This window comes from Vipera berus (genome assembly GCF_964194415.1).
Source record: "Vipera berus genome assembly, chromosome: 3".
Lineage (NCBI taxonomy): Eukaryota > Metazoa > Chordata > Lepidosauria > Squamata > Viperidae > Vipera > Vipera berus.
In genome coordinates this window covers 110,410,429-110,534,137 of record NC_138204.1, presented here as the reverse complement: position 1 = coordinate 110,534,137, position 123,709 = coordinate 110,410,429, and the positions used below count along the sequence as shown (strand labels likewise).

The following is a 123,709-nucleotide window of genomic DNA, read 5'->3' as shown; positions in this document are numbered from 1 at the left end:
ACACACAGTATTCCTAGCTGAGTTTGTGTTAGCTATTTGGTGTAAAATGGCACAAGAACTGTTGTCAGGCATCTCCTGGATAACCTGGTTGGATGGGACAAACTATGTTTCCTGGTCCACGAAATGCTGCTTGATTTTGCGCAAGGAAGGACTATGGACTGTTGTAAATAACCCACCAGATACTACTGCTTGGGATGCAAATGATGAAGAGGATGCAAAGAAGATAGACGACTTTAAACGAAGCAATGAGAAAGCTCTTTGCATTATTGGACTAACACTGAATGACCAGCAGCTTGTCCATATTCGTGGTGAGGAGTCTGCTGCTAGGTGTTGGGGCGTTTTGCGAAGGCTTTATGTTCGAGACAGTGTGGGTGCACATATACACCTTACACGTAAGCTGTTTAGGGCTCGTTTGCAGAAGAATGGAGATATGCTGACCCATTTAAACTACATGAAGGCAACTTTTCAAGAGCTTCATGAAAAGGAGCTGATTTTTTCAGAGTTGCATCAGGTCTACATTATTCTGTCATCTTTGGATGAGAGTTATGATGAGTATGTTTCTTCTTTGGAAGTCCTGACCAGAGAGGAACTGACATTGACTAACATTACTGGGAGACTGCTGGAAGAGTCCAGAAGAAGGCGTGACAGAGACCAGCTGAGAGAGACACAGCCACGAGAGGAGCAGCAATTTACCACTGCTTACAACGTCAAGAAATGTTTTTCTTGTGGGGCCAGAGGGCATATAGCCAAATTCTGTAGAAAGGGTAGAAAACAGAATGTGAATAGCAGTGGGAAGGCTAAAAAGGGCATTGGTTTGGCTGTTTCTGGTAAACCAACATCCAAAAATAATGAATTGTGGGTTGTTGATAGTGGGGCTTCACAATGCATTACTAAAGTGAAAGAGAGGTTTGTTAATATGAAAAACAGCAACCAATATGTTTCACTGGCAAACGGTTGGAGGATGAAGGCCTCTGGTGAAGGTAATTCCTATTGTCCATGCATTGATGAAAAGTTACCTATGCTATATATACCTAAACTAAGATTCAACCTGTTATCTGTAAGGGAATTGGTTAAAGTTGGGTTTGTGGTAACATTCAGAGGGGAGCAATGCACTATTGAGAGGAATGGAACCTGTGTAACTGCTAATTTGAAAAATGGTTTATTCGTTCTCACAAGTAACCAGGTTAGTACAGTAAAAGCTAACTCAATATGTGAGAACAAGAAGCCACATGATGAGTGTATACATTTATTGCATAGGCGGTTAGGGCATGTAAACTTTAACTCACTGCGTAAAACAGTTGAGTTAGTAGAAGGACTTAAACTGAAGCCATGTAGTAAGTATTTGAATTGCAATGCCTGTAATCAGGAAAAGAGTAAGGCAACTCCTGCAAACAGGTTAAACGGTTTCAAAACAACTGTTCCTTTGGAAGTTGTGTTTGCTGATTTAAGCTTAGCTACTGCTGATTTAAGCTTAGCTACTGCTAAGCTTGTAAGCCGCCCTGAGTCTTCGGAGAAGGGCGGGATATAAATGGAATTAAATAAAAAAATTGGACCCATGAAACCAAGTTTAGGAGGGTCATGTTATATTTTAAGTATATTGGACCACTACTCTCGATATGGATTTTGTTATCTGCTTAAGTCAAAGGCAGACACTTTCCAACAATTTGCAAACTGGCTGAAGTTCGTGGAGAGAAAAACAAAGAGAAAGGTTCAGTGCATAATTACTGATAATGGCACTGAATTTACAAACAAGCGTTTTGTTGATATGTTAGAATCTGCTGGCATTGAGCATAAACGTTCAGCCCCTTATAGGCCTCAACATAATGCATTTGTTGAGAGACGTGGGCAAACGTTACAAGCCATGATGAGAACCATGTTTCAAGATTCTGGCTTAACAGATAGACTGTGGGGGGAGGCAGCAAAATGTGCAAACCATGTTCTGAATATAGTTGTTAATACTTCTACTGGTAAAATACCATATACTATATGGCATGGTAGAAGACCAAACCTTGATTACCTGCACACGTTTGGCACCCCAGCTTGGGTCCACATTCCTGCACAACTCAGGAGTAAATGCCAACATAAGGCTAGGCAATTATACTTCGTAGGTTACGAAGCTAACCACAGATCATATCATTTCTGGGAATGAGGCACAACTAATGTATATAATAGTACTAGTGCAAAATTCCTTGAGCACGTTGGTTGGGATAGGTTAGAGCAAGTAACTGTTAATACTGATCCTCTAGTGTTTGAGGACTCCCATGATAATGTAACTAGTAATGATAATACATCTCCTGTAAATATAAAAGATGAAGAGGAGATAGGGGAGATAAAAGATGAATCAGAGGAAGGAAAGGAGACAGAAATTCAAAGCCCTGTAATTCCTTGGCGTTCAACGCGTATCAGACGTCCACCTGATCGCTATGAAGCAAGTGTAATATGTCAAGTTAGTGTAGAGCCATCTAACTATGATGAGATCAGGATGTATCCTGAAAAGGAACAGGCATCATGGAAAGCTGCAATGAACAGGGAGTTGAAGTCTTTGCAGGATCTTAAGGTCTATGAGAAAGCAAAACTGCCACCTGGTGAGCAAGCTATAGGTTGTAAATGGATATATAAGATAAAGAAGGGTGTAGATGGGACCGTAACCCATAAGGCACGTTTGGTTGCACAAGGTTTTGCCCAAACTACTGAGGATTATGACGAGGTGTTTGCACCCAGTCTGAGGGCAACTACTTTAAGAGCAGCCTTAGTATGGGCGGCTAAAATCCAATATATGGTTACCCATGTAGATGTTGAAACTGCATATCTACATGCTCCATTGCAACATACTATTTATTTAAGAATACCACCAGGATTGACTAATGATAGAGACCATGATTGTTGGGAATTAAAGAAAAGCCTCTATGGATTGAAACAATCAGGCTATGAGTGGAATACATGTTTAGTTAATGAGTTGATTGCAATAGGTTTTGTAGCCAGTAATGCTGATCCTTGTTTGTTTAGAAGAGAACACAACGGAGCATTATCTTTTCTTTTATTATTCACAGATGATATTGCAATAATAACAAAAACTGAGTTAGAAGCACAAACTATCATTTCAAGATTGCAAAATAAATTCACAATTAGAAATCTTGGGAAAATAAGCCACTATTTGGGGTTAGATATTGTGAAAACGAATAGGGGTTTTAAGGTGTCGCAAGCCAGTAAAATATCTCAGTTATTAAAGAGATACAATATGGAAATGTGTAAACCAATTGGTTAGGTACAACAATAATCCAGCTGTTAGACACTGGCAATCAGCTAAACGAGTATTAAGGTATTTGAAGCAGACTATTTACTACTCGTTATATTTAGAGCCAAATCGTGAGTTAATCCTCACTGCATATGCAGATGCGAGTTTTGCCTCTGATACAAGCACTCGTAAATCTACCTCAGGGTTGGCTATAATGTTGGGTGATTCTTTGATTGGATGGAAGTCTATCAGGCAAAAGCACATAAGCTTGTCTACAATGGAGGCTGAATTTTCATGTCTATCAGTGTTATGTACAGAACTGCTAGTGTACAAACAATTATTGTTAGATATGGGTTTAAATGTAAATGATCCATTCATTGTGTATGAGGACAATCAAGCTGCGATACAGATGGCTAATAATGCTGCAGTAAGAACAAGATCTAAACATACTGATCTTCGTTATTTAAATGTCAGACAATTTATCAAAGATAAATTAATACAGCTAGAGTATTGCCCATCTGATGTAAATATTGCAGACCATTTTACGAAGGTACAAAGTGCTGTGAGACACAATGCTAATTGTGAAAGAATGTGCATAAGATTGTAAGAGTTATATATTATTCTACCCAAAGGGGAGAATGTTAGGCATATGGTGTTAGCCTACAATGTTGGGTTGAAAATATATTAACCATAATGCTATGTCTTTAAGAAGTTAATTGGCCAATGGGTGTGTAAGTGTTCTCATGGCTATAAGAGGAAGCTAGGAATGTAGCTTCTCTCTCTCTCTGAATTCACTGATCTCTACTACTACTGTTTTTGCTCTGCTGTTGGTTTACTACTGTTGTAAACCTGAACTGTGTATTGACCTCTGGACCGGTAAGAAGACTTTGTATTTGGATTGCTACTTGGACTGTTTATCTTTGACTGTGCATTTTTGTTTTTACACCACCTCAAAGTAAAATACTTTTTGCTTTTACAACTCAGTGTACTCCTGTGTGTGACTCTTGCTGCTCTCAGTACCCTTCCTTGTCTGTGCAACTCTTTGGTAGCACAAGGAGATCTCTGCACAACAAATTCCTTAACATCTCTTTTATCTGGTTACCTTTATATTCAAAGATTCACAGTTGCTGTAGGGTATAAGAGGGTGCACCCCTAGCATCCATCCACAGCTAGGGGAAAGATTATGACAGAACACAAAATGTCATGAAACATTTTCTGTGCTGATGATAGACTGTGCTATAAAGTATATATATCCCTCAACAGGAGTATCTCTGAGTGTGTGTCCAGTTGTTCAAGTGAAGGAATCACATTAGGAGCTCACTCCTTGTTGAAGGTGCTGAGGATCTTGGTAAGGAAAGAATGACCCAGCAGATCACAGGTCATCCACTAGATATTTCAAATTAAGATGAACAACAGCAGAGATCCAAGTCCATCTTTACTTGCTCAGAATGTCTTGTCCTACATCATTGGCCCTTTGCCTTTTTTGGTGGGACGAGGAAAGGCAGCAGGAAATCTCACTTCTAGAGAAAATACTGAGAAGTCATCACCTACCTCATATTTTCTAAAAAGTACTCCTGTATGCCATAGAAGCATTCATGGAAATAAAGGTGAGAGAGATTGGCACTCTGCTTTGCAGCTCACCAAGTCTTTATTACATTTTTGCTTTCAGTATTTAGTTTTTAGTTGCAAATCGGGACTTGATGGATGTCTGTAAAACTCTGGTTGCCAATCTCCATCTTAAACACAGATAAATTGTAGGATGAATGTAGAAGACTAAGAAAACCACAGCTGTTCATTAATCTCTGTTCTGATAAAACTTTGGGGAAAATAGCTGGGAAAAGCAATAGGTTTGTTTGGATTTTAACTGACTAATCACATTTTTTATTATTGGGACTATTTATTTGCTTATTTATTTGCTTATTTTTAATGTTACTTTAAATTATAATTTGTCCTGACTGTTTCTTGATTAACTGAACTCTTTCTTCCTCTTGTTGCTTTAGCACTTCGGGGATCATATGAGGCCAAGAATCAGGATCCAAGCCCTTTTCTGAGTCTTCCAACCCACTTTGACTTCCTATCAGGCAGAGACCAACCAAGTAGCAGCCTCGGCATCCACAGGAGTAGCTCCACCTTTAGTCTCTCCCATCTCTGATTGCCCAGAAGGAGTTCAAGCAGCAAGTGAAGCTCGGAAAAATCACATCAGATACCTTGTACAGTTAGCACAGCTCCCCCCCCCCCACGAGCTGCGTGCTCTCTCCACTTCTCTTCTCTCTATATACCAATGACATTTCGAAACATCCCTTTGTTAAAGTACTGAAGTTTGCAGATGATACAACAGTGATTGGTCTCATTCGAGACAACGATGAATCGGCATACAGACGGGAGGTTGAACAACTAGCCTTGTGCGGCCGGAACAATCTTGAACTGAACACACTCAAAACTGTAGAAATGATCGTAGACTTTAAGAGAAACCCTACTACTCTACAACCTCTTACAATACTAGACAACACAGTATCAACAATAGAGACCTTCAAGTTTCTATGTTCTATAATATCTCAAGATTTAAAATGGATACCTAACATCAAAAATGTCATCAAAAAAGCACAACAAAGAATGTTCTCCCTGCGCCAACTCAGAAAGCTCAGAATGCCAAAGGAGCTGCTGATGCAGTTCTACAAAGGAATCATTGAGTCTGTCATTTGCACCTCTAGAACTGTCTGGTTTGGAACTGCAATCAACCAAGATAGACAAAAACTTCAAAAAATAGAACTGTAGAAAAAAAAACAATTGCTACCAGCCTGCATGCTGCATGAGCCAGAAAGAGGGCTGTGAAAATATCTACAGGCCCCTCACATCCTGGACATAAACTATTTCAACTTCTACCCTCAAAACGATGCTACAGGGAACTCCACACCAGAACGACTAGACATAAGGACAGTTTTTCCCCCCGTGCCGTCACTCTGCTTAACAATTAATTCCTACAATACTGTCAAACTACTTAGGAAAGCTGCATTACTGATATTCATCTTTCCTATTACCTATCAGCTTATGTCTATAACTTTGTTGCTTGTATCTTACAATTTATATAGTTTTTAGTATCCTAGTATGATATACGTTGTTTGGTTAGCTAGTATTCTATGACTATCACTAAGTGTTGCATCTTATGATTTATGATGAATGTATTTTCATGTTGTTTATGATCATGATTATCGCTATTATTGTATGTACACTGAGAGTTTAGCACCAGAGTCAAATTCCTTGTGTGTCCAAAAACACTTGGCCAATAAACAAATCTATTATTCTATTCTATTCTATTCTATTCTATTCTATTCTATTCTATTCTATTCTATTCTATTCTATTCTATTCCATTCCATTCCATTCCATTCCATTCCATTCCATTCCATTCCATTTCTGAGACTGGTGCCTGGAAGGGATGAGATCTCCCTGGACCACGGGTCGGCAACCCGTGGCTCCGGAACCGCATGCAGCTCTTTGAACCGTCTCCTGCGGCTCCCAGCCGCCCAGTGCGCGCGCACCTCTTCGAACGGGCAGTGGTGCGCACGGACCTCTCCAAATGGAGAGTGGCACCGCCCGTTTGGAGAGGTGCGTGCGCACCTCTCCGAACGGGCGGAGGTGCATGCGCACCTCCCCAAACCTTTGGAGACGTGCGCGCGCACCTCCACGCGAACGGGCAGCGGCGCCGCTCTTTGAGAAAGCTGCCGCGGCACGTTTGCAGGCTGCCGCTTTCGGCCGCTTTGCAGACGGGCCGTGGAAGCTTTCTCAAAGAGCGGCACCGCTGCCCGTTCGCGCGGAGGCACGCGCGCACCTCTCCAAAGGTTTGGGGAAGTGCGCGCGCACCTACGGTCGTTCGGAGAGGTGCGCGCGCACCTCTCGGAATGGGCAGCGGTGCCGCTCTTTGAGAAAGCTGCCGCGGCACGTTTGCAGGCTGCCGAAAGCGGCAGCTTTGCAGATGGGCCGTCGCCGTCGCGCAACCGCGAACTGGTTCCATCACACATTAAAAAAATGGCAACCGCGCGCGTCCGCGCATGCGCAAGAAAAAACTGTTTTGCGCATGTGCAAACGGTTTTTGCGCATGCGCGTGCATGGACGCACGCATGCGCGTGCATGGACGCACGCATGCGCGTGCATGGACGCACGCACGCGGCTCCCACTTTTTTTTATGTGTGATGGAACCGGTTCCCAGTGGCTCTTTTCCTTTTTCAGGTTGCCGACCCCTGCCCTGGACCAAATTCTCTCCCTCTAACAGCCAATTCTCTTTTCCTTTTCACTGAGAGCACTTAGATCCATGGTGGTGAACCTATGGCACACGTGCCACAGGCAACACGAGGAGCCATCCCTGCGGGCACGTGGGCCATTGCCCCAGAGGGAGGCGGGGCCAGGCTGCTCCCCTCCACCTCTCCACGTGCACCTGCGCTCTCGCTCTCTTTCTTTCTGCACTGGGAGTCAGGGAGCAGTTGCAAGAGCTGGGTGGATCTGGGCTGGATGGTAGATGCAGCTGCCAGCGCAGGTCCTGGGCTGCACAGTGATTTCATGCCCCCCCAACAGAGACAATACAGGCGGCAGAGGCCTTTTCCAGGCTTCCGGAGCCTGGATCAGGCTGCTGGCGTGCTGCAAAATCACCCCACGGCCACGGATGCAAGCTCCGGAGGTGACGGCAGGGCGATCTGTGCAGGGGGTGGGGGGGAAGTGACGGCAGCAGGGCAATCCATGCGGCAGGTAGGGGGAAAAGGCAGCGGTGGCAGGGCGATCCGTACGGCGGGTGGGGGGAAAACCTGCCCTACTTGTTTCACGGCCACTTTTGGCTGAGCTGCATTGCAGCAGCATTGGGTGCAATACGCGAGGTGGAAAACCAGCCGTTTGCCACCTCCTGCCCAATGCGGCTGCCATGAGGCCACAGAACAAGCCAGACAGCACTAAGAAACCAGTATACTGGTTCCTTACCTCTGCCCGGCTTGTTCTGCAGCCTCATGGCAGCCACATTGGGTGTGATGCACGAGGCGGCAAACAGCCACGTTGCGCTGAAACCAAGAGGCTGGCAGGCTGTGACTGCTGATGGACACAGTTGGCCCCCATGCGCTCGCTGTGTGTGGCTGATGGTGTCAGGCAGCAGTCGCCCTGGCCCCTGCCTCACCTCGCCTTGCCCTGCGGCAACGGCACCCCTGCACTGCCCCCCTGCCTTGCATCGCCTCACCCCACAGGACGAGCCTCCTGCCCACCATCCCACCCGCCAGAGCCCCCCTGGATCTCCCCCAACCCTGCCTGGCCCCACAGACATCCCTTTCCACAAGCAACATCGAGGTGGCCATGCCCACCCAGTATGCCGTGACCACCACGACCATGCCCACCCAATGGGCCACGCCCACTCGGCACTCAACAATACATAAGTAGGTTTTGGGTTGCAGTTTGGGCACTCGGTCTCTAAAAGGTTCGGCATCACTGACTTAGATGTCTCCTGGAGTCTCTGGCAATCCCATCTCTGCCTATTTTTTCTTTTTTGAACCATCAAAGACCAGATTGACCCACGCTGCATTCTTTGCAAGGCACCAGAAACTTGAACTTGATTTCAATTTTTTGTTTCTCCCTTCAATGGCTGAGGCCAGATCTTCATTTCACAAAAGAAAAGCTTACATTTAAAAAAGTAGGAATGGTAAATTATAAAGCTTGTCAATTAATGGAGAAAGTAATATTAACACTGTGAGGAGTAAAAATTCAACTGCAAGGGTGTTGGAAAACAAAACAAGTTTTATTAAAGTTTTTGCAAAAGCTGATGGAAGTCTTGGTAATGACAAATCCCAGAATCCACACTTGAATCAATTTTTGCATAGGTTTTTATACCCTGTCCCATGCATCACTCCACATCCTTTAAAAGTGAGCCCAGTTGATAGGCCCACCCAGTCACATGCTTTCTGACCGCCTAACAACCATTACAATTACTAAACCCTCCAATTATTAGATCAAAAGCCACTTTTGTTCCTGTCTTATCTTCACTCCCTTTTCTGTGGCATGATTTGTAACATCCTGCTAACTAAGGGTATAGCCTTATCTACAAGGTGAACTGTTACCCAAGCTGGATAACTGCAGTTATAAAAAATTTATGTCTTCCCTTGTTTATCTATAAGAATGCCTGCTTTGCATCTAGAAGCTATGTGTGTAACAAAGTTCATGCTTTGGTTAAACATGGCTGCACTTTGGTTCATAGTTATACTTTAAAATACTAACTCTAGGCAGTTTTTATAAAGAATAAACCTTATATAAATGAATAAAATGTTATTTATAAGCTATATGCTATTCTACAAAAGTGTGCACTATTGTAAAAGTATACTTTAAGTCAGTGTATATAGTTCCTCTCTATTCCTTCAGCTTATTATATCTCCTTTCCTAAAAGTACCTTAGCTAAGTGCTTCTATATGCCTATTCCTTTAACAGAAATGGAAAATTACAACATGTACATTTATTGTGTACCTCACAATACTAAAACTATTTTAGTTATACTCTATAGCTCTTTCATGGGCCTGACATCGGCTTGATGGGCAGATGGGCAATATCCAGCGCCACCACTAGGAGGAGCACTTATATTCTATATAAGCTCTTTGTCTACACACTAATTTCTTGAACCTCCAATTTAATTGCATTTTCTTCTTTCTATTCTGTATATCCAATAGATTAGCTTTAGGCTGACTTTGGATTTGTTTGTTTATTTATTTATATTTCATATTTCTTTTTTAATCACTATTACGTGTCAATGTTCATTCTCTATAGAGCTAAACTCCTTTTTCTACAGAGTTTGATCTTTGATCTTTTTCTAGTTTCTGTTTTATTTCTGTCAAAGTCTTTAATTTTTCCTTCGTTTTTAATATAGCTTTTAAACATTCCTTCCTTTTCTCCAACTCTTGTCTCATTTTCATTCAGGGCTGCATCTGAGCAGGATTTCCTAAAAGAAAGCAGGTTTCACATTCAAATCCTCCAATTCTAAGGGAAGACAAAAATCCTTTCCCCCCCCCCCCGCTCCCTCCTCCCGTGACTTTCTATTCTGGCCCACCCCCATCATCATGACAACTCAGCAACCAATCAAATGGGGAAGAGCTAGTTGCCTGGGAGCTTCCCTGCCAATAGCCTCACAGAGAAGAAGCTGAACAAACAAACGTTCAAATAAAAAGCAACATTAAAAGCTATTTGTGTGATGAGAAAGAGGCAAAAATTTCCAGAACTGCAGAATGATGGGAGATCCTCAGTCCTGGAAGGGCTCCCCCTTCCCCAGGAAAGGCTGCAGTGAAGAGGGTTTCCTCAGCTGGGGGCTCTGAAGGGCCGTGGGGGATCCTTATCTTCCTCAGAATTGTGGAAGGTCACGTCCAGGTTGATGCCGGTCTCCTTTTCCTCCAGGCCTATGCCAGATCCCCCTTTGAAGACAAAGCCCTGCATTGCTTCTCCTCGACAGCAGCCTTTCCTGGAAAGACACAAAGGCCGAAGTTTGAGAAGCTCCAGTGGCTGTGTCCCCTTAAAATGTGATCCTAGAACCGATAAACCAGGTTATTGTCTTGCCAGGAATCGGGGGTGGGAGGCCTCCTCCAGATCTCCTCCTGCTTTCTGGCCATCCTTGGCCTTTTCTACGGGCAAGGCAGGGAGTCTGGCCTTCGCCCTCCCTGTGCAGCCTGGAAAGGGGCAGCAGTAGAACAGAGGAGCCAACTCTCCCCTTCCCAGGACTCAGAAGATGGAACTTGGATGAGCATTTGCACCTTTGCTTTCTATCTCCAGCACGAGGCTCCTGAGCTCCCCTTCCCTCTCTCCCTTCCTCACATGGGCCGACAGGACTCCTTTCTCCCACCATCTCGTTTCACTTGGCTTTCTCCAACTTCTCTCTCTTTGTGTGCGTGCCTGTGATTTTAGCAATGTGCAGTTTTGATAACTAGTTTTTCACTAAATTGATTTTGTTCAGAGAGACTGGCCACACTATTGTGTCATTGCCCTTGAGCACTAGCTTTCAAAATAAACTCAAGATATTTCAGATCCATGACACGCTTGGGCATTAACTTGGGGTTTTCTCTTTAACCACTATGGCATCAAATACCAGATTTCTTTTTCTCCAGTCACAGGTGCCATGTGTTCCCTCTGGGGCCAATTTCAAGGATGGAGCTCTGAAACCTTTCAGTTTTTGACGACCGATTTAATTCGATCTCTGCCCCTGATCCTTATGAACCTTACAGGGATTATTTCCCTTTCACTTCTCTCTAGAAAATGCCCGATAATCTTTGAGTCCAAGAACTAGTTGAATTAGTCAGGGATCTCAGCTGGCAGGGAGAATTATCATGAAAGTTTCAGCTTGGCTACTTGGTAGAATCCTCCAGGGATTCTCCTTTGGGAGACACATGGAGTCAGGCGCAGCTAACTTCTCCCACTGACCCAGAAGGCCCAAAATGGAAATGTTTTCTGGTTGAGATCTTGGCTTTAGGCAAAAAGTGTCACTGGATAATTTGCGATTTTGGATTTCTCTCCCCAATAAAGACCAGGGCTGTCTGAATTCCTTCACATCAAAGTCTGCTACCCTGGGGACAATAAGGGCTGAGTGCAAATGGAGCCGTTTCTGCCTGCCAGGATTGCCCCTCCAAGGAACCCCCTTTTCCATCTATTGCTCCAAATGCGATCTCTTTCTTACTAGTGATTCAAGGTGAGCAAAGATCTCTATTCCTTTGTACTCCAACCCCCACCGCCCCACCCACCCCACACAAAGCTTTATCATATGTAAAGGTTGGGGATCCTGGGCCTTTCAGATGTGGTTGAGTACAGGTAGTCCTCGATTTACCACAATTGAGCCCAAAATCTATGTTGCTAAGAGAGAAATTTGTCAAGTGAGCTTTGCCCCATTTTATGACTTTTCTTGCTATATTTAGTTAGTGACATGGTTGTGAAGTAAATCTGGCTTCCCCATTAACTTGGCTTGTCAGAAGGTGGCAAATGAGGACCCAGATTCTTGGGGGCAATAAGCTGACTTTGTAATAATGCCGCTTGGGGGGGGGGGGCAAAAGCCCTAATAAGCAGGCATAGACATAGAATGAAGGCTATTGCTAAGCACATTTGATTTGTGCTTCTTAGATTGTAAGCCGCCCTGAGTCTTCGGAGAAGGGCGGGATATAAATGGGATTTTTTTTTAAAAAGTGATCAGATGACCTCAGGACACTGCGAGTGTCATAAATATGAACCAATTGTCAAGCATCCGAATGTAAATGACATGATCATGGGGATGCTCCTGCATTGCCAAAGGGAAACCAGAGACCCTTTGATTCCGCCTCCGCCTCCAGGACCGCCCGAAAGGCACAGCAGTGCCCGTGCGCAAAGTCCAGGCAGGGCTCAAAATGGGTCCGAGGAATTCAAAGCAGGGAAAGGATGGGGCCAAGTCCTCTTGCCACACTTCCCTTCAAGGGGTTGAAGGCCAGGTCAATTTGCATCGCACAACCCTCGCATAGAGCCCCCCCCACCTCAGCCCAGGGGAAGTGTCCAACTATCGCGGGCAGAATACCCAGGAGAAGCCGATCATCTCGGCAGCTACAGAAGGAAAAAGGAGCATGCGCAACAGAACGTTTCCCGTAGGTCAGGGGTCTTCAAACATGGCCCTTTTATGACTTATGGGCTGTGCGTGCCTGGCTGCGGAATTCTGGGAGTTGAAGTCCACAAGTCATAAAAGGGCCAAGTTTGAAGAGCCCTGCCGTAGGTAGTTCTTATGGGGCAGGGGCAGCAAAGGCTTCCGCGTCTCTCCTCCGGCTTGCAGGATGGACTGCCATGGCAGGCGAGGACCACCAGCCACCACCCCCCACTTGCAGGCTGCGGAGTCCTGGCAGCCTTCGAGTTTCAGAAGAGAACTGAGCATGCGCCTCTGTCTTTTGCCCGCCTCCGCTTTTCTAGCTCACCAGCCTGATGAAAAAGCACGGGGGGGAGGGGAGGCGAAGGCTTCCCCTCTTTGGTTCCCCCCTGCCCTTGGCCCCCTTCCCAGACTCTTCACCCTCGGGACCAAGGGGCCGCAGGAGGTCCTTGCAGGAAGGGAAGGGCTGGAAGGAGCAGCTGCTTCCCTGAAATAATAATAATAATAATAATAATAATAATAATAATAATAATAATAATAATAATAATAATAATAATAATAATAATAATAATTTTATTTATATACCGCCCTTCTCCCGGAGGACTCAGGGCGGTGAACAGGGCAAATATATAAAAATACAAAAATACAAAAGTTAAAAAGGATTAAACATGTGCCCACTAAAAACAATAAATACAAATATTAAAAAACAGTAAAAAACCCCACCCATCCCCCATCAGGCCAGGCCGGCTTGTTCAAACAAGAATGTCTTTAGATCGCGACGGAAGGAACGAAGGTCGGGCGCCATCCGGAGCTCAACCGGTAACCGATTCCATAGCTCTGGGGCGCCCACAGAGAAGGACCTCCCCCTGGGGGCCACCAATCGACATTCTCTGATCGGTGGCACCCTGAGGAGGCCCTCTCTGTGGGAACGCACAGGGCGGAGGGAAGTTGATGCCGGCAGCAGGTGTTCCCTAAGGTACTCCGGACCCATGCCATGTAGGGCCTTAAACACCATTACCAGTACCTTGAATCTCACCCAGAAGAAAACTGGCAACCAATGCAGCTCACGGAGCAGAGGTGTAACATGGGAGTATCGGGAAACTCCCAACACAACTCTCGCAGCTGCATTCTGTACCAGTTGGAGCCTCCGAGTGTTCCTCAAGGGCAGCCCCATGTAGAGAGCGTTGCAGTAGTCCAGACGAGAGGTCACGAGCACATGAGTGACCGTACATAAGGCATCCCGGTCTAGATAGGGCCGCAACTGGCGCACCAGGCGAACCTGGGCGAAGGCCCCCCTAGTCACAGCTACTATGTGCTCTTCCAGAGTGAGCAGTGAATCTAGGAGGACTCCCAAGTTGTGAGCCCTATCTATGGGGGGTAATAGTTCACCCCCCATAGAAAGAGATGGAATGTCCTGAATAACCCGGTATGCCGGTATGCAAAGCCACTCAGTCTTGTCGGGGTTGAGTTGAAGTCTGTCCCTCCCCATCCAGACCCGAACCGCCTCCAGGCAACGGGACATCACGTCGAGTGCATCACTGGCGTGGTTTGGGGTCAAAATAAAAAGCTGGGTATCATCAGCTTTTTATACCCAACTTTTTATACCTTTTGATACCCAGCTCCAAAACCTCCAAGGCCCACTGCAGATCACCCAGGCGGCCCAGCAGCATCATGGCGGCTACACCCTCCACCTGCGCCCTGCAGCATCAACTGCACATGACGGGGCACAAGGGTGAAGTCTTGCCCCGCTGCCATGTCCTTGGCTGCACTGCTCCGCATGGGCCGTGCCTGGGGATGACTCTCCTCCGGGGGGGGGGCTGCTGGTGAGGAGGGGGCCACAAGGGGAGGCGGGGCTGGGGTGACGGCACACGTGCCCACAGAGGGCTCTGAGTGTCACCTCTGGCATGTGTTCCATAGGTTCGCCACCACTGGTCTAGTCAATGGGACCTGAAGCAGGTTAAAGCTGTCGGAGCAAACAGAGTGGATGGACACTACAGGAAACGGGCTGTCCCTCTATTAGGATCTCTATGCCATTAAATGGCTTATAGGTGAAAACTACCCAGAATTACATCCAGACACCAAGTAAGGGCTAACTGTAAATTATATTCTTTAATGCTCTGTTCTTTCCCATATGCACTTCACCTTATCACTCGTTTGCTCCTCTCTGGCAGTTAATCTAGTTATTAGATTGTATCCCTAGTCTTCAAAATAGAGAAAGGAAGTTAAATCTTTCTGCATAACCAAGTACATCTGCATTTGTCTGTATTACAGAGAGGTCCAGGTTCCTCAGATATTTCAGGCAGAAGTGCATATATAGCAGACTGTACTGGCTACCACCATACTTAGTTCTAAAGGATTAAAAATCTTACTTTTTAAAGCAGTCTGTAGATCCTTCTTCTGTAGAACACTGAACTTCTCACCCTTTGTGATTTTGTGATCTGCTAATATTGTGGCAGCCTTTGCTAATAGTTTGACATTTGGGTAGAAGAAGAGATAAATACATTACTTTCAGTAATTATTTTTTAATTTATATATCAAAGCAATGTTATAACTTTGCAAATTTATACTGTAAAACATTTTAATTGGAAATAAGCAATAGTACAATCAAATTTAAAATAATTTTAATTTAAAGGGGCTTAATTTGAGTTTATTTTTTACATAATTTGTAATATCTGTGTTTTAATTCTTAGATAGATCTTCCGCTTTTGGTTGCACACATCTTGTGTTAATATTTGCTCTTTATAGCAGCAATTGTAGAAAATCCAAATTTTGTCTAGCAGGAAAAAAAAAAGATCCAGTTCTGACTGTATACGCCACGAGGATTGCTGGACTGCTGTAAGACTGGGCTAGATCCCTGTCAAACCTTACTCCATGTTTTCCTCTCTGCTTTGGATAAATAATCCAACAGTCAGCATAATCAGGTTGTGACAGGGTTCCAGCTTGTGAGACAAAGAAGGATCATTGAAAGAACTTGCTGCTACTCTGACAAGGTGGTCATCAACTTGTCCAAGCAAAGTGGGGAGGAAAATGATAGATAAAAAATAAGAGTTTGGGCTTTGTTTGTCCAGGCAGAGAGGAAAGGAGTAGTGCAAGTGACCCTGCTTTGCATGAGGCTTGTAAAAGCTGGAGCCTTTTAAGACTGTCTTCTGAACTTTCCAGTTTGCTTAGAGAAGTCAACAGCCATTTATTCAAGCATATTAGGAATTAATCCTGTAGCTTTATGTGCACAAGTATCTCTCACCTTCTCAATCGTGGTCCCTCTCAAATATTTTTGTATGTTAAGGAGTTGAAATAGGGGCTTAATTCTGTAGCACATGGAAAAAATTTTTAAAATGTATCCTAATCCAACTATTCTAAATTAAGATCCACTAGTTTAATTAAAAAGAGGCTTGTGTGAAATGTTGTATATCTTACACCTAGTAGAGTAATTTAACAAAGATATCTGCCATGCAAATCTGGTTCTCCTTTATCATAGATCATACCAATTCCTTCTGCTTTATTCCCTGCTTCTTTATACTTCAGACGTCTGGCCAATTGGCAAGAGGTTTTGTAAGATGGTGACCACCGAGAATCTCTAACAGAAGCACATTAAACATTAAAATGAAAACAAGAACTCTAACAAACCTATGTTTGTCATAAAACAAAAACAACTTTGAACTACAAGAAGGAGAAAACGATTGCAAGCAACCCCAAAGAAGCCCCCGATTTTTCCTAAAAACCACCACGCAGCTAAGCACACAAAGCCTCCGGGATGTGACGGGCCGCAGCCCCCCCCCCCCCGCGACCGTGATCTTTCCCGCGTTTAACACGGGACCTGCACTTACAGGCACCCCCCATCTACATAACTGGCCCGATCCGCTTGCATGACGGCGCAATCAAAACTTGCAAAAAGCGCATGTAAGACCGTATGTATTCTGTCGTTTCATACCATTTTTTTAAAAAAAGTATGTGCCTAAATAGGTATGTGCTGAGTGCTTTCCTTCTACCTGCCTTTCTTTCCATGATTACGTCCTTCACTCTTTGTTTAATCTTTTGCTTCTGATGTTTGGTTTTTGTAACTCTAAGCTGCTTTACCTGAGTTGTAACTATTCACTGCCCTAACCAGCAGATGTTAGGGAACTGTAGGTTAAATAAATTGCGGAAACTAGTACAACCGAAACGAGCTAAAACCGATTCAAGACTTGGTCAGGGAAGCAGAGAAGAGCACGGCAGCTATTTCGGTTAATCCGAATCCTTTTGAAACTCGGAAAGCTATTCCTAAAAGACAGAGGCAGATCCCAGCTGTGGTGCACCCGGGAGCAGCCTTTGTTTCGAATCTAATCTGTTGAAATTCGCCTTCCTATCAAATTGGAAGAAAGAGAAGGAGGAGATATTTAAGCTGAAATCCGGGTTCCACACCGAAGTCTATTTGGAGGAATAGAAGGGTTGAAGAAGAGACTGAATCTATCTAGAAATTGTAAAACTGTTAGTCCACTTATGCCTCTACCCACCAAGGTGGAGAAGAAATGAGCTTTTCATCGGAGAGAACAATTGAACTATGTACATGTGTCCTTCCCGGAAAGTGTGTAATTAGAATTGAAGCCTGTGGACACATTTACATATCTCGCCCAATCAGACTTCACTCAAACTGAGTTTTTGGGATAGATCATGATGTTCGGATTTTCATATCTGAGCCTACAGCAAGCAAATGACATCGTAGTTTAGCGCCTTAGGTGAATGAATCTATTCGATCCCACGACCGCAAAAGGTGGCTTTTCTCAGACCTTCCTCCCTCCCTCCCCTCCCCCAAGCAATTTATCTACAGCAAAACAGGGGATCACCAAGGGAGTCATCCCACCTGCTTGCCCTGTTTTTCCACAGAGGGCAAACTTGGCATTTTGCTCGAATTAAGGCACATTTGCATCAAATCGGTTGGAGAAAAATGTGACTGGAAAAATCAAGCAAATTACGCATCGCCAGCTTCTTATTAAGCACGGCTTCTTCCAGCTCTTAGCCCCCTCCTCGTTTTCGCTAATAGAAAATAAACGGAGCGCAGCCGATTGTTGCGCTTAGTTGGAGGATGGCAAACGGAGCCCTCTTGTCTTTGCTCCGTTTCTAAACCATGTGCAAGTTCGGTTTTCTGGAGAGAAAACCCCGGGGAAGCAGCGGGGGAGGGAAAGCAGGACAATCGATTTTATACCCCACCTCGGGGAGAGGGATACCTTATTGCCTCACACACATTTAAGCAACATTCGCTGATTTCCCACAAATTTTCCGGGTCTCAGTTAGGCTTCCAGCAATTACTGCGGATTAGAGCAGAGGTCAGTTGTGCCAAGGGAAGAATTGCCTCGGAAGGGAACCTCTCCATTGTGGCGCCTTTTGCCCCCCCCCGGGGGGGGCTCCGAACTGGGGAAAAAGGCTGGACTTCCGCATGAAGGCCTTTTCGTTCCTCTAGTTCAAATCAGCCTTTTTACCTTGGAGATACGTCGTAGGGAAAAGGAAAGAAAGAGATAAATGACGAAGAAAATCAGGAAGAGGGAGGCTCGATTTGGGGCCACCAATCCTGGGCTCTGAACCAGGATTACTTCCTGTAATTAGAAAAGGTGAAAGGAAACTGACTCCAATGCTCAACTCCCTCTCTGCGAAGTAAGGAGATGCTTTGGGGATCTTATTCCAGCGACACTTGGCAGCTTAAAACAGCTCCATGGACATCCCACACCAAGCCCCGCCTCTCCCATGTGCTCCCCAAATGTTTTAGACGGCCAACCCAACCTTTCCTAAACTGGGAGCACCATTTGGGAAAAGTCGGCCTGGCACACCCAAGCTGGGCTTTTCTCTCTACCTTTTCCGCGGAGAGAGGAAGAGATAATTAGGAAAATATCTGACTGTGCCTCCAAGTGAGGAGCCACCAACGAAAGGGCCCCGTCAGAGGGCCCCACATCTCCTGCATGGGAAAGGATTGGGAAAGGCCAGAACCGATGGGAACCAAGATGGCTATACCGGGCAGGGCAGCTTTGAAAGCTAAAGGAGAGAAATAGTATGTGAAAAGGTATGAAGGTGCAGAGAAAGGCAGAAAAACTGCTACTAAAATATCACATCAAACCAACAAAACAGAGGCAAAACGTCAGTCTTTCCAGGACTCCTGCTGTCAGTCTGCACATTTATAGTCAAAAAGAAAAGGAGAAGCTGCGAAGGTGTGAAAGGTATGCAAAGTATACCAGTTACCAACAGCTCTTGTGCTGATATCAGTATGCTTAGGCACATTGAACTTGACACTGGGTTGTGTGTGCAAAAGTACAAAAAGAGTGTGCGTGTATATGAGCAGAGAGAGAGAGAGAGAGAGAGAGAGAGAGGGAGAGAGAGAGAGAGAGAGAGAGAGAGAGAGAGAGAGAGAGAGAGAGATGTGAATCCCAGTGTTAACTGAGGAGAGAAAAAGTAAATGGCTCCTGGTGTGGAAAGCGAGCCAGGTGAAAAAGTGAGAATGCAGACACTTCAGCGATTAGTTAATTGGACTTTCTGAGTTATATATATTCTAGGCCTAATTGAATGGAACCAATTGACTCTCCATTAGACAAACTCGAGCAGTGACCCAGGCTATAAATTTGGGGCACATAGTTTGCAGAGAGTTCCCCGAGTTGCCTTTCTGCCCTCAATCGGTTCCTCCTACCTAATTTAATGGAAACTGGTTTCCAAGAAAATAAAAGGATTTGTCCTGGAGTGGCATTTTTAAGAAGAAGGTAAGGACGGGTTTCCACCAAGAGGCAAATCAAGAAAGGATTCTTTATTGGAATAAATGCCGGGTGTGGAGAAAGAAATTAAAGCAGGAGGAGGTAAAGATAGGAAGAAACAAAGCTGGTTCGGTGTTAACAACAAACAGAGTCTTCCTGCCAATCTCTGGTCTACACGCCAAATCATGCCAGACCGGGGTTTCCCAATTCACGCGTTTCACAACTTCCCGTTTATCTAAGAGGTTGGCCGCATCAAGACAGTGCGGTGACACCAACCCTCGGAAGTCTCTTTCCAGTAAAATCTAGACTTGTGGGGGTTGGGATAAGACCCTTGCATTTTGGAGGCAAAAGTCAGGGCATAAATCGTCCTAAAACTCAAGGTATTTCAAGTCTGGTTGCTTAACCAGCCATTAACAAGGCGCAACGCCTTCGTTCAAAATGGCTGACTTCACTCAAGGTGTGAAACCAAGGCAACACAAGTCAGGTTCTAGCTTAGGTGAGGTGCAAAGGTGTTGATGCGCAATGAAAGGCTGTTCCCAGGCCAACTCACCTGCCCGCCAGGCCCTTTTCGGGCAATGGTTGGGGCTGAGGCCGGTGACTGGGCTGACTGAGAACCCGGCCAGGTTCCTTCCCGGGCAGCCTGGTCCGCTAGAAAGTCGCCCTTCCTGCCGTTTCCACAACGGAACTTCTGAAATCAGCAGCAAGTGCCCTAAGACTAGTCAAGCCTGCCTGGGAGGAAATGGAGGGGGTGGTGGGAAAAAAAGGCGCTGGGGGGGGCAGGGTGGACGGGGTTGCCTTGCTTACGATGGGAGGGCCTGGGATTCCCACTCAAAATCAGCCTCCCTCTTCCTGGGGCCAGAGAACCTGCCTCCTTCTCGTGGTAGCTCCTCATATCACCTCTGGCGCTCGGTGCGACGGAGGCGACCCTCGACTCCTAAGGACTGGGAGCGAAAGGGAGCCAGCTCTTGCAGGGTGCTCTCCTCTGGAAGAAGGACGCCTACGGGAAGCACCCGGCTTTCCCCGGCCAAGGAGCCTGCACCGCCCGGTGAAAGCGCCCGATCCAGTGCAGCGAAGGCCGTCCGAATCGGGGGGGGGGGGGACGAGAGAAGGACCCGAAAAGCCAGGGAAGCCAGCCGAGGATGGAGATTCGGACAAAGGGACTGACTCTGCGGCAGGCCAGCTAGACAGGCAATGGGAGCCGGCCTGGAAGTGTTCGCACCACTTGCTGGGCAGGATCTGGCCAACTTCGTGAGTCCATCCTGAGCGCTCAGAGTCCCAAGCAGCACAAGGCGGGGGGGGGAGGGGAGTTGACCTATCCTGGCCAAGCCCCAGCGCCACTGTGGTTACCCAGGAGACCCTCGGCCCTTTTGACCTTCAGTTGAGGGCAGGGCTGGCTCACTCGAAGCCCTTCAGAAAAGAAGGGGGGAGGGGGTGCGACGCTAAGGTACCTGTCGAGGGTAATTTTACCTATGCTCCGCCTAACCTTCCCCGCCTAGCCTTCCCTTGACCTGAAGTGAACCTAAAGGCCCTCCGCTTTGGCTCCCTCGGGGCCTGTCTGGGAAGACTCAAGGTTCCCTAAGGCGCTCCCTCCTTCCGGCCAAAGCGCATCCGCGAGGCCCTCCGTAGGCCACGGCGTTGAGACAAACTAGCGAGGCTGGCAGCCCGCGGTGGAAGTCCTCCCCTCTCCAGGGCGACAGTCTGTAAGAAGCTCCGCACCCTCTTCCAATCTGGGACCAAGTCCTTCGGGTCTCAAGCGGCTCCTTCTGCCTAGAAAACGGAAAGGTCCCATCCGCACCGTGTACCGGTATGTATTCCTGGCTTGCTTAAGCGGTCCTCGCAAAGCAACTAATTTTTACAGAGGCCAAACCCTGGCTCTTTCTCCAGGAAGAAGTTTCCCGAATTCCCTTTCCCCCCCCCCCGCCCCCGAAGCAAACTCTTGGAAGCAAGGTTGACGCACCTCTAGGAAGGCACTTCTAGGAAGGCGCCTCCGGGAAGGCGAGCAGTGCCTGGGAGGGCTCTTTCTAAAGGTCCGCCCCCGTTTGAATCAGAAAAGACTTGAGAATCGATGAGCAGATCCGCCGGGACACAAGGAAAGGGAACCGAGGCCAACCGAAACTTGTTGCTCACCAAGGCCCAATTCATAGCAGAGCTCAGGTTGCAAAAGTACACCCGTCGGAGGAGAGAGGTGGGCACAGGAAATATTCTCGAGAGACCCCCTACCCTTTCCCCTTATTCGTTGCATGGCATGCGTGTGCCTTGAAGGCCACCGGTTTTCAATCCACTTCCCGCTTCCTTGACGCACCTCGTGGGATCCGCGGAACCTCCAAGGGGAGATTTCAGCAATTAACTCTTCCCCTCTTTGCAGGGTGAAAGAGACGCCTTCTCACGACGCAGCATAGATGCTCCTCATTTTCTCCAGGCTGCAGCAAATGCAGGCCCGGCTGCTTCTCATTCTCCCCTCCGCTGAAAGGAAGCTTTCCCCCCTCCCCACCAGCCCAAGCCGGAGGTGCCCCAAACGCAAGCAACATCCGGCCCAGTAAAGGGACTCAAAAGAAGACTGCAATTGACCTGAAGGGCAATGGAAAAGGGTCGGCCCGCCTGCTTCTCACAAGCGAGAGGACAGAGGCAAAGTTCTGGCCAGCCGCTGCTCAACCCGCCCTACTCCACGACAAGGCCATTCTCGTGTCTGCCCAACATCCTGATCATTAACCTCCTGCCCACCCCACCCGCTTATCTGGGAGAGAGAGAGACCCATGAAACTCGGCGGGACTCACTCCTGGGTGAGTATAGTAAGCGGGGAGCTGCTGTCACTGGCCATCTGGCATGTTGGTGTTTCCAGCGCTGGGATTTATTGATCCATAAGGCAAAAAGACAACCCTGCAAAACAACCTGTCCTCCTCCTGGTCACAACCTTGGATGATCGCTTGCACAAAACAACACACCCCCCCCCCCAGAAGAGACACACGCTAATGTACACAATAACGCCAGGCAGAATCTTCTACCCTCGTTCCTAACGTGGACAACGCAGCTCTTTTAATAGCTCTCCTCCCTGCACCACTCAAGCTCCCCAAATTGCACATTTCTTTATTATTAAATTAACGTGGACGAGAGAACGAGGGAGTAGGGAGAAAAAAGATTTCTTACGTTGCATTGGCACACCAAGAATTTCTGGAAGCGCCTTGACAGAGCCTTCCGTGGCGAGTGCTGAGCTTTGCATCATGTTAATTCAATGGACAGAAAAGGCGAAAACGCTGGGTGAAGGGGGGAAAAACACCCAAGGGGATTGTTACTAAAATAAATTAAAAAAAACTCAGAATAAAAAAAACGAAGTCTATTCGGGACCGATCCTTCTCGATTTGCAGAAGATTGGCCCCAGTTGGTTTCAAATCCCCTTGGAGTCTCCTGCTATTCCAGCTTGGCCGTATCCTGGTTGGAAAGTGATGCTGCAGCAGTCGCCTGCTTAGCCGAGTGCTGGTCCAGAGAACGCAGCTTTGATTCATTCACACTGCAGGGAGAGGGCGTGACGTCACTTTCCGCAGGGAAGCCCCGCCCCACAGCCAATCCCGGTGCGCCTCCTTTCAAAAAATTCTGGGCGGGGAAAATGGAGCCCAAAGGATCTTCGAGAGTCCCTTGGATGCCGCTGAGCCGAGAAGATCCCCGCAAGCCGCGTCTTTTTTTTTTTTTTTTTGGCCTTTGGACTGCCAGCAAGAGCGTCCCGTCCCGCCCCGTCGGATCCCTCTTCTTTTCGTCTTTCGCATCACAAGCGAGGCGTCCGGAGAGACTCTGGAACCCTTTCCGGGGGGAAGGGGGGTGTTGCACCGTCGCCTTTCGATCCCAAATCTTTTCCCTGGATTTCCTCTCTTCCCGAGCTGCCCAGCCAGAGAAACCCAAGCCCTTTCCGCTCCACGCAGAAGGAGGCCTCTTAAGCACCCCTTTCTTCACGAGCCCAGCTCTTCCAGCCCCCGCATCCGTAGTGTTTTTTAAGGATTTCTTCAAAGATGAAGAAATCTAAACGCTCATCGTAGCCCAGGACATCAGTGTAAACGCCGCACTTTGACGCTTGGTTGAAATGCAACGAGACTAAACTCGCCTTCCTTGCCCATCCCGCAAGGAGGACCGCCGGCGAGAAGCGCTTAGCGCAGCCGGTCTCTGCCAGGCTCCGCGAAGGGCGTTTCTCCTTCCCTCTCGGCGAGCACGAAGTCTGAGCGTTTCGGCCTCTCCTAGGCCCTGAGCGCGGAGAAGCAGGTTCGCGCTGGGGAGCCTGGACTGTTCTCCGCCTCCTACCGACCTTCGCTTCGACCCCCCCTTTCCCTTTCTCAAACCAGGCGGGGATTTGGACTGGACTAAGAAGCCTGACCAAAACTCTTGTTTAAGACTTTGTCCCAGCCTCCCTCTCTCTCTCTCTCTCTCTCTCTCTCTCTCTCTCTCTCTCTCTCTCTCTCTCTCTCTCTCTCTCTCTCTCTCTCTCTCTCTCTCTCTCTCTCTCTCTCTCTCTCTCTCTCTCTCTCTCTCTCTCTCTCTCTCTCTCTCTCTCTCTCTCTCTCTCTCTCTCTCTCTCTCTCTCTCTCTCCCTCCCTCCCTCCCTCTCCCTCTCTCCCTCTCCCTCTCTCCCTCTCTCCCTCTCTCCCTCTCTCTCTCTCTCTCTCTCTCTCTCCCCACACACACACACACATTCTTCGGTAAACAGATTCACTCGATCCATGGTTTCAAGGTTGGGGTTGGGGTGGAGAAAATAGGTTGAGCCTATCCCGGTTTGTTTCAAGAAACCGGGGTGGTTTATGAGCCTATAGACTTTAGACTTTGCATCTTGTTTTGCTTCCTCGGTTCCCACGAAGCCCGAAACTCTTTTTTTCCCCCCTCTGGTTTCTGCCCAACTGTCAACTCGTGGTAAAACAAACAAACAAACAGAAAGCCCTTGCCTCTGGTTCCTGAGGAAAGAAAAAGTTGAGGCGAGAAGTGGAGAACATTCCCTTCTTTGTTGAAAGCTGAAAGCAAACGCGCTGCAAAATTCGTTCATCCTCATCCTCATCCTCATCCTCTTCCTCATTCTCTCTCTCTCTCTCTCTCTCTCTCTCTCTCTCTCTCTCTCTCTCTCTCTCTCGCAAACGAATTGAACAGGCACCCAAAGCTACTGTATCAGGTGACGGCGTTCACGCTTGGGTGTTTGCGCGGATCAGACACGGAAGGAGAAATTCATTTCTGCTTGCAATTCACTATCTCGGGCATCCCTGAGAGAAGAGAGCTTTTAAAGAAGCAGCCACTTCCCATCTTTTTCATTCTTAGTTCAACTGCAGGGACCGCCGCCTTTCGTTCGGATCCCCAGGCTCTTTTGCTGGCCGGGCTTCCTTTTTTTAGGGTTCCTGGGATTGCGCGGTAAATGCGCCTTTCCGAAGGGGAGTAAGTTTGGCTTACGCGCTTCTTTTCACCATGTGGGATCGCCTGTCGTTTCAAGGGTTCTAACACAGCCTTTCTTTGCCGTTACCTTTATTTGTAACCCAGTTCTTCGTGTGTAACTGCTCTCCTCCTGTCTGGCTTTACTCAGCAGGGAAACGGAGGCGAGTACCAGGTAGGATGGCTGGATATGATCAACCACAAATAACGCTGCAATTAAATCTGCAGAAACTCTCCACCGGTGATGAGTGAACGAGGCTGGAAAGAACAGCAAGAACCAAGAAAAGACAACAGAAGCTCGTGAAACACAGCTTTTCTTTTTCGCAATCGAAAATCAGAACTCAGATGGAGGATTGGAAAATGAATTTTTTCTCTGGGCAACATTCTGGCTCCTTTTAACAATGCTGAGCCTCCGCTTCTGTTTTGTTTGGCTAGAACTGAGCTGATGGGTTTAGGAAAATTGACAAGGGAGTAAAACCTTCCCTTTTCAATCAAAGGAAAGGGACATCGGTCGCTGGTCATTTACTTCCGTGGTGTTAAAATGTTAAGGTCAATGGTTATAAATTGCTCGATTCTTCTCAGGCATTAGATAAGTGAACCAGGGGAGGCAGAAGTAGGATCTCCCAGAATAATTAAGAATTAAATTTTCAGAATATTTGAGTACCATAAGGAGACAGCAGGGAGAGGAACCTATGTGAAATAAATTTGTCAAATAAAGTGTCAACACATTTGGTTAAAAAAAACAGTGACTGCTGTTTATTTCTACATCTGGTTTTTTAATAAATAAATAAATAAATAAAAATGTAACATTTCATTCCTTTTTCCTATCTCTACCAGAGTGCCCACTAAAGTATATGCCAAGACGAAGACAAATAAAATCTTGCACTAAGAAGAATTTTCTAATCTCTTTCTGAATTTGTATTGAAAACAGATACTTGAAATTCTGTGCTGACATCGGTAAATTTGATAGTGCAGATGAAACAGATTTCAATATTTAAGCTTGTTCCTCTCTGCATAAGACCTGAAAGAGGGTTGTTGTTACCACCCCCCCAAACAAAGTTATTGCCACAACAGAAACATACTAGAAAGTGATGAGTGGGCAACCAGCAGAGACACAGTTCAGATATCCCTGGGGATGGGGGAGGGGATGGGGGTGGGGAAGTCCAGCAGAGTCAAGGACACTGTCTGGGCATCAAGCGAGATCCATGGGGGGGGGATGTGCTTCCAATTCTCCTGATTTAACCAGGGCAGCTACAAGAGTAATTTGTAAATTGTGTGCAAATGCTTGCATCACAATAAATAAATTTAATTATTGACCACTCTTATGAACCCAAAATATGCAATCTCAGAAGAGGCTGTTCATCACACTTCGGCATGATTAATTACTCTGGCCTTGTCTCCTTTCAATTAGCACCCATAATGAGTAGACACGTTATCTATTACACATATTACAGATACACTACATGATAATCAGGCAAGGATAAAATAGCTAGCACAAGGTAAAATGAAGTTGAAGACAATTCCATTCTTCAGCAGGATTTATCTTTCCTCAGAGGACAAGACCTAAAAGCCTGTGCCCTAGGTTCCTTTACTTTGAGACACATCACGACTCATGCAGAAACAGAGGAATGGGATTGACCAACAATTTAAAATTAAGTTTTAAAACACTAATTTTTGGTTGGACTGTGCCCAGGGATTTTAGATCTTTAGTAAATAATTTCCACATAATTCCAAGTGAAGAGGCATGTAGCTGTCAAGACCACAAAGACAGATTTCACTGATAGACCAATATATTAACGTGCAGATAAAAACTTTGTAACCATCCTGTATCACAGGTTGTCAGCACCATCAAATCCAGCAACAGCATCAGGCAAAATACTTATTCTTCACCTTCCTGGAATGTAAGTCAACACATGGTCGCGTTCGTTATGGATTTCTTCATCTCACCTCCCCTTAAAACTATATAAAAATAAAACTTCTCTTTATTTAAAAAAAGATGTGGGGAGATAAGGGAATAGGGAGGGCTTTTAAAAATAGTGCTCCTTAGATCACTATTCTTGGAGAAATAGAGAAATTAGTTATAGATGAAACTCATATTTCCTCCAAGATAATGAAAGCCTAGTATGTAGTTCTTTTCTTCCTCCAATTTGTTCTCACACACTTATGAGGTGCATTAACTGAAAGATTATGATTGTCCCACTTGAATCCTCAAGTGAACTTCAAAAGTAAATGAATCAGAATTTAAACCTGGTTTTCTCTACCCCCTAGTCAGAGGTTCAAGTCATTACACCATGCTAATTCAATTTTAGGATAATAGGAGACATAGTCCCACACTCTAGAAGGGACCAGTTGAAGATGGCTCGTATTAACAATAAAGAAAAATGAAATAGTTACTAGGCTAGAAGGCTTGAAAAGAAACAGGAACGTGCAAAAAAAATGGAACTGCTATAGCTAATGTACTGTATAATTTTGGTTAGAAACAAATTAACTCTTTATCTTAATTTTCTAAATTGATGCTTTCCACACAAATTGGAAGTAGACATCACATTTTTTCCCCAGTTTGGAATTAGTTGCAACCCCACTGCATCTGAGATCAAGTTGACAGAGTGTGTATTGCTATGTAAAATGATCAAGACTTCATTCAAGCTAGCCGTGGAAGAGCTTAACTTGTGCACACCATGAGGAAAAGTAAGATCTGCATTTATACACAGTATTTGTGAGCATATGATGTTCTTTTGTCCTAGGCATTTGGAGAAAGTCTTGGTTTTTGAATGTACCATTCCACACCCAGTATGGCTCTAAAACACAGAAAGCAGGTCTTATCTAAATACCCCAGAGCCTTTTAATTATCCTATTGCTTGTTATACCAACTATAGCTTATAACCTATGGTTTGATTCTTATTTACGGAATACTGCAGCACATCTATTATCATGACCATCATCAACAATTTATTAGTAATATTGGGGTATTAAGATGGGGAAGCAGAGGTTATTATTTCCCAGAAGATATTTTCCCAAGCAAATACGGATTTATATTTGTTTTCTTGATACTGTAACTGATGATAGATCATGGGAATGCAGTCAATGAGCAAGCAGAAGTTGTGACATACAGAAGCTCATATTTCTGACCCTGGAAAACCACTTGGCAAAGCTGCTATTGTAGGTTCAGTATAGTTAATTGAAACATCTGTCAACTAAGGTCTTGGTAGCAATTAATGGATCGATATTGGGCTGTGCATCTAAGACATGCATTCCCCACGATCTAGTTATTTGAAAATCCTTAATTGTTTAAATGTACAGATCTCCCCATATGACTTTATGGTTGACTGCCTTCCTTTTAACAGAAGCTGTTTGTCCTGTTGTCCTCTGAATAATTCAGTCTATTTTGTTTTTGTATTATCAGCATAAGCAATTGTTTCATCTGTATCATTGAAGATTACACTAAACTCAGAAATGCGGAAACATGGGATTATGCTGTAGTTAGTACACCTGTCAGAGTTAGGAGAAGAGGCAACTTCATTTCATAGCTGGTTGCAGGTACTCATGGTATGCTCTGGTTAATCTCTGATCCATTCATTTTGGTTAAAAATCAAAGGCAATAATCCCAGACGGATGTTACTCAAAGCGGTTCAAGCTCAAGCTGTAATGGACAGTGAATTGCTATGAGAGACTCCTACAATTTGATAGTGAAATTTATGTATCTATTTATTTTACAGATGTCTTATCCTGCCGCAATAAATAAAAAAGCAAATTATATAGAATATAAAAAACAGTTAAAGTATCCACAATAAACTTTTGACAAAACTATAGAAATAGCCAATGGTTTATTGAGTACAAACTTTGCTTTAAAAAAGCACCAACCAAACATAAGAATGAAAACAAGAAAAAAATAGTTGGAAATAGCATGATAAAATCAGGAAACAACCGTTTGAAACAACGGTCTTTAGTAGCTTTGAAAACATTATCAAACAGGGGGCCAGCCTGGTCACTGCATAATATTGGCATTGCCATAGAATAGTAGTGCCTTCTCATCTCAACCTATGGGTCCTCTCCAAAAATGCAGGATCAATAACAATTTCTCCCTGATTGATCTAATAAGTTAGCCCAGAACTGTTTGCAATAAACCGTTCTGCAGATATTGGGGCTTCAAGCCATAGAGGGCTTTAGATGTTTTGAAAAACAGCATCTTAAATGGTAGCCTAACACCAAGCAAAAAGCTATACAGGATTCACAAAACTAGCATTATGTGCCAGTGCCAGAGAGCTGGTAGGCTGCTGCATTTTGATCCAACTCTAATTTCTGAGTGGTTTTTGAGGAAAGGCTCAGGTAGAATGCATTACATAGTCCAACTGGTGACCACTTGAATCAGGGAAACTGTCAGTTCCTCATTGCTGGGGTGGAGTTCCAAAACCTTGAAAGAGGCTGTATTATTGTATCTGGATCCACTTGCTTCAGGGAAGGTTGTAATTGACACACCAGCTGGAACTAGGCATAGGTCCCTCTGGCACACCTTCTATTTGCTGTTTCAGTAGGAGTCATGGATCCAAAAAGATCCTCTAAGTGAGCTTGCTTCCTAATATCTATACTCTAACATAATCTTCATCTCAAACTTGGATCAAGGGATGGCTCTTTCAGGAGTGGGGGGGCAGACCACAGTCTCTTTCAAAGTTCTGGAACTCCACCCCAAAAATAAGGACCTGATAGTTTTCCATACCCAAGTGACCACCGCTTTATCCACTTCCTGAGCAAACCAGGAAAGGCAGGAGTCCAAATGGCATCTGCCAAAGGGCATGCAAGAAAGCACCCTATCCATTTCCTTAGAGGTCACAGACTAAAAGAAACCCCAGACAACAGGATGAGCTAACATCCCAGGCACCACAAGTGATTGACTTTGTTGACAAAATGCTATACAAGTTGTTCACTCTGGCCCAGGGAATTATCACAGCTATCACCTCTCCAGAGGGGAGTGTTGAAAATAAGGAGTCCAAAAATGACATTTCTTTTGGAGCCAGAATAATTTGGGGGAAATACCAAACTGGGAGAGAGAGAGAGAGAGGTGATCTGTGGAGAAAAAAAAGCAAGAAAGGGAAGCTCCCTAATAGTGTAGAGTATTAACTGAAAAACTCAGCCCCACTGATTCCCATTGCTATGGAAACTTCCATTTAATCACTAAATGTGATGATAGAGATAGATAGATAGATAGATAGATAGATAGATAGATAGATAGATAGATAGATAGACAGACAGACAGATAGATAGATAGATAATGGATGGATAGACAGAATTATATGCTGTATTATTTATTTATTTATTTATTTTATTATTTAAACTTGTATACCGCCCTATTCCCGTAGGACTCAGGGCGGTTTACAGGGAAAGATTAAAAATACAGTCCTAAGCTCCGTGGGAAGTTGGTTCCAAAGGGCCGGCGCACCCACAGAGAACGCCCTTCCCCTGGGGATAACCCGCCGGCATTCCTTGACCGGCGGTACCCTAAGAAGGCCCTCCCTGTGGGAGTGCATGGGACAATGGGAAGTTGATGCCGGCAGCAGGTGTTCCCTTAGATCAGGGGTCAGCAACCTGAAACAGTGAAAGAGCCACTCGGAACCGGTTCCCTCACAAAAGGAAAAACTGGGAGCCGCAAAAAATGTGTGCACATGCGTGTACATGCGCGCATGCGCAGAACAGGGTTTGACTGAAGAGTGGAGCCAAGGCGAGAGATGCACCTACCCTGCATATTTGAATTGATTGGTTGAACTTTTTAGTCCCACTTTTTTGTTTTTTGGACTGCACATGGCAGAGGACTGGGAGCCGCAGGAGACGGCTGAAAGAGCCGCATGCGGCTCCGGAGCCGCGGGTTGCAGACCTGTGCCTTAGATAATCCGGACCCAAGCCATTTAGAGCTTTATAGGTCATTACCAGCACCTTGAATCTCACCCGGAGGGCAACCGGAAGCCAATGCAGCTCACGGAGATGAGGTGTTACACGGGAGTATCGGGAAACTCCCATAACAACTCGCGCAGCTGCATTCTGCACCAGTTGAAGCCTCCGAATGGTCCTCAAGGGCAGCCCCATGTAGAGAGTGTTGCAGTAGTCTAGCCGGGAGGTCACGAGCGCATGGGTGACTGTGCGTAGGGCATCTCGGTCCAGATAGTGCCGCAACTGGCGCACCAGACGAAGCTGGGCAAAAGCCCCCCTGGTCACAGCTCCTATATGGTCTTCAAAATTGAGCCATGAATCCAAGAGGATGCCCAAGTTGCGAGCCCTATCGACAGGGGGTAAGACCTCACCCCCCATCATTAGTGGTGGAACAACCTGGTTTATCCGAGATGCCAGTATGTACAGCCACTCAGTCTTGGCAGGATTGAGACGAAGCCTGTTTCTCCCCATCCAAACCCGGACCGCTTCCAGGCAACGGGACATCACGTAGAGTGCATCACTGGGTTGGTTCGGGGTGGAGAGAAAAAGTTGGGTATCATCAGCGTACTGATGATACCCCACCCCGAAACCACGAATGAGCTCACCCAGCGGTTTCATGTAGATGTTGAACAGGAGGGGAGAGAGAACCGACCCCTGGGGGACTCCACAAATGAGAGAACTCAGGGCGGACCTCTGCCCTCCCGTCAACACCGACTGCGAGCGGCCCAGGAGGTAGGAGGAGAACCACCGTAAAACAGTGCCTCCCACTCCTAACCCCCTGAGACGCCGCAGTAGGATACCATGGTCGATGGTATCGAAAGCCGCTGAGAGATCTAAAAGGACTAGGACAGAGGAACATCCCCTGTCCCGAGCCCGCCAGAGATTATTCACCAGTGCGACCAATGCTGTCTCCGTGCTGTACCCGTGCCTAATGTATTATAACGGTTTACACACAATACACCAGGTCCCCAAGGCTCCAAAACAAAGGCAAAAATAGTGATTCCAAGGGACTTTCAGGGAGAAGATCTGAGTTTAAAGTGCAAGTAGATTGTCCTACAGAATGCAAGCAAGATAATCTGGAAGTCTAAGATAACAACTGTATTTGGAGAATAGCACAGCATATTTCTCTCTGGCCTAGGCAACCCAGGGAACAGAGAGAGATTAAAGAGTTTTCCATCTGATCTGGTCCGGAGATAAATGCCCTCTGTTGCAGTTCCAAAAGTCTGTTTCAGCATGATAGCAAAAAAGATCCGGAATAAAGTTGGTGCGAGGATGCAGCCATGCTTCACCCCACTTCGAATGTCAAAGGAATCTGATGTTAAGCCATCAAAAACTACAGTGCCCTTCATTTCCTCATGAAAGGACCTGATGATATTGAGGAGCTGAGGTGGACATCCAATCTTGGGGAGAATTTTATAAAGGCCGTCCCTACTAACCAAGTCAAAAGCCTTCATAAGCTCTGTGAAGGCTATGAAAAGTGGCTGTCTATGTTCCTTATTGAAGTTCTGAGGTAAGAGGAATAATAATAATTAATTTATTCAACTTGTGATCACCCAACTCTCAATGACTCTGGGTGGCTAACAACAATCAAAGAAAGCAAAGTAAAATCAATGAAAGATAAAAGTTGGCAAGCGTGACCGACCAGATGGAATGAAGCAAGGGGTTTCATTCACTCTTGCCAAAGGGCTGGGTGAATAGCCAGGTCTTCATGACTTTTCTAAGAAATATAGAATGGGGATCATCCTTTTCTTGGGGGAAACCTCATTCCAGAAGGTGTACTTCCAGGATTACGATAAATGACATTATTTAATGAAAGAAAACCAGAATCTGCAGAACTGAATTGGTGGTCAGATGCTAACGGGGGCAAGCAGTCCCTCAACTAAGCCATGTAGGGCTTTATAGATAACAACCAGCACCTTGAATCACATCCAGAAGCAAACTGAAAATCAGTGCAGCCTGAAAAGGTGATATGTTTCATGGGCATATCAAGGCATGTCCATCACTGCTTGTGCTGCCACCTTCTGAATTAACTAAAGCTTCTGGGAGGCTTTCAGGGACAACCCCATATAGAGCATGTTGCAGTAGTCCAGCCATGAGGTAATTAGGGCATTACTATCTAAAGCCCCCCAAATCTAGGAAATGGGCACACCAGATGGAGTTGTGCAATGGCCTTTCTAATATATGCAACTATGGTGCTCTAATGAGAGGGGGGAAAAAGAAGGTCAGAGTGATCAACCGTCTTTTTCTTTTAGACATGCACAACCAGGACTACCATAACTTGGCTGAAAAAAAATCATGCAACCACTAGATGGCAGCAAAGAGAAATGGGCCATTTGAACTCCCTGCTGCCTTCTAGAGTACGTCCTGATTTTGCAGCACACATACAGCAATTCAAATGAACATATTTAAATGATGATATCAATATTGCAATTTACAAGAAGAGATTCATTTTCTAAGAGAAGACATTTCTGCAATGAGATGGAGTTAAAAAAAAGTCAGCAAACCAGGCTGAGTGGCTATACTGCCATTTTTTCTCCAGTATGCTCATTTTCAAATATTCACTGTTGCTAGGGTCAGGTTTTTGGTTTTGTCCGCCCAGATTTAAAAATCCGTAGTGATGACCACTACAGAAAACTTTATGAAACTCATGGTTTTTATTTTTACTTCCAACCAATATCTAATGTGTGTGTGTGTGTTTGTGTGAGTGTGATCAGAAAACACACACAGAGACATATATTTAAAATAGCCATAAATCAGATCCAAGAAATATTATGAAGGGTTACATTTAGAGAAGGTGGAAGAAAAATCAGAAGAGTAAAAACCATACCTCATTCCTCTGCAGTGAAGGTTCTTGCCCTTTTCTTGCGTATGGGGGGGAAAAATATCTCCCTTCAAAGCTAGCTCCTCTGCAGTATTGCACTCCTGGTTGCGGTGAGTAATATGGACCAGGGCAGAGGGTCTATATCAATCTAGCAAAGCAGAAAAATGAATGAAAATTGAATTCCCCTGGGAGAAAGAGGAGGAGGAGGAGAGAGCTGTGCTTCAGACAGAAAGATAAATCAAAGGATGCTGGGAGGAGAAGAATGATGAACCAGCTCCTAGGCAGAATGGAATAATTAGGGGAAACTGGTTGGAAAGGCAAAGAGGAGGGAGAGATGGGAAAGGCAGTGATTGCCCATTGTCACAGGAGAGGGACACCTTTGCCCAGAAGATCCTTTCAGTTTTGATTTGGACTATATTAAGACCACAGAAAGATCATCTCTGAACTAACAGAGAAGGTACAGCATGGTATCTATACTGTTCTCTGTACCTAGCCGCCAGAGAAGTATCTGAAAGTAGAACACTCTCCCTCCAGATTGATTATTTTGCCTGTGCTGGTGCCAGAGAAATAGGATGTGTGTATGTGTGTGTGTGTGTGTAGGTACAAATACAAAAGATACACTTTTATAGTCATTCCTAAGATTCTCCCTTGAGGCTGCATACCTGTTCTAGAATTTAATTTGCTGGAGAGCTGGGAATATTTTAACTATACTGGGGGAAGAATTGTTCTCCACAGCTGCTAATTCATCTGTCTTTCAATATTGCTTTTCAGAATCAGAACAGATCCTAACCTTTTCACCTTTTCTTCTTCCCAGGCAGACCTCAGGTTTAACAAGTCACTAGATTAAATGAGTTTCCAGGGGATAAATCTATCAATGAATATTAGGTAAACACTGACCCCCCATGTTCAGAAACAATGCCCTTCTGGATCCTAAGTACTTTGAAAAGTGAACTGTGTCCACAAGAACTGCTAATTTTGATGTTATCTGCATTCTGAAGTAGAACAAACCTTGATCAATTTGAGCAACACAATTCTTACATTAAGAATTACATTAAACCCATGCCTCCCAAGGCAGTTTTCGGGAAGGACCGGATGACACTGTAAGCTGAGATTTCCTGATTTTTCTGTTTGCTTGTTTTCTTATCAAAGGAAAACTGTTCAGCAAAGAGAAGGCAAAACAGAAGTAGAATCCTTCTGCGGGAGTACTATATATAGGACAGTGAACAACTGAACCACAGAGGAAAAAGCAATTTCATGGAAGGTGCCTACCCTGGTTGGGATAATTGTTTTCTGTTATTTATCCTGCACTTTCTACTTCAAAGTCACTTTACTTCTAGTTTGTATCCTAATCCTGGCCAGCACAATTTGCAAGCAAGGTTGGTGTCTACACAACCCCAAAGGCAAAATATAAAGCCATTTTTTTATAAAACTCCTGATCAAGAAAAAAATATTTTAAAGACTTATTTATTTATTTATTTATTTATTTATTTGTTTTTATAAACCGCCCTTCTCCCGAGGGACTCGGGGCGGTGTACAGAATAAGGTAGGCATACAGAATGAACAATAGTGAAAAAAACAATAGTAAAATACAAACTGGGACCCCAATTAGAGCTATCAGGCCAGGCCGGACTGCTGGAACAGGTAAGTTTTTAATTCGCGCCGGAAGGTGCGGAGGTCGGGGGCCATCCGGATTTCGGTTGGTAAGCTGTTCCAGAGGGCTGGCGCACCCACTGAGAATGCCCTCCCCCTGGGGGCCACCAGCCGACATTCCTTGAGTGGTGGCACCCTGAGGAGGCCCTCTCTGTGGGAGCGCACAGGACGGTGGGGTGCTGACATTGGCAGAAGGTGCTCCCGTAGGTAGTCCAGACCCATGCCATGTAGGGCTTTGTATGTCATTGTTAGCACCTTGAACTTCACACGGAAGGCAACTGGAAGCCAGTGCAGCGCACGGAGGAGAGGTGTGATATGGGAGTATCGGGAGGCTCCCAAGAGTGTCCGTGCCGCTGCACTTTGCACCAGTTGAAGCTTCCGAGTGGATCTCAAGGGCAGCCCCATGTAGAGAGCGTTACAATAGTCTAGGCGAGAGGTCACAAGAGCATGGGTGACTGTACGTAAGGCATCCAGGTCCAGATAAGGCCGTAATTGGCGAACTAGTCGAACCCGGGAGAAGGCCCCCTTGGTCACAGCTCCTATGTGATCTTCCAGGGAGAGCTGCGAGTCAAGGAGGACACCCAGGTTGCGGGCCCTATCAACAGGGGGTAGTAACTTGTCTCCGATGTTAAGGGATGGGATGTTCTGAGTATCCTGGCTTGCCGGTACGTACAGCCATTCAGTCTTGTCCGGGTTCAGTTGAAGCCTGTTCCTCCCCATCCATTCCCGGACCGCTTTCAGGCAGCGGGACATCACGTCGAGGGCATCACTGATGTTGTTTGGAGTTGAGATGAAAAGCTGGGTGTCATCAGCATACTGATGGTACCCTACTCCAAAGCTGCGAATGATCTCGCCCAGCGGTTTCATGTAGATGTTGAACAGGAGAGGCGAGAGGACCGACCCCTGAGGGACTCCGCAAGCGAGAGGCCTCGGGGTCGACCTCTGTCCCCCTGCCAACACCGACTGCGAGCGACCCTGGAGAAAGGAGGAGAACCAACGCAGAACCGTGCCTCCCACTCCCAGTCCCCTGAGGCGTCGCAGTAAGATACCATGGTCGATGGTATCGAAAGCCACCGAGAGGTCTAATAAGACTAGGACAGAGGAATGGCCCCTGTCCCGGGCTCTCCAGAGATCATTTATCAGAGCGACCAATGCCGTCTCCGTGCTGTAGCCCGGCCTGAAGCCCGATTGGTACGGGTCTAGATAAACCGCTTCATCCAGGATCTGAGGGAGTTGGTGCGCCACCACGCTCTCAACAACCTTCGCAAGGAAGCGAAGATTGGAGACTGGACGAAAGTTATTCAATGAGGATGGGTCCAAGGTGGGCTTCTTGAGGAGAGGTCTCACCACCGCCTCCTTCAAGGCGGTGGGGAAGTGACCCTCACTCAGAGAAGCGGAGATGACCGCCAGGAACTAGCCTCGTGTCCCCTCTCGAGCTGCATATGCCAGCCAGGAAGGGCACGGGTCCAGTAAGCATGTGGAGGAGCTCAACCTCCTCATAATCCTGTCCACTTCCTTAGGAGTCACAGGATCAAATTCCTCCCAGATGACGTCGACAAGACTGTCCATGCCTTGTTCTTCCAGCTCAGCCCAGTTGGAGTCCAGGCCGGTTCGGATCCGAGCAATTTTATCCAGCAGATATTGACCGAATTCCTCGGCTCGACCCTGCAAGGGTTCCTCCCTCACCTCTTGGTTCAGTAGGGAATTATGCATGAACCACATCATTTTGTGTCCCTTATGCTCCATTCAAAAATGTATTATCATGATATGCATGTAAGAAAAGAATTAACCTTCACATAAACTATGAATTCTTGTATGGTTAAAACCAGTTTATTTTATAAATTAAAGATATCAAAATCATTTTCTTTTCTTTGAAAGCAAATACAGTAAAATATTGAGAAAATATTTTATGAATTTAAGTACACCAACATCATTACTTTAGGTTTCTCTCTGAATGTTTGACGCACATTGGCTATTTTTTCCAAGAGACAACATTTCCTCATTTGTACATTAGTTCATTATTTGAAAAAGCTATTTTTCCTTTCCATTACAAACTCTCAGAAACCGAGTACAGTATAAACCATATATAATCATGTTTAAAAAAGTAAAGCTAGATAACTGGGAAACCACATACTGTAAAAGTGTTTTCAAAATTTAAGATTTTGGATTCTATGTTGCCCCTTCTGCAATTCCTCCTTCTCATACTGTAATTAATCTACCTACCTATGAAAAACCTTAATTTAAGATCTGCAACATAGAAAATAAACTCATTTTCTTTTATTATTAATTATTATTATTAATTTTATTTGTATACCGCCCTTCTCCCGAAGGACTCAGGGCGGTGAACAGGGCAGTACTTGTTAAAAGACAAAATACAAAATACAAAAATTAAAAGAGAATTAAACAGAATGCCCACAATTCTTACAATTAGTTAAAACACATTAAAATAGGTTAAAACACATTAATAAAACCCAACCCCATCCCATCAGGCCAGGCCAGCTTGTTTGAAGAGGTGAGTCTTTAGATAGCGCCGGAAGGAGCGGAGGTCAGGCGCCATCCGGAGCTCAACCGGAAGATGGTTCCATAAATCCGGCGTGCCCACAGAGAACGCCCTCCCCCTGGGGGCCACCAGTCGACATTCTTTGACCGGTGGCACCCTGAGGAGGCCCTCTCTGTGGGAGCGTACTGGGCGGAGGGAAGTTGATGCCGGCCGCAGGTGCTCCCTAAGGTATTCCGGACCATGCCATGTAGAGCTTTGTAGGTCATTACCAGCACCTTGAATCTCACCCAGAAGACAACTGGAAGCCAATGCAGCTCGCGGAGCAGAGGTGTAACATGGGAGTATCGGGAAACTCCCAACACAACTCTCGCGGCTGCATTCTGTACCAGTTGGAGCCTCCGAGTGGTCTTCAAGGGCAGCCCCATGTAGTAGTTGCAGTAGTCCAAACGAGAGGTCACGAGCGCATGAGTGACCGTACGTAAGGCATCCCGGTCTAAATAGGGCCGCAACTGGCGCACCAGGCAGACCTGGGCGAAGGCCCCCCTAGTCACAGCTACTATATGGTCTTCTAAAGAAAGCTGTGAATCTAGGAGGACTCCCAAGTTGAGAGCCCTATCTACGGGGGGTAATAACTCACCCCCCATAGAAAGAGATGGATATCTTGAATATCCCGAGATGCCGGTACGCACAGCCACTCAGTCTTGTCAGGGTTGAGTCGAAGCCTGTTCCTCCCCATCCAGACCCGAACCGCCTCCAGGCAACGGGTCATCACGTCGAGGGCATCACTGGGGTGGTTTGGGGTCGAAATGAAAAGCTGGGTATCATCAGCATACTGATGATACCCAACTCCAAAACCACGAATGATATCATCCAGCGGTTTCATGTAGATGTTGAACAGGAGAGGCGAGAGGACCGACCCCTGAGGGACTCCACAAGCGAGAGGCCTCGAGGTCGACCTCTGCCCCCTGCCAACACCGACTGTGAACATCCCAGGAGATAGGAGGAGAACCACTGAAGAACCGTGCCTCCCACTCCCAATCCCCTGAGACGCCGCAGCAGGATACCATGGTCGATGGTATCGAAAGCCGCTGAGAGGTCTAATAGGACTAGGACAGAGGAATATCCCCTGTCCCGAGCCCTCCAGAGATCATTCACCAGAGTGACCAATGCCGTCTCCGTGCTGTACCCGGGCCTGAAGCCCGATTGGTAAGGGTCTAGATAATCCGCTTCCTCCAGAACCAGAGGGAGCTGATGCGCCACCACGCTCTCAACAACCTTCGCAAGAAAGCAAAGGTTGGAGACCGGACGAAAGTTATTTAACACAGCTGGGTCCAAGGCAGGCTTCTTGAGGAGAGGTCTCATCACCGCCTCCTTCAAGACGGCGGGGAAACTACCCTCACTCAAAGATGCAGATATAACCGCCTGGAACCAGCCTCGTGTCCCCTCCCGGGCCGCATAAACCAGCCAGGAAGGGCACGGGTCCAATAAACACGTGGTGGAGCTCAGCCTCCCCATAATCCTGTCCACTTCCTCCGGAGTCACAGGATCGAACTCTTCCCAGATAACATTGACAAGACCACCTGTGTCCTGATCGTCAGACTCTGCCCAGTCAGAGTCCAAACCGGTCCGAATCTGAGCGATTTTGTCCGACAGATGTTGACTAAACTCCTCGGCATGCCCTTGCAAGGGTTCCTCCCTCATCTCCTGATTAAGGAGGGAGTGGGTCACCCTAAACAGGGCGGCCGGGCGATTATCTGCAGACGCGATAAGGGTAGCGAAGTGATTAGACCTCACCACCCTTATCGCCGCGAGATAAGACCTAATATAGGTTCTTAGTCGCAATCGGTCGGATTCAGATCGGCTGGATCTCCAACAGCTCTCTAGGCCCCGTCTCTGACGCTTCATCTCCCGGAGCTCCACGGAAAACCATGGAGCCTGCTGGGATCTGCACTGGGTCAGGGGCTGCAAGGGTACAACTCGGTCAAGTGCCTCCGTGGCCGTCCTTTCCCAGGCTTCCACTAAGGCATCCGCCGAGCTGTGAGCAGAGGAGGCAGGTGGGGACCCCAGCGCTGCCTGGAACCTCTCAGGGTCCATTAAGCGCCTGGGGCAGAACCATCTAGTTGGTTCAACACACCCACGGTGAGGAGCGGCAAAACGGAAGACCAGCCTCAGGAGATTATGGTCGGTCCATGACAGGGGCGTAACAATTGGAGAGCCCCCACCAAGATCATCTAACCACTGTCCGGATAGAAAAACCAAATCAAGGGTGTGGCCTCCCACATGAGTCGGTCCATGAATTACTTGCGTCAGGTCCATGGCCGTCATGGAAGCCATGAACTCCTGAGCTAACTCAGAGGATCCTCCCAGGGATGGCAGATTGAAGTCACCCAAAACCATAAGTCTTGGGAACTCAATCACCAGCCCCGAGAGGGTATCGAGAAGCTCAGGCAGGGCTGCTGCTGTGCGACTAGGTGAAAGGTACACCAGCAGCAAGCCCAACTGCGCCCTAGGACCGCATCTCAGGAGAGACTCACACCCAACTATCTGAAGAACGGTGGCCTCCTGCGGACACAAGGTCTCCCTCATAACTACCGCCACTCCCCCACCCCTACCCTGAGCCCGAGGCTGGTGCAGCACCCGGAAACCTGGTGGGCAAAGATCAACCAGGGGGATACCACCCTCTGGGCCCAACCAAGTCTCCGTGATGCAAGCCAGGTCTGCATGCTCACCCTCAACCAGATCCCGGATGAGAGGAGCCTTGTTAACAACGGACCTGGCATTCAAGTACACCAGCCGGAGCTCAGGTGGCTGCACATCCCCGCTCCCGGAACCTCGGGCTGAACACAGAGGGTTGGGGCGCCTCACCGCTTGTAAGTAGCGGAGATGCCCTCTGTTTGTACACCTGCCACCATTCCCTAACGTCGTGGGAATAGGTAATCCCACGACCTGCTCCAGAGCTCCGGAGGCAGCTAACCCCGGCTCCCCCCCTACGCGATCAATCCCGGACTTGGCCTGGACAACAGTTGGTGGATTACCCCCCATTTCCAACCAACCACGACCCTCCCCCTCCCTAACCCCACAAAAAAATTAACTAGAAAAGTAACCAGGTGTTTTAAAGACATCAAAATGTGAAGTTGTCATAGTGTTCGTACTCAAGGTAGTAAAGATCTACCACCTTGGTTAGAGCACATCACTCTATGTGTCACTGAGAAATTTGCTAAAGTTAGTCTCCATTCTGTTTATTTAATTTGTATCCCCACCTTCATTGTTTTTACAAATAACTGAAGGCAGCAAACATATTCCAACATATCTTCCTCTTCCTAGTTTCCCCAGAACAATAACTCAGTGAGGTCGGTTGGGTTTAGGGAGAGTGACTGGCCCAAGGTTACCCAGCTGGATTCGTGACTAAGGCTAGATTTGAACTTACGGTTTCCTGCTTTGTAGCAAGATAGAAAGCACTAGACCAAAATGGCTTTCATAGATATTTCATAGACATTCGATAGAGGAGGATATCCATCCCTTAAGAGAAGAAGCACATCTGGACCAAATATGCTACAAGACTTTAAACCAGCAACCCTGGCATAAATATATTCAGGGCCTTGAACCATTCATGCTCATCTTTATCCTTTTATTAATTAAAGCCTCCTGAGATTATAATTTGAGGAAAAAGACTGGAGCCACTTAGATGTGAGACTGACTTGGGGCAGCAGGAAGAACGTTGGATACAGAAGAACAAATCCCTGGTCTAAATTCCTGTTAAGCCAGGAAATTCCCTGGGTGTCATCATCTCTCAGTTTTCGCTTCTTCACATGGCAGGCCTGTGAGCATGGGATTACTTAGCATAATTAGTCTAAAATTCATTAGTGTACTTGATTATTAGTATTGCTCATAGATTTCTTTTCCTCCCTGGCCAGCAGCCATTAATTCTCTCTCATCTAAAAAGGCTGCAGCACACCTCATGTCAACACTGAGAAATAATTTCAGAGAAATTGGTATGAAGATTTGGCAGCTGATGGGATCGTTCTAGTTGTTTAAAAATGCTTCTTTTGCTTTAACAGAAACCAGGGACCTATTTCTTGAAGGTCTTTGGTAAAATGATTGATTGCATTATATTGTTTCATAACAAAGTGCTTTTATTCTATTTTCAGTTTGTGGAGTACTGCCTTGGTGACTTTATCAAATGGACGTGATATAAAATACAAATATAAATATAAACCAAGCACCATCATCCCACTGGAAAACCTCCTAACAAGGAACACGTGCAAATTAAGCAATAGCAATGCAGAGGTACAGAAAATGCTAAATACTACCTATTATGAAAAAATAATTACATCTCAGTAAGCATCATATAACCATGTCCAGTCCCAACCACCACAGAAAAGATCCCCAGATCTGAGGCTGTTCCCCTTGGTCTTCATACAGGAGGAAAAATGTCACAGAAACACATTCAGAAGCAAACCCAGCACGCACGCACTCAGAAGCACACTGATACAGGCATTTCTGTAAGCCTTTTTGAAATACAGCCTCCATCTTTTCTTTGTAAGAAAAGTGCAATTACTTGCTGATAGAAATATGGAGCTCAAACCATCAGGAAATTCTTCTACACTGGCTCCATCCAGAGCCTAGTTTTGGTACAAGAACATGCCTGTATTTCTTTCTAAACTTGATGCCCCTCAATTTAAATGGTTTCATTCCAGAAAACTTTCAGCTGTCCAAAATTGTTGTTGTTGTTGTTGTTGTTGTTAGTTGCAAAGTCGTGTCCGACCCATCGTGACCCTATGGACAATGTTCCTCCAGGCCTTCCTGTCCTCTACCATCTTCTGGAGTCCATCTAAGCTCACGCCTACTGCTTCAATGACTCCATCCAGCCACCTCATTCTCTGTCGTCCCCTTCTTCTATTGCCCTCAATCTTTCGCAGCATTAGGCTCTTCTCCAGTGAGTCCTTCCTTCTCATTAGGTGGCCAAAGTATTTGAGTTTTAGCTTCAGGATCTGGCCTTCTAAAGAGCAGTCAGGGTTGATCTCCTCTAGGACTGACCGGTTGGATTGCCTTGCAGTCCAAGGGACTCGCAGGAGTCTTCTCCAGCACCAGAGTTCAAAGGCTTCAATTCTTTGGTGCTCAGCCTTTCTTATGGTCCAGCTTTCACTGCCATACATTGCAACTGGGAAGACCATAGCCTTGACTATACGCACTTTTGTTGACAGGGTGATGTCTCTGCTTTTTAGTGTGCTGTCTAGATTTGTCATGGCTTTCCTCCCGAGGAGCAAGCGTCTTTTAATTTCTTGGCTACAGTCCCCATCTGCAGTGATCTTGGAGCCCAGGAAAATAAAATCTGTCACTACCTCCATTTCTTCCCCATCTATTTGCCAGGAATTGAGAGGGCCAGATGCCATGATCTTGGTTTTCTTAATGTTTAGTTTCAACCCAAGTTTTGCACTCTCCTTCTTCACCCGCAACAAGAGGCTCTTTAGTTCTTCTTCACTTTCTGCCATTAGAGTGGTATCATCTGCATATCTTAGGTTGTTGATGTTTCTTCCGGCAATCTTAATTCCAACTTTTGATTCATCTAGTCCTGCCTTTCTCATGATGTGCTCTGCATATAAGTTAAATAGGCAAGGCGACAGTATACAGCCTTGCCGGACTCCTTTCCCAATTTTGAACCAATCAGTGGTTCCGTGTCCAGTTCTCACTGTTGCTTCTTGGCCTGCATATAGATTTCTCAAGAGACAAATAAGATGGTCTGGTATGCCCATCTCTTTAAGGACTTGCCAGAGTTTGTTATGATCCACACAATCAAAGGCTTTAGCATAGTCAATGAAGCAGAAGTAGATGTTTAGCTATTAGCTATACATAAATAAGAATGGCTGTACTTACCAGTGATAAAAGGAAGGCAGGTCTTTTGTTTCAAGATATGTAGAGGATGATAATCTAACCTTGAGAAGTGAAACTTGTTTGTAGCATGCCAGACCTACTGCCTGGCATTTAATTCCCCTTCCCCACCGGACGGGCTTGTTTTCTTGGACAGAAATTATGAAGGCACAGATTGATATTATGGGGGAAACTCTGACTTGAAAGGGGAAGAGAAGCCAAAAAGTGTGAAAGAGGAAGAGGCAAAAGGCGTCAAGTCTCCCTGCTGAAAAGGTGCTGTGATCTCCACTGTGTAGAGTGGAGAAAGTGATTCTCTGTGTGGGTCAGTAGAAGAGAAAGAAGGAGGGGGTGGAAAACAACCTCTGAGAAAATTAAATTGCACTTGAGGGCAAATTCTATTAGGGAATAGTGACTGTCTCTCAACAGCCTGCATCCATTTAGGTAATTAGTTGCAGGACAGGAATAGCCATCCAGGAGTTGGTCGTGCAGGCCTGGTTTGACTGATCACAGGCCTAGCTTTGTCCTGGCTTCAGGGAGGCTTTCCACCCCCAGCCCCCTAGTTGCTACCAAGGAGTTATGTTTGGATTAGGAAATCAAATGCGCCCTACTGTAAATTATAGAGCCTGAAGTCTAAATTTGTCTCATATGGTTACAGACCCAGTTGCCAGCGTTCCATACTTAAGTTTCAATTAAACATCTGCATAAATTAAACATTAGTGGGATTTTTATGTCTTTCAGATTTTGCTACAGGGACTGGCCAGTTGTTGAAACTATCCCTGCAAAATGCTTAACTATGATGCAAATAGCCCAGGCCTCTTAGTCTGTAAACTAATTTATGTCCAAAGGCTCCTGCTAGAATTGCCTGGAAATGTCTTGGTAAGGTTTGTTCTAGTGATCTTTAGGTTCTGCTCCACGTGGTTGGTTGAAGGTTACCCTATCAAGGTAAAAGAGATCACGAATGGCACTCATTTAGAGTTCTAGTTACACTATATTCATACAACATGCATAGCTCGGTTATTGAATTAACTCATTTTTAGAAGGATTATACAATTCTTTGAACCGAGCAAGAAGAATGGAATCACACAACACATTAAAACATGTGCCACAATTAAAACAAGTTTCATAAGTTGAAATGTAGTTGCCTGATTGCTAATTGGCCTGATTCAGTGTGTTGTGCAAATACACCCACATGTAGGGCGGGAGTTTAAAATGGCACTGCTTTTAATCTCAGGTTCTTGCTCAGTGTGTTATATCACCCAATCTTTGATCCTGTAAAAAGTGATTTTCTAGCCCTTCTTTTACTAACCCTACTCCTAAACTTAAACTGCAGCCTCCTTTAATTCCCTTGGCTCCCGTCCTCTATATTTTGCTATCCAGAATTCCTGCTTCCCTTATTTTCTGGTGACAAATCTTTTTGTCTCTGTGAGCACACTGATAAGTTAAACATATGCCACTGGGCAGTGCCTTGTGAGGGTGGGTGGTGGTGGTGGTTCACAGAATTCAACGTCCCTTTCTTTATACATTTCTATAGAAAGACGCTTGCCTCTTTCTGCATATATCTTTACTCCTGAACACTATCATAGTTCCACATTTCTCTTATTGATATAGAAAGGGAATCTGGCTGAAAGAATTAACTCAAAGTTTGGTGCTTGCTTGATTTATTTCACAAAATCTTCCAACATGCAATATGTGCCAGCATTTTTAAAAAAGTAACCACCCTTTCAGATTTAGTAACTAGTTGTCCCACTTTTAACTGCAGCTAAATGCTTCCTGTAATTGGTGATCAGTTTCTCATGTTGCTAGGTTCCTTCTTGATTGGCAAAGTTCAATTTACTAGAGTTTTCTGCGTATGGTGTGAACTGGTCCTGCTGCATGTCTAGGCAGATTAATCAGTAACCACCTGGTAAAAACTTTTACCTTTTACCTGTGGACAGTGCAGCCGGGGACAGTCCTACCCATTTTCCCCAACCAGATAGCTGACCAAGTTCCAGATCCCTTGCTTCCTTTTGCTAATGGCAGTAAGCAAGCAAGGTCGGTTCACTAGAAAGAAGGAGAAAGCCTATTGACCCGTCTTTCAGTGGCCCTACACAGAATAACTGGTTTCCTACCATAGAAAACCCTTTGAAATAAAGAGATTAAGCTGTCGGCATTTTTTCTATGTCCATAAGAGTGGGGGAGAAGAGATAACTGAAAGACACATTGACCTGGAGATGCCAAATAGCCACTGCAGCATCTCAATCTGAAAGCTTGGGAGGTTCTTTTTAATGCAAGCTTTATTGAGTTATTAAAATGCGTGTTAGCAATGAGAGCCGGTATGAGTGTGTGTAAAGGACATATGATTATTTCTTTAAAATTAAAATTAAATTATTAAATTAAATTATTATTTAAAGTCCATCCTGCTTCACTTTAACTTGGCATTGATCTTTTCTGCTATAGTAAGATATAACTAGATCTTTCCTACTCTTCGAGAACCCAGCATTTGGATCTTTCTGAAGACTCTACGGGGTAGGGCAGGGAAATTAAATATTTTCAACTGTGTTATCATTTAGCTTGCCAGTAACTATAATTAGACCTTCAATACATGATTGATTGGTAGGATATAAATTACAAGATTTTAAAAATTAATTTTGTATTCTTTTAGAATGCAGCAACCCAATTCAATTCAGTGGTTGCACAGAGAAAATAAGTCATCCCATCAGATGCCAAAAACTTTGGAGTACAGGTTTTGGTCAGCTTTATTGATGTTTTGGGGGAAAATGCCGGGGCCCACATTGTTGGTTTCACCATAATGGTTTTAATCTTCACAACTTCTCTGGGTTGATTTGCAGAATTAATTCAAAGGCAGTTTGATAGAACGTCTGAATCAAAAGATTTGATTCAATTTGAATCCTTAATAACTGAAAGGAATGCCTCTGGAACCATTTGATTTGGCCCAAGTCATTTGCCACTAGACCACATGAGCCCAACAATGCCTGAACCAAATTCAAGCTTATCACATTACTAGAGAAGAGAATAGAGGGCCTGGAAGAATATCTGGCCATACTCAGCCTAACTGGGGAAGATGAAGACTTCCTTGACAAGGTAAAGAAAACAGAAATCCTAGAGGAAAAAGCCTGGCAGCACATACTTCAGAAGACGAAGAGAACCAAGAGACACTCTCGGTGAGTGAAACTGTGTAGTCAGTTCTAGGTCTTCCCCTCGGAGAACGACTTGCAGGCCCAAAGAGAAAAATGCATGTGGTGGTGATGGGTGATGTGATGCTGAGATGAGCAGAGTCTGCAGACCACATTGGATATAATGGAGAAGCTGACCTGACTAAACAGACATACTGACCACTGTCCCTTTTTTAAATTTCATCTTGGAATAAATGACACTCCCAGAAATAAACTGGAAAGAATATCAAGGGAATCCAAAGAAGTAGACAGGAGACCAAAGAGTGTTTTTGTCTACAATTTTGAATGGAGTTCCTGGCCCAGGAAAGAACAGAAGATTCTGGAGGTGAAACACTGGATCAAGAGATAATATTATTAAGAAAATACCAGATTCCTGGACAGTCAGGCATTCTATTGAGAGGTAGACAGTCCCTCATAAAGTCTGTGAAGAATCTGTTTGGAAGATTATATTCCTCATATCGTCTGGTAGGGGGCGGGAATCATGAACACATAGAACCACTCTGAAAGAATAAACTCCAAGGCAGTAAACCTTATAACAGGGAAGGAAGTGATCAGAAGGAAGGGATGCTCAGGAATACACCAAGAAGTACAGCAGCCAAATCTATGAAGGCAGTTGCCTGTACACCAACATGCAGAGTATGAGGTCCAAAAGTGGGGGGAGGAGCAGACAAAGTTGACATTACTAGTATTAGTATTCCTGAAACCTAGCGGAAGGAACTCATGATTGAAATACAGCATTAGAAGGAAGTAGTTTGTTTCACAGAAACAGAAGTGGAAGAAGTGGGGGGGGAGGACACATAATATATAAATAATGTATACTTTGATGGACATTCATTACATCAAATAAAAAACCATGCCAAAGATTTCTGGGTGAATATCAAGGGTAAAAGAAGTGATAATGGCTCTGTTGATATATTTTAAAGGCCAGGCGAATGATAATGAAATATTAGTTAATTACATGTTTGAGATATTGATTTGCTGGTTGGAGAAGTTGCCAAGATGGTGAGAGAGAAAGTAAGAAGGCTGAAGTGCTTAATTCCTGTTTTGAATCTGTCTTTTTGCAAAAGTTAAAAAAGGTCCTCTAAGAACTTGCTCAGTGTGGGGCAGGAAAGAAATGCATGTCAGCCTTGGCAGCTTGAAGAGGGGTGGACTCAACCTTGGCAGCTTGAAGACAGGTGGACTTCAGCTCCCAGAATTTCCCAGCCAGTTCCAGTTTTGTTCTCCAAAATACAAAAAGGATGATGAGGAGCTGGAAAGAGTGCAAAAGCAATTAACAAAGAAGTTAGGGACTTCTATGATAAATCCAGGGCTTTTTTTTTCCTCATAGAACGCTCAGAACGGAGTTCCGGCACCTTTTTTGGATGGAACCTTGTAGGGTAGGCTAGGCGGGTTGTATGACATGTGTGAGTTCCGGCACCTTTTTCTTTTACAAAAAAAGCACTGGATAAATCCCATGAAAGAACTGTAAGAACTGGGTCGTGGGTATGGTCAGTCTAAAGATTACAAGGCCAAGGAGAGACATGGTAGCAGTCCTCCAATGTTTAAAGAAATGCCATAGGGATATGGGCATTGATTTATTCTCTGTAATCTCCAGGAGCAGAACAAGAACCAATGGTGGCAGCTTTACACAGAGAGATCGAAACTCGAAACAAGGAGCAATTTCCTCACAAAAGTTTGGACAGCCATTTGTCTGGAATGCTCTGAGGATTCCTGCCCCAGGCAGGAGGTTGAACCAGGAACCTTCCAATGTCCCAAAGATTCTGTAAGTGACAATCAATAAACATGAAAATGAGGGGGCGGGGATGTCCCAATCAGCTTTTAATTATGTAATAAGATTCTGGCATTTGCTAAAACTGGTAGAGGCTCCCTGTTACCATTACTGTAGGGTACTGCCAGGGGAGAGATGTCTTAAATGTGATTACATCAAAAGGGACTCTTGGCACGTTTATTCCTGACCACACAGACCTAGCATTCCAGAGGACTAGAGATGTATGAAACAGGATGATGGAAATTCCACTGATTAGACTACTTTTCTTTCCAATTTCATCTTTCCTACTTGGTTAAATCTCAGTATTTCACAGTCTTTGGGGCCAGAATACCTGATGAAAGGTAGCCTGTTTCCTCTGCTGTTGCTGCCTGCTTTTTTGTTCTCTTTTTCGTAACTGCTGTCCACTCCTCTAAGCCTGTATATTCAAGGTATGTAATAATTACTCTGAGAAAGCCATAAACTATAGTAAGCCTATGCCTTTTAAGGTACTTTGCACACCTAACTTGGAATTCTGGATTAAGTGTTCGGATGCCATTTAAAAGTGTATATAATTTTAGAACAGATCACAAACAGGGTGATTACCAAAAAGCATGGATTTGTCAAGAAGACAGTTGCCAGGCTACTCTTCTCCCAGATACACGATAGGAAACATGACCACGTGAACTAACTCTACTTTATTAGAAAAACGCATCAAGAGAATCTTACAAGTCTGAAAGTACAAATCTCCCACCAATTCTTTTTAATACCTGAAAAGTCAGGGAAGTTACTTTCTGATTTTCTTTCTCTTCCAGTTACGCAGCTGTGCTCCCCGCCACCCATCAGTTGATTCTCTAGGGCAGGGGTCTTCAAACTTGGTCCTTTTATAACTTGTGGACTTCAACTCCCAGAATTCCTCAGCCAAGTCCACAAGTCATAAAAGGGCCAAGTTTGAAGACCAGTGCTCTAGAGACCATTTCCTCCCCCAATCCCCAAAGTCATTTATTGATTATTTATTTGTATCTCACATTTATTATTTTTACAAATAACACAAGGCAGTGAAGATATCTACTTCCTCCTCCTATTTTCCCCACAACAACAATCCTGTGAGATGGGTTGGGCTGAGACAGAGTGAGTGGCCCAAAGTCACCCAGCCAGATTTGATGTCTAAGTTAGGACTCACCGTCTTCTGCTTTTTAGCATGGTGCCATACCATATTTGCACATATCACTACTCTTCCTTACTAGATTGTGGGAATGCTGGTGGTATAACCTGATTACAGCAAAGTATTAACAAAGTACTTCCTGATAATTAATCTAATTAATTAATTGATAAAATAAGATTTTTTGATGCCACATTTATGCCAACTTTTCAACAAACCTATTTTGGTGTTATTTTAAAAATAACCAGATTCCACAATAATATTTATTATTTCCTAATAGTTAGAGGTGCTTAAGTAAAACCCAGTAGAAAAATATGCAGTTTTTAGCAATAGGACATAACAAACTATGACATCTTTTGTAAGAAAAAAAAGGTTGGCAGCTACAATGTAGAACTTTCATTAAGATATCATTTGTACTTTTTCTTATGTATGACTTAGACCTAGATATAAAATTCATAACACATCTTGATAGTTTACCAAAATGGGCTGAAAAAAAACTGTATGGAATTTACAGACAGGCAAGTAGAAAGTTATTCATTTAGAAGAAGGAAAATGAGATGCAAGGGAAAAAGGATGGGGGATGTTAAGAATATTTGTGAAAATGATCTTAAAATTATCATTGATGTCAAACCAATTTGCTAATAATTCAAACAAGGGCAATACTGAATAGGGAATATGTATATCTGTAGGAATTTTGATTTTACATTTCTGGGTTTCCTTTTGAAGTTTCCATTAGTCGTATCCAATTTCAAATCATAATAACACTAGGCGGATCTGTGGCTCTATGTATTTGTGGATGATCCTTAGTCTGGCCTCAATAGGTGGAGGCATGCTTTTCCAAAATACCATTAGACTTCCTTTTATGCTGCTCTTGTATCTTCTTTGGTTTCAGCTATAAGTACCAGCTGCCTCATCTATTTTTAGGATAAGTGTGCAAGAGTACTATGGAGTGGAACATTTTCCGCTGCCCTTCTCTAAGTTGTAATAAATCTGACTCATGTAAAATGATAGCATGTTTCTTTACATATCATCCTTCTCTCCCTTCTACTCTATTCCTTCTACTCTCTGGTACATGTTATTTTAATTTTCCTGGCTGTGAGTCACTTGTATGTAAGCCTGGTAATAACTCATTAAAAAAGATTTAAAATGAGAGGTCATTTGGTTATCTTCCTTACCATCTCAGATTGTCTCCAGCAGGTAAAAGTTTTAATGTGTTTTACTACGGTATGTTTTATATTTTAAAAAGATGATCACAAAAAGAACCTTGCTAAGTGTTCCATGATCTTTTTTTCTTAATATTTATACCTTGGTTTCATGCATTAATTTAAAAAAACTAAAATATTAAGAAAAGGAGTTCTATGGCTACCTCATGGAGAGGCTTCAAAGAGGGAAATTGGAGAGAAATTATGGTGATTTTAGGTATGTTGTTGAATTAAATTTAAAACTGTTTCTGGTGAAGAAGTTAAAATCAAGAATACAAATTATAGCTGGACATGGAATATTTAATAATAACAGTAAGTAGGAATTTAGAATGTATACGCTTTCAATAGTGGTATATATATGCATATGACTTTTGTTTAGAGTACTTGTTCTTTTTTAATAATGATTATTTTGATGTAATTTTATTAAAATCCAATGTGTATTTTGTGGCAGAGCAAATTATACAGCACTTGGTAGAACAGCCATGAAGGCATTGTAAACAACAGCCAAGGGGAAAAAAATCCCAAACAAAGCAATCCAAAGTTCTCGCCCAAGGCACAAATAACTAGGCTCAAATTTTAAATAAAATATAAACGTTTAAGCCTTTAAGTATGGTTTGAAAATGAAGTCTCATCTACTAAAAGAATGAAAATATCATTCCAAGTAATCAGAGATAGCAAATTTAAGGCATTGCACAATGGATTTTGTCAGTATTTAAGTTAAAAAGGAGCACAAATTGTGCAATGCAAATGTGTGCAGTTCTTTAGAAACCAGATTTTTTTCTGCAGAATTTAAATTATAACTTTAGTAAATGTATATGGAAATTTTCAGTTATCCAGATCATGGTTGTCCCCAAAGTGCTTTGTTTGGTGGGGGGGAGTGCCACCATACACCAAATTCTGGTTATTTGCTGTACTAAGTATTAAAGTTATACTAAAGATGCTTTTTAAAGAGGCAACTGGATTTTTCGTTGCCTCTTGAAAGAAGGTCCAGTTGCCTCTTGAAAAAGCATCTTTAATATAACTTTAATACTTAGTACAGTGAGTAACCAAAATTTGGTGTATGCTGGCACTCCCAAAATATACTGAGGATGACCCCAAATGCTTTGTTCTGTTTATAAGTGAATATTGGTAATTGTGCTTTGTGACCTAGACTCCTTCAGATTTAATGCTACGAAGGGGTGTAAGAGCATGCAAAAGCATTCATGTTTAGCAGCTAGCTAGATTTTTTCTCTGGATTCTGATGGTTGCCCACCACAGCATGTTTCTGGTAAAGGACATATTTGTTTAAGGAACTGAAGGCTGGTTCTGTGTAACCAGCTACAGACTGTACATCTCAAAGAACCTTGTTATATTAGAATCTCAGGTGGTGTACAGCCCTGTTGCACACGAATGTCATTGTGTAACCAGGTTTTCACTTATGCCTTGTTTAAAAAGTTTTCAAACACCAGTTCACCAGTTTACATTAGACTTATACAGTAGAATGTTAGAAAGCAGGCAATATTAATGGGAATTATCTCAATTTTATGTTTCATTCTAGATATAGTATATAAGTCATTTTGTGGATATTTACTATTTTTTAATTTGTTTTATAATTTTAGAATTGTAAGCTGCCCAGAGTTGCTTGGTTGAGATTTACCTATGGTGCTGGAGAAGACTCCTGCGAGTCCCTTGGACTGCAAGGGGATCAAACCGGTCAGTCCTAGAGGAGATCAATCCTGACTGCTCTTTAGAAGGCCAGATCCTGAAGCTAAAACTCAAATACTTTGGCCACCTAATGAGAAGGAAGGACTCACTGGAGAAGAGCCTCATGCTGGGAAAGATCGAGGGCAATAGAAGAAGGGGCCGACAGAGAATGAGGTGGCTGGATGGAGTAACTGAAGCAGTAGGCGTGAGCTTAAATGGACTCCAGAAGATGGTAGAGGACAGGAAGGCCTGGAGGAATGTTGTCCATAGGGTCGCGATGGGTCGGACACAACTTCGCAGCTAACAACAACAACAAGAAACTGAATAAATAAACAAATAAAGTCATGTGCAATATGTTTTGTTTTTGCTTTGTGCATTGTATGAACTCAGTTTTCGTTTTTGTTTTATAAACCATGGCTTATAGCTTAGTATAAAGTGTGTATTCAAATACTTCAGCATACAGCAGTTTAACTTCTGCATGCCACTATCTACAGTTTTTACTTCTCAATATTTTTTTGTACTGAGGGACACAGTAATGTAGAGGACATAGGCAACAAGGAGAACTACAAAATACTAATGGAATAACTGCAAGGGATAGAAACTGGAAAATCACTGGTTTCCACCTGGCTTGCTACTAAACCATTTTCTTTTGAAAAGCAATATAGTGCTCAGGCATTGCTAGTTTAAACTTAAATGAAGAATAAAATCCAGGAGGTTGCAGTATAAGGGGTCTCAAGACCAAGGCATTGATGTTCATCTCAATGTTTTCCCATCAAACTCTGTTATTTTAGGCTGGTCAATTATCTAGTTCACCTATCTTCTAAGCCAGGGGTAGGCAACCTCGGCTCTTTTATGACTCAGGAATTCTGGGAGTTGAAGTCCATTTGTCATAAAAGAGCCGAGGTTGCCTACCCGTTCTAAGCCAAGGGTTTTTCCCCCCTCACCATGGCTCTTTAAATAAAATACAATTGGTCATGTTTGGAGTAATCCACAGTATCAAGCCATCATATGGTATGTGTGTGTTTGCAGAATATTCAGCCAAAACAACTTTATTATCGTTAGCCTGGCATGTAAATTCAGCCTGAGTTCAGAAGCTAGGTGTTTGCCTTAATGGAATTTCACGTTGCTTATTACTGAATAAATATTAATAGGATTACATTGACTATAACTGTACCACAACGTAACTCAGAGGCAATTTACCCATGCCCGTTACTAGCAGAAATCTCTGAATTCGGTGATATTTTAAAGTCATACACTGACTTAATTACAATTCAATTTAAAAATAAATCTTAATTACTTTTTACAGAAAACAAGATTCAAAAGATTCAACAGAAATTTTTTAATCGAAGAGTTGATAATCATGTTGTACCCCTTTTATAGTAATCCATATACCGAGATGCACCCCACCGATCTCACATTGACACATTCCTTTGCTGTTTCGTTTTAAGGAAACCCTGGCCGGTAGGGACAATGGCATCAAAGTGATGGAACCAGGCATTTCTTCTTTCAGTGAATCTTTAATATTCCCCTACTTTCAACCACAAACCAACGTATAGGTTTTCCCCGCATTTCATGTCTATTTAGCGGGGGGCGGGGGGCGAGAGAGAGAGATGGGCGGAGTGTATTTAACTCTACCACACTCAAGATGACCGGAGCGCACAGAAACCGACTCGTCGATAGCCATATTTGGGAGGTCTATGACTTCTCTTAGGACATATCGCGAGATTTCCAAACGCAGCTCCCGCCCTATTGAGCGCCACTGGTATTCTGAAGCTTGAGTCCCGGCGAGTGTGACTCAGTTGGCGAGCGGGTTGTGGGCGTTTATGCCGTTAAAACGACTTGGGGGGGGGGCACGCCTCCGCTTCGCCGCAGCGTTCTATTCCGAAGACTTGCGGGATGAGCCAACGAGCTCGGTCGGCGCGAGGAAGGAGGAGAAGGAATGGAAGCGGCGTTAGAGCAGGTGAGGCGGCTCTCCAATTGTGGGGAGCCCTCCAGCTGAAACCCAATTGGGGGCTTATAGGGAAAGCGAGAGAAACTTGACAGGATTTCCTCATCGCCGCGATGATTGCCAAATGAATAAATAGGTAGTCTTTTTCTTCTAAAGTATATAAATTTGTAAGTTACCATACTATTGTATTTACTAGTTTATTATATAAATGTATAAAGTAGTTTAAAAATGCTTATATAAAGTATTATATTAAAAAAAATTAAAAGCTTGGTTAATGGCAGGATTATTATAAGTGAGACTTCATATAAGCAACATAATTTTGGATGCTGGGTAAAAATTGAACATTAAATATAATTTGGTTAGTGTGTACAGTTTTCACACTGAATAATCTGTTGAATTTGACTTGAAGTAAAATATTTTGCAGGTTCAGATTTAGCTTTCTATGCTAATAAACTTCAAAATAATACTGATAACTTACAAGGTATGTGTATGAATTTCTCTTAGATATTTCAGTAAACATTTATCTTTATGTTATAGGTGAAGTAATAGAATGTGGAGGAACAAAACAAATGAGTTTCCCTTACACAATCCAAAATTCCCCCAAAACAGGAATTCCACCAGAGGTACAAATTTATTTATTTTTTATCTCACTGGGTGCAAAGAATTTTATCTGACTTTCTAAATTTTAACAGAACAAAAATTTGTGTTAAACTGAAATGATATCTGTTGGGAAGAATGGTCAGATAACAAGATCTTTCTTATTCCCTAACTTCTGCTAGCAAACATTCTGGTTTCTACTTGCAAATTTGTTAGGTAAAGGTAAAGGTTCCCCCGCACATGCGCGCTAGTCATTTCCAATTCTAGGGGCCGGTGCTCATCTCTGTTTCAAAGCCGAAGAGCCAGCGTTTGTCTGAGGATGTCTCCGTGGTCATGTGGCTGGCATGACTAGACACCAAAGGCGCACGGAACGCTGTTACCTTCCCACCGTAGTGGTCCCTATTTTTCCTACTCAACCTTGGCATTTTCTTGACCATCATCACAAAAACACTTCAGCTTGGGACAACCTTATTTTGTCTGAATCAATGCTTCTGAAAAATCCATATCTCAGTTTTGATGTAAACCACCTGAAACAAACTGTTTTATATACAAAATCATTTTGTTCGTGAACCATTTTGTTTTGCCCTCGATTGGGTTCATACAACATAGTAACCCCAAACCAGATAAACCTACATTATGGTTTATTGTGATGTGTAAATCTGGCCACAGTCAAGTAAGTATATTCAGAGAAAAAAATAATGTAAATATATTGTTTTAAATAGCATATAAAACTTATTGAACCTTGCAATATGTTTATCACACAGGTGATGCTTGAATTTATTTAATAAGTGCCTCTTTTCCATTTTTTTTCTACAGATTTTTCACAAACAAAGGCAGCAGTAAGTAGTATTTTAGCATTGAGTTAAATTAAAAAGAAGCCATACAGGAGACTGTATTTAAAAACGAAAAATATTAAGTGTTATGCTTATTGTGGAAATGTTCTAGGACAGTAAAAGATTAAGATGCTTTTTCAGTAAAATACAATCACTATCCTCCTAAAATGCACATAGAAGTAAGCCACCCACTAGTTTGTCCTATCTGGACACTGAGCTCTTTTTTTATGATCCTAGGATTCCCAAAATTAGGAACCTACTGTCTTAATTCCAACAGACACTCTCTCCTCTTGTGTATACAGTACAGTTGCTGAAGTTTTTTTTCCTTTTTCTTCCTTCCTTGTTTCTGTCAGTCACCCAGATTTTAATGCTAGTTACCTGAAAATGCAGTTGATCTGCTAAGCTAAGGCAACTCTTATCAATTTCTAATATACAGTTTGCGTTTACAAAAAAATTACTGTTAAGGAATTTGCCCAGAGTTTTCCAATATAATGAATTTGATGTGTTTGGTCTGATACATCACATTTTCATTTATCCTTCTGGTTTTCATTCATTTTCTTTTTTTCAGGATTGAAAAATGTAATATAAATTGTTTCCTGCAAAGAAAAATGTTACATTAATGTGTTTCACAATTGTGTGAAACTATTTTGATTGTACAAAGGTGAATTTAAAATCTGAGCTCATTTTACTTGGGTTAGGGAATGTTTTATCCAATTTTTGTAAGCCTTTTTTTACTTTTTGTTTTTTTAAGTGGCGATATAACAAATTTAAAATGTTGATACCTTTCCTATCCCGTTCAATCTATCTAGTTGCGGCATATGGAGAACAAATTGGAAGTAGCTCCTATTAGCATAGCCGGATTGGATTCTGTCATGGAAAAAAAGCCATCAATTAGTACTACCAGGAAAATAAGCAGGAAAGGTATGTATTAAGGGCTTTTGAAAAATGAGCTTTCAGTTGCTCAGCATTTTTAAGTGGAGCATTTTTGGTCTGCAACCAGCAAAATCAGCAAATTACAAATGGCAAAACTTGAAAGTTTTGTTTGAGAAACAGAATTCCTGCGTGATGGCTAGTAGGGTATCTTCAGTTCTCGCAGTGAAAAAGTTCTACACTGAAAATAATTATGGATGCTGCTATTGCTGATGTGCATGTGAAGAATAAGAAGAGATGGTTTCTTGTTTTTGTAACCAGAAGTTTCCCTTCATAATATTTCCAGTGGTGTTGCATTTTGTTATTAGTGTTATGCAGTGCATCATTTTAATTTAGGACGAAGTGCTTTGAGTACGGTACATAGTCATAAATCTGTTCCAGCAGTGCTACATAAACATCCCATTATCATCCTCTCCATTCCATCACCATCACCACCCTTTTCACTCTGCATCATGAACCCTTCTACTGCAGCCCTGGATATGCTCTCGACCCCTCCATCAAATATAATCCTTGGCTGGGACAAAATTGTCTCTCTTTTATAGACCTAAGCTTTTGGGCAGCAATTACTTTAGGCCAGATATCCTGAGGATTGTTATTGTTGTTACACCATGATGGGATCTCTCAGGAACTGTCAGAACTGTTTTTGTTCTCCTTAATGAAAATGCTTTTTTAAATTCCCCTTTTTGCTTCCTCTCATTTTTTGTTTCTTCATTTTGTTGTTAAGGAATTTGTTGTGCAGAGGTCTCCTTGTGCTACCAAAGAGTTGCACAGACAAGGAAGGGCACTGAGAGCAGTAAAAGTCACACAAGAATACACTGAGTTATAAAAACAAAAAGTAGTTTACTTTTGAGGTGGTGTAAAAACAAAAATGCACAGTCAAAAATAAACAGTCCAGGTCATAAACAATAGCAACAGTCCAAAGAGTAATCCAAACTACAAAGTCTTCTTACCGGTCCAGAGGTCAATACACAGTTCAAGTTACAACAGTAGTAAACCAACAGCAGAGCAAAAACAGTAATAGTAGAGATCAGTGAATTCAGAGAGAGAAAGAAGCTACGTTCCTAGCTTCCTCTTATGGCCATGAGAACACTTACACAACCATTGGCCAATTAACTTCTTAAAGTCATAGCATTATGGTTAATATATTTTCAACCCAACATTGTAGGCTAACACCATATGCCTAACATTCTCCCCTTTGGGTAGAATAATATATAACTCTTACAATCTTATGCACATTCTTTCACAATTAGCATTGTGTTTCACAGCACTTTGTACCTTCGTAAAATGGTCTGCAATATTTACATCAGATGGGCAATACTCTAGCTTTATTAATTTATCTTTGACACATTGTCTGACATTTAAATAACGAAGATCAGTATGTTTAGATCTTGTTCTTACTGCAGCATTATTTGCCATCTTTATCGCAGCTTGATTGTCCTCATACACAATAAATGGATAATTTACATTTAAACCCATATCTAACAATAATTGTTTGTACAGTAGCAGTTCTGTACATAACACTGATAGACATGAAAATTCAGCCTCCATTGTAGATAAGCTTATGTGTTTTTGTCTAATAGACTTCCATCCAATTAAAGAATCACCCAACATTATAGCCAACCCTGAGGTAGATTTATGAGTGCTTGTATCAGAGGCAAAACTCGCATCTGCATATGCAGTAAGGATTAACTCATGATTTGGCTCTAGATATAACGAGTAGTGAATAGTCTGCTTCAAATACCTTAATACTCGTTTAGCTGATTGCCAGTGTCTAACAGTTGGATTATTGTACCTAGCCAATTGGTTTACACAATAAGAAATATCAGGTCTAGTCCAATTACTCAGATACATAAGACTTCCTATCAAAGATTGGTACATAGTCTTATCAAATACAGGACTCTCAACATTAGTGTCCTTAAAATCCATAGCCATCGGAGTTTTTGCTGGTTTACACATTTCCATATTGTATCTCTTTAATAACTGAGATATCTTACTGGCTTGTGAAATCTTAAAACCCCTATTCGTTTTCACAATATCTAACCCCAAATAGTGGCTTATTTCCCCAAGATTTTTAATTGTGAATTTATTTTGCAATCTTGAAATGATAGTTTGTGCTTCTAACTCAGTTTTTGTTATTGCAATATCATCTGTGAATAATAAAATAAAAGATAATGCTCCGTTGTGTTCTCTTCTAAACAAACAAGGATCAGCATTACTGGCTACAAAACCTATTGCACTTAACTCATTTACTATACATTTGTTCCACTCATAGCCTGATTGTTTCAATCCATAGAGGCTTTTCTTTAACTCCCAACAATCATGGTCTCTATCATTGGTCAATCCTGGTGGTAGTCTTAAATAAATAGTATGTTGCAATGGAGCATGTAAATATGCAGTTTCAACATCTACATGGTTAACCATATATTGGTTTTTAGCCGCCCATACTAAAGCTGCTCTTAAAGTAGTTGCCCTCAGACTGGGTGCAAACACCTCGTCATAATCCTCAGTAGTTTGGGCAAAACCTTGTGCAACCAAACGTGCCTTATGGGTTACGGTCCCATCTACACCCTTCTTTATTTTATATATCCATTTGCAACCTATAGCTTGCTCACCAGGTGGCAGTTTAGCTTTCTCATAGACCTTAAGATCCTGCAAAGACTTTAACTCCCTGTTCATTGCAGCTTTCCATGATGCCTGTTCCTTTTCAGGATACATCCTGATCTCATCATAGTTAGATGGCTCTACACTAACTTGACATATTACACTTGCTTCATAGCGATCAGGTGGACGTCTGATACGCGTTGAACGCCAAGGAATTACAGGGCTTTGAATTTCTGTCTCCTTTCCTTCCTCTGATTCATCTTTTATCTCCCCTATCTCCTCTTCATCTTTTATATTTACAGGAGATGTATTATCATTACTAGTTACGTTATCAGAGGAGTCCTCAAACACTAGAGGATCAGTATTAACAGTTACTTGCTCTAACCTATCCCAACCAACGTGCTCAAGGAATTTTGCACTAGAACTGTTATATACATTAGTTGTGCCCTGTTCCCAGAAACGATAGGATCTGTGGTTAGCTTCGTAACCTACGAAGTATAATTGCCTAGCCCTATGTTGGCCTTTACTCCTGAGTTGTGCAGGAATGTGGACCCAAGCTGGGGTGCCAAACGTGTGCAGGTAATCAAGGTTTGGTTTTCTACCATGCCATATTGTATATGGTATTTTACCAGTAGAAGTATTAACAACTATATTCAGAACATGGTTTGCACATTTTGCTGCCTCCCCCCACAGTCTATCTGTTAAGCCTGAATCTCTTAACATAGTTCTCATCATGGCTTGTAATGTTTGCCCATGTCTCTCAACAAATGCATTATGTTGAGGTCTATAAGGGGCTGAACGTTTATGCTCAATGCCAGCTGATTCTAGCATATCAACAAAGCGCTTGTTTGTAAATTCAGTACCATTATCAGTAATTATGCACTGAACCTTTCTCTTTGTTTTTCTCTCCACGAACTTCAGCCAGTTTGCAAATTGTTGGAAAGTGTCTGCCTTTGACTTAAGCAGATAACAAAATCCATAACGAGAGTAGTGGTCAAGGATACTTAAAATATAACATGACCCTCCTAAACGTGGTTTCATGGGTCCAATTAAATCAGCAAACACAACTTCCAAAGGTACAGTTGTTTTGAAGCCGTTTAACCTGTTTGCAGGAGTTGCCTTACTCTTTTCCTGATTACAGGCATTGCAATTCAAATACTTACTACATGGCTTCAATTTAATTCCTTCTACTAACTCAACTGTTTTACGTAGTGAGTTAAAGTTTACATGCCCTAACCGCCTATGCAATAAATGTATACATTCATCATGTGGCTTCTTGTTCTCACATATCGAGTTAGCTTTAACTGTACTAACCTGGTTACTTGTGAGAACAAATAAACCATCTTTCAAATTTGCAGTTACACAGGTTCCATTCCTCTCAATAGTGCATTGCTCCCCTCTGAATGTTACCATAAACCCAACCTTAACCAATTCCCTTACAGATAACAGGTTGAATCTTAGCTTAGGTATATATAACATAGGTAACTGTTCATCAATGCATGGACAATAGGAATTACCTTCACCAGAGGCCTTCATCTTCCAACCGTTGGCTAGTGAAACATATTGGTTGCTGTTTTTCATAGTAATAAACCTCTTTTTCTCTTTGGTAATGCATTGTGAAGCCCCACTATCAACAACCCACAATTCATTATTTCTGGATGTTGGTTCACCAGAAATAGCCAAACCAATGCTCTTCTTAGCCTTCCCACTGCTATTCACATTCTGTTTTTTACCCTTTCTACAGAATTTGGCTATATGCCCTCTAGCCCCACAAGAATAACATTTCTTGACGTTGTAAACAGTGGTAAATGGCTGCTCCTCTCGTGGCTGTGTCTCTCTCAGCTGGTCTCTGTCACGCCTTCTTCTGGACTCTTCCAGCAGTCTCCCAGTAATGTTAGTCAATGTCAGTTCCTCTCTGGTCAGGACTTCCAAAGAAGAAACATACCCATCATAACTCTCATCCAAAGATGACAGAATAATGTAGACCTGATGCAACTCTGAAAAAATCAGCTCCTTTTCATGAAGCTCTTGGAAAGTTGCCTTCATGTAATTTAAATGGGTCAGCATATCTCCATTCTTCTGCAAATGAGCCCTAAACAGCTTACGTGTAAGGTGTATATGTGCACCCACACTGTCTCGAACATAAAGCCTTCGCAAAACGCCCCAACACCTAGCAGCAGACTCCTCACCACGAATATGGACAAGCTGCTGGTCATTCAGTGTTAGCCCAATAATGCAAAGAGCTTTCTCATTGCTTCGTTTAAAGTCGTCTATCCTCTTTGCATCCTCTTCATTATCTGGATCCCAAGCAGTAGTATCTGGTGGGTTATTTACAACAGTCCATAGTCCTTCCTTGCGCAAAAGCAAGCAGCATTTCGTGGACCAGGAAACATAGTTTGTCCCATCCAACCGGGTTATCCAGGAGATGCCTGACAACTGTTCTTGTGCCATTTTACACCAAAAAGCTAACACAAACTCAGCTAGGAATACTGTGTGTACTAACTCTCAGTACAGGCCTGGGCCCATAACCAGTGTTAAGGAATTTGTTGTGCAGAGGTCTCCTTGTGCTACCAAAGAGTTGCACAGACAAGGAAGGGCACTGAGAGCAGTAAAAGTCACACAAGAATACACTGAGTTATAAAAACAAAAAGTAGTTTACTTTTGAGGTGGTGTAAAAACAAAAATGCACAGTCAAAAATAAACAGTCCAGGTCATAAACAATAGCAACAGTCCAAAGAGTAATCCAAACTAGTCTTCTTACCGGTCCAGAGGTCAATACACAGTTCAAGTTACAACAGTAGTAAACCAACAGCAGAGCAAAAACAGTAATAGTAGAGATCAGTGAATTCAGAGAGAGAAAGAAGCTACGTTCCTAGCTTCCTCTTATGGCCATGAGAACACTTACACACCCATTGGCCAATTAACTTCTTAAAGTCATAGCATTATGGTTAATATATTTTCAACCCAACATTGTAGGCTAACACCATATGCCTAACATTTGTCATTTTGGATATTTCAGGAATAAGGATGCCTTTTGTGGGTTTTTTTCACCATATCAATACTCTGTCTTTCTGTTATAAATTTTTGTCTATAAATCAAATTTTGTTCATTTTTTCTGGTGGTGACATATTGCAAAATTTAGTTTATTTTGTTAGGCATTTACAAAACAGATCAAAAGACAAGTCATTAAAACTGAGACTACTATTATAAAAGAAAACAATTTGAGTAACATAGTTGTTAAAAACTGATCAGAGAGAGATATGATTTGGTGGAGCAGTGGGCTAATGCCTCCTTAAGTAACACCAGCTGCCTGCAATTAGTGCAGGTTCGAGTCCCACCAGGCTCAAGGTTGACTCAGCCTTCCATCCTTCCGAGGTAGGTAAAATGAGGACCCAGATTGTTGGGGGCAATAAGTTGACTTTGTAATAATGCCGCTTGGGGGGGGGCAAAGCCCTAATAAGCAGGCATATACATAGAATGAAGGCTATTGCTAAGCACGTTGATTTGTGCTTTAGATTGTAAGCCGCCCTGAGTCTTAGGAGAAGGGTGGGATATAAATGGGATTTAAAAAAAATTATATTTAAGATTTTACATAAAGTAATGTTGTGATTCAGGGTCAGCCTGTGGGTTCGGCAGTTGGGTCGGATGATTCAGAGGAGGAGGAGGGGGGTGTTGGAGAGGTTGCTGAGGGTGTTGGAGAGCTTGCTGATGAGAGCCCTCAGCCAGGCCCCTCCCATCTGGTCACGACGCAGACCCAGCTGTGTGAGCCTGACAGCGTGGATGAAGATGACCCACAGCTGGCCCTGTTCAAGGACGCCCGACGCAGGAGGCAGTCAATCAGGAGTAAACAGAGGAAGGCAATGGGGCACCTCGGAATGAGGTAGAGAGAAGCCACGCCCTGAACTGTTTAAAAGGGGAATGCGTGGGAGGGCTGGTTTGCTGAAGGCAACCGTTTGAATAGCTCCTGTTTCATGGTTCGTGTCTTGTTTTTGCTCTGTTTGCTTTTGTGTCCATAAATTTGGCAGGCTTAGTTCCAGCCTCTTGCCTTCTTGTAAAGGGGTTGTCCCTGCCTTATCTGCAGGGCCGGTAGTAGGCTGGTACAGAACAAGTAAAAAATCTAAACAAAAAGAGAAAAATCCAAGACAATTAAGAAAGAAAAGCAAAGTTAAATGTCTATGGAGATTCTTAATCATCCAGGTCATAGTTACTCAAAGATGCTTTTTCACGAGCCAACTGGATTTTTTTTGTTTTTCTTTAAAGACATTTCGCTTCTCATCCAAGAAGCTTCTTCAGCTCTCCACCATCCAATCAGAACTGAAGAAGCTTCTTGGATGAGAAGCGAAACGTCTTCAAAGAAACACAAGAAAGTTCAGTTACCTTGTGAAAAAAAGTATCTTTGGGAAAAGCAAAGTTATGAAATATAATGATTTCCAACCTCTTCAGTAGATACTGTTATTAACAGACCTATCATTTCTCTTCCCTCTTAACTCTTCCAGAAATCTCTTCATCCCCTTATTTAATTCTCTTCTGTTTGAATCATTAAACACATACATCATTTTATTGTTTTTTTCTTTTAGCAAAATGTTTATAGAAGATTTCCATTCTTTTAAAAATATTTTTATCTCCTTTTTGCCATTTCCATGAGTTCTGACATTTTTTTATTAAAAAGTTTTACAATACATTTTTAAATACAAAAAACTCCCTCCTGCCCCTCCCCCCTCCCCGACTTCCCAGAGCTGAATACAGGGTATAGTGATACAAACATAAGCTAAAATATGCTAACAAACAAAAGTAAAACATTAAATTCTATCGCACTTTAACTCTCCACAGTCATAATATTAATAAAATAACAAATAACTAATTATGCATCATAAAAATCCACTACTTATTCAAATGCTAAATGAAACTTTTTAGTCCTATATTTATTCTGAATATATTCAATCCATCTTCTCCATTCCACGATATATCTCTGTTGCGATTGGTCTTTCAAATATGCTGAAATCTTTGCCATTTCCGCCAAGTTACCCCTGCGTTAGACAGTTGGAGCTGCTATTAAGTTACTTTGTAAAGCGTTTCTCCGTCCTTATTGCATGCGTGGATTGACACCTAGTGGCATTGTTTAAAGTGATCGGGCTCTCCTGGATAGATCAGGCTTGGAGGTTTATCTGCAAGGCTGCTCAGTTAAATATGATGGACATCAGTCAGACAGAATTGCTTACATCTGCTCCCAGTTGAATACCAGTTGTGGGGCAGGACCTATAGGATAACTAGAGTATAGTCTTGCTTAGTTATTTGGGAGAAGTTTGAACCGGTTGAATCTGATGAAGTGGCCAGTTCTCACAATTGTGAACTTGGTTATCTGTGTACTAGATCAATGCCTTCTGGCCGACTAAGGCCTCCAGGGAGGTGATATGTGGTTGAGTTTTTGCAGAGGTACATTTTTTTGAGAGAGGGTCATCCCACCATCCCTTAAAGAGGTGGTGGTTCACCCTCTCCTCAAGTAGCTATTGCTAGACTGAACCAGACTGAACAGCTTTTACCTTTTTACGGAATGTAGTTAAAAAGATTCCAGAATATCTAGAAGAAACAGATTATCTAGACTCTTTCAGCCTGGTTTCAGGCTTTGATATGGGACCAAAACAATATTAGTTGTAGGAGGCCTTTCTGCAACTACTTCTTGTGCACCAGTTGTACCTGTCACTGGACCAAAAGACTCAGCTCATAGCCACTGATACCCTCGTCGCCTCCCATATGGATTATTGTCATGCACTCTACATAGGGCTGCCCTTAAACAGCACCCAGAAGTTAAGCTGGTTTCAGAATGGTGGCTGTGCAGGCACGTTATAGTGCTCCTTCTATCAACAAACATTCCATCTCTACTGTGTGAGTTGCATTGGCTACCAGAACATTTCCAGGTTCACTTCAAGATAGTAGTGATTCCATATAGAACCTTTCATAGCACGGGACTGGGTTATTTGAACAATTGCCCCTCCTCAGTTGCATTTATCCAGCAGGAGAGGCGTAATCTAGGTCCTGTCTACTAGGAAATACTTTCTGCCAGGTTCAGGAAAAAAAGCCTTTTCTGTTGTGGCACCTGTCCTTTGGAATATCCTTTTCTCAAGAGAGCAGATGGGCCCCAACACTATTGGCCTTTTGCAAGGCCTTAAACGTGTGGCTTTGTGACTGGGCTTGGAAAACCGGGTGTGCAGTAGAGCCTTCTGCAGTGCTTATGTTGACTGTTGTTTGATTTTATAACTTGGCTGGGGATTGTGTTATATTGTTTTCTTATGTGGTTTTCTATGCTTTTTATATTATATTAATATTACTTTTAATGGTTGTAAGCAGCCCAGGGCCATGTACAGATAGTCCTTACAGCCATTCATTTAATGGTTACAACAGCACTGAAAAAGCTGACCTACAACCTGTCCTCACGCTTATGACAATTGCAGCATCCCCATGGTCATTAGATCAAAATTTGGGCACTTTGCGACCAGCATGTATTTACAACAGTTGCAGTGTCCCAGGATCACATAATCACCGTTCACATCCTTCCCAAGGGACTTCCGACAAGGAAAGCCAGTGTGGGAAAGGCAGATTTGCTTAACAACGGCAAAGAGTCTCAGCAAAAAGTTGTAAAATTAGGTGCAACTCACTTAGTGACTACATCATTTAGCGAGGGATGTTCCATTTGTAAGTCAAGGACTTTGAGGTGGCTTTGAGATAGGCAGTGATATCAATTGAAATAATATACAAACACTGGTTTAAAAATCTACTGAAATGTATCAACACTAAAATACATTTATTTAATTCTCTGTAAATAAATGCCAATATACTTATTTTTGCTTGTTTGCTCCACAATTTTCCTGCATGGGATCAGGACGTCCTGCAGCGAGTATCTCTCTCCTAATCAGTATAGAGGCTAACTGGAGAAAGTTTTGACAAACACATATATTCATATTCTCCTTCTCTCTCTCTCCCTCCCCCCTCCATAGTTGTCAATAAGAGTGGAATGGGTTACATACCCAGTCTGGATACTTTTGACTGACCATACAGAGCAGTTAAAAGGGATGCAGTGGCTCAGTGGGTTAAGACACTGAGCTTGTCAATCAGATGGTTGGCAGTTTGGCGGGTTGAATCCTGAGTGCCGCGTAGCAGAGTGAGCGCCTGTTACTCGTCCCAGCTTCTGCCAACCTAGCAGTTTGAAAGCACGTAAAAATGCAAGTAGAAAAATAGGGACCACTACGGTGGGAAGGTAACAGCGTTCCGTGCGCCTTTGGCATCTAGTCATGCCGGCCACATGACCACGGAGATGTCCTCGGACAAGTGCTGGCTCTTCAGCTTTGAAACGGAGATGAGCACCATCCCCTAGAGTTGGAAACGACTAGCACGCATGTGCGGGGGAAGCTTTACCTTTACCTTTTACAGAGCAGTTAGAATTCTACCTCACTTCTGCCCCATACTAGAGGGTTAGGAAAATGACTTTGATGGAGGCATGTAACCTCTGTGCCAAAGCAACAGATAATGCTTGGAGATCTTTCAGACAGATGCTTTCTTAATTCACTGGAGTATAAGAAAGGGAAGGAGATACAACACAATCAGTTTTGCAAGATTATTGTCTGCTCCACAGATCAAAAAATCAATTCCACAGGAAGGCTGCAGTCAAGTGAAAAAGTAAGTACACCTGGTTTTATGTATCAGGACATCATAAAAATCATCTGGTCCTTAGCATTTTTTAAAAGTAAGTAGATACAACCTCAGATAAACAACAAAACATGAGATATCACAAGACCTTTGGAAAACTGTCCTTTGGACAGATGAGACCAATGTGGAGATACTTGGCCATAATGCACAGTGTCACTTTTGGCAGAAACCAAACAGCATATCAGCAGAAACATCTCATACCAATCATCAAACACGGTGGTGGAGGGGGTGATGATTTGGGCTTCTTTTGAAGACACAGGATCTGAGCACCTTGTAGTCATGGAGTCGACTGTGAACTCCTCTGTATACCAAAATATTCTAGAGTCAAATGTGAGGCCATGTCTGACAGCTAAAGCTTGGCCGACATTGGGTCATGCAATACAACAATGATCTTAGGCACCCCAGCAAATCTGTAACGGAATGGCTGAAAAAGAAAAGTATCAAGGTGTTGCAATGGCCCAGTCAAAGTCCAGACCTCAACCCGATTGAAATTCTATGGTGGGACCTCAAGATTGCTGTGCATAAACAAATACCAACAAACCTCAATGAACTGAAGCAATGTTGTAAAGAAGAGTGGGCCAAAATTCCTCCAAAACAATGTGAGAGACTGATAAAGTCATACAGAAAACAATTACTTTAAGCGAAAAATGGTTCTTTACAAGCTCTTGAATCATAGGGTATACTTATTTTTTCGCACGTGGCTTTTCCATTTTGGCTTTCTTTTTGTAAAATAAATTGATGACATGGTGTGATATGTTGTGCGTTGTTCATATGAGTTTGTATTTACCTAGTTTTAAGAACTGCTAAGGACCAGATGATTTTTACTATTGTGATTGGCTATTTTAAGAGAATCTTGCGAGTCTCATTGCATTGCACCTCCTCCCCTTTCTTAGAAAATGTTTGACATTTACAAGACCCTTCTCATGGATAGCTGTGATAAGTCTGTGTATAAAATATCCTGCGTCTGCTAGAGGAGAATAGCACATTGAACTTAATATTCACAAATTTTCTTTTTGCAAAGTAGAGACAGAGCAAGTAGCCCTATCAGGCATTAAAAAGAAAAAGTGAGAGGGAAATTGACATTATCAATATTTGCAACCAAAGGGCAAAATCTAATATTTTTTTTACTTCTCCCCCTATGTTTATAAAGTTCTTTACCTTTAAGCCCTCTTTTCCCTGCTTTTCATTGCAAAATTAAAGGAACAGTTTTCTCCCATCAGAATCATTGCTGCAAGCTTTTTCTAGCCCTATTTCCAAACTGGGAAATACTAACTGCAGGATGGGTTGTCTCCATGTAGAAAAAAGTCTCTCACGGTAAGTCTTACCATTGCTTATAAAGCTGGCTAATATAATTGGCTGTCTTATTTAAGTTAACTGACCTAAATGTAAAAAAAGTATATAGTTATGCACAATGTATCTATTATGAGGGTTTTATGTGTCTTCAATCATTTAACTTTATAGAATTAAATTTCTCCCCCAGTGAGTGTTGATGAGGAACATTTCTTGATCCTTCTTGCTTACTGTTGGAAGAAATATAAAACCCAATTACATGAGTAAACAATTGCTCATGTTATATTTATTCAATACATTGTTTTTTTCAGATAGCATACTGCAAATTTAAATATACATACATATTTATTTATTTATTTATACATTTACACATCTTCTAGGTAAAATTGAAGGTGTTGGTTATTATCTGTAAAGCTCTTCATGGCATAGGGCCAGATTCTTTGAAGGGTCACCTGTCCTCCATGGTTTCTTCCTGACCAGTAAGATCAGACAAAATAGATGTGCTTTGGGTGCCTTTGATCAAACACTGCTGTCTGTCCAAACATAGGAAATATCCTTTCTCTATTGCAGTGCCTGCCCTCTGGAATGGTATTCCCCCCCCCCCAGAATTTTGTGTGGCTCCCATTCTGAGGGTTTTTCTGAATCTGGAAGACTTCAAAAATATGGCTGCTCTCCCAATCCTTGGGGTAGGGTGGTTGTGGAGCTCCTTTTGGTTGGACTTTGTATGTATATGTGTGCGGTATATGTAGTGTCGTCTGTGTGGATGTAGGTGTTCTTTTTCCCCCTTTCATTTCCTACTTTTTTTAAAGTGTAAACTGCCCAGAGTTGCTTTGAAGCCAGGTAGCTTTTACATTTAGTAAATAATAATAGTCATTAAAAGTTAGTCAGCATATAATTTATTTTTAAACTGTGTAATGGTCAGTAATTGAACTTAGTATCTGTCTGTGTCAGGGGTAGGCAACCTAATACACTCAAAGAGCCACTTGGACCCGTTTCCCACTGAAAAAAAAACACTGGGAGCTGCAAAACCCTTTTGACATCTAAAATGAAGATAACACTGCATATATTGTTTTTTTACCTTTATGCTATGTATAAAAAAACCAATAGTGTGCTGCATTTATAAAATCAATGAACTGCTACAAAGAAAACAAATTTTTATTTCTGCATGCAACAAAAGCATTTTGAACTCCAAAAAAAAAAAAAGACGCTGGGTCGAAGGTTAATTTCAAATAAAATACTCAAATGTCTGAGTCCTGCTCTTATTCATGAAATAAAAAGCCGGTGCAAACTATAAAAACCAGAAACAGAAATACAGAAAAGAAAAAGAATTGCTGATGTTCGTGGGTCCGAAGCCAGGCCATACCCAGGACCAACGGTAGATGGAGGTCCGCCGTGATGTAGAACTGAATCGCCTCCTCATGTGCCCCAATGGCTAGGCGTAAAGGCTGGGTGGCAGAATTAATGGGACCCGAAAAAAGCTCCCGCCCATCAATGGTCTCTACCCTCAACGGAGTGTCCACCGGAGTCAAGGGAATGCCAAAATGAGCTGCAAAGGCCTGGTCCATAAAATTGGTCCTTGCCCCCGAATCCACCAGCGCATGCGCCTGGATCCTCCCTGGTCGGTCAGACAAAAAGACCCGAGTGTCCAAAATCAGATGGCGAGGGAGTCCAGAGTCCATGTCTGCTGTTCCTGGCGGGGGTGTAGTGCGTACCCGGCTTAGGCCGCTTTCCTTGCCGGAGGTCTTTGATGCATCTGGCTACAGTCTGAGTGCGGATGGGGTCCTCATACATGAGCCTCATGTGTTGCCAGAAGCCCTGGTAATCAGTCAACAAGGGGCTGTTCTGAGTCAATAACGGTGTGGCCCATCGAGCGGCAGAGCCAGAAAGAAAGCTGATTACAACCCCCCCCCAGCTCACTCATCAGGGAAATCCTCCGGCCTCATAGACATAAACAATTGGCACTGTCCCATGAAGGTCGAGAACATCTCAGGCTGTCCAGAAAACTTCTCCGGCACTGCTACCGGGCATTTCCGACGGAGAGGAGGGAGTGCAGGAGCATTCAGCAGAGCGAGTTGTGCAGACAATTGGCCTACCTGCTGTTGTAGGAGTTGATTGCCTGCAGCTGCTGCAGCTGCTGCTGCTGCTGCTGTTGATCCATCTTAGGTAAAATATGGTTTGTCTGTTGGGGTGATGAAGAAGTTGTTCTGTTCCCCCAAGCAGGCACGACTCGCAAGAGTTAATACAGGCTTTAATTAATTGCCTACTGATAAGGTCTTGGCAGCAACATAAGCTCGTTACCTCAAACTTCAACTGAAATGAGATAACGTCCAAGCAAAGAGTTCATTAGCAGATGTACAGAAGTGTTGCCAAGAATGCAGACCAAGGTTTCAAACAAGAAGCAGAGTTCCCAAAGACGTGACCCGAAGTTGTTGAAACTATTGTTCGTCATAAAGTTCTGAGCGCAGCCACACCCCCTATATACCTTATGGGGTGTGGCTCAATGACTCAGCTACTCCCTGACCCTCCTTCCCAACCTACGTTGCTGCAGACGCTTGGCCCTGCGTCTTTCTTGAGGGTCTAGCCATGACTCATCTTCGCTAGACTGCTGCAGCTGTTCGCTAGACTGCTCCTCTCGGCCTCCTCTCGTTCCTCCCCATCATCCTCAGAGTCCTCATCCTCAGTTAAGACAGGCGCAGGAGTCGGGGCCACAACAAACACACAACACTATGTGTGGAGAAAAAAAGGCACAGCACACCAACATCAAAACCTTATCCCCACTGTAAAACATGGCGGAGGGTGCATCATGGTTTGGGGCTGCTTTGCTGCCTCAGGGCCTGGACGGATTGTTGTCATTGATGGGAAAATGAATTCCAGAGTTTATCAGGACATTTTGCAGGAAACCGTACGACCATCTGTCCACCAACTGAAGCTCCGCAGAGGATGGGTGATACAACAGGACAATGACCCAAAGCATACAAGTAATTCAACAAAACAATGGCTTCAACAGAACAGAATACGCCTTCTGGAGTGGCCCAGTCAGAGTCCTGACCTCAACCCAACTGAAATGCTGTGGCATGACCTTAAGAGAGCGATTCACACCAGACATCCCAAGAATATTGCTACACTGAAACAGTTTTGTGAAGAGAAGTGGTCCAAAATTACTCCAGATCGTTGTGCAGGTCTGATCTGCAACTACAGGAAACGTTTGGTTGAGGTTATTGCTGCCAAAGGAGGGTCAACCAGTTATTAAGTCCAAAGGTTCACATACTTTTTCCACCCTGCACTGTGAATGTTTCCATCTTATGTTCAATTAAAACATGACAACAGCTAATGTTTGTGTAGTATTATTTTAAGCAGACTGTGTTTTTCTATTGTTGTGACTTACATGACGTTTAGAGCGCATTTTATGGCCAATTCATGCAAAACTCCACGTAATCCCAAAGGGTTCACATACTTTTTCTTGCAACTGTAAAAGGCTGAGCACCAAAGAATTGAGGCCTTTGAACTATGGTGCTGGAGAAGACTCCTGTGAGTCCCTTGGACTGCAAGGCGATCAAACCGGTCAACCTAGAGGAGATCAATCCTGACTGCTCTTTAGAAGGCCACATCCTGAAGCTAAAACTCAAATATTTTGGCCACCTAACGAGAAGGAAGGACTCACTGGAGAAGAGCCTAATGCTGGGAAAGATCGAGGGCAATAGAAGAAGGGGACGACAGAGAATGAGGTGGATGGATGGAGTCACTGAAGCAGTAGGCATGAGTTTAAATGGACTCCAGAAGATGGTAGAGGACAGGAAGGCCTGGAGGAATGTTGTCCATAGGGTCACGATGGGTCGGACACGACTTCGCAGCTAACAACAAAGCTTCCGTTAGTGGTTCACAAATATATTACTATTTTTACTAGTTTCATTTTTAACTCTAAGGTTTTAAAAACCAAAAAAATAAAAATAAAACAAATTTAATTTTTTAATATAAAGATTATAAATAACGTTCAGTACTGAGGCTCTTTCAGTTACCACGCTAATTAAACTGGGCCAGCGTAAAAATCTTTCACCAAGACATTAATGTGTCTAGGAAATTTCTCTGTTGCTCTCAATTCTGTCTAAGTGAACTTATCCCAAGCTTGTCATGTTTTTAAAACCCAGAAATGTTATAAATTTGAGAGAAAATGATAAGACTAGAAGTTTTCTACTGGAACCCTCTTCAGAAGAATTTATAATTATCTACCATGATTAAGTTTTAAGTTTTATTTAAGTTTTATTTAATTTGTATACCGCCCTTCTCCTTGGTAGGGACTCAGGGCGGTTCACAGGGCATATATAAAAAAGACAATACAAAAATTAAAAAAGATTAAACCCATGCCCAATTAAAACAGTAGTACAAATCTAAAACAACAAATTAAAACCCATAATCCCCCGTCAGGCCAGACCAGCCATTTCAAATAGGTGGGTCTTCAGGCCACGACGGAAAGTTCGGAGGTCTGATGCCGTCCGGAGCTCTACCGGCAGTCGGTTCCATAATGCCGGAGCGCCCACAGAGAAGGCCCTCCCCCTGGGGGCCACCAGTCGGCATTCCTTGACTGGCGGCACCCTGAGGAGGCCCTCTCTGTGGGAACGCACAGGGCGGAGGGGAGTTGATGCCGGCAGCAGGGGGTCCCTGAGGTATCCCGGACCCATGCCATGTAGGGACTTAAAGATCGTAACCAAAACCTTGAACCTCACCCGAAAGACAACTGGTAACCAATGCAGCTCGCGGAGCAAAGGTGTAACATGGGAGTACCGGGAAACTCCCAAGACAACTCTCGCGGCCGCATTCTTTACCAGTTGGAGCCTCCGAGTGGTCTTCAAGGGAAGCCCCATGTAGAGAGCATTACAGTAGTCAAGGCGAGAGGTCACGAGCGCATGAGTGACCGTACACAGGGCATCCCGGTTCAGATAGGGCCGCAACTGGCGCACCAGGCGAACCTGGGCGAAAGCCCCCCTAGTCACGGCCACTATATGATCTTCCAAGGTAAGCCGTGAATCTAGGAGGACTCCCAAGTTGCGAGCCCTATCCACGGGGGGTAAGAGCTCACCCCCCATAGAAAGAGATGGAACATTTTGAATGTCCCGGGATGCCGGAATGTACAGCCACTCAGTCTTGTCAGGGTTGAGTTGAAGTCTGTTCCTCCCCATCCAGACCCGAACCGCCTCCAGGCAACGGGACATCACAGCGAGGGCATCACTGGGGTGGTTTGGGGTCGAAAAGAAAAGTTGGGTATCATCAGCATATTGATGATACCCAACTCCAAAACCACGAATGATCTCACCCAGCGGTTTCATGTAGATGTTGAACAGGAGAGGCGAGAGAACCGACCCCTGAGGAACTCCACAAACGAGAGACCTAGGGGCCGATCTCTGCCCCCCTGCCAACACCGACTGCGAGCGTCCCAGGAGATAGGAGGAGAACCACTGAAGAACTGTGCCTCCCACTCCCAATCCCCTGAGACGCCGCAGCAGGATACCATGGTCGATGGTATCGAAAGCCGCCGAGAGGTCTAATAGGACTAGGACAGAGGAATATCCCCTATCCCGAGCCCTCCAGAGATCATTCACCAGAGCGACCAATGCCGTCTCCGTGCTGTACCCGGGCCTGAAACCCGATTGGTAGGGGTCCAGATAATCCGCTTCATCCAGGACCAGAGGGAGCTGATGCGCCACCACACTCTCGACAACCTTCGCAAGAAAGCGAAGGTTGGAGACTGGACGAAAGTTGTTCAAAACAGCTGGGTCCAAGGCAGGCTTCTTGAGGAGAGGTCTCACCACCGCCTCCTTCAAGACGGTGGGGAAATAACCCTCACTCAAAGAAGCAGATATAACCGCCTGGAGCCAGCCTCGTGTCCTCTCCCTAGCTGCATAAACCAGCCAGGAAGGGCACGGGTCCAACAAACATGTGGAGGAGCTCAGCCTCCCCATAATCCTGTCCACTTCATCAGGGGTCACAGAATCAAACTCTTCCCAGGTAACATTGACAAGACCGCCCGTGTCCTGATCGCCTGACTCTGCCCAGCTGGAGTCCAAACCGGTCCGAATCCGAGCGATTTTATCCGACAGATGTTGGCTAAATTCCTCGGCACGACCCTGCAAGGGATCCTCCCTCACCTCCTGATTAAGAAGTGAGCGAGTCACCCTAAACAAGGCGGCCGGGCGATTATCTGCGGACGCGATGAGGGTGGAGAAGTAATTGCACCTCGCCACCCTCATCGCTGCGAGATAAGACCTAATGTAGGTTCTTAACCGCAACCGGTCGGGTTCGTATCGGCTAGACCTCCAGCAGCTCTCTAGGCCCCGTTTCCGACGCTTCATCTCCCGGAGCTCCGCGGAAAACCATGGAGCTCGCTGGGATCTGCGCCGGGTCAGGGGCCGCAAGGGTACAACCCGGTCAAGTGCCTCAGTGGCTGCCCTTTCCCAGGCTTCCACTAAGGCATCCGCCGAGCTGTGAGCAGTGGAGGCAGGTGGGGACCCCAGCGCCGCTTGGAATCTATCAGGATCCATTAAGCGTCTGGGGCGGTACCATCTAATTGGCTCCGTGCCCCCACGGCGGGGGGTGGCAAAACGGAAGACCAGCCGCAGGAGATGATGATCGGTCCATGACAGGGGCATAATAAATGGAGAGCCCCCACCTAGATCATCCAACCACCGTCTAGATAAAAAAATCAGGTCAAGGGTGTGGCCTCCCTCATGAGTTGGCTCTGAAATTACTTGCGTCAGGTCCATGGAAGCCATGAACTCCCGAGCTAGCTCCGATGAACCTCCCAGGGATGGTAGATTGAAGTCTCCCAAAACTATAAGTTTGGGAAACTCAACCACCAAGCCCGAGAGGATATCGAGCAGCTCGGGCAGGGCTGCCGCTGTGTGACTGGGCGAAATGTACACCAGCAGCAAGCCCAACTGCGCCCCAGGACCAAATCTCATAAAGAGAGACTCACACCCGACTATCTGAGAAGCGGTGGCCTCCCGCGGGCATAAGGTCTCCCTAATGGTAACCGCCACTCCCCCACCCCTACCATGAGCTCGTGGCTGGTGTAGCACCCGGAAGCCTGGTGGGCAGAGGTCAACCAAAGGGACCCCACCCTCTGGGCCCAACCAAGTCTCCGTGATGCAAGCCAGGTCCGCATGCTCACCCTCAACTAAATCCCTAACGAGGGGAGCTTTATTAACCACGGACCTGGCATTCAGGTACACTAGCCGGAGCTCAGGAGGCTGCACATCCTCGCTCCAGGGATCTCGGGGAAGAAGCAGAGGGTCGGAGCGCCTCACCGCTTGCAAATAGCGGGGACGGCCCTCCCGGTAGCGATACGGCCCCCTGTCTATCCGCCTGCTGCCATTCCCCGTCGTGGGAATTGATAATCCCACGACCCGCTCATGAGCCCCGGCGACAACGCCACCCCGTTCTCCCCCCGTGCTATCAGACCCAAGGCTGGTCTGAACCATGGTAGATCGGCCACCCCCCATAGCCAAACAACCGGTATCTCCCACCCCGCTCCCTAGCCCTATAAAAAATTTGGATAAAAAAATAATCAGAGGCTTTCTAGATTTACATGAACAGCCCCTGCCCCTGCCCAGCCATCTCTCAGAGACCAAAAACTCGGGCCCGTCATCAAGGTTATCAACGTTTAAGGAGGCAGGTCGCACCCAGGAGAGGGGGGCACCCCTGAGGGCGTACAAACGCGTGCTCGTATATTGCCGCATAAGTATAAAAAGTCCAAACAGTCCAGGATAGGCATCCCTGAGTTGTCCATGGGAGGATTGAACATGACAGAAGTCTGGATCCCCACCCAACTTCACTGCCACTCAGTTGGGTGGCCCCCAAGACAGGCCGCAGCCCGTTCTCTCACAACGGGTAGAGACTCCGTTCCTGGGGGTGGACCAGGTATCCTCTGGGTAGGCAAACCCCATAGAGCTCCCACCTCTATGAGGTTGCAAATGGAGAAGTCCAGCCACTCTCCCACCGTGGCCGATACCCAGGTATGTCGAAAGTCCAAAGGGAGAGGGGAGAGGATAGGCAGGCAGATGGTAAAAAGTGTGTCCAAGGCAAGGAGGGTAGGCAGGCCAGAATAAAAATAGTCTAAATCACCGGCGTCACTGCAAGAGCAGTCCAAAGATGATACACAATGCAGGAGCCCCATGTCATCCTTGCTCCGGTAAGATAACTCCCGGTCGTCCTCTTCGCCACCCAAGCGGTCCGAAGACGCCGTCGCCATAAGAGGCGGCCTGAACCAAGGGTATAGGTCAACCATCGTCGCCAAGGTAAGTAATAATAGTCGCCCTCTCCACCGCCAAAACGGCCCGAGGGCGACACCACCACCAAAGCGGGCCAAGGCGGCTTGGGGCCACATGGAAGTCCCGCCGCCGGCGAAAAGATCAAAAGCCCAAAGGCACCAGAGTCAGCAGCCGGCCCCCGCAGACGGGGCAACAGTCTCAGGAACGCCGGTACAGACAAAAATGGCCCTAAAGCCAGCTGGTGAATTCCCGAGCGTCCGGAGCATATCGTCGTCACCGTCGCCGCCAAACCTGGGCCGCCGCCGCCATCGCCATCACCGCCGAGCGCGGCCCAAAAAATCGTCGCGCAGGCTGCTACCCGCGCCAAGGCCGACGCCCACGCCGCCGCCATCATCACCGCCGCCGACCGGACAGCCCAACGGGCCTCACGGGCACACTCCTCACCGACGGGCGTCCTCCTCATCAGCCCGAGCCGGCCCGAGAACAACCAAAGTGGCCCGGACGGCCCGAAAGCAGCAGGGAACGCCACGCCAGCTATGAGCAGCCCGAACGCTCCGGAGAGAGTGAGAAACGGCGGGAGGAAGCAGCCGGTAGGTAGCAGGGCCAGCAGCCAGCAGCCGGTCACTCAAACAGCACAGATCCAAAAAGACCGCTGCTGGCTTCGTCAGCCTCCGCGTTGCCACATTGCCCCTCGGCAAACCCCAATCCCATCTCAACAAGCCGTAAAGGCTTGTGAGGGGCTCCCAGGGGACGCCTATCAGCTGGAGCTCGCGGAGCTCAGCCGAGCGCGTCCTCCATCTTGGGCATGCGTAGTAGAGATTAACAAAGCTACTCTATCACAGCAAAATTCATTGCAAATAAAAATTAAAAATAGAAAACCACATTCAAGCCTCAGTTGAAAGTGACTAGGTCTCTTAAGTATTTGGTTCAGATGTTTCCTACCATTGTTTCAAAAACTTTAATTGTAGCTGGAAATAAATGAAATTCCACTAGACCCCCTCCCCCCAAGTTCTTTCATCTTTGAAATTTTATTTTTAGCTATTATAATATTGCTAGCACTGATTTGTGTTTGTATGTGTTTCATTGATGCATTATTAAAAATAAACAGGAAGAAGGAATAGCGTCATACTTTGTCATACAGGTAGTCCTCATTTAATGAACATAATTGAGATTGACAGCTACAGTGCTAAGCAAAGTGATCACTAAGTGTGCTTTCCAGCTAGAAAGAGACAAAATTTTTGATGTTTAGAAAAACGAACAACTTACTCTGTTGTCTGACAAAGAAGAGATTGCCTATAGCAGTGATGGCGAACCTTTTAGAGACCAAGTGCCCAAACTGCAACCCAAAACCCACTTATATGTCATCGGGTGCCGGGTGGGCGTGGCTGCGGTGGTAACGGTAGACTGGGTGGGACTAAAAAAGTTTAATCAATCAATTCCAACTTTGCGAGATCTTTTTTTTCCGGTGAGAAGTTGAAATTGATTGATTGAACCTCTTTTTTTTTTGCACACGGCAGTGGAGGCCGAAATCAAAAAGGTTTTATAAAACTTAGCTGAAGGCCTAGTACTGGGGTGATGGCATGTGTGCCCACAGAGAGGGCTCTGTGTGCCACCTGTGGCATGTGTGGCATAAGTTTGCCACCACGGGCCTATAGAAATAACTTGTTTCTCCCTACACTCGCACACACAGCAGACAGAGTACTTGCGCAAATGGAGCTGTTTGCGTGAAACCATCCCCTCTCCCCCTCGCCCACCCGTTGCCGATGGTCTGCAAAGCCAGAAAGGTTGAAGACCACTGCTCCAGTCCTGAGCTCCTGCATGATTGCATTGGTTTTGATATGTAGAAGAGCAAACATATCTCTTGCAATCTCTTCCTCTCCAATCACTGTAGAGGGGGGGGGGAATCATAAGTCAACCATAGGCACAGGACAATATGTACTGACTATAATAGAGATCATCATGTGACTGAAGTTGTAAATGGTTGTAAATTAGTTGTAAAGTTATTTTTTCAGAAACATCAGAACTTTGAATAGTTGCTAACTAAGTGGTAAGTAAGAAAGCACTACCTGTCCTTTGATTATCGTGTTTCATTGCGATGAGGTAAGAGTATGGAAGTGCAAAACAATTGAAACTGAGTAGAGTCCAAACTTCTGGACAAATGTAGAGTAAAGCATAGAGCAGCATTTTGAAGTTAAATATGTCTTTTAAGTTCCAGACACTGCTAAATTTGAAAGCAATGTTTTGCACACTGGAAACAGTGTTCCCGCTACCACAAACTTCTAGTAGTCACAATATATATAGCATAATAACTTATCCTTTATTGTGTAACTGTCTTGTTTGTAATTTCATGAAAAGTCTCAAATTTGTGCGTGTAGTTGTGTATAATTAATGTAGCTCTTTTATCTATTACTTTTCAGTGGGCATTCGCAAGCTTGAAATTATATTGAAAGTCTATCTAATGTTAATTTTTACCATAGTTCTTGACTTCCTATTGAATCGTTAGAGATGCATGAAAGACGTCTTGATTTTTGTTGCAGAGTGCAGGTCTTCCAGTCAAAACAAGGAAAGTTGTTTCCGCAAGCCTCTTCGTGTTACCGCTTTGGATAGCAATGTGAGTCCGAATGGACATGTGGAATTTCGTCAGCCCCTGGCTTCTTTCAGGTGAGTTTGATTAGCTTTGTCATTTTACTATTGCAGGGATTATAGAAGTAAACTGTAAGCATAATTATTTACTGTTTTTGAAGAACTTAACACACATTGATAACGGTTTCTGTTTCACCTTAATGAGATTTCATGAAGTAGAGCTCTTGCTTGTGTTATTGCTTGCAATTTAGGAGGGAAGACTATGTTTTTACCAAGTTACCATGATACTAGCTGCATTGTAAAGACAGTAATCACCTCTATTCTAAGAGTGAGGGAAAGGCGTTAATGGTTCTTGGAAGAGGAAAAATAAGAGATGTGCTTAGTAGGTCTACATGAACTGCAATATCATGACTATTAAGGAAGTTACTATGCTGTTTCATACTGTTGACCTAGAAAGGTTACTGAAGGGGACTTTTTAGTTTGGCTTTTTATAGCCAAGATCCTTTGGATATCTGATAGTGAAAATGCCAATCCATGTTTCTGTGTTCGTGAAATCTTGGAACTGGAGAGGAAAAAGGAATTATTATCTTGCTTAGAATTATAGTTTCAAAATGAAAAGGCCTGGATGACAGGACATTCTCAATGACAGGAGAAAAAAGATTTTCAAATTGCTTATTTCTCTCTCTCAAGTTCAAAGTTGTTTTTGTTTTAGGACAAACATAGGGTTGTTAGAGTTCTTGTTTTCATTTTAATGTTTAATGTGCTTCTGTTAGAGATTCTCGGTGGTCACCATCTTACAAAACCTCTTGCCAATTGGCCAGACGTCTGAAGTATAAAGAAGCAGGGAATAAAGCAGAAGGAATTGGTATGAATTATGATAAAGGAGAACCAGATTTGCATGGCAGAGATTTGAAAAGCTCATCTTCTACAGATGAAACTGTTGTTCGCTATTTGAATGACCATCCAGCAATTAACGCTTTGCAAAGTTCAGATGTGGTGAATCCTACAAAATTAGAAGAAGAAAAACGTGAGGAATCCAAAGGCGATGTGTATACAAAAATATTTCCAAGTTCATTGATCCAAAATGAACTAAAATTATTACAATTGGTAGAATCTTCTGCTTCTTCAGCCAGTACCTCAAGTGCCCATAGATTAGATATTTTAAAGCAGCATCAGCATGATGATAAACTGGAAAAACTGAAAGAACGAATTAGAAAGCAATGGGAATATCCAGAAGAACTGACTACCAGAGGACATGATCCTGAGCATTCTGATCATCCTATAACTGTTGCAGCTCCTGAAAATATAGTGACTCCTAAAGTCAGAAAAGTGGCAAAAGCACCAATGGTTCCCTCCTATAAAGGTACATAGTTTCTAAAGAAAATGTATGTATGGGAAAAAATCTCTGGGTTGTGTAATAAAGGCTAAGATTTCCACTGTTCCCTTCTCGGGATTGATTAAAAACCCACCTAACATTATTTCAAAATTAAAGTTTTTAATTTTTTTTCTACCTTCCAAATTTTAATCTGTTGTCTAACATCATATATTTTTTCCTCTTTTTTGTCAATAATATATTGTGACAAACTCTTTGTGAATAGTATTTGTTGTTGAATTATATGCAGTTTTTTTTAATGTGTACTACTACTTCACCTAGAAAACTTTTTCCGGAATTGGTAGCTGAACATGGAACTGGTAACAAATAATTGGCTACAAGTGGACCACAGATGTATAATATAGTGGTTGTATTCTAATGGTTTTGTAAAGATTTGTTAATTGTGTGCATAAGGATTGGGAATTTATACTTCATTTTGTTTTTTATCTTTGTTTTTAATATTGAATGTTTTTAGACAGAAACTTCTCAGCTACTTTCAGGTAGTAGAGACTTGAAATCTAAATAGCTTTGTATTTGATAACCAATATATCAGATGCGCAAGATAAAACTAACTTCCTCAATAGAACGTCATGAGTATTTTAATCTGCTAAAGTTAAGTGTATTGTTCTTTTAGGTTTCAGTCTATCAGAAGCCAAAATTCGTACTCCTGATGGAAAGGTATGGTGTGAAGAGGAATTTCTGAACCTCAGTAGAGAGTTATGTCGAGATTTAGAATTCCAGTTGGCAGGTAAATAGCCAGAGTAATTTTGTGAGTATTTACATGAAAAGCAGTGCTTAACCTATGAGCCTGTAATTAATACTTTGAAGCCCTGTTTCTCAGAATTCCTATACATATAAAGAAAAAAATTCTTTAACTTAATTCATACCTTGTTTCAATGAGTTCTTATTTGCAAATTAATAATAGTTGCTATAATATCCTCCTGTAGTTTTGATGGGAGTTTCCTTGATGCACTAATGGTTCTTCAACACATTTTTCAGAAGAGGATTTGCCTGCAATAAAGATACCTACTGAAAGAAAAGAGAAAAAAGGACACAAACCAGTGCGGAAAACCCAGAAGATTTCCCAACTCTCAAGTCCTGATTTTAAATCAGGTGCATTTTATTGTAATTTTTTGTTTAAATATTTTGAGCTACCAAGAGTCATTGACAGTCAGGTGGCATACAAGTTTTATCATTCATTCATTCATTCATGACTGACTGACTGACAATCATCAGCGTTGGCTTGTTATACTTTTCAAATAATGTACATGAGAGCTGCTTCCATGTGTCTGAGGACTACAGTCATATTCTCTCACTATCCTCATGCTTGCTTACTGTTTCCTCAAATATGACATATTAATAGCATGTGTCATGTTAACCAAGCATTGCAGATACATGACCCTATGCTAAGGTGAAGATCTTAAGTTTCACTGCAAGAGTTCTGTAGATTTTCTCAGTATTACTCTCTGTAGAACACATTGAAGGATATAAAGAGAGACTAAGCAAAGTAAGCAAAGATTAAAGGCAAGGATAGCTTTAATTTAAGAATGCAAGAAATTATTATTGTTATTATTACATTTAAAATACAAAGATAAAAAAATAATGCTAACAAAAAAAATGCCGTGACCTGAAGACCTGGTTGTTCCAACAAGCAGGTCTGGACTGACTACGATTTTTAATTAGGCTTTTTACTGGGTTAAATTGTCTCGTAATTATTGTATCTATTGTTTAATTCTTTTTTAATTTTTTACTCTATGTTTTTTAATTTTTATTGTTGTGAGCCGCCCTGAGTCCTCAGGGAGAAGGGTGGCATATAAATTTAATAAAATCAAATAAAATCAAAAAAAGGGAGAAGGGGAAAAAAGTTACACAAGAAAATATTTCTCCCTTCATCAAGACATGTACAAACAATTTCAGCAGGTTATCACCTTTCAGCCAAAGGTTTGCAAACAATTTCAGCCAAAAATCTGTTCATCTCATATCTCCTCTTTTATCATTTGCTAATAAAGCCTTGTTCTGTGGTCTCCTCATGGGGCCCACTGTAAGGAGCTCTTGTTCTAGAGGGGGGTTTGAGGAGCTGATCCATTCACTGGCTTCTCTTTCTGCCACGGTCATCAGCTCTGCTCTCTGTGGAGACGCATTCCGTCCACCACTGCTTCCCCGGAAGTCGGTAACGTTAGTTCAATAGAAACCCATGAAGAAGGAACTCTGGGAGAATAGTAAAAGAGTGCTACTAGCCAAGTAATTTCAGGTGGTGATGTCATTCTGTGCATTTCCTTTTCTTGCCACTTCTATCCATGTATTTGCCTTGAAAGATAGAGTAGTGGTGTGTTTTTCAATAAGAAATGTTAAATGTTTTTTTTCTTGGTTTAGATGGTGCCAACACAATAAGTACAACATCCTGGCGAGATGGACAAAGACTAGCAAAGAAAATACTGGGTCCAGTGCCTAAACTAGAGCAGCCAAACACTCAGATATTGTCTAGTGACAGGAGTGAAAAAGATAAATCTATTAAATCTGGTAAGTTAAATCTCTCTCTCTCTCTCTCTCTCTCTCTCTCTCTCTCTCTCTCTCTCTCTCTCTCTCTCTCTCTCTCTCTCTCTCTCTCTCTCTCTCTGTGTGAGAGAGAGAGAGAGAGAGAGAATTTTTCATGCCAATGAATACAGTGAACAAAATGGAACTAATTCTGAACAATCATTCTTTAGATCATATTGCACACAGAATTCTTTAAATCGCAAAATAAAAAAAGTGATAGCTTCACTTTAAAGGCTGAATGAATACCGTATGGCAGGGGTCCCCAACCCCCAGAGTGAGGCCCATTACTGAGCCACAGCCTGTTGGGAACTGGGCCAGACAAATGGCATGCAAGTGCACGCAGCTGCATTTGCGCAAGCAGTGCATGCGAAACCATCCCCTCTCCCTGGAGCAAAAAAGATTGGGGACTATTGTTGTACAGCACAGAATTACTAATTCATTCCTTTTTTAAAAGACACAAAATGGTAAATGTAAATAAAACTTAAGATTTACCATGCTTGAGCACCCAGCAATATTTCGTGAAATATTTTGCTACCAATAAAAGAATCTTCAAGGAAAAAAATGTAAGAATTTTTATCATTTTTAGATAAAGTGTTTTTTCTATTCCTAAAATAAATTATTCCATTGCTGATCACACCCAGTTTTGCAAAATTGTAATTTTGTAAGAGAAGCTGTATTCTAGAGCCTATATACAGTCTGATTATGCTATAAATAATTTCTGTAATATAGCAAACTCTCGTGCATGTTCCAGTTGAAAATCTGAGAATATGAAAATTATAGCTATAACTAATTCTCTCATTACCAGTTTCAAAGTTCTATATATTCTTTTTCAGATAATGGTTAAAAAAATTACATTGCAGTTGCATATTATTTTATTACCCAACATTAATTCCAACCTTTTAAAAGCAATTTTTCCTTCTGTATTAAAGAATGTAGTTTCTGGATAAAGTGTTCAAATCTCGTAAAATAAGATAGATTAAAAAATAATGCCCATCAAATAATGTCCCACATAGTGGATATCGAGATGAATGTGCTAATTTAATTCTTAGTTACTTGCTAATGTTAAATTCTGATCTTCTCCCTCCGCTTCCCTCTAGTATCCTCAGCTCAAGTAAAAGAAACCGACTGCAATGTGCCCGTGGATGTAAAACCCCTCACAAAATGTCCTGAGCTTTCATGGAGCAAAATAAGAGCAAAGAACCTGAAGATAAAAGATGTTGCTCCTCACAATGGGGGACTAGGAAATGATTGTGTAAATAAGGATTTCTTGCCAGTAGAAATCCGTGGGATTCTTGATGATCTGCAACTGGATTCTGTAGTTCAGGATTCAGAGAAGAGGAATGAAGAATGTCAGAATCAGGAATCAGAAGCATCTCCCTTTTCTAGAAGTCACAGTCCAAGCAAAAAAAAATCAGACAAAGTTCCCATCAGTGAAGACACTCAGTTTATCTTAAAGAAACGCCACTATGATGCAGATGAAGTGCGCCAGTATATTGCCAGACAGCGAGAGGCTAGGAAGAGGAGACAAAGTGAAGAAAAGAAAGCACAAAAAGAGGCAACAGAGCAAAAAAATAAAAGACTCAAGGAACTTTACAAGAAACAAAAAGAAGCTGTTGCCAGTAAAACAAAGACAACGTCAACATCTGAAACGGTCACTAAACAGTTACAAGAAACTTATTCTAAATTGTTCTTGGAACAAACATTGCTGGAGAATCCAGCACTCTCTGTGCAAGAAGTTCAGGTATCTTGATAAGAGTTGGAATAGTTTCTGTATTTTTTCCATGTTACTTTTAAAAAAATGCATACAATAAGCAGAAATAGCTGTTATTTATTCATTTGTTGCATTCATTTGTTGCCCTTTCCTTGATATTAATGCCTGGGTACTTTTTTGAGCTCTGAAGGTGAGTTATATCACATTAGGTAGGGTTTAGGTTTTATCCCCTTAATACTATTAAACTTGTTGAGGTAATTCAAGCTAAAAGAGACTAGTCAGAGTTATCTATTAAATTCCACGGTTGCCTAAAGACGGAATCAGGAACAGGGTAAGTAAGAATAGAATTAGCAAGATGTATAAGAATTGCCAACAGCTCTTGTAGTCTGCAACTGTAGTATGATATACAATTTTTAGCATAGCGTAAGATGTGAATAGACATTAGCCAGATTAAAGCATTTTTAAAAACGCAGACAGGCACAAAATAGATAAGGGCCCTGTATTCTTTCCTGGTCGTCAACATGTGTTAATCCTAGCTGCTCCTGCTCCTTCCACATTAAGGAAGTGTCTGAAGATTCATTCTAGATATGTTTAGTTGAACACATTTAGAAACCATCATGTCGCTGGAAGCCTTGATTATACAACTGTAATACTCATGGAGTATAAGCCTTGGCTATTTATTCGAGTCATTATATAGTTGTTACTTTATTTAATTATATTGAAAAGATTCATGTTCAAATCCTCAGTCATGAAAGTCATGGGATAGTATAGTTCATAGTCCAATACATTATTGATTCAGTTTGCCCTTATTGTAAAAACATGTCAATTTTTCTTCCTAGTCCAAACCTGGATATCAACCATCTGGAGAATCTGATAATGAGAACAAAGCTCAGGAGCGTCCTGTTAGTGCATCATCCAGTAGCGATATGTCTCTCTCTGAGCCTCCTCATCCACTTGTAAGGTAAGAAAGTAAGAAGGCATTCAGGGCTAGGAAAGTGGTACACACTAGACATATGATTTTACATATGATTTAGCTGTACAGCTTTTGTAGCAGCTGAGAATTTTGAAATATTTTTCCAAAGCTTTTGAAAATATATTTATTAAAATTCAGTGCTCGTAAAATTCTTAAATATGTCATGAAAAGCAAGATGCCTCTTCATGGATCATTACAAGACAAGGATAATTTCTTCTGTATATTCAAGGCTATATCTGTACCAAGATTCTGCAGGAATGAAAAAGGAATAGTACAAGATTATATTGTATGAAGAATTCAGATTCACTTTAAAACATTCAAATTTGGGGCTGGTAATATGTTTGATGTTTATGTATACTGGGTTTTTTCAGATTTTAGTTAACTATTTTTATGTATCTTTTATTAATTTTTACAGTAACAATCTTTAGTATTTAGTAAGCAACACATCTGGGTTTGTATGTTTGACATTAAAAGTAATACAATATCCATTCCTACCCTTTATTCCATTTTTCTAACCATTTATAAAAATTTTCCCATGTTTGAAAGTATTCTGAATCTTGCTTCCCCTTCATTTTCAATGTGAGCCTATCCATTTCTGCACAGTCCAAAATTTTCTTTATTATGCCTTCTACAGATGGTACTTCTCCTTTTTTCCAGTATTGAGCAAATGTAATTCTCGCTGCTGTTAATATATGTAATATTAAGTATACACATTTTTCATCATAATTTTCTGAGATTATATCTAAAAGAAATAATTCCGGTTTATGGTTTACATGCTCCTATTGTCTTTTCTAGCCACCTATGTATTTTCGACCAATAGGGGTGTCAAACTGCCGGCCTGCGGGCCGGACGCGTCATCCCAAACCCGCTCTCACCCCATTGCTGGCAAAGGAGAAAAAGCTCCAATACATTGCGCGACGTCATGTGACGTCGCAAGTTTGACATGTCTGCTTTAGGGCATGTCCACCAAGATTTTGTCTGCATTTCCAAATATTGCTAGACATATTTTTAAACATTTTTGCTAGTCTTGTAGGTGGCGAGTGCCATCTATACAACATTTTATATAAATTTTCTTTATAAGTAGCTGCCCTTGTTATTTTGTAGTTTCTTTCTCAAAGTTTTGTCTTTTTTCTAACTTTACATTGTGCCCCAAGCTTTTTGCCCAAGTTATCATTGTTTCTTTAGCTTATTCATCATCCATCTTTAAATTTAACAGAAAGCTGTACAGTTTCATAATCAATTTGTCATCTGATGACAATAGTATCTGGTCTAACGCTTTCTGGTCTTTGTTAAAACCATATATTTTTGCATCTTTCTCATATCTCATTTGCATTTGCAGATGTGGCCACCATGCTAGCTCAATTCTTTTAACCATGTTAGTGTGGTTGCAAGACCCAGTCTGGTAGCCCAAACCTGTGATAAATTGTTTGGATTATACTCATAAAATTTTCTCCAAAGTCCATATAGTTGTTAAACCATAATTGCCAATTGACATTATCAAAGGCTATCTGTCTAAAAAACTCAAAGCCATTTGTTTTCCTGGGTGCATTTCATAATACTCCAATGTGTCTAAAATCATTCTTAAATTATTTGTCTCTGGTAAAATTCATTTTGGTCTGAATGTATAAATTCAATCAAGAATCTCTTTAGTCTTTCTGCTATTATTGAAGCAAAGATTTTATAATCCAGATTTAGTAGAGATATTGGTCTGTAGTTCTTTATCAGGGTCAAGTCTGAGTCTTCTTTGGGTATTAGCATAATATTGGCATCTATCCACATATTTGGTAATTTGGCTTTTAGTAATACCCCGTTACACACTTTTTGCATTGGTAAAATTAATGTATCTTGTAAATATTTGTAGAATTCTGCTGGTAGCCTGTCTGGGCCTGGTGTATTATCATTTTTTGGTCTTTTTATACTCTACTGTTGTTAAACCTTATTTAAATGTTAAATTCATGTATGGGCTGTTGGTGGTCATGATGGTGGATGGAGTATTTAGTTAGTTGTACAGGAATGCTGAAGAGAATTGGAGGAAAACAAGAACCCAATAATCCACAAATCTATCTGAGAGTCTTTACACGTGGTGGTGGGCTATTTGTGTGTATCAAAACTCTTTTCCAAAGACACATTAAACCAGGGGTGTCAAACTCAATTTCATTGAGGGCCGCATCAGCATTGCGGTTGCCCTTAAGGGGCCGTGTGGGTATGGCCAGGGTGGGCGTGGCCTACTGGGTGGGCGTGGCTAGAGTGCATATGGCCTACTGGGTTGGCATGGCCAGCTCTACATCGTTTGCATCAAGGGTGCCTATGGGGGCCTGGGCAGGAGTGGGACAGATCTGAGGGTCTCTGGCAGAAGGAGGGTCTCTGGGCCAGGACCAAGGCAGTGGGGCCATTCCCTCACTGTTTCCAGGATGGCTTCGAGGGCCACATGAAACCACTTTGCGGGCCGGATCTGGCCCCCGGGCCTTGTATTTGACATGTCTGCCTTAAACTATAGTGCCAAATTTCAGTTTCCCATCATTTTTAGATAAGTGAAAAATAGAGTGTCAATAAAAACCAAATCCAGTTTTAAAAAATCAAGGAACTTCCTGCCCAAAAGAACAACTGATCAACAATCCACATAATTTTCATTGCCCTCTTCACTGAAGCCATTCCTCCAAAATACTTAAACCCTTGGCCACCATCAATTCTTACTACAGGTGACTATTTTATAATTAAATGTCTAAACTTTATTTCTGTAAACTGATGACAATTCAATGGATTATTTACAGGGATAATACACTGGAGCCTTTAAGGATTCATCCAGAGAAGCTGAATTCAGTAGCACAGGTTCCTTGCTCAAAATCTGTTTTGAATGGAGCTCTTTTCTCTCAGCTTTTATCTTTGGATAACATGGGTATCTTGCAAAAGGATTTTGAATCTGTAACATCAAGCAGGAGGAGCCATAACACAGCTATGGGATCCATGTCTTTGACTCCTCAGCCATTTATGTCATCTACTGTACAAGCCACCATTAATCATTATAAACATAAATTGGACCGTATTGAAGCCCTAAAGGCAACTGCAGCCTCTCTTTCAAACAGAATTGAAAGTGAAGCCAAAAAATTAGCTGGGGCTGGCATTAACTATGAAGCAGCATGGGATACTGAACGTGACTTGTTGCAAAGAGATGAAGGTGAGACCTGCTGGGCAAAAGCCAGCAGCCCTCCTGTGAGAGAAGATGATGTCTTTTCAGCTTGGCTTCAGAAAATGTTGGCAACCTGCAATTCACACACAACTTTTGATGATAACCTTCCTGGAATGGGAAATCTCAATGAGTTTAAAAAGCTCCCAGAGACTATTAGTTCTCACACAGGTGCTCTCGGTCTTCCAGGCAATAATACATCTGAAGGAATATTGGGAAACCTGTCTCAAAAGCAAACATGCCCTGCTGGGCCTGAAAACAAACCTGCGGTTCTGAATGATAGTGGGAGTTCCTTAAGTGAAGGTCTACTCAGCACTGGCTTTCTCTCTGAGGAAGAAGGTGAAAAATCTAATAATCCATCCTTGAAGATTGCTGAGGCATTAAATGAAAAAGAGTTCTGTGTTGCAGATAAAACTGCTTATGAACCCATAAAAGAATTTCAGAAGGAGGCAGAAAATTATTTACCTATTTTCACACAGATTAGGAATGATCCAAAACCATGGGAAGAACTTCTCAAGGGAAGTCCACATAGTGTCATCAACATCTTTATAAAAAATTATCAGTTGTGTGGGAAAGGTGAGCAAATGCAAACCTTTTGATATTTCTGATTTTTCGTTAGGTAAACAATTAAATGAATATGTGTTGAAGTCCTGTGTTCTATATGCAATACCTGAGCCTAGTTTTGCTGATATCAGTACCTGCCGATATGTACAACATTTTTAATTTGTTTTGGAAATGTTGGCTGCTATACTTTTTTGGAATGAAGTCAATCATTTGTTAAAATGTTCCACCTCTTTGCATTGCCAGAGAAAGAATCTTTTTTAGTTCTTTGTGTAGGCGTTTAGAATTTTCCGAGTTGTTTTGTATGATTGGTCTTTCGGTCATGATCATTTTACCTATTTGCATACTCTATGTTAATCTTTTGTTGAAATGGAAATTCTTCTGAAATATTGGTTGTATTTCATTTTTCACTTTCCTCCTTCTGCCAGAATCTGAAGAACATGCAGGGCAGGGATCATCAACACATCGACCTTTACTTCCTGCCATGAGCCCTCCAGATAGTATTGCTTCTTATGAGGATGGGTTCATCTCATCACAAGGATGTGGTACATCGATGGACAAAAAGTCTACACCTGAGCACAGGTATATATTTTTCAAACGGGTAATGAAGCTATAAAATAAGAGGAAAAAGTTATTTTCATTGGATAATATGTGGTTTATATATATATATATAAGTGTATTTTAGCTAATGTCTCAATACCCTTAGTCTAGTATTCTTTAATGATACAAATTGCTGTCTGAAAATTCTGAATTCTCAGGTTTAAAATTTTGGTATTTCAACATTTTTGTTAGGATGTTTTAAATTGGGACTGCGACAGGTAGACCTTGACTTACAGCCAGCTTTTTAACGACCATTCCACAATAATGACTGCCTTGGAATGGATGCCTTATGACTCATAAAGCACTTCTGGCCATCGAAAAACATTGCACTCCCCCCCCCCGGCCCTTGGTCACATGTTCACATTTTGGGCTGTTGGCAATAAGTTGCCAAGTGCCTGGCAATCCTGTGATCAGCATTTGCAATCTTCTCTTGTTGGTTTCCCGAGAAAGCCAGGGGAGTAGCAGGCTGGGGAGACTTCAGGCGGAGGGGACGTAGGATTTGCGGTCAGTTCCCCGAGTGCACCAAGGGATTTCTCCTCTTTTCTGTGCAAGGAGAGGAAATCTTCCTGCACGCTGGAGGAATGGAGCTCAAATCCAGTGGGAATGGTAGGGAACACAGCGAACGCCTGTGGAGATTCTCAGTCAGCCAGGTGATAGTTGGTTGGAAGGTGCTTTTATCAAAAGGCAATTGGACTGTGTTTTTCTTTCTCCTTGAGGAAGAAGAAAACATTTCACTTCTCATCCAAGAAGCTTCATCAGTTGTGACAATGGAGGGATAGAAGGATAGGTAGTGAACACAGTGGTCTCATGATTGTTCTTGCTGATGGAGTGAGGAGAGGGCCCAGACCTCCTGCATAAGGTGGGAGGCCTGTGCCGTCTCACTGGCTTATCGTGCCCTGGAGGCTGCAGCCCTCTCCCTGATGCTCTGCTTAACAACCGAAATCATCCTTTAATGACCACAACTGAGAAAGCTGAAATTGCAGTCGCTGAGCAAAGCGGTCATATTTAATAACCATTTCACTCAACCACCGAGATTCCAGGCCCAATTGTGGTGGTTAAACGGAAGCCTGTTTGTATACTATTTATATAAATATGGCATTATGAAATTCCAGCATAAAACCCTTTTTGAGGATTCTGGAGCATGAGAACTCACACTTAAAGAAATAGAAACTAGTGCATGCTTTCTACCAGATTAAAGTATTCAGTATTTTTTTTATCTTGAAGAGTTCCTGAAATGGTATAAAATTCAGAATTTTTATATTTTGAAAGCAGTTAAAATATTTGGCATGATATTATAAGAGATTATTAATATAAATTTATAAAAACCTGGAGGCCACAAGGTAATGAATGGCAGATCACCAGAGAGCACTTTTCTCTGAAGTCCGTAAATGGCATCTGCCAGGACTCTCTGTAGAACTGGGGCACAGAATTGTTCCCTCAATGTGACTGTGGGGCTGCCACGTCAAATTGTAGATCAATCGTGACCGCCTGTAAGCTGAGGGCATATACCAGTCCATTATCTGATTTTTTAAATATAAACGATGCTGCGCCTCAGTGGTTAGATGGCCTAGACATTGGTATTTGAACATAGATCTTTTTGACATTTATATTTTATTGTGTTTTACTAATCGAGGTGACATATTGCTAACCTTGTAAGCCGCCCTGAGTCTTCGGAGAAGGGCGGGATATAAATGGAATTAAAATAAAAAATAAAATAAAAATATTAGTATATATTGTTAGTCCGTATATGATATGTCATATGCTACATAAATAAATCCAAAGTGCTTTCTAAGCAGGCTTATTAGTTTGAAAATTATACTGAGGGCAAAGCAACTTCTAGGTTCCAGACCCCTGAGTATTCTTTGTTTTTTATCATATTGGGTTTGCTTTTCAAAAAAGGAACGATCATGTTCGGAGAACACAAAGCTTCTCTACAAAATAGATCATCTGACCTGACCCTTACTCTAATAAATATGCAGAGACGAAATGCAGGACTGTGAGGCTATGGTTAGGAGAATATTGTAAGGAAGGGTTTTTATAAACAAAGCAACAGGCTAGAAGGAAAAGAGACGATGGACTGTGATTGCTATTCCAATATAGCCAGGCTAGGAGAAGGAGCTCCAAAAGCAGTTTACAGACTGCTAGTGTTTTGTAAGATGTCACGAAAAGTCAGCAAGGTCATTTTCCTTATTGAAATACTGGTTTTAAATTTTATTGTAAATCTCCATTGTATACAATTAATTCTTTTTTTATACACTTTATTGTAAAGTTCATTTGATATATAAGTTAAATTTAACAGATAAAAGTAACTGGTACATTTATTTCTTATTAAACTCTTAACTCCAATTAAGTCATTAGTTTTATTCATGGTGGGTGTTCCATAATACGTTTCCATTTCAAGGGAGCTATGATATCAAAGGGTTTGAAAATCCCTGTGTAAAGGAATTAATTAGCCATAATTATATTTATTCACAAAAATCTAGATGGATTTCACCATGAAAATAAAAATATTAACGATGTGTAATTCTGTGCTTGTATTGGCAGCGGCACAAGTAGTACCAGCCTGAAAGGAGAGCTTGCCAGTAAAAAATTGCCTTATGAACACCAAACTATGGAATTAACCCATCATTCCTCAAGATTGCCATCTTCAGGTTTTTCTCGTGCATCCGCATCTTCTAAAAGAAGAGGAAGAAAAGAAAGTAAGAGCTTTTCAGCTGTTTGTTTATTACAAAGATAAGTTTGCTGACCAGTTCATCACGATATACATACATCAAAAAGGCTTTCAGGCCAGTACCAATTACAAAGATTAATTAATCTAAGTCAAATATTAAGGGACCCTTAAGGTAATTTTAAAGGGACGCGGTGGCTCAGTGGGTTAGGACGCTGAGCTTGTCGATCAGAAGATCGGCAGTTTGGCGGGTTGAATCCCGAGTGCCGCGTAACAGAGTGAGTGCCTGTTACTCGTCCCAGCTTCTGCCAACCTAGCAGTTCGAAAGCAGGTAAAAATGCAAGTAGAAAAACAGGGACCACTACAGTGGGAAGGTAACAGCGTTTCGTGCGCCTTTGGCGTCTAGTCATGCCAGCCTCATGACCACGGAGACGTCCTCGGACAAGCGCTGGCTCTTCGGCTTTGAAACGGAGGTGAGCACCGGCCCCTAGAGTCGGAAACGACTAGCACGCATGTGCGGGGGAACCTTTACCTTTACCTTTAAGGTAATTTTAGTATTTGTGGAGAATCCTACCACATTCCAGACATCCAACTTCACAGATTTTGGAAAAAATTTGGAACGATTATTAAAATCACCACAAGCAATCAGAGGAACACTATCCAGTTACTATTTTTTGTTTCTAATGTTACTACCATTATATAATATCATTCTGGCCTGGTTTGATGGGTTTAGGGTTGGATCTAATTTTAACATAGTTTTAATTATTGTATTATATCGGGCATGATTATTTAATTCTTTTTAACTTCTTTTAACTTTTGTATTTATATTCTGATATTTATTGCCCTGTACACCGCCCTGAGTCCTTCGGGAGAAGGGCGGTATAAAAATTTAATAAATAAAATAAATAAATATCGGGTTTGGTAAAATGTATTGTTAAATTTCACTTTTTGTTTGTTGTTGTATGAAGAGTTTTATCATGATTTGAACCATAATCCAGTACAAATACAGGTAGGCTTCAACGTAGGACAACTTGTTCAGCAATCTTTCAAACGATCGTGGTGCTGAACCAAGGGTCCTATGATCCATGCCCAAAGTTATGGCTGTTGTAGCAGCCACATGATCAAAATTCAGCCACTTGACGGCCCACCTGCACTTAGAACTGCAAGGGTGCTGCAATTCCCCCCACTCACCTATCTCCCCCCACTTATGCTTTTTTGGTCCCCTGCCATCCTGCACTTCACAACCCCAGCTGACCTTTTCTGCCATCTTCTTGTCTCTGCTTCTAACAAAGCATGCCTGGTCTGGTTGCTACGCCATATGAGGCTGGCTTTGCGTTGTAAAAAAGAGGAGAAAGCACAGAACAGCCCCTCCTTGAGGAAGTCACTCCTTTGTGCCTCTTCCTGCACCTTATGGGACTGGCTTTATGATGGAAAAAAATATGAAAAAACAAAAAGCCATCCCGTATGGCTCAGGAGCATGGTGCCAAAAGGATATTTTGGCATGCTCTGGCTTCTTAAAGCTGCTTTGTGGGGGTTTTTTTCCCATTGCACAAATCGGCCCCATATGGTGGCTAGGCTGGCACACCTCGCCAGCAGCAAGAGCAAGAAGATGGTAGCAGAGCACAAGGCAGCAGAGGTCTTGGAGTGCAGGGTGGCAAGAGCAACTGGGTCTGTTATGGTTGCAGTTTCCTAGGGCATGGCAAGAAGCCCCAGACCCACGTGGTTCTGAGGCTGTTCGGGACTCTGTAAGGCAGGGTGCAAGATGGCCAGAAGGGCAGAGATTGGAGGAGGTAGGTGGGGGGAGTCCCTTACCTGACTGAGGCTCAGAGTTGGGAGGGATCAAGCCCAGAATGGCTTGGATTGGGGTGGATCTTTGGCTAATGATTGGTAAAGTTTGCTTAATGATGGCCACAGGGATTGCTGTGATAGTGGCCACTAAGCAATATGGTCTTGTGGTATCTTGCTTTACGACTGCACTGCTTAGCAGCTAAAATTCCAGGGTCAATTGTCGTAAGTCAAGGACTACCTATTAATGTAGACTGTGACATTATTTCTTTCAGACTTTCTCTTTCTTGCCAAATATTGCTTTTCTTTAGCTATTATTAAAATCTAATCTCCTCTTCCTCTCTCTGCTTAATTTTTGTTCTCACACTGAATAAAATAGGTTAGACGGAGAACGATTAGTTCAAGATAGTCAAGGAAGTTTTATGAATGGGATTTAATGGGAGAGTGGCATAACTCTCAGATACAAATATATACTGCACCTCTCTAGTTCTGGCTTAGAATCTCATATTTTTAAAATCTAAAAACATTCACTGTGTTTATCAGTTGGTGGTGGAATTCTTATTTTTTGTATTCACTTTTAAACATGCTTTTCTCAAATACATTACAGAGACAGAATCATTAAATGGATTTCCAAATGCCTCTCTCTGGGAAGAAAGCAAAGTGTCTCCAACGTGTCCCCAAAGTGACTATGGTTTGGAACAAGCAAAGCACTTACTGTCTAGTAACACAGTGACCAGCAGAGAACAAGAAGCGAACCCAGATTCTGACAATAGTTTAGAGGAACTATCTGGTCACTCATTAATGAGGTAAAATACTATCACCAAACTTTGACTTTAAATCGTATAGCATAGTTTATAATTTAATTTAATTTAATTTAATTTATTAATATTTCTATACCGCCCTTCTCCCGAAGGACTCAGGTATTCAGGTAAGTACTGTAGTAGTACAACAGCATATTATATGGATATATTTAGGGAGTAGGAACCAGTGTTTTTGGAACATTAGACATAATTTACATTTCCTTTCCTTATGCAAGTTTTCAAAATAGTCACGTAAGTTTAATACAGCTTTCACTGATATTTGTGAAAGCAGTGAGTGGCTTAAGGGGCCAAGCTCTGAGCGCAGAATTTTGCATTTATTTGGTTGATTGATCTGGATCTGATTTGATCTGTAATCAAAAACATTTTTGCAGTTTACAACATCCATCAATACAAACGATAAAACATCCACTATAAAATCATAAAATAATAAAAGAGATCTAACATACCCAGTGCTTAAAAGATAATTTATTTATTTATTATTGGGACTTATATGCCGCCCTATCTCCCAAAGGACTCAGGGCGGCTAACAACAATAACATACAATAAATACAGAAGTTAAGATAAAATTAAAATTAAAGGCCTCTGTACAATAAATTAAAATTAAAATAAATTAAAAATTAGAGTTAAAAAATTAAAAACATAATTAAAATCCCTGTCAGTCCAGGTCAGCCAGGTGGAAAAGGAGTGTTTTGAGGCCACGGCGAAAGGACTGGAGATCTGGGGCCATCCGAAGCTCATGGGGGAGCTGGTTCCACAGGGCTGGCGCTCCCACAGAGAAGGCCCTCCCCCTGGGGGTTGCCAGCCGACATTGTCTAGCCATGCCTTCAGATGCTACCTTATTCAACCAAGAGTGTCTGCAGGATCTTGTTGCTTTTCTCACACTGATGAAAGCACTGAGGTGGCATCATATCACAACACGTCCCTCTTTTGGACAAGTGTGTAATATCTCTGCATGCATAGAGAAGGGGCAGGGCTGGCATAGGAACACTTGTCAATCCGTCCCTCCGTGCAAATGCCACTGGATCTACCATTTTGAAAGAAGCAAACCAAGCCTATCATTTGATTGCAACATAAAGTCAATTCTCAGAATAATAAAGGGCAACTTATTCTAGAACCTGATATCATAATTTGGGACTGTGTAACTCTGAACTCACTTTTCATCATTCAGAAAGAACATGTCAGCTCGGGCCATGGTGTCCAAAATGAAATATTCAAAGCCAGGAAACTTGTGGTAGATCTGGTAAAAGAAAACAAAAAAAGATATTTTCCATTCCTGAAAACTCCTTTGTCAATAAGAAATATCTTGATTTAGTTATTTATTTACAATGATTATGTGCCACTTCAGTGAAACTGACTGAGCAGCATGCAATTCCCATCTTCACAGATTCAGATGAAAAGCAAAATTAAACATATAATTGAACAAAAAAAAAAGAAAGTACCAGAGAGATCCAATCTAGAAGTAAGGAGAATTTTTTGACAGTGAGAACAATTAATTAATGGAATGGTATAAGGTTTCCTGCCTTAGGCATGGGGTTGGACTAGAAGACCTCTGAGGTCCCTTCCACCCCTAGGATTTTTTGTTGTATATGGGCATATCAAAGCATTCACATAACTACTTGAATTACTGCATTCTGGAGTAGCTATATATATCATATATCAAAGACTTTATGAAAATGGTTCAGTTTTAATAGCTTACAGAAACGCATAAGATATGGCAGACTGAATTTCGAAGAGAATAAAGCTATCTCAAATATCCCAAAATTCTGAATTTTGAGTTAGTTTGATTTCTTTAGAATCATTACTGAAAATAAACCCTCATCCTAACTTCCGTTGAGTGATATGACAGACAAAATAATTGTCAATATCAAATCATAACTATTCCCTCCCTTTTTTATTGAAAAGTTTTACAATACATTTTTGAATACAAAAAATTCCCTCCTCCCCCTCCCCTCTCCCCAACCCTCCCCTCCCCGACTTCCCAGAGCTGAATACAGGGTATAGTGATACAAACATAAGCTAAAATATGCTAACAACAAAAATAAAACATTAAATTCTATCGCACTTTAACTCTCCATAATCATAATATTAATGAAATAACAACTAACTAATTATACATCATAAAAATCCACTACTTATTCAAATGCTAAATGAAACTTTTTAGTCCCATATTTATTCTGAATATATTCAATCCATCTTCTCCATTCCACAATATATCTCTGTCGCGATTGGTCTTTCAAATATGCTGAAATCTTTGCCATTTCCGCCAGGTTAGAAACTTTCAAAGTCCACTCTTCTATAGTCGGCAGTTCCTCCTTCTTTCAATATTGCGCTACTAAAATTCTCGCTGCCATAATTAGATTCAACATCAACTTAATGTCTATAACAGTAGTATCTGTAATAATACCCAATAAAAACAATTGCGGAGAAAACTTTATCCTTTTCTTAAATATCTTTTGCATATTCCACCAAATTTTAATCCAAAAAGCTTTAACCTTTTTACAAGTCCACCATATATGAAAATACGTTGCATCCTCACAACCACACCTCCAGCATTTGGGCTGGCAGTTCGAATACATACATGCTAATTTTTTAGGGTCTAAATGCCACCTATAAAACATTTTATAAAAATTCTCTCTTAAATTTTGGGCCTGCGTAAATTTTACATTTCTAACCCAGATCTTTTCCCAAGTATCCATTGTTATAACTTCTTGGAAATTCTGGGCCCACTTTATCATACAATCTTTAACAAGTTCCGTTTCTGAGTCAATTTCTATCAATGCATTATATGTCCTTTTAATATGTGCTTGACCTTGATCTCTAATTTGTTTTACCAAATTTTCATCAGTCATCGAAAAGCCAGCTTTCTGATCCTCTTTCCATCTTGCCTGTAATTTATTTATTTTATTTTTATTTAGTTATATTTATATACCGCCCTATTCCCTGAGGACTCAGGGCGGTTTACAGGGAATTAAAAATCCAAAATACAAAAATTAAGAACCAAATTTAAAAATATTACATTGACCCTGTAGTCGATTAAAAAGAACCCCAAATTAAAATTTCTCCTCAGTCTGGGCCCGAGAGCTCGAAGAGCCAGGTCTTCAGGCCCCGGCGGAATGATCGGAGGTCGGGAGCAGTCCTCAGCTCCACCGGCAGCTGGTTCCAGAGGGCAGGCGCCCCCACTGAGAAGGCCCTATCCCTGGGTGTCACCCGCCGGCAATCTCTTACCGGCGGGACCCTGAGCAGACCCTCCCTGTGGGAGCGCACTGGGCGAAGGGCGTTTGATGACGGCAGCAGGTGTTCCCTCAAATACCCCGGACCCAGGCCATGTAGGGCTTTATAGGTGATAACCAGCACCTTGAATTTCACCCGGAGGGCAACCGGAAGCCAATGCAGCTCGCGGAGTAGAGGTGTTACATGGGAGTATCGGGAGACCCCCATTACAACTCGCGCGGCCGCATTCTGCACCAGTTGAAGCCTCCGAGTGGTCTTCAAGGGCAGCCCCATGTAGAGAGCGTTACAGTAGTCCAAACGGGAGGTCACAAGCGCATGAGTAACTGTGCGTAGGGCGTCTCGGTCCAGATAGGGACGCAACTGGCGCACCAGGCGAACCTGTGCAAAAGCCCCCCTGGTCACGGCTCCTATGTGATCTTCAAAATTGAGCCGTGAGTCCAGGAGGACGCCCAAGTTGCGAGCCCTATCAACGGGGGGTAACACCTCACCCCCCATCGTTAGAGGTGGAATAACTTGGTTAACCCGAGATGCCGATATGCACAGCCACTCAGTCTTGGCGGGATTGAGACGAAGCCTGTTTCTCCCCATCCAGACCTGAACCGCCTCCAGGACATCACAGAGAGGGCATCGCTGGGTTGGTTCGGGGTGGAAAGAAAAAGTTGGGATTCATCAGCGTACTGGTGATACCCCACCCCGAAGCCACGAATGATCTCGCCCAGCGGCTTCATATAGATGTTGAACAGGAGAGGCGAGAGAACCGACCCCTGAGGAACTCCACAAATGAGAGGCCTCGGGGCGGATCTCTGCCCTCCCGTCAACACCGACTGCGAGCGGCCCTGGAGGTAGGAGGAGAACCACCGTAAAACGGTGCCTCCCACTCCCAACCCCCTGAGACGCCGCAGCAGGATACCATGGTCGATGGTATCGAAAGCCGCTGAGAGATCTAATAGGACCAGGACAGAGGAGCAACCCCTGTCCCTTGCCCTCCAGAGATCATTCACCAGCGCGACCAATGCCGTCTCCGTGCTGTGTCTGGGCCTGAAACCCGATTGGTACGGGTGCAGATAATCAGTTTCCTCCAGGAACAGAGGGAGCTGATGCGCCACCACACTCTCAACAACCTTCGCCAGAAAGCGAAGGTTGGAGACTGGACGGTAGTTGTCTAAAGCAGCCGGGTCCAAAGCAGGCTTCTTGAGAAGGGGTCTCACCACCGCCTCCTTCAAGGCGGCAGGGAAGACACCCTCCTTCAGAGAAGCAGTTATTACTGCATGGAACCAGCCTCGTGTTCCCTCCCGAGCCGCATAAGCTAGCCAGGAGGGGCACGGATCCAACAAACAGGTGGTGGTGCTCAGTCTCCCCATGATCCTGTCCACATCATCAGGGGAAACAGGGTTGAACTCAGTCCAGATAACGTGCTCAAGACCGCCTGATTCCTCCACATCAGACTCTGCCCAGTCAGAGTCCAGGCCGGTCCGGATCCGAGCGATTTTGTCCGCCAGATGATGACTAAACTCCTCGGCTCGTCCCTGCAAGGGATCCTCTCTCACCTCCTGGTTAAGGAGGGAGCGAGTCACCCTAAACAGGGCGGCCGGGCGATTATCTGCGGACGCGATAAGGGCGCCAAGTAGTTAGACTTCGCCGTCCTTATCGCCGCAAGATAAGACCTTATAAAGGTTCTTAACTGCAATCGGTCGGATTCGGATCGGCTGGATCTCCAACCGCTCTCTAGACCTCGTCTCCGACGCTTCATCTCCCGGAGCTCCACAGAGAACCATGGGGCCCAACGGGATCTGCGCCAGGTCAGAGGTCGCATGGGTACAACGCCGTCAAGTGCCCTGGTGGCAGCCGTTTCCCAGGCCTCCACCAGAGCATCGACTGGGCTGTGGGTAAGGGTGATAGGTATAGGCCCAAGCGCCCTCTGGAATCGATCCGGGTCCATTAGGCGCCTGGGGCGGAACCACCTGGTCGGTTCCGCCGCCCAGCGGCGGGGGGTGGCATGACGGAAAACCAGCCTCAGGAGGTGGTGATCTGACCATGACAGAGGGGTGATGGACGGGGAGCCCCCTCCCAGATCATCCAACCACTGTCCAGACAGGAATACCAGGTCGAGAGTATGATCCCCCACATGAGTCGGGCCCTCAATAACCTGGGTCAGGCCCATGGCTGTCATGGAAGCCATGAACTCCCGAGCTAACTCCGACGACCCTCCCAGTGACGGCAGGTTGAAGTCACCCAGGACTATAAGCCTGGGGAACTCCACCGCCAACCCTGAGAGGGTGTCGAGCAGCTCAGGCAGGGCTGTTGCCACACAGCTGGGCGCCAGGTATGTAAGCAACAAACCCAACTGAACCCGAGAACCACATCTCAAGAGGAGGGATTCGCTCCCGGCCATCTGGACAATGGTGGCCTCCCGGGGACACAAAGTCTCCCGAATAACCACTGCCACCCCACCACCCCTGCCCTGAGCCCGTGGCTGGTGCAGCACCCGGAAACCTGGCGGGCATAACTCGGTGAGAGGCACCCCTCCCTCCGAACCCAACCAAGTTTCCGTGATGCACGCTAGATCCGCACCTTCCTCCTCGATCAGATCATGGATGAGGGGAGCTTTGTTAACTACGGATCTAGCGTTAAAATAGACCAACCTGAGCTCAGGGGCCTGATCACCCTCATCCCCGGGTAAGAGGGTGCTAACCGGAGGGTCGGAGCGCGCCACCGCTCGGAGATAGCGGGGGCGCGATCCCAGGTGTTGATATGGCCCTCCGCGCAAACACCTGCTGCCATTCCCTATCGCCGTGGGGATTTGAAGCCCCACCCCCACATTCCCAGAACCAGCAGCCACCCCCCCCGACCCCGTCCCGTCAGGACCTCTAACAGGTCCAGACTGAGTGCCGGTTAAAGATTCCCTCTCTACCCTACCCTCCCTCCCCCTCCCTAACCTTTTAAAATAACCGGCTAAAAATTTTATCAGGGGCCTCTTAGCACGTCTCCACTCGAGGCCCCTAGTTAAGCCCAGCCACCTCTCGGAACCCCGGCAATTGGGTCCGTCATCAAGGGGAATGTTAGAAAAGAAGGCTGGTCGTATCCAGGAGGGAGAAACCCCTCTGAGGGCGCACAAGTCCGATCCAGAGTACTGTACGCGAGCCATAAGATAGAACTGTCCATATGAGCCATTGTTCACAAATGGGGTCAAAAGTTATTAAGCTGATGAGATGTTAGTTCAGATGTAAAAAACATTAAGTCCGGAACGTGTCTTCATCCAGCAGTCTGCCAATCCGGCTCTGCTCTCACCTGAGCCGGTCCAGACAAGAGCCCATGACTGTCCTCTCACCTAGCCATGAAATCCAGCCTGGGATGGATAAGGGCAGCGTTGCTGGGGGAGCAAAAGTCCACCTTGCTAGTCTCTCACACCAGCAGGGGATTGATAGCCAGTCCAGAGCCGCCCTCTCACCACGGCCTGTCCTAGACTCCTTCCGGAACATCATAGGGAGGTCACGGGAACAGGAGAAAGAATGTTCCAAATCCTGTTCCAGCATCCAGACCATCTTAGAAAGTAGCAAGCAGATCATCCAGCACACTAAATCCATTTCTAGGGCTGCAGGGAGCTCAGTTATAAATGTCAAATGCTCAGATTCAAGCAGCCAAATCTCCATCGTCCTCTGAGAAAAAGGAGACAGAAAAGTCTCCCCCATAGCCTCCACGCCGAAACGGGAATCCGCAGCCATTTTATAAGCGGAAAGGCCAGGAGCAACAGACAGGAACAGAGAGATCCACACGGCTGCAGACGGCGCCCTCCAACCGAGTTCAGGCGCCTGATGATCCATCCGGAGGTCCGCAGCAGGATCCCAGGCTGCCGAAGTCATCTCAATCTGAGAAGCTTCCCCAACGCCCGAGGAAGGGAGAGCGAGCAATCGGTTCTAGCCAGCACAGCGCCTGACAGCTGATCCAAAGCACCAGCTGATCGGCGGCAAGCTACAGGCCGCCCGGCCGCTGCCGCTGCCGCTTCTACTTCTCTGGGGGGGGGAAGGCTCCACACCGCGAAACAGTGCTAGCCGGTTGTTCCTACACCCCCCCTCCGAATATGCCCTTCGGCTGGGCTTTCGTGAGCCTCACCAGTCCCCATTGTGTAGGCTCACCGCAGAGCTCAACGAACGCCGCCCGTGGTCGCCGCCATCTTGGGCAAAAAAAAAAAAATGCCCATACTGGAACCAAGTTTGTACAATCTTTTCTTCTTTTAAAATATTATATGGCTTTAATTGCCATACATTCCTTTCTAAACTTAAAATTTCCTTATATGTGGTCTCATCCTGTTTGAATCCCACATTTATATTTTCTATTGCATGTTTAGGTATTGTCCAAATTGGTATCTTAGAATTTAACTTATGTCTATACTTTTTCCAGACTTGCAACAGAGCATACCTTAAAATATGTATCTTAAACACATTATCCACCTTCTTATCATACAATAAATATGCATGCCAACCAAATAACAAATCATGACCCTCAAGATTTAATAATCTCCCTTGTGTTAAATTAAACCAGTCACTTATCGATGACAAAGCAGCAGCCTCATAATATAATTTAAAATTAGGCATTTTAAGACCACCTCTTTCACACGTATCTTGCATTAGGGTTAGGGTTAACTCATGGCTTTTTCCCTGCCCAGACAAATTTATTAATTCCTTTTTGCCATTCCTCCAAATTTAAATCCTTTTTAAGTATAGATATCATTTGAAATAAAAATAAAAAATTTGGCAAAACATTCATTTTCACTGCTGCAATTCTTCCCAATAAAGATAATTATAGTTTTTTCCAACTATCTAATTCTTTTTGTATTTTTCCCCATAACATTTTGTAGTTATTTTTATATAACTTCACATTTGAGACTGACAGATATATCCCCAAATATTTAATCTTTTTAACTATTTCAAATCCCGTTAGCTCTTCTAAAACAGCCTTTTGTAATACAGTCATATTCTTAGACAATATTTTAGTTTTTTGTGTGTTTATCTTAAATCCAGAAACTTTCCCATATAACATTATTATCTCCATCAATTCTACAACTGAATAATCCGGCTGAGTTACTGTAATAACCAGGTCGTCCGCAAACGCCCTCAATCTATAATCCTGATCTCTTACTTGAATTCCCCTAATTTTATTTGAATCTCGTATTTTAATCAGTAATATTTCCAATGTTAAAACAAACAATAAAGGTGACAGCGGACACCCCTGTCTTGTACCCTTTTCAATATTGCATGATTCTGTCAAACTGTTATTTACTATTATACGGGCTGTTTGCTTTTGATATATTGCCCTAATAGGTTGTAAAAAATTTTCCCCAAATTCCATTTTCTCTAATACTTTCGTCAAAAATTGCCAATCCAATTGATCAAAGTCTTTTTCAGCATCCAAAAAGATCAGCGCTGCGGGGATCTGATTATTTCTTTCCAAAAATTCCAATAGATCTACAATGTGTCTCACATTATTCTTCATTTGTCTACCACTTATAAATCCAGTTTGATCACTATGAATCACTTGTTGCATTACCTTCATTAATCTGTTGGCTAAGATTTTTGCAAATATCTTATAATCAGTATTTAAAAGCGATATTGGTCTATAGTTTTTGGCTTGGGTGGCATCCTGATCTTCCTTCGGGATCAACAAAATAAAGGCAGTTTTCCACGATGGAGGCACCCCTCCTCCCAATTGAATTGTCTTAAACAATTCCCTTAAAGGTTCCACCATTTCTAACTGTAATTTTTTATAATAAACGGCAGTCAAACCGTCAGTTCCTGGCGGTTTACCCACTTTTAATTGTTTAATTGCTAGAAAAATTTCTTCATCAGTTATCAATTGGTTCATCCCTTCCTTTTGTTCTTGCGTAAGAACAGGAATATTGGCTTTCATCAAGTATTCATCTATATCTACATCTCTAATCTTATCTCTAGCATACAACTTAGAATAAAAATCAACAAAAGTCTTTTTAATAAAATTCTGCTGATACACTACTTTACCCTTATGTTCTATTCTATCTATATTACAAGCTCTTTGCTTCTTCCTTAACAAGTAAGCTAACCATCTACCCGGTTTATTAGCATTACAAAAAGTGTTATGTCTAGCATACCGTAAGTTAGTTGCCACTTGATCTGCCATTAACATATCAAACTGACCCCTTAATAAAGTAATTACCTCTTTGATCTTCCCATCAGATGGATTCAGAATTAAAGCCTTTTCTTTTTCCTTAATTTCATCCTCTAATTCTTTCCTCTTAAATTCCAATTTACGTCTACGTTTATTGTTCAAATATATTAATACACCTCTCATATAAGCTTTACTTGCATCCCAAACCATCTCAATAGAAGTACCTTTATGCATATTAATTTTAAAAAATTCTTTCATCTGTTTTTTACACTCTTCCACATTTTCCTGGTATCTAAACAAATTTTCATTTAAACGCCAAGACTGTCTATCTCCATTATCTTTTTCTATCTCCAACCATACTGGACTATGATCAGATATAGTTCTTGGACAAATCTTGATCTTCTTAATCCTAGGAAAAAAATCATTAGTAATTAATACAAAATCGATCCTGGAGAAAGATTGATGCCTGTCGGAGAAAAAAGTAAAGTCTTTTTCTTGCAAGTTCCTTTCTCTCCAAACATCTCTCAATTCCAAGTCATCCTTCATCTCAAAAAAAGATTTAGGCAGTTTAGCATGACTTGGCGTGCTTTTAAAAAGGCCTCCCTTGTCCATTTGTATATCCAAAACGCCATTCCAATCTCCCATAAAAATACAAGATTTATAATCCCACTGAATAATCTTGCTGTGTAATAAATTGTAAAAATCTCCTTGCTGTTGATTAGGAGCGTATAATCCAACCAAAAGCGTTTTCTTGCCTTCTATTAATAATTCAATTATAACATATCTTCCTTGTTTGTCTGCTTCAATTAAATTCGCTGTTAAAGTATTCTTAACATAAATAACAACTCCATTTTTCTTATCAGGCGCGGAAGCAATAAACTGTGTGCCCAACCTAAAGTTTACCAAGTACTTTTGATCAACCGCTCGAATATGTGTTTCCTGTAAGCAAATAACATCGTTTTTAAATTGCTTTAGATATTGAAATACTTTCTCTTATGTGGTGAATTTAGACCATTAACATTCCAAGTTAGAAGCTTTGTCGCCATCTTTTGTGACCTGAAGCTTTTGGAGCGCCTCTTCCAAAATCACCTGCACTCTCTTTGGTCTCGCTCCTTCCACTGCTTCACTGTAAGTAAGTTTTTGCGATGCGATCATAACTCTCTGCTGTTCTTGCTCTTGTCTCATTCGTCTAGCTGCAGCACGTGTCATTCTTTGGTCTCTGACCTCCTCCGTTGGTACTGAAATCTGATCCACTCCTGTAACTTTCTGGAATTCTCCATCTTTCAACTGCGTAATTCCTTCAGCACCTTGTGTACTCTCACTTTGTGGTTGACGCTCTCCTTCACCATTCTTCCTTTTGAATTCCAGAAGTGGTGTGGGGCCTGCCTTCAGAATGTTGGCATAAAAATCACGTGCCTGTAAAACTGTGAGAAGACGGTATCTCGTGCCTGCGTGCATCACCACCATACCTACTGGAATCTCACATCTGAACTGGATATCCCGTCTTCTTAATTCTTCTGCCAAAAAAGCAAATTCTTTCCTTCTTAAAATTCTTGGAGGGATCTCTTTTAAGATTAAAACTTCTTGCTCTGCAACTGTAAATTTGCTATTATAAAAGGCTTGAATAACCTCATTTCGAATTGCTCTCTTTGTAAAATAAACCACCACATCTCTAGGTAGCTTCCTTTGTCTTGCAATCCAGGAATTAACACGAAATATTTTATCTATATCCACCATAATATCTTCTGCTGAGCGCCCCAGAACCTGTTCAAGGGCTTCAGAAACTACTTTTTTCAGATTTTCCTTAGGGTCTTCCTTCAACCCTCTAATTCTCACAGCAAACTCCATCTCTCTATGCTGAACCAATAATAAATCGTCATCAATCTTTTCCATCACCGTTTCAGCATCCGTCATTTTGGCATCTAATCTCATATTATTTTGGCTAAGTTCTTCCACTCTCTCATCCAAACGTTCAATACAAACAGCCATGCCTTGAAGTGCAAGTAAGATGTCTGCCCTTATTTCTGTGTTCTTCTCAATAAGTTCAGCTAATTGCTGAGATTGCTTTTTCAAAGCCTCTTGCAAAACATCCTGCAGATCTTTTATTGTCAAGGCTGGTGCGGGTGCAGGTGCCGGGGGGGGCATTAAAGCCTGTAACGAAGATTGCTGAACTGGCAAAGGCCCCACGCTTCTTTAGTTGATTTGGCAGCCATTTTCACCCATTTAATTCTATTGCGCACTTTCACTTTTAAAAGTCTCCACAAAGTTTACTGAGTTAAAGTTCATATACTTGCTCTGACAGCATTCTCCTGCACAGCTCTGCCTGCATCCAAGTAATCAAAAGTTCACTCTCGCTGGCAGGGATGGTTGCAGCGTCCTGCTCTGCTTCAAAGCCTTGGAGCAGAGGCATCCCGGAGTCCGGAGCGAACTCAGGCTTCGGGGGGGCTCAACCCTTCAACCACCAGAGTTTCAACTCTGGCGGTCTGGGGGAGCTCTACCCCTGCCTGGGCGCTCACCCCCTCCTCTTCTCCCGAGGAGCGGGCTTCCGAGCTGCCAAACAGCTGATTGTCGCTGTTTTTGGCGGCTCTACGGAAACAACGGGGCTGACAGCCGAAATGGCTGCCGTCAACGGAGCATTGCCACCCGGAAGTCCCTATTCCCTTCCTTTTTTATTTATATGCATAAAATGCTAAGAGCAAAACTCATTTGCTAAAATTGGTCTAGTTGGGTCAGAAGCAAATTTAGGTTTAACACTATATTTACTCAACAGTGAGCCATAATGAGTCCCTATTCTAATAAATGCATATTCATTGTACACGTTGATATTTATAGTTTATTTTAGATATATTCTTTAAAGCCATATAATGTGAAAAGAGGTGTCTTTGCCCTTTCATTTGTTCAATTCTCTTGAAATTCAACTAATGTATTTTCAAAGTGTTTATTCTTTTAAAACATATTGGTTGTAGAGCTGGAAACAATGGCCAAACGTAACACACCAAGGTAAAATATTTCAGGTTTTTATTGTTTCAGAAAGCCATACCTCACCATTTTGCCCAAGATAGAAACATTTAGTTAACTGATTAAAATCAGTTTCAGAAATCAAGATGTTTTGGCTCATTTAAAATTAAAGAAACTATGGTTAATTTACTGGTTTGCTTATGCTGTAAAAAAAAGAAATCTAGCTTAGGTTATTATTATGGTCAGAATAGCATATAGAACAGAGGTCCCCAACCTTTTGGGCACCAGGGACTGGTTCTGTGGAGAGAGGTTTTTCCGTGGACCGGAGGGGGCGTGGCTTTGTGTGCTGCCTGCATCATGTGGATGGGGCTTTCCTTGTTTGTGTGGACCAGTTGCTGGCAAGCCGCAGCCTGGTACTGGTCCATGGACGGGGATGGGGACCCTTGATATAGAACATTGAGAAAAATAAATACACAGCATGAACAAGGAATCTAGACATTCTCTTGTGTTGCGTTTATTTGAAATACGTTTTCTCATCCTGTCTAGTGTATGAAAATATATCCAACTGATGAAAAAGCACAAATTTAGTTTGTAATTTTTATATCAGTAGTTCTTTTCTAAATAGTAAATACCTTTAAACTATCATTTTAAACTGCTGCTTTATGTTTTTGAGCATAAATACTTTTTCTAATTAGCTTTTGTTTGTTTAGTCTCCCAGATAAAGTTAGATCACCAAGAACGATAAGCTCTCCTCAGTCTCCAAATATACAGAAAAAAATGGATCCTGTAGGAAATACAGCAGAAAAACATAGATCTTTACGTTCTCCCAGAAACATAGCTTCGGGATCTATGCTAAATCCAGCCTTCTCTGACCTAAGTATTGGAAACAACAGGACTGGAACCAATATTCAGAACGGTGAGCTGGCAAAGAATGGAAAAATCTATAGAATATGCTATATTTGATATAGTTTATATAGGGTGATTTGAGCAAATACATATAGTTGTTTACTAATTTGTGTACTGATTTTACAGGTTCCATGCGCTTCTCACCTGCTGGTCTCCAGCATCGTATGTCTGCAGAACTTAACTACCTAAGCACTATTGAAGAGTCGCTACACCAAATCTCTGATATAGAACGTGTGCGAGGAATATCACTTGCACAGCAGGAAAGTGTTTCTCTGGCTCTAATATTAAAGGTAAGATTAATGAATCTGAAATTCCTTAAAATACTTAGCATGTATTTTCAGTTTTTTTTTATCTTTTGGAAATTTCAGTTCTCAAACCTTTCACTCCATGTACAAAAAGTTTCTATTAATAATTGTAAAAGTAACCAAAAGTTGTTATTTTGGCTTTTATTGGTTTTGACACTCACTGCAAAGTATCTAAGCAGAGGATTAGAAGACTAATAGTAAGGCTGGGAGAATTTTATTTCGGGAGTATCCAAGATTGACATTGGAACTCTCTAAACTAAAGCAACAGAAAGTTTGGGATCTTTATTCCAGTAATTGTGTATTTTTGAAATCTAATTTTGCTAAAAAAAAAAGAGATAGCTATAATTTTCAGAAATGCTTAAAATATGTTAATTATATTTTGTGTTTTATCCTTAAATACCAGGGGTCGTATACTGTGGTTTTTGTATTTTAATAATTGTACAACCATTCAGAGTTACTATTTCGAGATGGGCAGCTATATGTATCCAATTAATTACATAGGTTATTCACTACGAAATTGGTACTAAAATGTATTAAAGTAGGAGCAGATGCTGAAATATTAAATCAAATTATTTTATAATTATTTCATTATATCTTATAATTATAATTAAATATCTGAAATATTAAAGCTACTTAATTAAAATCATTTAATTTTGGTAATGAGCCATTGCTGTTTTTAAATGATGAAAAATTGTATGACCTTTTCCATAATTCTATAAAAAGGAAAAATATAACTGAATAAACAATAACTAAAATTTCACCTTTAGTCCCAGCAGCAGAGGCATGAGAGGGACTTGGCCCTTCTAAAGGCAGAGCAAGAGTTGTTGCAAAACCAAAGGAATCTGGAAGAGGCAAAACAAAAAGCAGCTCAGGTATTGTAGCATTTTAAATAGCATGAAAAAACCCTGCAGAGTAGAATCCTTTTCCGTAGGGAAGTGGCTGACAATGGCAATGGATGGTAATTTAAAATGATAGGCAGTATATTGATATATTGGAACATTGTGTTAGTGGTGCATAGCATTAGTGATTAGCAAAAGCATTTCTTCACAAAGTGCTGTATTTTGCCAGTATTTCTTTAAATTATTAGAACTTCCCTTGTTCAAGAATCAGGGTTTCAGCTTGATGATCTTTATTTCTTTTTGAACTACTTATCAGCTTAGAACTGAGATTGAAATTGAGATTCTGTTGATTTACTGCTCATGAAAACCTTCCTAAGCAGATGGAAGTAATCTTGAATGTGAAATTGAGAATCCCAAGAATAATAACTTTCAGTCATCTTAATATTCAAAATCTTATTCAAGGATCACATAAAACTATTCAAGTATCAAATTATTCAAATATCAAAGTGGCATTCCAGGGCTGGTTTGAAAAATGGGTAGGGACAGGGCCCAACTTGGGACTGAGGTTCAGATGTTTAACAGGTAAAACTGAATGCTTAAAAGAGACCCAAGACTTACAGTACCCAATTTGCTCCTTCATTCCCCATGGAGAAATGAAACTCCAAACCTTCTCTTTAGCTAACCTTTTCTTTATCCCCCCCCCCCCCGCCTCCGTTTTCTTCGCTTTCCAAGATCCTTACCTATTCAGTACCTTTTCTCTATGCTTTTCTTATCATTTTATATTTACTGCCTTCATTTTATTTATTTCTCTGCATTTCAGTTTCCTTCAGGTCTTCTTAGATCTAGGTCAAAAATAGCTGTTTTTAAGTATAGATGAAATGAAACTATAGATAGTCCTCAAATTATGGCTACAATTGAGCTCAAAATTTCCATTGCTAAGCAAGGCAATTATGCTGCATTTTACTAATTTTTCCTACATTGTTAAGAGAATCACTGCAGTTATTAAATGAATCATGGGGTTGTTAAGTGAATTTGACTTCCCCCATAGACTTTGCTTGTCAGAAGCCAGCTGGAATGATTACAGATGGTAATCCCATGATCCTGGGACAGTGAATCTGTCATAAATGCTTGCCAAAACATAAATTTTGATCACTTGGAGATGCTGCAGCAGTCATAAGTCACTTTTTTCAGTGCTAGTGTATCTTCAGTCACTAAATGAATGTATCAGTTTTTCTGGACATGTCGTCAAGGTCCTTTTCAGATCAAAGGGAAACGTTTCCCTGTGTGTTTCCCTTTCCGTGTCCAACTCTAAAGCGCAGTGCTCATCTCTGTTTCTTGGCCGAGGGAGCCAGCATTATCCAAAGACATTTTCTGTGTTCATGTGGCCAGCATGGCTATACGTCAGAGGTGCACAGAACACTCTCACCCTTCCCACAAAAGCGGTGCCTCTTGTTCTTATCGCATTTGCATGCTTTCAAATTGCTAGGTGGGTAGGGGCTGGGTAAGGTACGGGAGCTCATCCCATTGCACAGTGCTTGGGTCTCTAACCGGGGCTGTCAGCTCCCAACTGACAAGCTCAGCATCTTTAACTGCTGAGCCATGGTGCCCCTGATCAAAAGAGTACTGGAGAAAAGGGGCCATATTGATTTTGGAACAATTCTAGAGGAGAATTTCTTTCCACTTCGGAGTTGCAAGCGTATGATTAGAATGTGGAAAATATCAGATATATATTACCTACTCCAGCTTCCAACCTTAGAAAAGATTCTCCAGGAATTGATTCTTGCCATTCTGTACAATTTTTAAAAGAAAGAAAGAATAGATATATGTTAGGTCCTAGACATAATAGGATTAAACTGATATCTTGGAAAACCAGAAATCCAGAAAGTCTCTCTTTCTAGTAGTATATGTCATAGGCAAGCATCTGTTTGAAATCTTTGCTTGGTATCTGAGAGGGCATCAGAGGCCTTGCCATTTTTTGTCCATTAGCAAGATTTCCCTAACTAACTGGCCTCTCCTGCTTAAGAGAGACAGGATTCCAAATAAGTGAAACATTTCTATTTCCATGCTTGTAATTAGTGTGAGGGGGGTTTGTCTGTGTGTGTGTGTGTGTGTGTGTGTGTGTGTGTGTAATATATATTCCTTATTTACTCTTTTTCATCTTGATACAGTCTCCTTGCAAAAGCAGTGCATCCCTATCGAAGCAAGAATCAAACAAACAAACAGAGAAGAAGTCTGGAGGTAAACAACTGTCATCTACAAAATCTCAGGATATATCTTATAGTTGGTCTGATGAGTCTTTATCCATGACCCAATCGGGTAAGTATTAGAGCTTCAACTTCCTTTTTTATAATTTTTAAATTATTTTTAATGAGTCTCGGTTTTCCATTGGAATTGATGGGGCTTGAATGCCATGTAATTACAGTATTAAGTGTAACATATTTGGAATTTTCCACCAATCTTCAGTTTTGGAAATGAAAAAGGCAAGACCTCTTATGAATATAAAATATTATTTGATGAAAGTATTACATCAGTTAAATCCTCTGATAGGCTGGGGAAAGATACACGGAAAGGTGATTCCCTGATTTCAGAACAGATTTCCATTTGCGAAGAGTTATCATATAGTAATCTGAGATCACGCCCCCGCTATTTTCGAGCTGTGGCATGCTCCGACCCTCTGGCTCTCACCTGCTGTCCTGGGGAAGAGGGAGGGCAGACACCTGAGCTCAGGCTGATCTATTTTAATGCCAGGTCTGTTGTGAATAAAGCTCCCCTCATCCATGATTTGATCGAGGAGGAAGACGCAGACCTGGCGTGCATCACGGAAACCTGGTTGGGCCTGGAGGGAGGGGTCCCTCTGACTGATTTATGCCCTCCAGGTTTCCGTGTGCTGCATCAACCTCGAGCTCAGGGTAGGGGAGGTGGTGTGGCGGTCGTTATCAGAGAGACCCTCCATCCGCGGGAGGCCACTGCCCCTCAGATAGACGGATGTGAATCCCTCCTCTTAAGGTGGGGTCCTGGTGGTCAGTTGGGCCTACTTCTGGTATACCTCTCTCCAAGCTGCGCAGCAACGGTTCTACCCAGACTACTTGACGCCCTCTCAGGATTGGCGGTTGAATTTCCAAGACTTATGGTTCTGGGAGACTTTAATCTACCTTCCCTGGGCAGTGCATCGGAGGTGGCCCAAGAGTTCATGGCTTCCATGACGGCCATGGACCTGACCCAAATTATTCAGGACCCGACTCACGAGGGAGGAAACATGCCTGATCTTATTTTTATCTCTGGGCAATGGCTTAATGGGCTGGGTGGGGTTACTCCAACATCTCAACCCCTTTCATGGACAGACCATTATCTCCTGCGGTTGGGCCTCCGTCATGTCAGCCCCCGCTGTCAGGAGGCGGAACCAACCAGATGGTTCCGCCCCAGGCGCCTGATGGACCCAGATAAATTCCAGATGGCGCTTGGATTGATTCCCACCTCCCTCTCCCACAGCCCGGTCAAGTCCTTAGTTAATGCCTGGCAACAGGCTGCTTCGGAGGCTCTCGACCGCGTTGTCCCTTTGCGGCCTCTGACCCAGCACAGGTCCCGAATCGCTCCTTGGTTCTCCAAGGACCTGTGGGAGATGAAACGCCGGAGAAGGGGCCTAGAGAGCATTTGGAGAACCAGTCGGTCCGAGTCTGACCGAACACAGTTAAGATCCTTTTCTAGATCTTATCTTGTGGCAATGAAGGTGGCAAAGCGCGCTTACTTCACCACCCTCATTGCGTCCGCAGATAACCGCCCGGCCGCCCTATTTAGAGTGGTCCGCTCCCTTTTAATCAAGGAACGGGAGAGGACCCCCTACGAGGACGGGCTGAGGAATTTAGTAAATATCTGGTGGACAAAATTGCTCAGATTCGGGCTGGTCTGGACTCTGACTGGGCAGTATCTGACAAGAGGAAAACTATGAATCTGGCCGAGAACATTTGGGAAGAGTTTGATCTTGTGACTCCGGATGAAGTGGACAAGATCATGGGGAAACTAAGTGCCGCCACATGTTTGTTGGACCCGTGTCCCTCCTGGCTGGTCTATGCATCTCGGGAGGTTACACGAGGCTGGCTCCTAGCAGTTATCAATGCCTCACTGAGTGAAGGGTACTTCCCTGCCGCCTTGAAAGAGGCGGTGGTAAGGCCCCTCCTTAAGAAACTTGCATTGGATCCAGCTATTTTAAACAACTTCCGTCCTGTCTCCAACCTTTGCTTTCTTGCGAAGGTCGTTGAGAGTGTGGTGGCATGGCAGCTCCCTTTCGTCCTGGAGGAAGCTGAGTATCTGGATCCGTACCAATCGGGTTTCAGACCCGGGTATAGCACGGAGACGGCATTGGTCGCGCTGGTGAATGATCTCTGGCGGGCCCGAGATAGAGGTTATTCCTCTGTCCTGGTCCTATTAGAGATCTCAGCGGCTTTTGATACCATCGACCATGGTATCTTACTGCGTCGTCTTGAGGGGTTGGGAGTGGGAGGCATCGTTCTACGGTGGTTCTCCTACCTCTCGGGCCGTTCGCAGATTGTGTTAGCAGGGGGGCAGAGGTCAAGCCCTAGGCCCCTTATTTGTGGAGTCCCCCAGGGGTCGGTGCTCTCGCCCCTCCTGTTCAACATCTATATGAAGCCGCTGGGAGAGATCATCCGTGGCTTCGAGGTGAAGTATCATCAATATGCTGATGATACCCAGCTTTTCATCTCCACCCCGAACCAACCCAGTGATGCCCTCAATGTGATGTCCCGTTGCCTGGAAGCGGTACAGATTTGGATGGGAAAGAACAGGCTTCGGCTCAACCCGGCCAAGACTGAGTGGCTTTACATGCCGTCATCTCGTTTAGTCCAAGAGGTTCCATCTTTGATTATAGGAGGAGAGATGTTACCTCCCGTTGATAGAGCACGCAATCTGGGCGTCCTCCTAGATTCACGACTCAGTTTTGAAGATATTGGAGTCGTAGCTAGGGGGGCATTTGCCCAGATTCGCCTAATATACCAATTGCGCCCCTTTCTGGACCGAGATGCCCTACGTACAGTCACCCACGCACTCGTTACCTCCCGTATAGACTACTGCAATGCTCTCTACATGGGGCTGCCCTTGAAAACCACCCGGAGGCTTCAGCTGGTGCAGAATGCGGCTGCATGGGTAGTGATGGGAGCTCCCCGATATTCCCATATAACACCTCTGCTCCATGAGCTGCATTGGTTACCGGTTGCCCTCCGGGTGATATTTAAGGTGCTGGTACTTACCTTTAAAGCCCTACATGACTTAGGCCCGGGATACTTGCAGGACCATCTGCTACCGGGAACGAATTCCCATCGCCCAGTACGCTCACACAGAGAAGGCCTCCTCAGGGTATCGTCGGCTAGACAATGTCGGCTGGCGAACCCCAGGGGAAGGGCCTTCTCTCTGGGAGCGCCAGTCCTATGGAATCAGCTCCCCCCTGAGCTTCGGATGACCCAAGATCTTCGGTCCTTTCACCGCGGCCTCAAAACACTCCTTTTCCACCTGGCTGACCTGGACTGACAGGCATTTTAATTATGTTTACAATTTTTAATTTATTTTTAATTTTTAATTTTAATTTATTGCACAGATGACTTTAATTTTAATTTTATCTTAATTTCTGTTATATGTTATTGTTGTTAGCCGCCCTGAGTCCTTTGGGAGATAGGGCGGGATATAAGTCCCATTAATAAATAAATAAATAAATATTCTAATGATTTTGAAGAGTCTTTCTTAAGAACAGATGTATCAAAAAGTGAGATAGTTCTTACTGAATATCACAGAGATATTTTTGATGCTTCTACATTATCTTTCAAACAAGATACAAAATCAGAGGGAGAGAAGTCTTTGTACACTAGACCTCCTAGGAGTGAATCCCCTAGTTTTGGAAGTGATGATGAAATAAGTGAATGTCTCAGTGAAAACTCTTTGTCCGTAGCTGATAGCATTCATTCTGAAAGATTGTTAGAAATCAAATCACCAACAGAATTTGTGAAAAACAAAGAAAGTGGCAATGTGGAGAAAGTTCCAGCTGATGATGGTGATGATTCATCATCTCAGGCTTCCAGTTTCAGGGCATCATCAGAAAAACAAGAAGAAGATATATTGCTAGGTTTCAGCATTGGTGACAGAGTTCTTGTGAGTAATGTCCAGCCTGGAACACTGAAGTTTAAGGGTCGGACAAATTTTGCTAAAGGTTTTTGGGCTGGTGTAGAACTGGACGAACCTGCAGGTAATAATAATGGATCTTACAATGGTATTCAATATTTTGATTGTAAAGAAAAACATGGTATTTTTGCCCCCTCACAAAAGATCTCTCGTTTTCCAGAAAGTTTTGGTAATGAGTTAGATTCAAATGAAAATTCTTTCTTTAATCATGAACTAGATAATCAACACAAAACAAATCAGAAAGGCTTAGAATGTCTTGAAGAAGAAAAGAATAAAAGAAATTCAAATGAGAAATCTCCAAGAGAATCATCTGCCTTAAAAGGCTTAATTGGAGCTGGAGATTATGTAAAATTCAATAAATCAAGCGACTATGTGGCAGTTATTAATACTGTTGATGAGTTTGATCAGGAAACCGGTGACTTTGACTCTCCCAAATCCTCTAAAAATGATAATGGTATGTTACCTTCTGCCATTTCTAATATCCATAAAGAAGATTCTGCTATTGAAGTAGAAGGGATTTTGGATAGCAGCTTTCCTGAGAAATGGAAACAGCAGTCTGTTCGGCAAGAGCAAACAGAAAACAGATTTTCTCCCACTAATCTGGAGAAATCTGCAACGCCACTTCTGGACTTGTTGACAAAAGAAAGAAGCCAACTGGAAGCCCAACTTAAAGTCCCATCCCAAGAAAAGGAAGATCTACTAGATCGACAGGAAAGAGTTGGTTTGTTGGCTGACAGTCTCTTGCAAGGTTTTGTGAAAGACACAGTCAGTCAATTTCAGCAAATCAAAAAGGCAAGGAATGAGAAGATCCATTTTAGCAATCAAGAACTCGGTGCTGTCCAAGAAAAGAAGTTGGCAAGTAATGAACAGCAGAGGTTTTTAGTCGCATATGAATTGGATGAAGGAGAAGAAGTGTCTTCCCCAGATATGTGTCCCAGACCAGTAAGTATAGTTCATAATTAAGATAAGTAAGACTAGACTAATGCTTCAGTCATGAAGTTTGACAGGCTTTGAGCTAGTGGCTCCACCTGCCTATATAACAGTAGGCGTGAGTCTACAAGGATCCCAATATTGCAAGTATCTCCTTTCTGGGGTATCAGAAATCCATCAAGAGACAATATGGGAGATGACAGCATACAAATATCAACAAATTTTCTTTGGGCAATTATATATTTTTTGTAAAAAAAAAGCTGATGACAATAAATTGAACTCACTGTTTTAAACAACAAATTATACATGCCACAAACTCCTTTTGGAACTCTAGTGTTTCAGACGTGATTTATTAAAAGGCAAAAAGAGTCTTTGAGAAAATGAAATATAAAGATTTCATTGGATATTTTATAGTAGGTTTGGCTTGACCTTTGGGTTTAGAATATTTGCTTTATTTTTTTCAATTTGGGATCCTAACAACTGAGCTCACATTCCTATATTTCCATCTAGTTATATCCTCACAAGAATACAATGAAGATAATGAACATTCCAAAGTAGGATAATAATATAATTTAATGTGGGTCATTGTAATTCTAGTCAGTATACTTTTCCATGTTCTGTGTTTTAGTTTCCTGGGTATAGAACTGTATTCTTGAATATTGTTGTTTCTCTGTTAGGGATGCAATTCATGAGTTACTGCTGTTGTACCATTTCCATTTATCTAATTGGGGCTTCCACATATGACTTGGTCTGTATGGTTGCGTACCTCAGGAGCTCTCCTAGAAAAAGCCATTAGACTTTCTCTATATCTCACTTTCTTGCATTCTAAGAACAAAAAAGAGTTTTAACAACCGAAAATATGATTATATGTCATTAAATATTAAAGCATTCATGGATAACACATATCAAAATCAGGAACATAGTGCAGGGAATATTTAAGGTTCTAAGTAATAATTGCTTTCTTATTGTTTAGGAAAGTCCTGTATTTGGTGCGAGTGGACAGGAAGAACTTGCCAAGAGGCTAGCAGAACTGGAACTTAGCCGGGAGTTTCTGAATGTGTTAGGAGATGACCAGGATTGGTTTGATGAGGATTTTGGCTTGAGTTCACACAAGCTCCCTCAAAACCAAGCTGAAGAATCAGCAGTGTTACCTAAGATAAAACTGCCAGAAGTGTCCCCAAAGCCATGTGAAGAACCTTTGGCTGATAGCAATTCTCAGATGTTTTGGTCTCAGGACGTCTTTAAATTCTTAAAAATTATGGAGGACCCCAAAGAGCTTTGGTTTACATGGGTTATATTTATTGGCATTTACTGTATTAAGGTTTAAAATTGAGAAATTTTAAAAGCTTTATTTGTCTTCATGGACCCTCTGAAAGGGTCTTGGGCACTCCCAGGAGTCCCTAGACCACGCTGACAACTACTGGTCTAGACTCTAGAACTTAAGGTAGAATGTGAAGTCTGGTGGAGTTTTATTATGCATTTTTATCTGAAAACTAATTTTCTTATGCCATCAGTCATATTCCAAGATGAGTGTGCATGTGATACCATCTCTCATTTTTCCACTATAGTTTCTTCTTACTGCTGATTTCGCTTAAATATTAGTTTGAAATAGGATATGGATGAATGCTTCTATTTCTTAAAACTAAGAAAGGCTTTAACTGTCACTAATACTTAACACTGTTCCAGTTAGAAATCCATCCAAGAAGGCCTACATCTAACATGTAATATTTTTTTAAAAAAATACATTGAATTAAAATTGTATATAATGAATTAAAATTCTCCCAATACAACAACTAATGATAGCTATCCCTGAATTAATAGGTCTGGGGGGGGAAATAGTTCCAAAAAGTGCCTGATGCTGCATTTATCCATATTCTGGAATGTACAAGAGTTGAATCAGTGTCATAATTCATAATGAATTTCATGGATATTTCTAGAGTTAGCTACCAGGTTGCTTTACTGTAGTTGTAATTGCCTAGCAATACAATGTGTTTTCTGTTGCATATATGCCATGTCTGTGTCCTCACTAGAAATCTTCTCCCTGAAAGCTGCTTGTAGAGATGGTGTTGCAACTAGAGAAAATGTATTTAGTTAGCATTCATTATTTTATTTCTCCTTTATCCAAGGTGTTTATAACAACTGAAGTTCTAAAGCTCTTAAATTTGAGAAAGGAATCAAATAATAAAACTGACTGGCAGAAAATGATGAAATTCGGACGAAAAAAAAAGGATAGAGTGGATCACATATTGGTTAGTAATTATTTTTTCTATTATGCGTTGTAGTCAGGCATAAATACCTAGCAGCCTGCATGGTTTGAAAAAAATGGGTTAGATCTAATGTTGCTTACATATTAGCTTGTTCTTCTCTCCCAGATTTGCTTTCAGCCCTCCTAAGCAGAAGGATTGTAGATATGGGAAGAACTCCATTCCCCTATTGGGCAAACCATATTTTTCCTTATGTGTACTCATCCATATAAACTATGGATAAATGTCAACTAAAATTAGGCATTTCCAAATTTAGGTCTTTAAGCAGAATATATATATATGTATGTATGTATGTATGTATGTAAGCAGACTTGTATTATTATTATTATTTACAAGGGTATATAGACCACTTCAATCAGAACCAAACTAAGCAGAATATATTATATATATATATATATAACCTCTAGGCCACAGGCTCTTTCTCGCTTTGTTAGCTGAGAGGCAAGGGAGATATGTGTTAAGTATTTGTTAAGTATTTTAGAATACCTTGCCAGGCCCAAATACAGGCCAAACCTTATTGCCTGTATCAGCCTAACCTAAGGCCATCCACAAGCTGTAGTCGCAACTGTGACAACTCATTATTTGTGTAAATTTTTTGGATTGCTAACAAAGAATTAAAGGGAGAATGATATGGCCATTTCAAACTCATTTGTTCTCATCAGTCAGCCATACCCTTCTGAGATTCGAACCTGGGCCGATTGCACCTGCCTGATGTGCAATCTCTTCTCATTGGCATCTGTCAGTCTCAAGAGACTATGGTATTGTGCTCTGGAAAGAGGTCCTAAAGCAGCATCTGGTGTGGCTAAAAGGGCCAATTCGAGAGTGGCAGTCCCTTCCGCACTGAGGGCAGGTACAATCTGTCCCCTGTCCAGAGGGATCTAAAGGCCTTGGGAAAGGACATTAACAGCTGGGAAACCTCGACCTCTGATCACTCAGCTTGGAGGCTAAAGACACAGCATGGCCTTCTCCAATTCGAAGAGACACTTCTGCGGCAGGCTGAGGCCAAGAGGCAGTCCCGGAACCAGCGAAATCTGGGGGCTGGACAGGGGACAGATTGTATAATGTTGACTCTTAGTCACCTCATAAATAGTGATAAAGTCCTATTTTTACATTTTTGTTTAACTGTATTATATCTAGGAATTATTATTCATTTTCTTTTCTTTTCTTTTCTTTCCTGTGAGTTGTTGAAAAACTAAACGACCCCTGTAGCTTTTATATAATGATGGTTATATGGTTTTACAATAATAATTTTTATTATATATGTTTACAGAGTAGTATATTAATAGTGGTGACTTTTCTTTCTCCCCTTTCTAATTCTAAGGTTCAAGAATTGTATGAAGAAGAGGCTCAATGGGTGAACTATGATGAAGATGAGTTGTATGTGAAGATGCAACTAGCAGATGGCATTTTTGAGGCCTTAATTAGAGAGACTATTGATCTCCTCAATCAGATCACTGAAAAACGGAAATTGTTGCTTGTCTAACATCAAATCATATATTTTTTTCCCAAAATGATTTTCCCGGAGTACAGTATGATCCTGAGATTGGCTGAGAAGTGACACAACGTCTCCTCTTCCTGTGCTGCCTTTGGATCTCCTACGCTGGATTTGTTCCAAAAAGGCTCCCCCTTCCCCAACATGCTTTTGCCAATTTTATACTAGTAAACATTCGTTTTAATAACTGCTCTACTTTGTTTTATATGTAATTTATAACTCTGTTTTCTGACTTAACAGTGTATATGTCAGTCCAACCAAGTATCTATTCCTCGCTCTGATGTAATTTAAATCTTTTTGTCTCATTATGGATCTACTGTCATTGGATTAATGCATGCAGATCTGAGGAGTCATGCTCCCTTTTTTCAGCTACGTTTTTATTTCCATTTCTTAAATGATTAATCTAGGATACTTTTTCTACTTTTCCACTATATTTGTTTTTCCTCAGTAAACCACCAGCTGCTCCTAAGTAAATGGTACTCAGGATTCTCTCAGGATTTTAATATGTGAGTGATAGGAAAAAATGCTTACATAATGTGGGCCATTGATCCCTTTGATTCCTCCCTTGCTTACCACCTTACTGTAATGTACTGGTGAAACCATTACTTGAACTAGCTAGGGTTAGGAGTGTATGTACCAAAGAGAGTGATACTCAGTGCTTGACTCTGGACCTGATTTTTTTATGCTTGTGACATTTCTTATAAATTATTTTATAACTCATAAAAATAATTGTTGAGTGCTCTTTGAACGCACTGTTACGGGATTTAAAACGTCGGAACATCTGTACATGAAGAATGCATCTCATAAAAATGAGGTATCATACTATGTGCAAGAAATGCATCAGAGACGAGAATCTACAAAGATCCAAATGTATGGGGGGTTTTTTCTATTATGGGGTAGAAACGGATTGTGAAGAGGCACATGTTACGTCAAACTAATGTACTTGGAAAGGGAAATAGGATGTCAAAAGCCCTTTTGCCAAGATTTACATGACTGTCAGAATAGGCCACTGTCAAACACAGTGTGGCTGATACTGCCTCCATTTTTCCTCCCCCACCCCCTCAGTTTTCTCCAGGGAACAGAAAATAATCTAGGCTTGACTACTGATGCCTTAATTTGAAATCTGGATTACTTGAGGAACCATTGAATCAGAGTGGATTCAAAATCTGTTAATCTATCCCAGCAGAAACAGCGTTCCAAAGCATAGAAGGAGGCATTCCAAAGACTTTATTTATGCCCTTTTTCCTTTCATCTTTAGTTTCTTGGTCTTCCAGTTAGTATGTGTCTGCCAGTACTGTCTTTTGAAACTTTTTTTGATTTATTTGCTGTTTGCACAGTGTAACACAACCAAGATAGCTCCTTTTAACCAGAAAATATACAAAAAATAGTTATTGGCATACAATCAGAAATGCTCATGGGTAGATTGACAGAACCATATTTGTAAACTTGGCTGATTAATTATACTTAATTATAATTAAATGGGCTAAAGGAACAAAAGACAGAATAACTAGCACATAGACTTTACTAGTATGCAAATGCCAACTTTAAACAAATCTGGTGGAGCAAGCTGCTATGAGTTAAGTACTTTTCATACTGAACCTCAGAATGTTTTTAATACATATATAATACATACAACTTTAATACACTTTAATACAAAGTTGCTGTTTTTCTCTCTCTTTGTTTTGGAACAAATGAGGCCATTTGTTTACGTTTTGCCACTTTGGGATCATCCATGTCTTTTTCCCTACACATACAGCTAAATTATGAGAATCTAGGGAATATCCAGGCAGAGGATTGGGGAAGTCACCAGCCAAATTGGTAGCTATATTGATCAAAGAGAATATTGACATGCCCAAGGTGATTAAAGGTGATAAATTGCTTATCTCAGAGTTAATGCTGTGATCCATAGTGATGCAAAATTTTCACTGCAACCAAATCTAGAGAAACAGGGCCAACATATAGTACAGATTTAAACTCAGAGAACTATGGCTATTATAGCATTTTTTTTGCTGGCAACAACTACTTGAGCATGAATCCAGGAACAGTCTAGTGACAACTTTGGCTGTTAAGAAATGGTCTTCAGTATTGCCTCATCAGCTCCATTTATACCAGAAAGAGCAACCCATTCAGGCCTTGTATGGCATTTTTCTTTGTATGTGGCAAGTTCTGGGAATTCACTTTATCTTTAAAGATACCTTTGACTGATCACTACTAATATCATACATCCAACTAAATTCCAGCTAAATCGATCTAACAGCTAAACTGCATGTTACCAAAGTTGTACAATTTCTAGTATGGTATCTGGCTGATATGGTGTAGGCCTTTAAGGGATTCTTGAGAAGGAAATTCCCTTTTGGCTCAAGTGCAATTACCTAATCACATCTTGCAATTGAATAGACTGGGTGAAGAGTGTGTCTGCAAAATGAGAAACCGAGTAAGGGGGAAAGAGTGAATAACTACTTGCCTTAAATAGATGTTCTGGGCAACCCTCTTTTGCTCTTTGCACTGACACATTAAGGATGTGTTCTTCCCCAAATCCCCTTTCTGCTGCCTCCATTCAGATGACCCCAAATATTGATGCCTCTTTGTCCCCCCCCACTAGAGAGAGGGGTTATACTGAGGTTTTCTTATCATAAAAAAGGGCTGGAGACTTGCACTCAAATACCTGTTGATTTCAGTGATTGTGGCTACCAGATTCAACCTTTGTACCATCTTGCAGAAACTTACTATTATAGCTTTCTACAGTGCTTAATTATTCCTGCAAGTGAGATTGGAGGGCCATGTAGCTACTCTGGAAAAAACACCTGAAAACATTTTTTGGGATTTGCTATAATACCTCCAGCTCAGAAAACCTATGTGTG

At 42.7% G+C, this 123,709-nt stretch overlaps 1 protein-coding gene across 1 annotated transcript; it reads left to right on the top strand.

Moving 5' to 3' along the window:
* Window positions 1-54,417: 54,417 nt before the first annotated feature.
* On the top strand, window positions 54,418-118,749 carry LOC308665857 (centrosome-associated protein 350-like). The gene is made up of 21 exons (XM_081324166.1): window positions 54,418-54,608; window positions 55,134-55,219; window positions 56,010-56,032; window positions 56,836-56,947; window positions 79,347-79,470; window positions 80,166-80,755; window positions 81,399-81,512; window positions 81,764-81,877; window positions 83,138-83,284; window positions 84,397-85,040; window positions 85,850-85,971; window positions 88,755-89,743; window positions 90,157-90,310; window positions 92,873-93,027; window positions 95,389-95,587; window positions 108,760-108,845; window positions 108,962-109,125; window positions 109,908-110,012; window positions 112,148-112,295; window positions 116,380-117,104; window positions 118,066-118,749. Exons 2-21 carry the CDS (start codon window positions 55,147-55,149, stop codon window positions 118,417-118,419), a joined length of 5,142 nt encoding a protein of 1,713 aa, XP_081180292.1. The 5' UTR covers window positions 54,418-54,608; window positions 55,134-55,146; the 3' UTR covers window positions 118,420-118,749.
* The last annotated feature ends 4,960 nt before the right edge of the window (window positions 118,750-123,709 follow it).

Bases quoted from the DNA above. Each gene is read 5' to 3' on its own strand.
- LOC308665857 (XM_081324166.1), top strand. From the start codon at position 55,147: ATGTGGAGGAACAAAACAAATGAGTTTCCCTTACACAATCCAAAATTC. The intron at 55,220-56,009 runs GTACAAATTTAT...TTTTTTCTACAG, and splicing joins AAACAGGAATTCCACCAGAG to ATTTTTCACAAACAAAGGCA. The intron at 85,041-85,849 runs GTATCTTGATAA...TTTTCTTCCTAG, and splicing joins TCTCTGTGCAAGAAGTTCAG to TCCAAACCTGGATATCAACC.